The 144,179-nt window shown below is 40.6% G+C and overlaps 1 protein-coding gene and 2 long non-coding RNA genes across 5 annotated transcripts; 2 read left to right on the top strand and 1 right to left on the bottom strand.

Moving 5' to 3' along the window:
- The first annotated feature begins 33,359 nt into the window (after positions 1 to 33,359).
- LOC122189577 lies at positions 33,360 to 38,492 on the top strand. Of its 2 annotated transcripts, none has more exons than XR_006181873.1 (4): positions 33,360 to 33,589; positions 35,240 to 35,386; positions 36,192 to 36,285; positions 36,984 to 38,492. It is a non-coding gene; the product is annotated as an uncharacterized LOC122189577 (long non-coding RNA). The 2 variants fall into 2 exon arrangements; XR_006181872.1 differs by lacking the exon at positions 33,360 to 33,589 and adding an exon at positions 34,514 to 34,572.
- A 1,000-nt stretch (positions 38,493 to 39,492) lies between these two features.
- On the bottom strand, positions 39,493 to 113,082 carry STAC (SH3 and cysteine rich domain). The gene is made up of 11 exons (XM_042889134.1): positions 112,788 to 113,082; positions 90,146 to 90,422; positions 69,208 to 69,308; positions 66,644 to 66,725; positions 64,787 to 64,902; positions 60,841 to 60,913; positions 55,898 to 55,962; positions 54,901 to 54,989; positions 50,855 to 50,906; positions 50,587 to 50,724; positions 39,493 to 42,549 (listed from the first exon to the last, which is right to left on the bottom strand). Exons 1-11 carry the CDS (start codon positions 112,902 to 112,904, stop codon positions 42,451 to 42,453), a joined length of 1,209 nt encoding a protein of 402 aa, XP_042745068.1. The 5' UTR covers positions 112,905 to 113,082; the 3' UTR covers positions 39,493 to 42,450.
- LOC122189762 lies at positions 54,509 to 67,962 on the top strand. Of its 2 annotated transcripts, XR_006181960.1 has the most exons (4): positions 54,520 to 54,562; positions 65,137 to 65,224; positions 66,052 to 66,133; positions 66,480 to 67,962. It is a non-coding gene; the product is annotated as an uncharacterized LOC122189762 (long non-coding RNA). The 2 variants fall into 2 exon arrangements; XR_006181959.1 differs by lacking the exon at positions 65,137 to 65,224 and having other exon boundaries at positions 54,509 to 54,562.
- Positions 113,083 to 144,179: the final 31,097 nt, after the last annotated feature.

Here is a 144,179-nt window from a genome sequence, read left to right on the forward strand (position 1 = left end):
GGGAGAAGTTGTTTCCTTTCACTCGTAATGAATCCTGACCTTTCCCAGGATCTGGCTTGTCTGTTTATTCAGTGACACACTACTCATCACGCTAAGGAGAGAAATGGAAAAATCCCTAAACCTACCCAAGGACTGTCATCTCTCTTCTGTTTAAGTGGTTAAAGATAATAAAACACATGTATTAAGCAAGCAGATACAACTGTCCAAGTGGATGGGCTTGACCCTTTGGCAGAATTTGTTGCAAAAGAGAGCTTCCACACAGCCTGGAGAAGCAGCACCAGGCATGGTGTGAAGCTGTGTTTTTGTTTTGGTTGCAGTGGTTTTGTTCATTGGGACCAGTCTCTGAGAGGTCCTCATCCTTGCAGGGAGCATGTCTGTATGCCAGATCTCCTAGGGCCAGAGAAGGATGGTTGTGGGTAGGATTGTCCATTTGCCTTCGTGACTGGGGGCTGTGGTACCAGCAGAGAAACTGGATTCCTGCACAATGATTTGCAAGAGAATTGTAATGGAAAGCTCAAAACTGTGCTCTTGGGTAGGAAACAAGTGTATAAATCACATAGGCTTGTTTGAAAATTTTACCCTCTAGCCTTTGGCCTGGTAGCTTTAAGCCCAATTTTTCTCTCATTGCTTAATCCCTCTGTGTGTGTGTGTGAAGATGAGGCAGCTGCCAGCTGCTAAATTACTGGAACAAAGGCAAAATTTCTAAAGCATTTTATATAACACTTGTTCCCTTTCATTTGATGAATGATTCATTAATGTCTCTGTTTGAGATAATTATTGCAAAGGCTATAACCTTTTTCATGATTTGAATGAACACAAAACATCGCAAAGAGAAAATCTGGAAGGACAGAATTTCCACCCAGCAAAAGAGGTTTTGTTCTCAGCAAGTTGTCTATGCATACATCAAACAGTAAAATCCTGTTTGCTTCCTGAATTACAGATCAACAAAGTCTTCATAAATGTAGGTTTAAGAAGCTAATGCATGTTTGTTGTTGTCTAGAAAAGATATTCAGTCATTTCTTCCTTGCTGGTGCTTGTCTGGATTTTCCTTGGCTGCTCTGACTCTGCTAGGCATATGTCTGAATGGACCACAACAGTAAAACCATAGGGGCATATCCAATGTATGGCCACTGATCTATCTTTAGTTCCCATACTTTCTCTCACTTGCTTTCCAGTCCTGGGAGTGAAGGTTTGCCCTATGGCTGGCAGTGATGGGGTCGGTCTCACCTCAAGAAATGTGAGCATGAAGGGGCTGACAGCTCTGCAGTCCGTGTAGGAGAGTGAAGAGGGACTGACCAGGAGGAGGTAAGGATGAAAAATGGGTTGAGCAAGAAGAAGAAAGAAGTGATGTGACCAAAGAAGAGGTTGCAGGAAAACCTGAAACAGGAACCTTAGCTCTTTTCATGGTGCTGATGGAGCCTTCATTTCTCTTCCAAGTATGATAACAATAGACTACCCCATGAGAATGGTGCTCTCCACAGGAACTGCAGTTTATTTTTCTTCTGTCCTCTTTCACTGCCCTCTATGTCTACTCAATCACATGGGTAGCACGGTGCTTCCAAGAGTTTTGAGGTGCCAGTGGGGCCACCCATAGTCTTCCAGAGGAGAGTAATTTGGTTTAATTGGTATATCTGAGTGAAGCAAGAAAATCTCTGCTCTGTTAAACCTGAGCTGGGCCTCTTTGTTTGTCTGATGGTTTCTTTGCCTCCACAAGAATCATGAGGGAGCACAGCCACTTCAAATGCAATGTCCCCTCCTGTCAGTTCAGGTTTCATTTTACTGCATATATTAACAGTTAGAAATGTTTTGAAACATTAGCATCCTAGTTGGTTGGAAAAATAAGAGATGGCAGCATCACCATTCAAAACCTTAATTGAGAATAGTGTTTTCTAATCTGCTGCACAATTTCATTCACTTAAAATATTTCCCCTTGCTTTTCAATGAGTTTCTTGTTTAATATCAGTTCTGAGTCACTGTCTAGGAGGCCAGGAGGGCCATTCAAATAGCTATCCTAAGGCCAACTGCAGTGAGGTATTCCTTGAAAATATTCTTTTTGAAAACTGGAATCTCAGGTACTGACATCATTTTCTCAAAAACAGAAAATCTTTATGTAGTTTCTAAACTTCTGTTGATAGTTTTGCACAATTGAACTTCTCAGAATTCTTCCAGATGAAGCATGTGTCCAATGGTTTGCTGTCATCATTCCATAGTTTGCTTGCATACTTGCCTACAGCTGTGTAGTATAGCAGATTGATATGTTACTGACATAGCATCAGTTAGAAGGTCTGTTAGTGGTTTTAGCTATTTGTAAATGGAAATTTAATGTTAAATGTAATGTTACCACATTCTGCATTATGAAAAGTACAGAGACTCATCTCATTTTAATGGATGCTTTCTACACCAAGAGTAATCAGCATTGCTGCAGGTGACTGGGCTCTGGATATAAGGACTCTGGGATGTAATGCCAGAAGAAGCACTGATCTATAGCTGAACACCGTGATTGCACTCTTGCATCCGTGATGATGAAGGTTCTTGGTGTGCAGCTCTTCCTTAAATTGCAAGAGCAGTGCAGCTGAAAAAAAAACTCTATGGTCCTTGTGGGTGGAGGCACAGTGCTCTGCAGAGAGCAGAGGATGGCGGCCTTGATCATACAGACACAATAAAAGGACTCTGATGGACCCTTGTTGAAACTTCATAGTTGGAATTGGTGTTCCTGGGTATTGGCCATGGGAGCACAATGTGCAACACGTGTCACCAATTTGAACTGTGTTTTGAAGCTTTCATTCAGTCACCTGCTACATCTGCCCTGCCCTTCCATGCCCTTCCCTTTCCTTCCCTTTCCTTCCCTGTTTGTTAGTCTGTAGAGAATACTAAGAGAGAACAAGTCCTGAGATGGGATGGGAGTACAATCTATTTGATTATATGAACATTTAAAAGATTTATTTCTAAAGAAAATTCATCCTTACTTTATCTATGAAAACAGCTCTCAAGGTTGTGTGAGTTTTTTTGAAGGGTATGTATCCCTTGAGCATCTGTCCTATTTAATTAGTCATACTGTTGACTATTAAGTTCAACAATAGACAGAGACAATTAGTGACAGGTCCCAGCAGGGTGGGAAGTGAAGTCATGCATGAAAACATAAACGAATCTCTGGTCATAAGTAAGTAGTGTACCTGAAGTTATGATAGAAATAATAATTTTCCTTGTATCCTCCAGTAATGCCAGAGATGTCAGAGTTGTGAGAGTTTTGAGATAGATGAAGTATCATTTCTTAGAACTGTCTGCAGAAATGCATATAATGCAGTATACTTGCTGCTATTATTTCTTTTTTTTCCTGGTAGTTATTGGGTTTGTTATCTTATCCCAGTATCACGAGTGGAGTTTTATATGGAGTTTCTAATGGAAGACCATCGCTCTCTAAGCTTTTTTGGGAAAATTCTTCAAATTGCTTGACTGGGACATAAAAGTACACATTAAGACCTTTGTGTGTGCTGAAAGGGGAAAAGGATATCAGGAAAAACACAGCCATGAATACCTTCCAGCTTGATTCAGTATCATTCTTCTTTACTGTAAGCTCCAGAAATCTCTACAGAAGGAAAAGGATCCCCATCCGCTTGTCAAAATGGGAGATTCAGTAGCACCTTAGTGCTTCTACAGTCTGTATTTATTATATCTGACAGAACTGGATTTCTGGTTGGAAAACTTATAGTTCGATTAGTTTGGAAGCAGCTATACAAAGAAATAGATGATGCTCAGTTGGCCAAGAAGGCCAATGGCATTCTGGCTTGTATCAGAAATAGTGTTGCCAGCAGGAACAGGTGATCATCCCCCTGTACTCAGCTCTGGTGAGGCAGCACCTCAAGTGCTGTGTTCAGTTTTGGGACCCTCACTACAAGAAAGGCATGAAGGCCCTGGAATGTGTCCAGAGAAGGGCAGCAGAGCTTTGAGGGATCTGGAGCACAAGTCTTATGAGGAGCAGCTGAGGGAACTTGAGAAGAGGAGGCTCAGAGGAAACTGCTTTCTACAACCGTATGAAAGGAGGTTGTGGTGAGGTGGGGATCAGCATCTTCTCCTGCGTAACTAGTGGTAGAATGAGAAGTAATGCCTCAAGCTGTGCTAGGGGAGGTTTAGGTTGGCTATTAGGAAACATTTCTTCTCTGAAATAGTGGTGATGCAGTGGCACAGGCTGCCCAGGAGAGTGGTGCAGTCACTGTGCCTGGAGGTATTCAAGAAAAGGGTAGATGGTACTAAGGGATGTGGTTTAGTGGGGAAACGGTGGTGGTAGGTGGATGGTCAGACTAGATGATCTTGGAGGTCTTCTCCAGTTTGAATTCTTTCTTCTTGAATTTCCTTTTGAATTCTGCCTTCCACAGATAAAGGCAAGCTATGAAGGTTCTGCTACTGTTCATCCACAAAGCAGGGTTAGAAATGGATGAACCAGTTTGCCTACCCTGAGAAACAGTGCAGCTGAGAATTTTGAACTTGAGTTCTAAAGCTTTAAATAAAGCTTTAAAATTCTTTATGTTAAGGAGTTTTTTTTTCCATTTAAACCATTTTTTTTTTCTCCCTTGCCTTTTTTTTCTGCTTGCATGTGTGATGTGTAGATGGACAGCAGCAAAATTAGGGAAATATAATAAAGTATTTTAGACCTACATAGTTTCTTGCCTTCACTGCTGTCAGAACATGGTTGTGCCAGAGTAAGTGGAACTATTTTTCTGATGAGAAATAATTTCTGTCCTTTCTTAGTCTTGTTGTGTGAGATAGGAAGGAACAGATCAAAATTTCAGCGTACTGCATTTGTCCAATGAAAGACTTGTTTCAACTTGTGGTGACTGATGGGAGAATATGACTCCATGTCATAGTCCAGCTCAGAAATATTTGCATGTTGCACAAGGATCATACTGAGAATTGCAACAGCCCGAGTTTGTTCTTCATACCTTCAGAAGCTGAAACGAGGCAAACTCATCTGTCACCTTCGTGCTTCTGCAAAATGAGGAAACATGTCTTATTTAGGATGAACAAAGCTAACTTACTGACATCTGAAAAGCAATGGAAGTCTCTAGACACTAAGTACTGTATGAAATACAAGAAATGTAGAAGAGAGGCACTATTATAATTGAGACCAATCTTTCTTTTCCCCTATCAACAACCTTGATTTGCTCTGAAATGTCATTAGGATGTATGGTATTGCAAGAGCATCTTTAGCCTGAGTTGGAGTAAAGAGCGGCTGGTAAGGGACAGAGATGTGTGGTATGAATTAATGAGTGGCTGGGGGCCTGGGAAAAGGCAAGGGAAGTTTGCTAGAAGAGTGAAAAGTTTTCTGGCTCATTATGTATTAGTTGGAAAAAATTGAAGTGACACACTAGCGACAGAACTAATGCAGAGCATCCCAGCACGCTGTCAACCATGAGTGCTTCTGCTTCCTAATATTAGCACTTGTCAGTTTTCATTGACTCTGCTAAATACATATTTACTGAATGTTCCTGAGAAACAAAAGGAAAAGGAATAAAAGCTGTACTTCTCCCATTTGCTCACTGCAAACGCTAAAGCACCTCTATGCCTTGCAGAAGAATGACAGGCACAGTTTCCCATAATGGCTCTTGTTGGTCCTCCACTGACAATTGTAAGGTACGCCCGCTGATATTCTGCCAGCAGCTTGCTAAATCATCATTGAGAGCACCATCCCGGGGCTCTGAACTGGGTCACTGCTACCGGAAGAAGCAAGCTAAGTCAGCACACAGACAGTGCTCTGATTGCAGATGTTACCTCTGTGTAGGCCAAGGACACCCTGGAAGGGGCTGCTCTCTCTTCTGTCAACTGGCTTTTGTCTGTAAAAGCGCCAGTCTTTAGTAGCTCTTGTTCAGCTCCTGGCACATTCCTGGCCTGAGGACCTATCAAACCATGTGCCATTTTTCTTCATGTCTTAAGCAAAGACAGGATGTTCTTTCACCGTCAGCTCAAACTAATTCTATATTTGTACATTTTCTTTCTGGTTGCCTGACTCCTCAGATAGGTTTGCCTTGAAGCTAACAGGAGTCAGCTTGCAGTTTTCCTTCAGCCATGGAAAAATTACTTTAGTGTTCTTGGTCTTGCCTGTCATTGGAAATGCAAGAATGGGTGGCCTAGATCTACACAGTTATGGTTTTAATGACAGGTGAGTTGGCAGATCCACGCAAGAAGGTTTTACAAGAAAGGGATGTTCTTCGTGGCACATCTCCTTCTCCCCTATTGCTTGTGGCTCACGTGATGTGCAGTCATTTTTTGCATTGGAAGCTGAGATTCACTTTGAGTGACTCATTTTTTTAATGAATTCCTTCTAATTGGTGAACCCATCTCAGATGCTGACACAAAGTGAGCATCTTTGCCTTTGAGTCTACATTTGCCCCAAACCAAGTTCTACCTCAGAATCATATTTTTGAACATTTTCCATCAGAGCTGATTTCCCATCTTCACTCTGCTTGTTATGCTGAGTGTGTGAAGACTGTGAAACTGACTTGTAGTTTTTTATATATAGGTAGTGTGTTTAAATCATGTCAGGATGTGGAGATGGATAAACTCCTGTTCCATAAGCAAAGACCTTTAGAAGTACCTGTGTTCTATTTAACCTTATCTGAATGTTCAGCCACTCTGAGAGCTGGTGTAAGCTGCCTGTGCAGTCAATGAATTATACTGTTGATGAATCAGATGTACAAAAAATCTGCTTTGATTAAGACTTCACTGATTTGACTCTGGTGACTCAAAGGATACCTGGAGAGTTTAAGTTGTACTGAGGATAAAGTTGACGCTAGATGCTGGCTAGACAAATCAGAAAAGTATCAAACTGTCTTGTTTTTTGACAAGTCTCCATGGCCATCTCCTGGGGGCACTGTTAGATTCAGGTTATTATGTTAGCTAGGCTTTTGGTCTGACCCAGTATCTCTGTTCTTATGCTTTTTATAGTTTCAGCATAGTTGTTTGCACTTCTTATTTGAAGATAGCTGCTAGAGTGTGAGCAGTATCAGGCAAACAGAATGCATCTGTCACTCAAGTCCAGAGTAGCATTTTTTTACGTTAAATCACCTTAAATACTGTGAATGAACTTTTTTTCTTCCTTAAAGGTAAAAGGGAGGCACCTTTGAAGAGTACTCTGGGGATAAATATCTAAAATAGGTTGAGATGAACTGCTGTAAGGAGATGATGCCAACTATAGAGAAGGTCCAAACCACTGCATTAAAATAGGTGCCTGAATTTTATATCATAAAAGTAAGGAGAGATTATACCTTTTTATAGTGCCATTTCCCAGCTGCTCTGTCTTGATGATAGGAAAAGAACTAGCATCAGTCCAAGACCTAATCTTTATCAATGCCATAATTTACAAGAAGCCCTATTCAAATCACAGTTATCCTGGATGGAGCTGGAAGTTTTTCTGGTAGGTTCTTCCATCATGTCAACTATTTTTCCTGTCCAAAGGTTGAAATTTGCTGAGCCAAACTATCATGTCCTTGGGAGCATCTCATCAGCAACGCCCCCCCAGCAAACATTGGTGAGAGGTCGATGTTTATTTATTGCACTCTAAGAAATTGCTTGCACTAATTTATGTGGGGAGCTCTGCTAGATGAGTAAGCATGGCAATTCCATTGCTCTCAATGCAGCAGGGGGAGGATTAACAGACAGCTTCATCTGCCATGACAAAACTTCTCTCTGACTTCTGGGCTGTTAAAGGAAATGACAGGTTTTACTGCACTGTCCATCTCTTGGAGGGACGTTGACAATTTGCTGCTTAAAACCCAAGTCACAGCAGAGCATTTAGCTGACAGCTGAGACCTTGGCATCAGCAGCCAATATTGATAGTACACAGCACAAACGCCACATGAAGGGTGGAAAACATCACTCAGACATGCCTTGTTGGAGTAGATCAACAAATAGTGCTTCCTTGTGTAATGCTCCAGGGAGAGAACCCTGTTGCTTAGTGCAAGGTAAAGACAGAAGGTTCCAACTTTGGTTCTGTTTTTGTTTATTCCTGACAAATTTGATTTATGAATCAGGGAACTTCTTTCATTACAGAAAGGATCTATCTGCTTGATGACCTGACACAATGATTTCCTTTTCTGTCCGTGCATTTCCTAGCCACGTTTGTATACTGTCTTGTCAGTTCCATAAATCTTAACACTAAGTAAATCCTTCTCTTAACCTTTTGGAGTGATAACATTGCTAATAATTTCCAAACATATTATTCCAGGATTTTCTAGAAGAAAAGACAGCTTGCTCTGTTGTGGAGCACAATGAGAACAAATACCTCTTTGTTTCCCTTTTTAAAAATTGATGGGGTTTTTAACCCTTTGCACTGCTTGCACACAAACTCTTGTAACTGAGAAGTGATCCATCAGTCCTTGAAACTACTTGTGATGTGTATATGTGAATCATTTTATTAATATTATCACTGAATACAGTTATAGAATATTAGTCAAAGCATCTTAGCAATTTCACAAATTGTAAAAAAAAAGTCTGCATTTGTACAGTCTTTGATTCTTCTCTCTGCTAGCAAAATAATTTGCTGTACAGTAGCTGTAACTTTATCTTGTTTTTCTGTATTCAAGAGGATCTACGGGTCTGCAACATGATTCAATTAATTTGACTTATAATAAGAAAGCAAAGCCTGGAGCTCAGAGTGGAGATTCTATCAGGAAAAAGAAAAATAAAGGGAGGAGGCCAAAAATCAAGATAAACATGTCAGATTGTCTAAATAGCCTCTTAATCACCTAGTAAACAAAATAACATTTTAAAGTTCGAAAGGATTTTTTTCTTATGTGGTATTTGAGTGCCCAAACAACATCGTGATAGAAGGTATCTAATCCCATAGCTCACTGAAAGGTATTTCTTCTTCTATCCAGAAAGGAGATAACATGTTTTAATTTTGTTCCCATGACTGTTAAGTAAAGATGCAAGGGAAATGTTTCTTTCCCACCTTTCGTAATGATATCTTGCCACCCCCCTTCAAAATTTCACTTCTGCTGTGATATCTGTGAGTAGCTAGCTAATCAAGATGTCTGTGACATGAATTTATTCATAAAGATGAAAACAAGTCAAGAATACAGATATTCCTTTAAGCATCAGCGCCTTAGCAGAAACCCAATCACGATTTTATCCCTGACAGTAACATAATGGAAAACCGCAGGTATGTTGATTATTTCTCCTCTCCTCCTTTTTTTATTTTTATTTTTGGAACTTTCTAGGCTCAGATGGGTCGTGTATCACCCATGCAGAGATGTACTGCTGCAGTGTTTTCCATTACAGAAGTACATTCTAGTGGAAATTTTTGGGGGCAAGACGACTGTGCAGCCAACCAAGGGCCAGATTCTGCTTTGCTTTGAAGAGGCAGGAACAGCACAGAGTGATTTAAGTCATTATTTCTCCCGATGGCTCCAGTAGCAAGGTAACAGTCATTGTGAGCAGAGGTCACCCCTAACGAGAGCAGTTGCTATAATTAACTGTCATTATTCTGAAATAGAAAGCACTAAAAAAGTTCTCCAATTTCTCCAGGTTTTTCTTCTTTTTTTTTCCCTTTTTTGGTCTCACTCTTCCAGTATGAATAGGGCCTGCCTGAAATCTGTCAAAGGACTGTCAAGCTATGTTTCACAAGGTAATACAGCAGGTTTCTGGCTGTGCTGGACTATGTTCTCTTTTGTAGCAGTGGATCTTTCAACTTAGTGCATCTTTTAAGACTGTGACATAGCACCTTGTCTTTTTTCCTCCAAAGATACTGCATCCATATTTAATGTCCCCTGGAGCTTTATCTGTATCCAATTTCCTCTGCATGTCTAGGTCTAAATAGTTGTTATGTAGCTGCTGCTCACATCAGTTTCATTCTATCTCCTGGATCTTCCAGTGTTGGGTGTGGTGATTCCTGCATCTAGGAGCAAAGTTTACTCAGTGTTCTCTATAAAGCTTACACGGATGATGATTTATATATCCCTTACTCTATTAATCTAATTGGATAGTGATGGAAAATGAAGGTAAAATAAATGATGGTTGTGTTTTAGAGATAGTTTGAAATGAAGGATGTCTGTAGCCCCACTGCATAGGTGTCAGCCTGTTAGAGGACCTCATTGAGCTCTGGGACATGAAGACCAGTAACACATGAAAGCCATAAGGCTGTAATGATGTTATTGTCTTCTGGTTTGCCTACAGGGAGAAATTAAACATTGGGTATCCGTGATGTGTGAAACCTGTTAGCCTTGAATTTTGTTATCTTGTTCTATGTGTCTTGATTATTAGGTGATGACCAGCTGGAACAACAGAGATATTTGACTCTCTGACCCATATATTAGAGTAATAAAGATGAATTTAATTTTCTAATGGCAAATGAGATGAACATCCCTGAAAAACAAAGATATTTGCTAATCTTTATAATATTGCAGCAGGTAGAGTTCTGAACACAGTGAAAAATTGCTCCTTACAAGGATAGTAGTTCATTCTACCTTTAACCATGGCAAGTTATTGCTTGTATTTTTCCCTTTGAGCAGGAAAGATCTGACCACGTTCTAACGCATGAAGCTGTCTGTGTGGAAGTAATTGTGGCACATTATACTGAAAAACACCCAAAACAACAATGAAGCAGAATTTTATTTGGAGAAGCATTAACTAATACTGACCTCTGAAGTATTTTTCATACTACTTCTGTTGCCCAGAGGCCCATAAGAAATTGAGACTTGTTCTTTTGCACTACATAGGAAGGTCAAAAATGCACATTTGCAGTTGTGCCAGTTGCAGTCCTGGTGATCAGTCACCAGTGATGTGTTAGAGGGGTCTGGCAGCAAAGTTGAAGGTACTAGGAGATTAAGAAATGAGACCTGGATTCCTCCTTGTAGCTGAAAGCACAAGGTAGGAAAGGACCAGCCATCAAGGCAGCCTTCCTGGTGGAAAGCACGTGCAGCTGACACCTGCATGTCTGGGAATGTGGACCAGTTAACTGGCTACCAGTCCCTATCCACATCCATCTCTGGATACAAAGGGATAAAAACGTGATTTGCACTGGTGAAGTCTTCAGTGGGAGAATTAACCTGACTGGAGAGCCTGATACTGGTACCAAGAAAAAGGAAGTTTTAAATAACCACCACTTCACTTCCACTGTTTTTTTTTAGCTGGTTTATTGTTTTCATGATTGTGTCCTAGATATCAGTCAGAAAAAGCAGGATTAATTACTCTCTAAGAGTACCAAATAGCAAACTACCATCATGTCTGAATTGTATTAGGACCAGCACTCTGACTAATTACTAACATTACAGTACCTGTCATGTAGCAGTTCATACATGCTCTGAAATAACTGTTATAATGCCTGCCACTGGAAATCTAGGCATGATATGCTTATATCTGAACTTGTTTATAAGGTTAAAGAATGTGCGAGTCATCTGGAGCAGACATTTTGTACTGACTGCAGCGTTCTAATGAACTGTTTCCTGACAAGACTTGAAGGCTTCTAACAAACAGAACATGACATTCACAGTCTCTGACATGATTCTTAAACTCTCCACTTTCCTTATTAAATCTTCTTTTCTGTCACCCAGACCGCAGACACCCCCTCTGTGATAATGTTTGTATTCTTTATTCCTCTCCTAAGTGAATCTGCTAGTACGCGACTCATCTTATTCCAGCTCTTCACTTGTTTTAACATGTGAATAGAGCTGTTCAGGAACTCCCTGGACACTGATCTGTCATCAAGCACATACTCTGACAATTTTTGGCACCATCAGTGGTAAATGTGAACTGCCCATACTTTCTCATCAGTCCATCCCAATTCACTGCTTGACTGACTCAAACTCCTACTCTGCCATCTGTCAGTAGGCCTCGCTTTGTTACTGGCTGATTTTATTCATATTTTCTTGAAAAGTCAGAAGTTTTTTCAGACTCCTTTTTGTTTTGTAGTGATATTAAAAAATACCTGAATGTTGTAGAAATCAGAAGAGTAAGCCATGTAGGTCACAAAGTCATGGTTGCCCCTCTAACAATGTCTGACCCTTTGATCCATCCTTTCAGCCCTTCTGCGTGGACTTATATAGCCTTTCTGCTTCATGTTCCTACCACAGAGTCAAAGTCAGACATGTTTTCTCTTTCAAAGCTTCTGAAAGACTTGGAAGACCAATTCAAGGGAATGTTCTGGACTTTGAATGAGGAACATTTTAGAGCTAGCCAGCGGAAGCATTAGATTGATGTGCCTACAGAACCAAAGATGATGGAAAAGAAAAGGTGAAAGACGAATAACTAGGTTAACTGAAGGTTACTCAATCTAACCTACTTCTTTTTTTTTTTTTTTTTTTTTTTTTTTTACTAAACGCTGGATTAAGACAAAGAATAAAAGAAGAGGAGAGAGGAGCAATGCAGAAAGAACTTTTATTTCCTTCTTTTGCAATGATTGAATACTCAAACTTATTCAAGGTGAGGTTGTTTCTACACAAGTCTTTTTATTTGCTCCAGTATTGGAGCAAATATAACTACATAAGTGTGGTCTTGTGCTTGGGTGAAATAGTCCTGTCAAGATAAGCTCAGGATCATATTGTTTTAACTGCGAGCATAGATTTCCTGGGAGGAAGCGAGGAGGTTCTCTCCACACTGCTCCCACATTTAAGCTGTAATCTTCCTTCCTGCCTCATCTTGGCTAAAGCTTTGCCTTGCTTTAAGCAAGGCAAGGCATTATCACTACTGTAGCTGCCTACTGATGCTGATGACATTAGTAGTTTATTCAGTAGATAGTATTCATGCTGGCAGTGAGGTTTGGTTTACTGTCGGCATTCCATCCGCCAGCTGATAAACAATGCTCTGACATTTGCTAAATTTAGAGTTGTGGATATTTTTTTTTAGAGAGCTTTTTTTGTTGTTGTTTTGGTGGCTTGCAGAAAGTGTGCTCTCTTTCCCGCAGGAAAATTACCATTCAATTTTTGTTTATTATCTCCACTTCTTTGTGGAAGGAGAAAGGGCAAAGCAGGATTGCAATTTTAGGCAGAACTACTCAGTCAACATGACAAAGATTGAAACCTGATTTGTGGATCTTGTAGGTGTTAGGTGGTCTTAAGGTCATGGAGTTACGGGATGCCATTTTTAGAATGTCTGCATACGTGTATCTTTCCTTGATTTCAAGATAGATGAGGTTTTAAAAGCTGCAAAATGGAAATACTGGGTACCAGGATGTAGACCTTGAAGTAGAGCTTGGTAAGCAAGGCAGAAGGTGATCAGAACACGAGAGTCTTTTCTGAGACCTGGTAGGGAGTTGAGCTGCATCCTTTGTCTTAGCATGAGGACACCCAAGTTAATAAGTATTTTGCACTAGGGCTGCTCTTTTTCCCCTACTAATCCATCTATTCCTTTCTTCGTACCTTTTCTGCAGCCACAGATGATCAGCAGTGACTTCTCACACATTCAGCACAAGATCCCAGGTAAACAAAATCCATGCAAAGTGCTAGATGGCAGATATGTGTGTGTGCCCCCTGGAGCAGGTGGCAATGCCCTCTTGCCACCTGCTCAGTTGCCCTCTGACAGCACATTTCACTGTTCACACCGATTCTCCATGCTGCTTGGTGGCCTTGAAGCTGTGCTGTGCCACTCAGGCACTGGTCCCCTAGCAGATGTTCCTGTTCCAGTTTGTTAGCTAGGGTTGAGGAAGGTCACTTGCAAAGGAAGAAGAAGAAAAGTAGTCATCTCTTAAAAGTCTGCACCACCCCTTTTCTCGATCTGTCTGCCCACCCAGCACAATAGAGAGAATTGCACATAGGAGACCAAGTAGCGAATCTACATGCTTGTTTCTACATTGAGATGAGCATTGGGTTGGTTTAGATCTAGGAGGCAAAACTGCTGTTGCTGCAGGCACTGTGAGCAAGGAGAATTTGTGGATTTCCTTGCATTTGGCAAGGCAAATGGTTGAATCATTAGTTATCCTGCCTTCTTAGCATTTTTTTCTGTCCCTTTATTACATTACTTACAGGTTCTTCAAGTGGTGTACCTGCACCTTCTTTGGGTGCATAGCCTGATATGAGGCTGTGTGGTGACACTCTTGAGGTACATATCTCCCTACCTGCAGACTTCTGAACTTCTTGCCAACATCACCCACATCTGAGAGAGAGGTGTCTGTCTAAAAGACTGAAGTTCCTATGAGAGCTATGAACAATAAGTTTGAGTGGAGGAGAGCACTGCATTCTCAGAGAAGAGGCAGTAAGCCCTGCTATGCAGGCATCAGAGAATCTCTAAGGGATGATACTCTGGAAACCTTACTAACGTAACTATTTTTAGAGGGGAATCATCTCTGTTGAGACAAGACAGGGAATTTCCTAATGTCACGCTTCTTTTCTTATGCCTTTATTTATAATATTGATCAGAGTAGTTGGTTTAGGTTTGTTTTGGTATTGTGAAATGGCAAAGATGAAAGCACACTTTTTCAGTGATATTCAAAGCCTAACACTAGAAGCAAACCAAGGATGGAATAGAGTAAATGCTCTCCTTCTGCAGCTCCCTGTTAAGGCTTTTTTTCTTTTTTTTTTTAAGTGAAACGTTCAGGTTATGTTTGGTGTCTTCTGTCTAAACACAAATACTGTCCAAAGGAGTCCACAGAATGAGATGTCTGTACCACTGGGATTATCTTGAATGCAAAAGCTTATTGATAGCCCCTTGCTACCTGCACCAACTGACCGTTCACCAAATATAACCCATAGGACCTCCCAGATAATTTCACTTTTTCTACAAAACATGAGGTGACACAACATTGTGGGTTGGCATCTCTTAAGCCATTCAGGTCATCAAGGTCATCGAAGATCACCACCAGTGTCTTTGGATTTTATAAATGAACCAGTGTATGTGAGGCTAATGATGGCTGGCACTGCAGAACAGTCCCGTATTAAATAAGAGATTAATGTGGGTTCCCATAATCTGGTTCAGCACATAAGAATGTAAATCTGGCTTTCTCTCTGAATGCTTTGCACATTATGAGCTGTCGTTTGTTTCTCCATCTGCCTGAACTGCCCTCATGGGATCTGCAGCTCCGTGTCCCTCCTCCCTGTGCTCCCCTGCTCTCTGGCCAAGCGCCCTTTCTCGTGCGGTGCTCTTCAAGGATTATAACCATCATAAATTGCAGACCTCTGAGCTCAGCACCAGAGCATGAAGGTGAAGAGGACGAGCAGAGGGGGAGGTTGCATGTTACCCTGGAACCTGAAGCAGCCTTGCGGTGCCTCTGATTCCAATGCCAATTCTTCCTTCACACAGCTGCAGGTAAAACATATGCCTTTTCTTTTGCTAACAGCAAAACAAACGGAGAAACAAACCAAAACAGAATATTTCCCTGTTTACCAGTTCATCCAAATCCCATTTTCCAGTGGAAGAATATTTAATTCCTAAAGTTTTCAGCCAACCTTGTTACTGGCTGCCATTTCCAGTTCCCTTCCCATGATATGAGCAGCGTGTGTATTTCACCCTAAAGGTGTGCTTTCATCAACTCCTTAATGTACGTGAGTACATCTTACTGGAAATTACCCAGGCTTTTTGCAATTTGTCTTTTGGAAATGATTTGTAAGCTTTTCTGTGTGGCCTCAGCTGCAAAAAAACCCTCTTAAATCTTTGTCAAATAGGTAATAATGAAGAGAATACATTTTTATGCAGTATGGACCTTCTGCCTGCAGCATGCTGTAGTCTCTGACTCTCCGATGCCCTTGCAGTGCATTGAAATGTCAATCACTAAAAGACCTGAAGAGCAGAAAAGAGGAGATGGAGAAGAAGAAAATTCTCATATTGAAGTGAAAGTAGATATGTTAGCTAACAGAATTCTAGTAATGTTTCATATCCTAATAAAGATCGCTTCAAAATGTCCTTAATGGCAAACAAAATTAGCAGCATATGCTTAATTTGGATCTGGTTAAACTGACATTTGTTCAGGAAACACAACCCTGCCTTGAAAAATCAACTTGCAACAGCATATCTGTTCCAAGTTGTCTGTAGAGGAGCATCCATGCACCAATACTTGTATCCACAGCATGAAATTTTTGCCACTTAGTGTTCCTTTAGCCATTGTGTTGTTGAGATAAAGTCTTGATAAAGTGTGAATGCGCTGTGCATATTTTCATGGCACTCGGTGCACAAAAACTGTGCAGCAACCTTGCCTTTTCCTGAAGATGTTGCAGGTGGAAGAGGCACCAAAGAAAGAGCAGAAGGGTAATGGCAGTGAGAATATTTGTTAGTATTGACTTGCTGGGGGCTACCGAGCTACCTAAATCAGTTCCGTTTCGGTGGGTGCCAGCAGCTATGTTTCTGTAATGATGAACTAACCACGGAGAGCTGTGGATCCCACCTTGTAATTCATTCAGCATTTCCTGAGTGTTTGCAGGAACTAAAGAAACTCTGCATCCCATGCATGTGTTGTGTATTGAAAGAAGGTGTTCACTGTCAGTAAAATCAGCCTCTTGGCAATACACGCCAACGCTAGAGAGCAGTTTCAAGGCATATTGGTGCATCTTGTCAGCAAAAAGGAAGACCAGAAGCTTCAGTCTCCAGCTCTGTCAGTAAGGTATAGTGATGAAACTTCATTTTTCTCTTTTCAAAGTGTCATATAAAATGGTTCTCACTTGCATGCAGTATTTAATATACAACTTATTGCTTATTGTTATTTGTACATCAGTAGCCATTTAGATTCTCAAACCTGCAATATATAAAATATATATATTTCCCCCTGAAAGATGTGCTACTGTCAGTATGATATTTTTGTATTGCAAGGCTTCTCTGAAGGCTTAGGGCTATGGAAAATCTGATTTCTGTGTTAAAAGAAGAAAATGCTGAAGCAAGTGACATGAAAAAGCACACATTATTAGAAGGACATGAAAACAGGGAAAGAAAATATTAGCTCATATTGTGGGTCTTGTAGAGCTGTTTGTCTGTGGTTTCCTTTTCTTTTCTTGTGCACCTGACTCATCTGTAAATACAAAGTTAATTACTGTCTTTATATGGACAAGACTCAGATCAATCTCTCTGTTCCAGATCCATCTGCTTGTGTCCAAATGAAAGCTCAGCCTGCCTGTCTTGTATTTCCTCCTGTTGTGTCATCCTCAGCTCCAGTTCAAGGAAGAAAAAAACCTCAGCTGTTCATCCTTCATCACAACTCTTAGCTGTTAATCAGCAATCTCCCCCTCTTTTGGAGCAGCCCTGCTGTTCTGTAAGTTGATTATTTCTCATATTTTTGGAATACTTTAGGGCAGCTTCTTCTCCTTTGTCTTCACATTTAGGAAATATTAAGCATGCAAAAAAGCAATCTCAAATCTTTTGTTGAATCCTCCAAAAACACCTTCATTTGCTGTGAACCCAAAAAATCCCCTACCCAGCACCCTAAAAATAAAGCAAGAACTTAATGAATACCTAAAATATCAAGACTTTTCTGTGCATTTTCTTTCCTAAGATGAGGCTTGCATTATTCAGAATTTTCTTGAAACTTGGTTGTATTTCCATTTGAGCAAGAAAGTGGCTCTTGTAAAAGCAGTGTGATTTGGGAAAGAGAACAGCCTGCTGGTTTTCACTATTAATCCACCTACTGTTAGAATAATAATAGATGGAATTCTTCCTCCAAGGGACTCCCATGGCTAATGGCAACAAAAGCAGAACTCAAACTGGACAAAACACCAGTCTTTTTTATTAAATCCATCCTTGATCTGATCCCCAAACATGTCTGTGATTTGGCAACCTTCTCTGGCTGGGCAAGGGAGCTGTGTGGTTGCATTAGATCTGCGTCACCTGTCACTGAATTGTATGATTCTGCCTTGTGTGGAGTTTTGTGGCTACAGTTACAATTTGCAAAGATCACTGTTTTCTAATTCATTAATTTGCTTGTAGCTGTTACCATGGTGCTTGTATTTGGCAGGCACAGAGCACTCTTAACAAGTGAACTGAAGTCAAGCTGGAATTAATTCCTGCTTTCTTGCTCTGTCTTTTCCTTCCCCCTCTGGTAGGGTGGTATGGAAGGAGACAGAGATGGGAATTTCTTGCAGTGTATTCCTCACTCAGCCATCAGTCACAGCTGAACCCCTGCTGCCTTACGAGGCATGAGAGCACAGGAATAGCTCTTTTCCATCCAGTGTGCCCTGGACTTTCTGAGCACTCGTAGGAGCAGGATTGAGCACAGCTTTCTCCCCAGCTCTGCCTCCCATCTCTTGCTTTTGGGGCCACCAGGGTGTTTTCCCCAGCTTTGCTACATCACTGTGCTATCAGGAATCACTGTTGTCCTCTCTACCCAAGTGACTTTTCCCAGGTTTTTTTCAACTAATACTGGAAAAGGAATATGCCTGCAGGCCTGCTCTCATCAAGACATCCCAGCTGTGGTCCTACAGCACGTCCTGGGGCAAGGAGGATGAGCCTTCCCTCACTGACCAAATCCTGTGCTAATGGAGAGGAATGGCATAGCTGAGATGTCAGCAAGGAGTGACAGGGAGAAGAGGAAACCGTGAGATTGAACTGGAAATCAGAGAAGTGCTGAACCAGTTGGGAGGTGGACACAAGTCAGTGCCAATGGAGGGTGGCTGTGCAGCTTCTGCTTCTGGACTGGCTCAGGAGGAGCCAGCTCAGACACCTCTCCAACTATGGGAAGTTGATTAGGCAATCTGGTTCTTACCTTGCTTCATCACCATTCCCAACATCAGAAAATTTCACCTTTCTGGAAGGTCAATTTACTAAAGCATATACTAAAATAATTTAATTAATGTGAATCTTAACTTTTCCAGCCAATTATGGAATTAATTAAGAGGTAATGCTGTCATATTGGAAGAGATAAAATGCCCAACGGTAAGCAAATTGCAAGAGGTCTTAAACCTGCCTCAGATGTGTGTGAATGTTGCACACTGTGTCCAGGAACTGTGACTTTTACAGGAAATAGCTGCTGTTGTTTCTTAGGTTTCTGCCTACTTAGAGCTACCGCAGAGTGAATGTGGAAGAACTAGATCTCCAAAACTTGGCCTGCTTGCATGTGCTTGAGCTACATATGTGGTTTTAATGTGTAGTCACAGCAGACTGCTCGTAAGTAGCAGACTACCAACGGACAAGTATCTGAGTTGGTTTCAGTGTCAGATCTAAACTATTTTAGACCTTATGATCCTTTCTTCTACATCAATAATTACTATCCAATTGTAAGCAGTCTTCTAAACTCCTTTGCTATCTTGACACCGTGTCCAAGCTCCTAAAACCTCATATTCAGGCAGAATCTGACCATACACTTCATAATTTGGCTTTGTATTGCAGCTTGCTGTCATTAACCTGCATTCATTGCTGGCTGACCAAGATTTGGTCCAGGTAGCAGAGTTCGCATCCAAAGAAACTGGAATTAATGTTGACGGTATGATTTTGTGACACAGTACTGGAGGTTTTACAGAACTCTAGTGTGTCATACTTTCTCTCTTGCCCTTGTCTGTAACATTTTTCTTGGTATTACCTTACCTCAACACTTCTTGATGTCTCTTGCATCCGATGTCTTCCTTCCTTCCCATCTTTCCATTTTTTTTTTCTTCTTTTTTTTTTTCCCTGAGAACCTGCCTTGTGGTAATTATAACAGTAGGACACCTACTCCTGTGTTTATTATAATACAGTGGAGTAATAACAATTCTTATGCATCTAGATGTATTGACTTGCTTAATAAATATGTTAATAGAAATTACTGAGTACACAGAGCATGTCACAAAGGTAGCCCCACATCTTGTAGCACAGCCCTTAATTATGTAAACTATCCACACACAAATTGTCCCATTGGGCTTAACAAGGATGCATGAGCAAGTGAGGATTTCTTAGTAGGCATTCCCAATTAAACCCAGTGTACAATTTAATGAGCCTGTATTATGGCAACAATAACTAGCAAGATAAAAATAGGAAGAATAGATGGTAGAGGAAAGAAAAAATGATGAATACTTATCCTATTCACATTTTTGAAGCAGTTTGAGTCTTAAAATGAGGCCAAGGAAGGACAGAATTTCCTGGTAACATCTTTGCTTGTCTTAAGAATCTTCGATTTCCTTGGGGGATCAGCTTCAGGGTTTTTTGGTCATTAATTCAAATAGCAGCAATGTATCAGCTTCTATTATGGATAACATCACCTGAATATTTACTGTATGGGGTTCTATTTTCAGTTCAGTTCCTATCATCAGATCTTTATTCCAATTCCACATATTTATTGCTGTTAAAAAAAAAATTAAAAAAAAGTATAGGTAACCAAAGTCTCCCGTTGAGAAGCTAACCTAATTGCCTTTGCTCCTGTGAATTGATTATATTGATAGCAATCTCCATTCTGTAGCCCCTTTCTTGGGCCAGATCCTTTTGGGAGCACTACACAGTTACAAATCTGAAGAGAGTTTTCAATTTAATGTCTCCTGGAAATGGGCATTGTGAAGCTATGTGAGTCTCAGTTAATTTGCCAGGTTTGCTAGTGTTACTCTAAGTAGTGTGGTCTGTCATCTGTCCAAGGTAATTAGCTCAATGTTTAGGGAATGAATGAGGAATCTTGAAATCCAGACTCCCAGTAGAGTGCAAGATCAGTGTGAAAAGGGGCACTGGGGATATATTATTTCCCTTGACTGTAATACTTGAAACAGCATTGAATAAACTGACTGACGGTGAGCAATATGAGACTTCCAATGCAGCAGCCTGAAGTGTCCAGAGCTCAGAAAAGCAGAGTAAGGATCTTTCCTTGTTTTTTTTTCCATATGTTCACGACCACTTGGTTCTTCCTGTCGGATAAAAATCTGGTACTCCTATAAAAGTGAGTTTTGCTCATTCCAATTTAAGTGTTTATTTACGTGATTATTTCAGTACAGTGCTGCTTTGTGTTACAGAACAACAAAGGTCTGCGCTCTTCTGGTTTCTGTCTTCCATTCCTACAGGACAGTTCTTCCCTTGCAGTGAGCCAAGTGGCTGTGGCTGAAGATAACTCAGTCTCAGGCAGAACAAGTTTTCTTTTCCTACTGGCCTTGCTTGACTTTTTCCAGTGTTTGCTCAAGGTCCAGCAGGTACGGGACTCATTAAAGTGAGGAACAGCACAGGGCAGGTTTAGATCTAACAGCCACAGTTCTTGGGAAGAGTCAGTCTGAAAGCTTTACCAGAATTTCATGTGAGCTGGGGATTGTGGAATTCAAAGGGAGAATAGTTACCAGATTACAGTAAGAATTATTAGAAGCGAAATAAGAGAATTTCCATTAGACCAAAGACTGCTTTTAATCAAATTGTTTTTGAATAAGAGGGGTGAAAAATATATCATAAAGCAAAAGATGTGAATGTGATTATTGTGGAAGTATTACAAATAACCTCCGGTCATTGGAAGCTGCCAACTTTCCTTAAGATTCAGGTATTTACAGCTTATGGGAAAGAAACAAGGTTTTCTATTTATTTTTTTTATCCCTTGCACTGTAAGCCAGATTTTCTTGTCATTTATGCAGGTGGAGATCAGCTGCAGTCACAGAAACTGTATTTCATCTAGAAGTTTGTAATAAAATAGTCATTTTAAATACACTTGATATTAAATGTAATCTTTTTCCATACCCAGTCCTCTTGCATTAGATCACACTCTTCTCTTTACGGTCAAATCATCTCTTGACAGCATGTAGATGGATTGTAAATATCTAGTATATTCTGCACTAATTTATTTGATCAGTGATCTCATCTATTTCCCAAAACACTGTAAGGGATGCAATTTGACCTACAGTTTGACTGTGATCAAGTGAATTAAAGTGATCGCATTCAAAATGACCAAATGTTTGTGCAAAGACCATGCAGCCCATCAGCTAAATTGGTTCTTCCCTGAGATCTTGCATGTCATAATCAATCTTGGAGAAAATACTTGTGTGTCTTTCATAACTTTAAACCACTGGAAATGTACTTTCTCCAAAGGAAAGGCAGACAATAATGGAAGGAATGGAGTTTGGCTCCCTCCAAGGGTCCAGGGAACTGGAGATCTGGATATTTCATGGTGAGCTGTTGGCTTTGAATTTTTTTTTTAGTGTCTTGGTCATTTGAGACAATGTTTTATCGTCCTTGTTCTTTTAATTTCTTTGGTTTTCCTTTCTTCCTCTTAAAAAGGATAAGGGTCACATAGGGCCACAGCTAAAATATTCCATGAGGCAAGTTGTATGAATGGGAGAAATGAACGAGCTGTGCACCTTGATCATCAGCTTTGTTAAATGAAAATTAAATCACACATATGTTTTTTTCAATAGCCAAACCTCAAATGATAGATTTCTATCATGCCTGTCTTGTTTACTGCTGCACAGCCCACAAGGCATGGAGGTCTTGTTGCAAACAGACTTTGCTTTGAAACAGATGCTTATCGCACACTCACTGCCTCTTTACAGCAGAGAGATGGAAAAACAGCTCCTGAATTGAAGAATATCTCGTATGTCGTGTGAACTGACCCTGTTCTTTGTATTTCAACAGGCTGCAAATCTAATTATAATTACTGGGATTTGTCAAGACTGTGAAGTGTTTGTGGATATGCGTCGTCTTGTTGGGCTGAAAAAAGAGGGCTGTGCTCATCTTCCATTATTTCCAGCCCCATGATTGGGCTCACCGTGACAGGTATATGGCTGTGATATCTGGAAGAACAAAGTGAGAGGATGTTAGCAACAGGTCACCAGGCACAGAAAACTGTGCTGTCAAGAGGCCCAATGATCAAAGTCAAGTAAATGCTAAATTCAATCACAGATGCAAATATTTTATAAAGCTCCATGTATGGACAGTAGTGTTAACTGTGCACCTTAAGAAAATTGTGTTACACTTAAGATCCCAAATTCAGTGTTTTCGTATGACATGTTGTCATGCAAATATAGAATTGCATACACCTATGGAAACCCATATACTCATGGTTTGAATGATGTTAGTTCAGGGTCTTTAAGTGCCATGAAGTTAATTTATGGGTAGAAAAACTGTCATAGATTTCTTTTCCCTGGGATCAGCACAACTTCATGGTCAATGATGTTCATTCTTCTGACTTCTTGCTGCTAATGTATTTTACAGTGCTTATGTCCAGAGACCCACGAGGCTGTATTTTCATCCCATTTGCACAAATGAAGATATATCACAGCTGCTAAGAAAAGATGAGTTAATTCTGAATATGAACACCAGTGTAGGCAATGCAAACTGAGCTATTGTGGAAAGGCAGAGAGGAGAAATGATAAGTATGGCAACTCACAATCATCTTTTTTAGTCATGCTTCAAAGATTTCTGCCACATCGAACCTGAAAGGAAACAGCTATCGTTCCAAAAGCTTTGGATAAAGGTATGGTCATGATGTCAGAAATGTGTGGGTGTTTCAGGGAACCAACACAATTCAAAGGACAGACGTTAAAATACATTTTTAACTATGTGGGACCTGCTTCCCCACTCCCATATGTTTCATAGATCAATATTAGCTCCTCTGCAGTCAATAGAGCTCACTGATGTAAAACTGCTGTGTGCATGTTCTTAATGATTCATAGTTTTGAAGCCTAGCCAGTTCTATAATTCAACCCTCGCAAAGGCAAACAGCCTCCTGCCAATCTGCCCTTTATTCTCCCATCCTGTTATTTGTTAGGCATCTGTAGCCCATTAACTGGCTTACTATGGTATTAGTATGTGGTATAATTATTCATAGTCAGATCTGCTGATAAGAAATCGAATGCTCCGGTAAACAACTGACTGCTTTTTTTCCATGACATCAACAACAAGTTAAATGGGGTACTGGAAAAAAGATAATTCCCAGGATCATGTTAAAAGATTACGTAGTTCTGTAGCAGAAGGGAAAATCTGTTTCCAAAGCACGCATTAGGAATTTCCAGCAGACACACAACAGCGTGTCTTCTGCTCTCACCAGGGGCAGATAAATACATGTGGCTGATGAGTACGTACTGGATCTGTCTGACTTATAGAAACAGGTGGGACTTCATGGTGTAATCCTCCTCTTTTTTTTTCAATCTCCCTCTTCCCCCTCAGTAGCAAATTTATCTCTGGCTAATACTTCTCACTCCTGTCCCCTTAAGATAAAAGATTAAGTCTGTGATGGCTCTATTAGCATAGATCAGTTTTTCAGTGCGATCAGTGATATCCGAGGTTGCAAAATGTAACTGCAAAATTAATATACAGTATACAATCCAAATGTTAATCTCACCCACTCTTGGTTTAGTTGGGGCACACATAATAGCAGTGACAGGAAGACAGGCATGCATCTGACCCAGGGGGACTTCTATTCCCCTTGTCCCTGTGCTTCTATAGGCTCACATCTGGCCAGGTCAGCACCTGTGACTCAGAAATGGTGGTTACACCTGCAGGGGTAGTCACAGGGCTGGCCATAGAGGGAACCTACTTAAGCTCATCATCTTCTGAATAAAACCAGTTCCTCAGTGCCTATTGGACTGGTTCCTGGTACTTCACTTTAATGCCTCTTTTTCAAGTGCTTGGTGCTGCCCACCAGCTATTAGAGCTGGGTTTCTGTAAGCCTGTTGCCTATGCAGAGGTGGCTGAGCAGATGCCTGTTTGCCCAGATAGGAGTGTTTCTCACTGCTCTTTGTCATTGTGCCAGTCATATTGGCATGAGTACAATCCCCCGAGTCAGAACATGCCTTCCCACGTGTTTTGCACTACCATGGCTCTTCTGGCTTTGTTAGGGCTGCTCTGCACCGACACTGGTGTGACATGAAGATCCCTTCCCTTTGCTTCCCATTGGCTGGCTAACTAATAATGGTTTTTGAGGTTGAGATTGACTGTGATTAGAGAACTGAAAACTGATTAATGCTGCACACACTTGGGCGACACTTATTGAAAAAATAAGTGCCATCTTAAGGCTTAAAATAATTTCCAGTCCTTGTTCCTGGATAACACGATTGTTCCTTTTTGTTTCTCTGTAGTGTGGCCAGTAACTTAGTGCAAGGCTACCTCTAATGAAAGATCTCTTGAATACTTTGAGTGATTCACTCCCACTTTGTACTCCACGTTAATGGTGATTTTCAACAACAGTTCAGAGACTTCAAGTCCAGTTTCAGAACCAGCCCTTATACCACCTCCCACATATCCTTTTTTTCCCCCTAGTTTTGTAGCGTTACTTCTGTCTTGAAGCTAAAGTTTTGCTACTGGTACTTTTTCTCAGTCATCTCTTTCCTGGATGGAAACTCTGCCATTCTAGCATCTTGTCCAAAGGCCAGCTACCCTTACTTCTCAAAATGCGAGTTTTATTTCTGGTCTGAATTTTTTTCATTCATCTTTGAGTCCTTGGTGCTTTATTATGTCTGTCTTGGAATAATGGCCCTGTCACTGGCCTTGGGCTTATTCTCTGAAAGTAATAACCCTAGAGGAGGAGATTTCTCTGAAACTATCCTTTCAGTGAGCACCTGAAAGACTGGGAGTCATTTTTAACATCTCCAGTATCATTTTTTGATGCCTTTTCCAGCAGCAGTTTTTTCTCAGCACCTAAATTGCAGGAAGTTCTGCAGCTCATGTTCATCTTATCTGTGTTGTCTGCATGAGTAACACAATCTCCAACACAGTCTCCCTTACAGTTGGCCATATACTCTATTTTTTTTTTTTAATGTATCCTTGTATCTTTCCTAAAAATCCCTATCGCATCTCACTGAAGTTTCTTTTGTGCTGTGTGTAAACTCTATATACCTTAAATCCTTTTCACTGTGTTTCGGTATGCAGCTGTCCTGATCTGTAGGTTTGTGATTTCCCTAAGAGAAAAATGTCTCTGTTCATCAGTCTGGGATACAGCTTGCAACTGTGGGTGCATGTGCAGAGCATATTCAAATTCATACAGGGCTGTCCAGCCTCCCCAGGAGCCTTTCTCAAAGGAAGATCTCTACCCTGTCTATTGATTTCCCCCAACCACTACTTTTCATTGTGTTTTATTGGAAACAGTGCTATTTCTGGGTGGGTAGAACCAAGCTGAATAGTTTAGGGAGCAAACAACTGTACAACAAAGGTTTTGAACCAAACTTGTATTCCTTTCCAGGAATGAAATCAGATTTAATATCCAACAGACTTTTTGCTGCTGGTGATTAGAAAAACATTGCAACTCTCATGTGAGTGAAGTACCTTTTGCCATTTAATTAATAGACTTGTAGAATGATGGAGTCACAGAATCACAGAATGGCCTGGGTTGAAAAGGACCACAGTGATCACCCAGTTCCAACCCCCTGCTGTGTGCAGGGTCACCAACCAGCAGACCAGGCTCCCCAGAGCCACATCCAGCCTGGCCTTGAATGCCTCCAGGGATGAGGCATCCACAGCCTCCTTGGTTGTAGAACATTTCCAAACAAATGAGATGTGCTTGTCTAGCACTGAGCTGAAACCTCAGCATTGACATTAGCTCCAGTTGTTAAGAGTATCACTCCCACTCTGGCTGTAGGATCTCCTGAGACAGGTATACATGCATTTCACCAGATCCACTATGTTTTGCCTTAAGGAGAGCGTATGTAAGCATTCAGCTTAAAACGTTCATCTAATTGTAATAGTGTGCATGTTGCTCATTATCTCAGTACCGAGTTTTCTTCCAAAAGCATCACCTCCTGTTGCTTTCTTCTTTCCATCCTCCATCATGTATTTAAGTTTACTCTTAACATATCCTGTTTAACCTGCTCCTTAATTCTTTCTGACTCTAGAATGCAGACAGTGGGTAGCTGAATAGCATTCTTACAGGGAGACTGCAGCTGACTTCCATGGGAGCAAGACTAGGATCAGTGCAACTTCCATCCTGGAAGCTGGACCTTTCTGTTCACAGAAAAGCCTCCAATACCACAGGGGATCAATTCACTGGAGATGAAGATAATCATTTAAAACAAGGATGGAGTCTACACATTTAATCTACTTCCCTGGGATTCTTCTGGGATTTCCATCTTCAGGAAAGATGGTGACTACTGCTGGTGCCCAATTGTTTCATGGGTGCTGATGAAGTGCTGTTTACATAGTGAAAGAGACAGTCTTTTTGGTGGTATTTATCCAACAAAAGATGTCTGTCACGTGGGAGGACATGTGGGTGTGCCAATACCAGATGATTTCCCCGTGCACCTACATCCCAGCATTACTAACAAGTGTCTCTGACTTGCTTCTGACTACTGAAAGTGATACAGAAGAAAATGGCAGATGGCACACCCTGTGCAAGTCTAGTATGCCCAATAGACGACAAATAATACATGAGTTTCATGAATCTTTGCTTGCAGAGCTGTGGCAATTTGAGTGTGAAAGCTTAATGCAACTTACAATAACATCAGATTATCTTTTGCTGGAATGGTGCCCTTGTTCTGGGAAAAGCCATTATGAAGCTATTGTCTTCTTTTAATTTAATTTGAAACCATCCACTCTTTTATAATGTCAGCCGCTGCATCTTACTACTGAGAGAGTCAATTTGAAAGAAACCCACAAAATGATTGTGTGTGTGTGCGCGCGCGTGTGTTTATCTACAGATCCAGTGCATCAGCAAGACATTTTAGAGGCCTTCTTTCTCTTTGCTCACTGATATCTTCCTGATCTCTTCCTTGTTTTCCTCCCAGTTGCCAGACTAGAAATTTCTTGGGCTCTCAAAGGAAGCAACAAAGATAGTGAAGTGTGATCTGCTCTACTTGTGCATTTGTACAAACAGACATAGACACAGGAAGGATCAATCTTTTCCTTAAATCAGAACAGTGTTATCAGGAATGTATTTATTAGTTGTAAGCAGCACCTAGAATCATCCAGCAGTATAAAAGACACCAATTACTAAATATGACACTCGCGTCACAAACTACAACAAAACTTCTCACAAGTCAGACTTGAAAGTAAATAACAATAATAAATAGGTAGGAATGCAGTGCTTACACTCTACTGAATGACTGCAAGGGCAAAGCCAGACTGCAGCTTTTGTCCCCACTGTCCTTCCTAGAGTTGAGCTGAGTTTGAGGCTGCATGGGGATGCAGGGACTTTTGGCACAGTGGGCAGTGCCAGAGAGCTACTGGTTTGGCTGTGAGGAATAGAGATGTGTGGGAGGATAACTGACAGCCCTTGAAAAGTGTTGTGGGAGAGGTGCTGGGGAAAAGGCTCTGGGAAAGATGGGGAGTTTGGGAGAGAGGTGGATGGAGTCAGGATGCATCTGAATGCACCCTGGATCAGAAGTCCTGGTAGACAACATCTAAGGATCATAGGGGTTAGAAGGGACCTTTGGAGATCATTTTGTCCAACCCCTCAGCTAAGGTAGGTTCCCTTCAGCAGGTTGCACATGAAAGCATTTGGATGAGTCTTGTATATTTCCAAAGAAGGAGACTTCGCAATCTCCCTGGGTAGCCTGTTTCAGTGTTCTGTCACCCTCACAGTAAAGAAGTTATTCCTCACTGCCCAATCAATGAATATACAGATGATAAAGTATATCCAGGAGTTGGCTGATGTAATTATTATACTAGAGTAGGAAAGAAGGACGCTCACCCTATCCTAGGCTTGTGTGATGAACTCCAGTAGAGTGGATCTCCAGAAGAGATCCTTCCCCCCTAGCAGTCAGCTCTTAGGCAGGTTTAGGAGAGGTGCAGCCAGGCTCCAGCCTATCCTGCAGCGCAGCTGAATTGCCTTCACCTGTGTTCCTTTGGCTGCCTCATTGCTCGCCTCAGGTGATCTATCAGAGGTTCAGGCCATGATTCAGCAGCCCCATACATTCACGTTTGTATGAAATTTCTTGTATTCCAATCTGTGCCCATTGCCTCTTGTTCTATTGCTGCACATCACTGTAAAGAGCCTGGCCCCATCCATTTGACTCCTGCACTTCAGATATTTATAAACAGTGTAAGATCCCCTCCCAGTGTTCTCTTCTCCAGGCTGAACAGTCCCAGGTCACTCTACTTTTCCTTGTGAGGGAGGCGCTTCAGCTTTGTGACCCTCCACTGAGCTCTTTCCAGTAGTTCCCTGTCTTTTTTGAACTGGGAGCCAGGAACTGGACACAGCATTCCAGATGTGTCCTCACCTGCGCAGAGTATCTGGGGAAGATCACCTCTTTTTAACAAACCCAGGATTTCATGGGCCTCCTTGGCCACAGAGGCACACTGCTGTCTCATGGCCAACCTCTTCTCCACCAGGACTCCTGAGACCTTCTCCGCATGGTTTCTTTCCAGCAGGTCAGCCCTGACCTGTACTGATGCATGCAGTTATTCCTCCCCAGGTACAGGACCTTACCACTTGCTACTGTTGAACCTCATCAGGTTCCTCTCTGCCCAACTCTCCAGCCTGCCCAAGTCTCACTGAATGGCAGCACAGCCTTCTGGTGTGTCAGCCATTCCTCTCAGCTTTATATCAGCAGAAAATTTGCTGAGAGTCCATTTTATCCCTTCATCCAAGTCACTGATGTAGATATTGAACAAAACATCACAGATATTGCAGACTCAGCTCATTTAACTGTGGATACAACAAATTTTTCTGCACCTTTCTCTCTCTCTTACAGTGTGATTTTCAATTTAGCTGTAACTCCTGGTTCAGCTGTTAAACGCTCCAGAGCCATGTGGTACATTTACAGCATTTTACCCTCAAGTTTTCCTTTGGTAGCTGCCCATGAGTGCTCTGTGATTAGTTGCACCACTGAGGTATTGTTGTCTACCATTTTTATTATTCCAGCTTACCAGGGACTGACAATAAGGCTGTACTGGGGAATATACAAGTCTCTGATCCTTAGCTATCAGCACATCTTGACTTGGTATCAGACAGCCTCATGCTTCACTTTTTTTTTAATTATCATCCCACACTTGCCATAGGATATTAGGAAGATAAAGTGTGTCCACAGTCCATTACCAAGGGCTACATGATAGGCCAAAACCAGCTCTGAGACATCTAATTTGTATGCTCCGGCCCTATCTCTCTATACTATTATTTATTGTTGTGGCTTTCCCCCTTTAATCTCAGTTTTCAGAGGTTCAATTTTCCCTAGCTATCATGTGTTGTGATGTATCATGATTCATGCTCCCTATACTGTGCAGTAATAGTGCATGAGAAGAGAGTTGAGTGTGCCAGCCTTATCTGGAAGAAGCATTGTTTTCAGAAAGCTGAGTCTGCCCTACTGCAGCAGAGCCAGTTTCAAGTTTCCATTCCTGGATGAAGTTGCTACCTGAAACTCTGGTTTCTTTTGAGATTTATTTTGAACAGATGCCACTGCAATAGCACTGGTATCTTTTATGATGGCAGAATCATTTTTTCTCTGAAGCCAGCAGCTCTGTAATTAGTTTAATGTCCACTAAATGACAGTCCAGTGTGTGAACTTTAATCACAGCTGCTCTGGGTGTTATTGGTCCTTCAGGACTTAGACTGAGCCAAGCCATGCAGAAATGGTGTTAAACTTGCACTGCAAATGTGATTGAGAGCTTATTATGAACTTCTCCAATTTCCTCAAGATTGATGCTTTAGATCAGCCTGGCTAGGTGCTGAACTGGGTATTTATGCAAGGAAATTATCATACCAAATATTGAATTTTGATTAGAAGTCATCAAAGATATCTTAAAACTGGCCTTTTATTCAGCAAGAATGAAAAAACTCAAAACTGGATGCTCCACACATGTGGCACAGGGAGCAGTTGCCAGCTGCAGGAGGTAAATGATTTTTATGTATTTTGCCATCTCTTGCAAAGGCAAGGGTGCCCTTTCAGAGCAGTTTGTTTCAGATGAAGGTGCAAGGGGGGATGATGCTAAGAGGCTGCTAATTTACCTGGAGACCACCAGCTGGAATAGACTGTTCCAAGGTGTATTTACCAAAAGACCTTCCATGGCTTGATGTCAGGATTCACAGAGAGGCTGAAAACAATGCTGGGTACCAATGCCCCACTGTGAAGACTGTGAGTTGCTCTGTAATAAGCAGGAGAGAAATTCTGACTTCTGAACGCACGGTTGTCTCTGAAATGAAATTCACTCCTGTTTCCCTTCTTCCCCCACAGAGTAACAATTCATAGCCAGCCGATATTATCAGTAAATTTAATTAATTTTTCATTTGGAAATCCTTCCTTTCCTCAGTTTTCCTCAGAGATAAAAGCTTGTTTTGACAGCTGCTCAGGTGACAAACTGGGGATCCTGTCTGCTCTCTGGTGTGATTTCTGCCTGTAGCAAGTGGACCTCAGCCAGAAATCCAAACGGGCTCCATTGTGAAGCTTGGCAGACCCTGCCAACAGAGCCTGACACGCTGCAGCCCTGCTGCATTGCTATGAGGTCTGGGTATTTAAGAAGCAGCACTTGTTGCTATTGCTGCTGAACAAGGTAGAGTTCTCCTAATGCCATCTCTCCTACAGAGACTGCAACATGTAAACACTGAAACGTTTGCTGTGAGATTTTGTTTACCTTAATGAAACTTCAGCTCTGAATGTGCCATGGGGAAACTGTCTCTTGGGCAGATATCGCAAGCTTAGCAAAGAAGTAGAAGTAACCCACATGGAAACTGAAAGACTTACGTGTTGGACAAATCATACCTCCCGGAGACTCCAATGAATTCAGGCTTTTCACCACAGAACACCTATGCTCTACCCTAGTTGTACTGATCATATTATTGCTCTGTGTCAGCTCTTCAAAACAGGTCATTTCCCCAACTTGTGGGGAAAGCTCCTTCAGCAACGCATCAGAACTTGACGGTGTTCTGGTGGCACTGCCTGCCTCTGTACATCAGCAATGAGTGCATCCTGACCTGAGAGAACAGCGTGGAAGCAGGAACTTCCTGGGATTTCATTCACACATGGGTGTGTGAGGAATGTGGTGGAGGGGATAGTGAGTGCCAGGAGGCCAGGGTGGATTGCATGTGAGCAGCAGCTTGCTAAAGAAGCATAGTGCTCAAGCAGTGGAGTCTCTGACGCTCTCTGTCATACACAGTACGCCTTTAACGCAAGCACACATCATCAAAAGGATGGCAACCCTGAGAGATCAAAAAACGGATTGAAAACACATTTGTTTATGCAAACAGTGGATTTTCACATCAAAAGAGGTAAGCAGAAACATACAGGCATAACCTTGCTGTGTGGTAGGGAGACAGGATGCACATAACCAGCAAACACACAATGAGAGCTCACGCAACCCTGCAGCTGCAGCAGTCCAGGGCATATATCTGCACTGACTCCAGAGTCTAGCAGAGACAGAAAACTTTGTCACAGAGATGTATAATGCAATTATTGTCTGAAGCATCCTTCTTCTGGAGCCTCAAAGTGGTTGACATTCAGCTGATACTGCTTTGTCTGCGCAGTGCCGACATGGCTAACACGGTTAGGAGGAGAGATGGGGCCAGAGGTTTCCATTTGAATAATTTAAAGCTACAAATAAACTGGGCATTATCACCTTGAGCATTTTTCTCCATTTCTGTATTGTTGTTTTTTTTTCTTTTCATAACTCAGTTTTTACTTTTATTTCTGGTCAGCCAGGATTCCTCACTCAATTTTTCTTAATATCAATCCAAATCTGCTACCTATCACCTGCTACTTAGTTCTGCATAAAGAGTCTCTCCTCATCTTACTCATTTCAATTAATTGCCATGCTTAAATGATCTTTTCCAATCCGTGCTAACCCCAAGGCAACGCTTATCTGCTGTCTCAATAGGTGATTAATGACTTTCCATTCCTGGAACCAATGTGAAAGACAAAAGAGAAAGAAGACAACCCAGAAAAGACTCCTCCTAACCTTCCTTTCATCTCAGTCTTTCAGGAAGGGAGGCAAGAAGGGTAATAAATGTTTCACTCTTCGGGGAACACCGACTCTGCTGGTGCTCAGTGTTAATTAACCAAGGAATATTTAAATGAATGAACACAACTGATAAGAAGAGTCATTCTCTCTTGCCAAGTTGAGCTGGTGGTAAAAAGAGATTTCGTGTGTGTTGATACTGTGAGCTTGTTTTGCCTCCTTTGAGGAAGATCTTAGCTGCTCCCCCAACCCAGCCCAAGAGCAGGAACAATGCATCTCACAGGTGTGATTTTATGCCTGTGTCTATGACCCTGAAACTAAAGTAATTTTGGTCTGTGGTGATCTACAAAGTGCTTCTTGCTGCTGCCAGACATCTGTGTTGAGATCATGCTTTGGACTCCAGCACTACCTTGGGTACAAGATTCTCAAAGTGCTTTGCAGCCATAAATCACTTTAATGGATTTTTATCCAGACTGCTCATTTGTTCTCAGCTCCCGGTTGTGTGAACAAAGGTGGATCCAAGCACAAATAAAGTCCAGTTGTTATTATGGTGTTGCACTTGAACTTGCTCCACACAGTCTACCTGGTTCCCTTCATCCTCCATAGTCCAAAGTCAGGTCCCCAGACTTGTTGATGATTTGTCAGGTAAGGTTTTACAACAGGTGCCTGGCTGTGATTTCACACAGGTGCTGTTTTTCTGCACTCCTGGTCTCCCTGTATCATTCTGACTGCAGTTCTTGTATCCAATCAGGCAAATATCAGCTGGGACTCGCTTTTTACAGCAGCCTCAAGCCTGAAGGTAGCCAGCACATCCCTAGTGTGCAGATCAGCATGGAGTCATTGTTCCTCTGCAGCTTCATGCAAACGTGAGTTTCTGCCTGAAGTGTTTACCAGCGCTGACAGAGGCTGTTCCCATGTCCTGACTTGGGATTTCATGCAGTCCCAGCAATGCAAAAGGTGTGAGATCCAGCATTGCGTCCAGAGGAGCTGGAAATGGACTGAGAAGGTACTGGGGTTGCTGCAAAGCCACATGGCTGGGGAGAAGAGGACTCTGGTTTGGAAATAAGGGGCTTGTGATGAAGTATAAGCTTAGAGGCAGAGTCTCATGAAGCAAAAGTGGCATATCAATTTTATTTAAAAATGATTTATGATCTCATTTTCAACTCCTGCTGGGACTCCCACAGTGTAAGGGCAGCCTTAAGGATGGCTTTGATATTGCCTAGAGGGTTTTGGTTTGAGCTGTACCAGCTCATTTTATGACAAGCTGTGTCTGGTGTGGCTAGGGGGGGTATCATGCAAAACGGCTAGCAGGTGTCTCTAATAAAGCAGTGAACCCTGAAAGCAACATCTGTCTCATCCTACTCATGTTCTCAGATGATAATTGCATCACCTGCTCTGAGCCTCATTAGCACTGACAGCCCTTGCTCCCAAGACAGTGGGGGAGGCACTTATCTAGTTTGTGTTTTTGGGGTTCTGCTAAGCAGGCACTGAGCCTTCGCCTTCCATGGAGAGCATAAAAGGCTACAAGAGCACAGGAGGTGCTGCTCCCTCTTTCTCCCAGATCTGTCCTGGCTGGACTGAGGCCAGAACCATGGTGGTGTTGTTTAAAAGGAGTTCGGATCATGGAAAGCTGGCTTAATGGCACAGAGAATCACTCTGTGGGAGTTAAAGCAAAGATTGCCATCCCTGTCTGGACCTGACAGGCAGAGGAGCTTGTTGCAGAGGCTGCAATGCAGGCAGGATGCTGCTCTGCCTCTGGCCTACTGGAGATTGTTTCATTAATTGCTGTGGTTAAATGTGACAAGCATGCTAAATCTATGAGGGGGATTAATTGGGACACTGGAGCTTCAAGATATTGTGGACTTTCCTTCTCAGTTAGCAACTTTTGTGTAACAAAAGACTAGGAGTGAGCACAGCGCTGTCAGAGAAGGACCACCTGTCTGCTCCTGCATCCAATCACCATCAGCAGCTGTGCTATTCTGAGTTAATGTGGTTTTTTTGTTTGTTTGTTTTAAGGAGGGAAGGGATATTACAAACAGGCAAATTATATTTTTGCAATCTTTACCAGTGTCATGCAAACCAAAATAAAGGCTCCTGGGATTTTGGAGAAGCGAACCTAGAGCACTGTGACCTGGGAAAAAAAAGGAACGCAGAAATGGTTTTGGTAGTCTTCATGAAGAAATCTCTCTTCTGTTTTGGGAATGTGAGACCTTTGGCTCTTCTAAGAAAGGCGGTGGAAAATGTCATTTACTTCATAGTATGGGAATTAAACTGCTTATCCTTTCCTGGGAGTTTTTTTTTCAGGATGTGAGAGAAGCAGGTTTGCCTGTCATTTGTGCTAATGGTCCCTATGACAGTGGCCTCTAGAGGTCACAGGACCATACACATCTCCAGAGGAAGTCAATCTACAGCAGTTCAGGAGCTGCTGTGTAAGATGATGGCTAGGAGCCAGGGAATAATTTTGAATTGGGCTACTTAAATGTAGAATAATGCAGTAAAATGCTGCAAACTAGGTAAATACTGATGTATGTGCTCCAGTCTGCTTTTCAAGGTTGTCTCACCACAGTATTAAATCCCTGATAGCTCCATTACTACTGGATGAAGTTCCTTATTCATGGTTAAGGATGAAGCTGAAGCCATGGTGTTATTTTTATAGGGTAACCTTCTCCTTGGACCATAGCAGCCTGGGCTTGCTTCTTCTTGCTTCAGCGAGATATACTTCTGATGCTGCCAGCTTAGTGTCCTGTCTACCTGCTCATGTAGGACAACGTACTTCAGGCCTGGATGCAAGCATGGAGAAGTGGTAAGCAAATCCACTGTGTGTGATTACACTCAGCCCCACCAGTTAAATAATTTTCCTTCCCATTTGAGGTCTAGTGACTTCTGATTGAGGTGTGTATTGAGGTTTATGGTTTAGGAAAATGAAAGAGAAAGGAGAGGGGAAAGGGAAAGGAAAATACCCAGCATAACCCTACAGTTCAGGAAGGATCCCACACAGTAGGAATGAATTGCAAAGAATTGCTATGCTGGCCATTTTCAGACCTGACTGTTTACAGGTATGTCAGTGGGGCCAGGCTCTGCTCAGCTGGAGGTCAGGCTCTTTACACTCCAGTATTCCAGACAACAAAAGCACTAGTGAAGGTCAGTGCTCCTCTCTCCCATCCTTCTGCTTGGACACTGATAGACACATAGCGAGAACTGTGTTGCAGGGAAACTTCTGCTGAGCACTCTGAATGTAGATAAGCCAAACCCAACATCTTGCAGAGAGGAATGTCCCATTGCAGCTTGAATTGTCTCTGGAAGAAGTATTGCCTTTGGTCAAAGGAGAAAGTCTTGGGAGGAGAGACCTTTGCAAGACACAGGGATGTGGCTGATGAGGATGTGGAGTGAGTGCAAGAGAGAGCAAGGGCAATTTGCATTCATGTTGCATTTTTGGAGTGAAATATGTTGACAGTAATAAACAACATGAACAAGTGGTCACAGAAGTTTATTTTGTTTCCCATATTTAGTATGACCCCATGTAACACTTGGGCCTTAGGGAATCAGACTTCTCTCAGAGGGTAAAATAAGTAGCATCTGGTTTTCCCCTTCCATTCTTGATCATACAGGCATGGTCCCTCGCCATCCCCGCCTTCAGTGAGAGCTCCTAACCCGTCTGCAGAGGGTGCTTCTGTGGGAAGGCTGCTTGAATTTGGAGAGAGAGTGAGTGTTAAACACTGGGTAGATGGCTCTGAAAGGCTTTTCTCAGTGGGACAGAGCATGAGATACCCAGAGTGCTGGTGACAGAGGTGCTGCAGGGAGGTACCAGGGGGGTGGTCACTTTGCAACACATACAGGAAAGACTCAGCTTTGGGGAGCAGAGCCACTCTATCTACTCTGTCTGTCTTCTGCTTGCTAGGGGTAATCTTGGCATTCTTCTTCTGCCCTACACAAGGGCATGCAGTGGCTGGCCAACACCACGACCATTCCCTGAAAGGAAAGTGGTGGACAGAGGCTCTGCCAGCTAGGGTTGGGCAGGCTGGGAGGGGCTGGGGCCAGGGCGTGAGGCTGGGGTTGCTGCCATCCTCCCCAGACCCCCACCCAGGACAGGGCCGCAGGAACCCAGGGCACGTTGAAGGGATTGCTTCAGTGCTGCTATTGGGCTGTGTCCTTTAAGTCAGTTTTCACACTCAGCTGCATCTTGGTTTTTCCCTGTTTGTGATGCAAAGCTGAAATAACTCCCACAGTCTTGCAGTTTCATATAGTCAACCTCTGACCCTACCAGCTGGAAAGCCACTGGTAGCATAGTAATTACTCAGATGATGATTTTCTTTATTCTAATGAAGGTAATATATGATCTCTCTTCATAGAGTAACTGACTGACTGCTTCTTTTTTGTTGTTGTGTTTTGTTAATTTGAAGCCTCTGGGAATGCGCCCTGTCTCTTCCTCCTGGCTTCCTCTCTTTCAAGTCTTCAAGGAGAAGTTATCCTTTATTTTCCATACCTCATTATTTGGAGGCACCTGGGTCAAAGAAGTGTGATTTACATCTTGTTCTGACACCTTTTCCAGGCTGCCCATTTGTATGCAGCATGCAGCCCTACCTTTGCTGGATAGATCGCACACAGTTTGGAGCAGCAAGTGTCTTGACTGCCCTCAGTGCATTGCACATTTGCAGTTCACTTGCTGATAACTCTGAGTTTTTATGCTATATGCTTTGTCTAACACAGCTAATGCTTGACAGGGCTACACTTCTCTGCCTGCACAGCTCTCTGTCTCAGTACCTGTTGGGAGCTGACAACCATCCTAACCTGGTGCTGAGAATATTAAGATAAGGAAAAAAATCAGTTGTGATAGATTTTTAAGGGAATGTCCTGTTGCCTTCAGCTTCACAATACTAAGTACTATTAGTGAATGTAATGAACATATGGAGAGAGAGATGCTTATCAGCCTAGCCTTGTGTTTATGTAGTGTCTGTTTGTACATATATATGAAATACCAAATGAATGTCATCTTATTTGATAGAATGAGTGATGTTAATTTTACTAGAGCTACTCAAGAAAAGGACATACATCAGAACCTGACGCAGCCCTGATATAGATTTTCTGGGCCTCTTTGTGGTGAGCCTGCCAAGCACTCATTCCCCAGGCACATGGCAATTTTCTATATAAAGAACAGTTTTAAAAATAACTTATATACCCCTTACGTTCAGATTTTTTTATTTTATTTTTTATTTTTTCCTGCTATGGAAAACTCAGCATTGTGATGACATGTAATCCCACGGGGGAAAGAGTATTCACCCTGCTTTACAACTTCAGTGCGCACAGTCTGGATAATAATTTGGGATTACATTCTTCTGAAATGTCTGAAATAAGAAATGAAAACTTGAACCAACCTTCCTGGGACTACAATCAATGTGTGTTACTTTTGCTTTCAGGACTTGTGGGCAGGCACTATACTTGGAGGCAGACTTAGAGCCAGGCTAATATTTCCTGTGTTCTGTGTTTTAAATTAAGATGTTGTTAGGATCAGTTCAATATTGCATTAAATGCAACATGTCCTGTTGAGAAGGCCACTCTTGCCCACCAGCTACTAAATTCTATAAAGACAAAGCAGGGACAAAAATGCAGCTCTTTTTTCATTCCTAATAGTAATGACTAGTAACTTCTGAAGTGTTATAAAAAGCATCAAACAAGCACACAATACTCACATATATGTATTATACCTACATGTCCAGAAATGAGGGCTAGGAATTCCTCTGTCCTGATACAGAACTTTGCTCTGCAGAGGTCTGCATCCCACTGGCTAAGGCTCTCATGATTGTTGATGGGTAGAAACGGGCACTTGAGAGGCACAATAAAACTCAAGCAAAAGCAGAAGGCTTCAGTAGGTCACATGGGCCATAATACTGAAGTGCCCATAACTCTCTTTTCTGGGGAAGGAGGAAAGCCAACTGATTTACTAGCTTAGTTGTAGACATTTTCAGTTAGATGAGATAAATTACATCATAGAGTTTTGGAAGAATGATAACAGTGACCAGCCTTTGCCAGTGTAATAGATGAGCTTCACTCCCTGTGGCATTCAGAGATTTTTTTTTTTATGGTGAACTTAAATGAGAGAAGATAGATAAGCTGAGCTGCATTTATTCAGTATCCTTCAGGGGAAGAAATGTAATTTGAGTGCTCAGTAAATCAGACTTGTCTGCATACATTTAGGAAAAACGAGTAGGATTCATTTTCCAAATATTTCTGCTTAATGCCATTTTAGACAACATACATGGTCCCCAAAGGTTTCTTTATAAGGCATCGTTCTTCCAAGTCTCCAGTGTCACTGTCCACCACTCTTGCAGCCTCCTCAGTCTATAGTGGTACTTGGTGCAATATATGGTCAACTGAATCTCAACCGGTAATTACAAAGAAAAGGCTGGTGCTAAAGACACATACTGTTTGTTGGAGTAAGTGTCCTAGTCCCCCTGGTGCAACGAGCCTGCATCTGACCATGCACTGCAGCATCTGTGACTGAAGCAAATGACCAAGACAAAGTGGCCAGTTGTTAGAGCAGGATGATGATATGCTGAGATAGATACCATGCTGTTTGTGGATGGGAATAAATCATGACTCGGGCAGTTCACCCTCAGCTCACGTTGGTCAACCTCCCTAGCGCTTATGAAAATATTCTGCAGCCAATTTTATGCTGTGACGAGATGCTGAATGGCTTAAAATATAATCTGATCTGCCAGAAACAAATGATTGGGATAGCTGCACTGCAAAACTTCACTCTGAGTCTATGCATGCTACATACATTACAGAAGAACCACTTTAGAAATGGTTTGCTAAATATGGCAAATGTGAGTGCTCTAGATTTGAAATGGCAGTACTCAGTGATGTCTGTTGCTGATGACTGTAGTAAATGCTCTCAGAAGTGGCTGACTGAAAATGATAGCGGCTGAAGCCAAGAAACATACACTTCTATTCTCCTTCCAACCATTGCACATTCTTTATTAAGCAGAATATTAAGTGTGAACAGCATTCATCTCCTAAAGTTCAAATTTTCGGAGGAAACGTCAGATAAATTCCACTCCAGCTTCTTTTAACTGCTTGCTAATTCAGTATCTATTGCAAACTGCATATGGTAGGAAAAAAAAAATGGGATACTCATCTGGATTCAGAGTAAGGCATCCAAAATTAATTTGAGGAAAATGTCCTCGATTCAGCAAAGTGCTTCAGCTTTAAGCGTGCAAATAGCTAATGAATCACATGCTTAAAGTAAGACTCATGTATGTGCTTCTTGCTAAATTAGGTATAAATTACATCTCCATATCAAACAGCAGCAAAAACCCAGTAAAAAGACAAAACAAAATACACAAAGAAAAGATAACCATGAAAGCTTTGGTTCAGAAGCAATGCTTGCTCGGACGTAATGCAGCCAACATAAGGTTTGTTTTGTTTTACTCAATCACTTTATTATTTATTGCTCAGTATCAAAAGGAATCAAACTGACATTGATTAAAGGCCATTGTGAGTTGTAGGTAATATTCATATCTTTGAATTCTTTCTTTCTTGATGCACATTGTAGGGATAAATTAAAATCATAGAAGACTCAAATAGGGAATCACAGTATGATGCAATCATGTAAACAATAGCACATATGTATAGATTAATATTAATTAATATTCCTTTGCCCACTTGACAGGTCTGATCAAAAATAGCAAATATTTCAATTCTAACAAACATTTGAGTTTTTTCTTTGAACTAGTGAATATATATATAAAAATCATATAAAGCAGAGTGGATTATCATGACTTTACTTTTTGTCTTGATCTTTAAGGCTTGTCAGAATCCTCCCTCTTCCCACTAAGTTCACTGGTTACTTAGGAGAATGAGCTGAGCAAACGTTCATTGTTTGCTCTGTAGAAAAGCCATTTATGAATTGCTGATATTCCCATAGAGGGAGATATGAAATCAGATACTTTTGATCAGCCAGAAGGATGTGAATTATTGGTGTAGACCGTTTGTATTACGAAGGACGATGTTTCAACAGTTGACACCCCTGTAACTTCCTCCTCAGCAATTAAGTGATAAGAGCTGCAAAATGCATCTGAAGAGGCTGCAGCCTGACCTGCTCTGTGAGCTTCTGGTCATGTGTAGCACAGCGCTGGATTTCATAAGGCTTTGCATAAGGTCAGCTGTTGGGCATCCCAACTATGAGACCTGGGCTGTGCAACACAGATTCAAACTGCCTCAATATAAGGAAGCAGACTGGACAGCATCTTTTTAGAAACAGTGTCAACTTTGCAAAGGCGTGTATTAACCTGGCGGCATCTGGATTTCTTCTTGCAGCGTTGGCATATAGGACATCCATTTGTGGCTAATTGCAGTAGTATTAAAGACTGGCACTCAATCTCAGGCTGGTCAAATAAGGCGTGAATTCACCAGGGAGCTTTGGGACAGGACTTAATCTCTATGTCATCATATATACTAAGCTGTTTAAGTGTATTTGGTGCAATTACATCCAATTAAATGCTTGGAAATTAGGTTCACTGTTTTGGAACATCATAAGGCCCCTGCTCAGCAACACGATTGGCACCAGCTGACTTTGTATAAGTTGGTCAAAATCCACAAGTCCCACAGACTGCTCTCCAGATCTTATACCCTAAACATATTTGAAGATGGAGGCTTACATGGACAAACCAGACACGTCTGTGCAGTTGCACTGGGACTGAGAAGGCTTATGGGAGGCTCACAGTTGTTAATGCCAAGGAGGTACTCATGTGAGTGCATTTACCGATGAATCTGCAGAACTATGCAGATGAAGACGACAACTTTGGTGGGTGACCACAATGCTAAGACACTCAGTGCCTTACTGTCACAAGTTCTGAGTTTAGGTACAGTCTTCACTTCTGTGCGCAGTCTGTCCTTTTCCTAGTGTTTTCAGTCTTCCAGGGGGTTAGTTAACTGTCTTTTTTTTTTATGTATATATAAATAGGATTAATATATAAAATCTTATAAGTGCAATAAACACAGAAAAATACAAAACATTTCAAGCCTGTGGCTCTCTCTCAGCATTCTTCCCATTTTCTCCCTCACCAGATAAGAATGCAGGAAACACAGAGGGACACTTCCAAGAAGGCTCTTGAATCGCAGGGCAGGCCATTTCTGGGAGCTATGAGAGCAGCCATCACACCTGGCACACACTGAGAGCTTTTGTTTGTATACAGAGAAAACAAAGGACATACAAGGTCGCTACTCTTTCATAAGGTAAGATTGCACAGAAAGAGAAAGCTGCTGACCTCCAGGGCACAGTGCACTTTTTTGAACTGACGTCCACATGGTGACTCCAAACTGCTTTGATATGAGACTAACATCAGGAATAAACGCTTAAACTGATCAGTTGATACAGGGGACAGAGCTGTAGAACCACAGCCACACTTTACTACAAGCATTGGGCTGTAGTATGAGGACAGTTTGACTGGTATTCTTCCCTCCCTCCCAAACACACATCTCCAACAAGAAAGTAGTCCAATAGTTTTCTAAGACATGAGACTTGAGTTTAGTCCTTTAGAACAGCTGTCCATTTCCATCAGGGTTGCAATAGCCATCTTGCACCAGAAATCACCCCAGACTTCTTTTTCTTACCTTATTCCTATTAGTTTCCAAGGGCCTCTCATTTCCCTAGAGGTTTCTGACTATATTTTCTTTCAATCATTCCACTTTTCTTATTTCTTAGTGTTGCTGCGGCAGTCTAAATGTCTTTTTCTTCTTGTAGTTGCAGTTTTCCCACTGTTTCCCTGAACATCTGCAAGACAGCCCATCTGGATTGACACAGTGTGAGATGAGGCAGACAGGCATTGCCAACAAAGGGCTCCTACTGCAGCAAGCGGGCTGTTGCAATCAGATGTTTTCTAAGACGTCTATGGGGACAAAGCCTTTCTTCTTCCCACTGTATACTTTGATGAAGCCATCGTGTTCCTTTTCTGAAGTCACGCAAATCTGGATGCAAAGAAGGTATAAAAATAAAAATCTCTTTGCTATGATGAAGAGATAAATTATTGAAATCTATTTGTCTGGTAGGCTGGACGCTGTGCTGGTTGCTTCTACAGGTAGTTTAGAATCACTGCTTTGACAAGAAATTCAAAGTCATATGCTCAGAGCATTACCATTCCCCCTGACTCTCTGAAGTGCCACATATGAATGAGAAATGTTAAAATCATTAACACCCTCCTGCAGGATCAAATATTTTGAAGCTTGAATTACGACTTCAACCTAGTGTAACTATCGTGATTTAGTTGTCTGTGTATGAGAGATGTGGGTAATTCAGATCACGAGCTACCAGGCTCCCTCAGCAGTTGATGAAAAATAATCACAATGCCAAGGTGGGTCACTCGTAGCAGCTGATCTGAATGCAGGCATATTCTCTTTGGCATATTTGCCAAAGTGCTTCTCAGATGGGCAATGGGTCATGTTATTCACTCAGCTCTCTCACCTACAGGTGCCTGTGTCTGTTTTGGATACCAAAGTATGTGACCTGAATACAGCTCAGCGAGTGTGTGTGCACAACTCCTGTGCCTAACAGAGGTAAGCGTGATGGAAACGGTATGGTCTTCACAATAGTGCAATATATCATGTTAAGGATCTGCATTTCCTGAAGACCTTTGTGAAGTCAGGTATTTCCTTCCATTTTAAGGCCCATCTGAGGCTACTTTGGCAATGGATGAGCCATTTGAAAGCACTAGTACTTTGACTGGGCACTTGAGCACAGAGGCATAAAAATTAAGATTTTTTTTTTTCAAACATCTGTGCTAAAGAAAGATACATTTCCTACTACAATTCAATTACAGTTAAAAAATAGGCAGAAAGCTAATGGTGCTATTGAGATCATCTCACTGATTTCTCATGATGAAAGTGCCAGCTCTTTTAAGCTTTGTATCTGGATTAATACTCACAAAGGCTTTATCTGATGGGTTTTTACAGTGTTTAGTTACAAAAATTCAGAGAGTATGAAATGACCCCAAATGGCTAAAAATGTTCCTGACTAAATGCATTTCAGCATGACTCTTACAAATCGTACGGTGACACCTAAATAACATATCTCAACTGTGGGTCATATTGTCCTCTTATTGCTACATGCCTAAAATTTGCTTGCAGTACTGATGCTGCTAGTTGGAAATGGAAGGCTATATGAAGGAAGTGAAGATGTTTCATGTTTGCCACCTCCAGTATTTGGAAATGGTCAGATGTATCTCTGTAGCTGAAAACAAGGGTTTGAAAAACATACATGCTCATTAATATTCTTAGGCTACCTACTTAATTCTATCTGAACTGCATTCCAGGGTCAGAATGACTGAGCACACCAATAGAGTTGACATCCAATTAAAACAAAATAATATATTGTTGTTTGGGCTAAATCACACAGAAGGAGAGAGAGAGAAGTATGCAATTGATGCTGGTTTTGTTCAGGTGCTGTTGCAAAAGAGCCAAGCTAATTTTGTGTGATGGATCTCTAGCACAGTAGCAGCTCCCTAGGCAGTCACATCATCATTTGAACCGAAGTGCGTGAAGCAGAGCTATACAGGAAGGTTCTTCTGAGTATTATGAGATGTTGCTCTGTCTTTGAGGAAGACTATGAAAACCTCAACAACTAGAGAAAAAGCCTACAAAGAAGCACCAGATTAAGGATAAACGAGCACAGCAGAGTGTTCAAAAGTAGGGAAGAGCACCTTGTTTGAAAGATGCCCATTCTCAGTTGATCCCTGCATGGGAAAATAAACTTTTGCAGGCTCTCTGTAATGGGCCTGGCTTGTTAAAAGGAATGCCTGACTCCATCACTATGTTACCTCCTGACTAAAAAACTCTGACAGACCTCTTCCCTGATGTCTTGCACTGTCAGCAGAATGATTTGTGGGCAAAAGGAAAGTACAGAACTTTCTGAACAGAGGTTTTCTTTATCTTTGGAGTGGAAAAAGGACAGCAGATTTGAACTTCAGAAATTTTTTTCATTCTGCTGCTGTTATTCAAGCTCTCCCTGATATCAGCGGGAATGCTTTGCTATAGCAAGAACTTTAGATCTTCACTGGGTATATGGAAGACAAGGTCTTTCTGCAAGATTTTCTCTCTCTCCTCATACTAATACATTAATACATTAATCAATCTGCACTCTCACAAACTCCAGCTGAAGTTCTCTCACACTAATACTCTAAGCCCTGCCTGTGCCAGCCCCTGAATGGCAGAGGCTTTTCCCACTCTTTCCCAAGGAAGGGGTTGAGTGAAGGGCAGGTTGAGCCCAGCTGCAGTCTAACACCCTTTACTAATACGGTACAAGTCAGGAGGTCCCCAAGGCTGTAGCAGCTGCTGGAACTTTGCACAGCTCTGGAGATTCTCCAGATTCTGCACTTTCAGAAAAGGGGGAATGCAACTCCATCTTTGGGCACGTTTGTCCTCATTGCCTTTTGTGAGTATTGCCAAGGGTTTCATCCACAAGCCTTGGGATCTGGGTTTCTTAGGTGGGTGTGAATCAGGAGGAGTACGTGGTGGTGTACAGAGTTTTGGGCTCCACCTGATGAATCAGCTGTCGCTGAGGACTAGTCCTGGTGACAGCAAGTGTGGTGGTTGTGAAGGCATAGCATGCCTAACTGCCATCAGACACCCACAGTTCACTGCATCCAACTGGAAAATGCTTGAAATGACAGCTGCTCAGGCTGGTGTGTTCTGGGGGCAAGGTGGCTCAATTCCTCTGTGAATTCAGCAGTAACACAAATGGAGACAAACAGTGTGGGTTTTGTTTTTTAGAAAGAAAATAGAAAGTGCCCTGGCTCAAGAGATTATGAATGGAGTAAGTCATGGGATAAGCAATCACATCTCAGGCTATTTCTCAGTTATCAAGGGATCTACAGAAATAACTGAAAGTGGGATCTAGTATTATAAAGTCACTTTCTCATTCTTTCATCTCATTTTTCTAAAAAAAAGAAAACAAACAAAACAAACACATGACAAAAATAAAGCAAACTACTGCTCAGATCCTGATTGATGTCTGAACTTGTCAACATCTGCCCTCGGGATTTCTTTATCCCTCAGCAGGGGAGATAGAAGCAATCAGGAAATGATCCTTCAAGCTGCTCTCAGAACTCTCCAGTGCGTCTAAGTCCTGTGGCAAATTCTCTTTGTCCCAGAGTAACTTTGAACTTGCTCTAGTTTTCTGTAGCTGTCTTCTGCTTATCTTCTCCCTTTCACATATTTAACCTGTCAGTAACAGGCTAGTTGTGATGAGACAGGAATTTGCTTATGAGGTCAGCACAGCTTCAAGAGCTGTTCTGGAGCCTGGAGACAGTGCCAGGTCAAGAGGTCTGAAAGCTCATGCCTTCTGTTTGTCTCTGGCAGTGACAGCACAGGGACATGGTGAGTTTCCACATCTGCTTGTGTCTACGCACTGAAATTTTTGCCTAAAAGTAAGCTCTGTGGATAGAAATGGTAGATAACTCAGTTTTCATACTGATTTGGCTACAGTGCAAAGTCTGATGATAGGTTTTATATCAGCTGCTTCACTAGCTTTTGGACCAAGAACAACAGCTTGTTTTTCATATGACATTTGTTCAGGATTTTAAAGATGACCTGGATACAAAATGTGCTGTGCTCAGGTTCTAGACTCTTCCACAACTTGTGTGCCATTCTGAGTCTCTGAATAAATGTCCCAGTTAAACAAGACAAGCATCGGTGCAAATGTGAAATAGCTGGAGAGAAAGACCCTTTTTCCCTCAAGCCTAGCTGTGAAAAGTAGCATCTATTGCAGGGGAGTAAAACTTTAGCATCACTTTCCAATCTGGATTTGTTTCAGCAGTACAGCCAAGTCATTCTTTAAGAAGTTCAGATACTTCTGGAGTACCACAGAATGAAAGATGTGGGGACCTAATGTGATTCCCAGGCAGCAAGGTGAAAAGCCAGACACCAACAAAACATATGAATTAATGAGAAGACTTGAGGCAGGTGAATCCCCTGGGACCGGAAACCTGGGTCGCAGTCCTGCCCTGTTGAATCCACTCTCCAGGATGAGAGCCTGGATCAAAGTCCATTTCTGGGCTCTTGTCAGATGGCTGGATCAGACCTGAATGTAGCTGCTGATATACACATACCTAAAAGTCACTCCTGCTGAATGGGAGCAACAAAAGGGATATGGATGCCGTGGGGACAGCAAGGCTGACAGCTCTGGTTCGGAAGCTGCAGCCATCACAGCTATGGCCTTTTTTGCAGTCACCGTGGAACCCAGATGGGAGATGCTTCCTGCAACAGGGCTACTTTACATCAGTGACATTTATAGAACACATCCATTGCAAAATGGATCTGTTGCACTGACCTTTATGTAAACTCACAGCCCACATTTGGATGAGGCAGAGAGTTTCTGATTGCTAACCTCATTACAGATGTCGTGGTTTGGGGTTGTTTCTGTTTCACAAGATCACTTGTGCAATTCAAAATCAATAGTGTCATTTAATCACAAAGAGCTTGGTCCTAATGTGGTTTATATTTGTATGCTTGTCAGAGAAGGTGCCAGTAAAGAGTGTGGGGAGGATTTTCTTAAAGAGGGCATTTCCTTTAATTAGGGTGCTAGAAAAGGAGGAGCAACAGACATACAAACAATAGAATGTTATTTCTTCTTTAAAAACAAGGCTAAGTCTGCCTTTCTCCTGCACTTACCTGATTGAGCCCAGCCACAGAGCTGTTGCAAAGAGCCCAGCCACTTCTACACTGGTTTCAGGCACAGCACACCCTGAACTCCAAGATGTTGCTGTTTCTGAAGCAGTACTGCTTATTCCCACGCTGAATTTCCTATTTCATACTGAATTTTTCAAGGAAACCTTGGTGAAGATAAACCCGTGCATCTTGCATAAGACGTGCAAATGTGCTGCTTTGTTTTACCCTCCGTTTTCTCCCTGAGTATTGGCCTTGCCAGAAAGGTCTGCATGAAGCTGAAAACCCAACACACTATTCATAGGACATGAAAACAACAAATGATTCCAGAGAAAGCCCCACCTACTGTGCTTCAAACTTTGAAAATGTCTCTATTCGCCTGAAATGGAGCCACAGATTCCTTTGTGTAAAAAAATACCCATCTTTCTTTTTGCCTCTTTCCTTACAAATACAGACTACCAACCTGAGAACATTCATGTAAGGTACAAAAGAGATGGCAACCTGCAGTATAAACCATGGATGTTATCAAGCATTATACTGAAAATTCATATTAAAGGAACAGGATAAGTTTTCCTGTTCACCTTCATTGTAAGAATGGCTCTGAACTCCTGTAAAAACACTGCAGAATTTACCCCAGTGAATTAACACAATAAAATGAAGACAATCTGCCATACTATAGTTACACAAATTTATGAGACCAGTTAATGAGTTTTTCTAGCTAAAGTGAGACTTGACAGGAATTGGTAGCAATGAATAATTTCTCCTCCTTGCTAATCTAAAACAAGTCAGTGCTTTGCATGTACTACAAATATTGTGCTCCCAGGACTGTGAATGCTGTGAGACAGCTAAAATGGCTGCTTAGACCCACAGAAATCCCCAAGCAGAATGCAAAAAAGAAAGAATTCTGCAAAACTTTTTCCAGAAGTCCTATTCAGATTATTTTCCTTTTCTTTCTGTGCCCTCCCTTTTCTTTAACTCTCTCAATGGGAGAAATAAACACTGGGGAAATAAAGGATGGAAAATAAGAGAAACAGCTGAAGAAAGAAGGAAGGGAGGAAAATCAAGCCTGGAAATATAAAATAAATGTTTGAAGTAAAAAATTCCTGGTAACAAATACATTTTCTTTCACAGCACGCATTGTTGTTCCTCAGGAAAGGAAGGACTGTTCTGCTGAAAAGAAGAAAAAAATAAATGGTACCCTTGAGGAAGTGATCTCTGAGGCAGGCACACATCCTGTAGTCTGGTCTGGCCCATGGCCCTACGCTGCTACCACATGTTGGCCCTATGCAGGTTGCCAGCTCTCACTAGGCATGACTGAACTGTCATATGGGGCTCAGTCCCTGTATGGGACTACAGGAGCAAGCAGATGAGTTTTTGGAACTCATTCCATCTCAAACTTTCTCAAAATGGCCTTGAAGTTCTTTGAGCATCCCCTTTGTAAGATAATCTGTGCGAGGATGGAACAGGCTCTTACCACCCTGAGCTCACCTGCTGCTTCAACCTTGTCTCTGCCCCCCTGCTTTAAACAGATTTTCATTTCACATTAACACTCAGCATTTGTTTAAGATAGATAGGGATAAATAAGAAGGGAAGGGATAGACAAATAGGATGGATTCATAATCCCATTTTTACCCCTACCACAGACAATGCCTCGCTCTTCACTGCAAGCTCCCTTGTGAGCCTATTAGGAACTAGGAAACAATAAGAAGCCATTGTGCTCAGATGCTGCTGCCAGACCTGCCCACTTAACAACTGTGGTCTTGTGAGAAATGAGGCAAGAAACTGCACCCTCACTGCCTGCAGGAGCAGCCACACTGACAGAGAGGACATGGTGTGCCTGCTGACAAGAAAGGACTCAGACTGCAGCCCTTCCTTTGTGCTGGCAAGCAAATCTCCACACTCCCATTTCCTCAAGCTTCTGCATTGTTAATCCTAGAGCACAAAAGGTGCCAAACCTCCAGCCTGGCTTTGGTAATGACTTCTTCCCTGTGTGCACAAATATAAATAATAAAAAGAAGAGCAAGGTGAAAAAAAAAGAAAAGGCACATTATCTCTTTCCAGTAACTTGAAGGTTGCCAAATGTAGTAAGTGCACAGGGCAGCTGAAATACATTCCTGTTACTGTATACTACGCCTTCCTTCCTTAAAAAGCTGTGTATACTCAAGGACTGTTAGCATTAGTACATTATGATGTGCCACAAGGCAGCAGCAAAGGCACGAGTTAACCCTACCCACTGCTGGAGTGATGTATTACAAAAGTTCTGAGTGGAAAATGTGTAATCCTGGAGTTCACTCTAATGCTGATTTCTGCTCCACTTTGCTAAAATCAATGGCTTTCCAGGCACTGAAAGGCAAACACCTCCTGGTGATGTTATATAAACTGCCAAAGGAAAGGAAGGTGGAACAAAACTGGGCTTCACAAAATACAGTGATAGAAAGCCAGCTTCCTGTTTTGTGCAGGGTTTGGAGAATTTAGCCTGTGGGTGGCTGTCAGCCAGCCATCCTTCTATCTACATGACCCTATGCCACAAACCTTACTGTTAATGCAACTTTTGAGCCAAATTCTTCTCTCCTTTTACTGCAGCAAACATTTATAGCAGTATTATCAGATATACGGAAAGACTGGCAAAAATTCTGTTTATAAGTGCACTTAAAATCAGATCAAAGGCATAACAGTGGCTGTGGTTTCCACCTTGTGAACCCACCCGAATAACCCAAGCCAGAAGGAACTGCTGAAAATATGCCAGGTGAATGGACTTTGTGAATCTTCACTGTATGTGATGTACTATAACTCCCACTTGCTGCTTACATTATGACTTGTAGAGAGAATATGCAAGTAGCATCACAAGCTATTAATGACTAAAGATATTTTACAACCAGTGAATAAGGGATAAATTTAAGATTTACAGTTTTCTCTGTGATGTCTTAACTCTGCTCCTGCTGAAGCTGAAACAATGTGCTGTGTTTATGTTTAGGAAAGGTAAGGTCTGGGAAGGGAGCTACTCTGTTTTATTAGATTAGCTTAATAGCGTGGAGGAGAGCAGACCATGTGTTAGGCACTCAGGCCTACCCCTACAACTCTGTTTTCCAAGCTGTCCCTCTGAGGTGACATATAAATATCTTTATGAACACTTGTAAGCCTGTAAACTTAGGCCACAATAAATAGGAAGAATGTGTTAGCTGGTTAGTACCTCATTACCATGTTAATGGTAAATCTTGAAAACAGCTGAACTGCAGTGAACAGCATCTGTCTGTGTCCATTTTGCACCTTCCCTCTGGTCACATCAATTTGACTGTAGGATGCTCAAGTCTGCTGGGAATTCAGCCCAGTGGGTCTCCTTGCATTTACCTGGTTCTCTTTCAGAGTTATCTGCCCCTGCTCCTTGCAGCCAATGAATGTCCTGATACATCTGTAAATCTTCTCATCATGTTGCACTCTTTGAACGAAGTTAGCAGGAAAAAATCCAGTTCTGTCATCAATTTTTCCCTGTGGAGAAAATGTATTGACAGAAGAAAGCTGTTAACAGCAGTAGCTTTAATGCAAGCTCAGTATTGAAAATAATGTATTTTTTCCCTTTGGAAATGAGAGAGATAGATGCACAGTAATTAGAACATACCTTCCACCAGTCTTCATTGGAGTCTTCCAGAAGAGTGATCATATCCCCTGGCCTGTAATTAGAAGAGGAAGAGTGGATTAGGATGACTCTTAACAGCTATGCTGCATCGGCTCCCACAGTTACCTTCTAATAGGAAGGCGGTCCTTCCTTGGTCATTTTATCTGAGCATTTATTGCAGGTAGACTCAGTGGGGCAGAAAAGTTTTCTTAAATCATACTAAGGAAAGTAGGAAGAGAATTGCTGTATGTTGGGGCTAGATCTTTATCGTGAGACAACACCTTCTGTGAACAGGAATTTCTGCTTCCTGTTTAATAAGAAACTGTTTAAAATGCAGCCCCTATTTGTTACAGGCATTATCTTGTTACTTCAAGACATTTTGCATTGTTGGGACACACTACTTTATCATCTGTGTTTTCAAGCTGTGATTGCAGAAGGAAGGCAGCAGGAAAATGGTTCTATTTAACTGACAAAGGCAATTAGTCAGCAGGGATATAATTTTGCCCAGGAATCTTTTTTTTTTTTTTTTTTTTTGAATGGGACATATTTACCTCTATATACCTCAATGCAGGGTTGTAATTGCTAAGTATCAGCATCCAGCTGACTAGTTCCAAAGCAGAGCTAAGAGAATAATTTGGCTGGAAATGCTAATAGTGAAACATGCCGCGCTGATTTTGTACAGGTAGTTGAACAGTTATTTGACTTCCTTTCCCCATTGGTGGCACTTCATTAACGTTATTGTGTAATTATAATCGCACTGTGTTGCAGAATGTAAGTGGCAGCCCATTTGCAAATGGATTAACCTCAGAAATCTGTCTGCTTGATAAGAGGCATCTCTTTGATCTTAACAAAATTAACGGTTGACCCTTAATTATTTAGCTTTCCTTGCATATCATGTTAGTCTCTTTGTATCAGTGAGGTATCAGCACAAGAGTCTGACAACACACTGAGGACATGTGATAAACAGAGAATTTAATGGGCTCTTGCAGAACACACATAGAAGACATGCACTTGTCCAGCTGGAGAGCCTCTTTGGTCTATCTGCCCAACAGTTATCACTGCTGCTAACAAATGGAGTTACAAGAATTTAGTCTTTCCTCTAACACGGCGGGGTTTGAACCTGAATTTTTAGGTTTCAAAGGTGCTATCAATAAGGCAGTAGAGTAGGCTTTTCCCTCTTTGGGAAGCTGTTCCATTGTGCTTGGAATAATTAAATGTTCTTGCTGTGAGAAAGGAAGCTAGAGAAAAGAGATGACTTGGTACTCTTGTGGTAAAAAAATTCTTCCAAAGGAAGAATTCTGTCCAAAGGAAAGGACATCCAAGTCCAGTTAATATTTAATATAAGATACTTGGGTTTTGAAGGAGCCTAACGTGTCACTCCAAAGTGAACAGGCTGTAATGTTACTGGCACCCTGACACTGCAAGGAGGAACATCTTCAACAAGAAAGATTTAGAGAATTCCACCTTTTAAATACCTTCCATCCTGTTGAGCAGAAAAAAACTTTGAAGAAGAAAAATTTCAAGTTGTCAGAGGAAGAGGGCAACTGAACCTGAAGTCTTCCACATCAGTGGTCTGAGCACTGAGATTTTACATACAAGACCTGCAAATTTAGCTGATACTTTTTAGTACAGGACTAACATTGATTTCTGTAATCTGAAAGGATTCATAAATAGAAGTTCCAGGTGAACCTATATTATTTTTCCTGCATAGATTTAGGCTTCAAAATCCCTAATAGGGGGCAATCTGCTTGGTGTTTACTGCTTATTGAAATGGTCCTGTGGACTTTCCCTATTTTTTTAACTCTGCATCACAGCCCTGGACAAGTACTCTGCTCTACCTCAGTGTTCTAGACGTCAGTAGGTGCCAAGATAGGCGCTTATAATGCAGTATCTGAAACCCTGTGTGCCTTACTCCAGAACTTACTTTAGGCACTGTAAAATACGGCTATCTCTTAGAATAAACTTGTTACTGGACTATCCCTTTTTACTGAAGCCAGAGCTCTGGAAAGCAAGACTGATTGCTTCTGCTGCTGAGGAAGGAAGAAATCAAGGTTATGTCAAATACGAATCGCTGCTGAAATCAGGACTGTCACCTCTCAGCTGCAGCCGTCTCCTGCCCATTGCATGCCCTCATATGAGTGCTCAGATCTCCACAAATCTCCCTTAACATTTCCTTCCATCTCACCTCCTTCCTCTACTAGTTCTCTTCCTTCTATTAAGATGATCAGTGTCCAGTCGATCCCTGACTTGGGCTGCCAGGACAGTACATATCAAATCTTCACAATACTGCTGTGCTGAATCCATCTCCAGAAACTCAACTTTGTTGAATAAAAATTCATCCAAATGACCTGAATCCTGCCCTGCAGATAGCAAACTGCATTACTAGCTATTTAGCATCACTTATGAAATAGTGTTAATCCATGTATTACTGAATTTCTGGTCACGGGACAGATAACTTTGCTGTAGCCTAGTGACGATATTCCAAAGCCTGACTCTTGTCTCCATGGAAAGAGCCTGTCACTAATGACCATTCAGGTTGTAGGCCATAGGTTGTATGGGCCTTCCATAGGAGGGACAGGGGAATTTTGGAGAATGATGCATTTTCTGGTTTTCTGTGTCTGGCTGAGGATGCCAGAGGATATGTGTCTGAATGGACTTCCTCTCCAAGGGAAAATTGCTCAAACTGAAATACACCTATTAAGGACTAGGATGCAAAGCGGGATCCCTCAACCAGAGTGGCTGGCAAGTTGCACTAAAGGTCACCATAGCCTATGGTTATTTCCTGAAGAGCTGTCATGCCTAAAATAATGATCAGAAAATGCTACTAAAACAGAATGACAGGGAAACTTGTTATTTCTGCCTTACATCCCACCCATTCTTCCCAGAGCAATGAGAAGATACAGCTGGGAATACTAAAAAGGAGATGCTGACAACAGGGGCATTTCTCTGGCAATTCCTTAAATTTTGTGGCAAATGCACGACTGTTATCACGTAGAGAATGCCTTGGAGAGAACCGATGCATTTGAAGTCAACAGCTCTGAGAAGGCCCTCAAAATATGAAGAGCATGAATCAAGCTTATTGCACTCAAAGAAAAGTTGCTCTTACACTTCGGTGAGTTTGGATTAGACCATGAGATGCTAGCAACTGATGCAGAACTGAGGCAGGAAGTGTTAAAAACAAATAATTGAGAAGGACACTTTGCAAAGCTCAGGATGCATTTTCTAGTGTGAAAAAATGCCATCCATCAGCTGGAAATCATTCTTTTTTCTCATCCATAATCTGAATGGGAGGGAAAAATCAAACAGGACTTGCAAAGCATTCAGCATTAGCAGGACAGCTGGCGAGGAATTCCTAGTTGAAAATTTATGTTTGAAAATGACAAAGCAACTGAAAACTGCATATTTTCTAGTGGAAAGCCCCCTTAGTCCTTGTATAGGAACTGCTGAATCAAGGCCTGAACCTCTGATTGACCACCTGAGGCAAGCAATGAGTCAGCCCTCAGAGCACAGGTGAAGGCTGTGCTATCGCACAGCTGTGCTGATGGAAGGGGTGGAGCCTGGCTGCACCTCTCCTAAACCCATTTAAGAGCTGACTCCCACGTGGGAAGGGTTTCTTTTGGAGACTGCTTCTTTTGGAGACTGCTTCTTTTGGAGACTGCTTCTTTTGGAGACTGCTTCTTTTGGAGTCTTCTCAGCAAGCCCAGGACAAAGGTAAGCTTTCTGTTTCTTCTTCTTTGGTGTGATAACCTGTTTAGCCTAACTTTCTTGTATATTTCTTAATTATAATATCTGTATAGTCATTGATTATATGCTCCTGAAGTGACATAAGTGCCTTTTAAGCATTTTATCTGTTGTGCCTTTGCCAAAAAAGAAGTGGTCACTGGATTTGTTCCTATGCCAATAAATTTGTATCTGCAAGTACTTATATTTAAAAATGTCCAGGAAAAAGTCAGAATAAATCTCCTTTCCTTCTCTCTCAAGTCATATATAGCAATATAAGCCTTAATTTGCATGCATTAAATCAAATAATAAATATTTTGGGGTTTTACCTCATCTCCAAGTCTTCATTTTCTTGTGGTACAAATTTGTACAAGGCAACATAGGTGTTCATTTGTAACGTGCTTTTATAAAATGGTCCCTTGAAGAAAAAATAATAATGAGAAAATGTAAGCATCTGTTTGTCAAATATTTAAGTGTAACATATGGCCCCATATCTGGAGCTTATTGATAATGGAAAACCCAGGGATTTTGCTCACACTGTTACAGTGAGGAATCAAGTTCTGTAATTCCAAGAGATGAGCCAGAATCTCACAGTCTTGGAGAACTGTAAATGTCTTCGTGGAGAAATAAGAGTTGTTGAACCCCCCAAATCAATTTTCTGGCAGAAATATTAACTTGGTCTCTTGGGTGAGACCGAAAATGTGAGTTTGCTTTTTACTCCTTAACATATGAATGTTGCAAGCCCAGCAGTATACTGGGCAGCATTATATAATGTGTCTATTATAAAGGTCTCATTATGGATGAGTTCAACCTGTACAGTGGACAAGTCCAATGAATAGAGAGGGAAAATCACTTTCTTAGATAGAAAGTTATTTGCACTGGGCTTCCTGCAGAGAAGGCTGGCTACTCTTTTGCCTCTCTGCTGGAAATCTGCAGGGGAAAAAAAAAAAAAGCACTGAAACCAAATGCCAGGTAATCTTCCAAATTATGTCAGGTCTGTGATTTTTATATTACTGCTGTTCTGTTAGATTGGCACAGCCTCCACACTGGATATTTTGTGTTTATAACATGAAATCATAATAAACACAGGAATATTAAAAAGGTCCATTTTTGGTCAACCAAAAAGCCATCCAGTCCTGTATACTGCTTCCAACCAGGGCCAGGGGCCCATAAATGGAACAATTACGTGACAGGCAGATATTGATGTTTGCTCTAGGTAGTGCCCCCTACAGTCCCACCGCAATTTAACAGCTAAAAGTCCTCCCCAGTTTATATTATACATGTCTTCTCATCCACACTGTGTTCTCAGAAAGTTTTTAGCCGTACCGGGGAATGTATACTTTTTGGTTCTTCTCCAAAGTGTTCTGTGCCATTTTCGGAATATGTAAACACTAAAATAAAGCAAACACATGACATTTTAGAATAGGTTAAGGCTCTTCACCAAGGCCAGCTTAGTTTTTGTTAAGCTCTTCCCTCAGCAAAACCAGGTATTCCACTGAACTTGGCTGATGGCTCAAAACCATTTCTATCCTGAAGAGTTTACAGTCATGCTACATGACCAATTTTGATCAAAAGACCTATAGGTAGGTGCAGCACAGAACTTAAGTCTCTGAATTGCACTACTAATTAAAGTCCTGAAGCCTTTTCTTCACGTTTGATGCTGTGTTTTCGTGTTTAAGAGCAGAAGAATTTCCATTTGAAAAGCAAGTGCAAAACATGATGGTTGTATACAAACATTATTGAGAGAATTTTGCAGCTAAGAACCCTTCTTCCTGTATCCTCTGTCTCCACATATTTGGTGGGCTTCTTTGCTCTTTCTCTTCAGCAACCTCTGCCTGGGTGCACTGGCTGTGCCCTCTCCATCTGATCACAGAGGGATACTAGAAACACCTCAACCATAAGTTGAGATGGGTTGTCTGTTTGAAAGATATACATATGGTCTGTATGTTTGAAAATGTGCTTCTAAGTTACTAAATCAGAAACTCCTGGAATAAACCAAGAATCACAGATTGTAACTGACCTGATTGGTACCTGATACAAATCAATTATGCTATATTCATAATTGCTTTGCGATATGACAGATATCTGTCCTCAGTTATCTCCTTGGAAAGACCACACTGGCTTTATTAAATTGATTGAATCCCCCTTTATGTTTTAACAACTGCTTGGTGTTTTATGCTTCTGGATAAAGTCTGAATATGATTGTACTACCTGGAGTCCTTTAGCAGCTAGAACCACCAGCCTCACCTCCATCCATTTACCCCTGCAAGTGTTTCAAGTGGTTTACTAGTCTCTAACAAGAATTTGGAAATCTCCAAAACAGTAATAAGTAGCAGAATGATTGCTGGAGTGTATTTTCTTTCTTTCTTTGTGAAATGCTTTCATGTATCTGGAGAAAAGAAGAGGCCAGGAAATCACTGAATGGCTGAATTCCCTTCTCTCTCTCTCTCCTCTTCCACATTCTCACCTTTCTTCCATGAAAACATATTACTGTGGCTATTCTACACTGACAATGACAGCCAGTCAAGGTCTTTGAAGAAGTTTTTTGAGTTAAATAGTAAGGCTCCTTGATTATAGGCAGTTGTTCTTAGATCTTGCACTGTTCTTCCTTGTAAAGGAGGAGATAGATAAAACAGTAGACACAGCATGAGTGAGAGAATTTCTGCAAAGGGACACATGGCTATGAGAACACAAAAACACACATACTATAAAATGTAATACAATTTTGAAGTCATAAAGTTTAATGTGTGAACGCAAAGTCTGTATATGAGTTGATGCATTGGTCTGAAACTGCCCCAAGTTGTCTCCAAGTGCTTTTGATTGTGGCTGACCTGGAGGCCTCACTGTGCCTTTCACCAAGTCCTGAGGTGGAGGGACACTGACTGTGCACACTGTCACCAGCACTAGAAGGGAGAACTTTTAAGAAAAAAACACTTTGCAGTATCCTTTAGCATACGGGTATGCATATTCCTAGCATCTGTGTAGAGAAGTCCTACTTACGTTTCTATGTTCCACTTTTTTTTCATTCAGTGGAGAAGGAGGTAAGAAAATTGGACAAGCTCTAGTGAGTGAGTTGAGTAACTAGGAGCCATTTTGACTTGCAGGAAGTCTTTCAGAAGATACAGAGGCATTTCAACAGAGGATGTTTGGGAGAATTTCTGCTTGGTTCAGAAAACAAAGCCTGGTTACTCATGTGTACCTTGTGGTCCATGAGCCCTCCATAGCTCACATCTTTGCATCACAAGGACCATACAGAATCACAGAATGATTTGGATTGGAAGGGACTTTTAAGATCATCTGGTTCCAACCCCTAGCTATAGGCAGGGACACCTCCCTCTACACCAGGTTGCTCAAAGCCCCATCCAGCTTGGTCTTGAATGCTTCAATGGAGGGGCATCCACAGCCTTGCTGGACAACCTGTTCCAGTGTTTTCACCACCCTCACAGTGAAGAATTTCTTCCTAAGATCTAGTCTAAATCTACCATCTTCCAGCTTAACATAATTTCTCCTTGTCCTGTCACTTAATGCCCTTCTAAAAAGTTCCTCCCCAACTGTCCTGTGGGCCCCTTTTGGTACTGAAAGGCTGCAAGGTCTCCTCAGACCATCTCTTCTCCAGGCTGAAGAGCCCCAGTTCTCTTAGCCTGTCCTAAAAGAGGAGGTGCTTCAGCCTTCTGATCATCATTGTGGACCTTTTCTGGACCTGCTCTGACAACTCCATGTCCTTTGTGTGTTGGGTGACCCAGAACTGGATGCAGGGTCTCATGAGAGCAGAGTAGCAGAGCAGAATCACCTCCCTGAACCTGCTGGTCACACTCATCTTGATACAACCCAGGATACGGTTGGCCTTCTGGGCTGCAAGCACGCACTGCTGGCTCATGTTGAATCTTTCATCAACCAGCACTCCCAAATCCATCTCCCCAGGGTTGCTCTCAAGCCATTCTCTGCCCAGCCTGTATCTGTGTTTGAAATTGCCCTGACCCAGAGGCAGGGCCTTGCACTTGGCCTTGTTGAACTTCATGAGGTTGGAATGGGGTACGCGTCCTTGTGTACGTAGGGAAGTGCTCACCAAACCTGGCTGTGCCAGGAAATTGTCCCAGGTTTGCTGAAATCCCTGCTGATAACAGGCTTGTACATACTTTTTAAAGTATAATTTGGCCTGGGGGGGCTTCTGATACAGATAGCAATTCACAGCAGTGCAGGAGCGTAACTGGCTTAGAAGAAGCTGAAGGGCTGGTGATTAGGTATGTCATCTTAGAACTGTAAACCAGGCAAGTTTGCTGGGTGGTTTGTGTGCCAGGGTCTGGAATAATCCATCATCCCCTGAAGTTGCTGTCATATGCCTATAGAGTTGATTCCATTGCCACATGTGACGAGTCCTTTCTGCTTTTTCTCTTTAAACAAAGAGGCTCAAATGTGCAGGTTCCTGAAATCTTGTTTGCAGAATGCAGGTTTTTATTGGAACAAAAATAACTGGAATAACCTGATTCATCAAGGCATTAATGTGGAACTGCCTGATAAAGAGACAGTGGACAACAGAGGAAAAAGGAGTGGTGAATCACCCTGCAGCAACATTTTGAATTTACTTTGTTAAATTTTTAATCTCTGTTTAGTTCATGGTCTCTGGATGTTTCTAGGAGGCACTGGAGTCTGAAAGCCACACAGCTCTGTTGTTCATGTCTCTACAAAACATAAATCCATCTCCTTTCATATTTGCTTGCCCTAGCAGCAAAAGAGGAAAAAGGAAAGAGGAAAAAAAAAAAAAAACCACAACCAAAAGCACCCTGAAAAACCCAGAGATTTTGACAGTCTGAAAAGGATTTTTACCATTTCCACAGCTTGTGCAAACAGCACGGGCAGTTTATTACAAATCTACCAAGGGGAAATTTTTGGAGTGACTGATGCATAATTTATACTCCGAGCCTCTGAAGGTTGGATTGTAAAAAGCCAGTGCTGATCAAAGGAATTGTTAATGTGCCGCGGAAGTTATTTGGGGGTTTGACACATGCTGGGTTTTTAAACTAATCTCTTTGAGTAAGTTCCTTGAATGCCTCTTAGTGCATTCAGTGAAGGCAGGTCTTACAGCAAAAAAAAGTTTCTTTTGGTTTCAGAAATTAAACTGTTGTTCAACAATGAAGGAAAGTTATCAGGAAACTCAGATAAGGCCAAATTTATCTCAGGTGGTCAGGATTAAAAAATGTGAAGTAGGTTAATTTTTTATCTTTAACCGAGTGAAATCAACACACATTGGTGAGATGGAAAACCTAAATAAATTGTCAGAAGAAAGAAGGTAACATAGATGGGATGTTCATAAAACAGAAGGGAGGAGATGACTGAACACGGTGAGGAGAAGTGATAGGAACACTTGGAAAGGAAGGAATAAGAAGGAGACAGCATGAAAGGGGAATGAACAGTTATAGCTGGCATCTCACCTACATGAATTGCCAACTGTATGTAAGGAGCACGAGGGGTCTAACAGAAGAAAAGCTATGTTCTGTGTGATTTATTTTTGCAGTGCACATCTCATGTTAAATTTACCAAAGTAGCCTCCTTGTGCTAGAGAAGTCACTGATGGTTGGGCCTGAAGTTTTATTAAAATGCTCCAACCCGCTTTGTACTTATTGCTTCCCTTGCCATGACTGAATTCAAAAAGGAGGTCATGTACAGCCATCCCACACCAGCTGAGATTTCATCACTCAGCTCTGGTCTGCTAATGTAAAAGCATTACTTCCTAAAAAGCAGACAAAGGAATTGGCTATTAATATTATGGGGGCACGTTCTGTGGCAGTAATAAGAAGATGCAATTATAATCAGGATTCATTGTGATGTATATTTTGCAGATTATATATAATATATATTATAATATTTGCAGATTATATATAATATTATGCATATTATATGATTCATTTTCTATACCAAAGAGATTGTGGTATATAGAGAGATGTAGACAAGTCAGACATATGGAAAGAGGAAAAAAAAAGTCTTATTTTTGTTCCACTTTACCAATGTGAAACTGAAACTTTTTAAGTGACTAGTCTAGAGTCACAAAGCACAGGAGATAAGGAATAGACCTGAACGTTGCCCAGTGTCAGGTCTGGACAGAACAAATGGTGGAAACCAGTGGCTTGGATCTCCCCTGGCACTTAATAAAGCATTCCCCAAATTTTTCCACTAGCTTGTTGCCTCACCCACCTCTCCCTTCCAAAACCAGGAATAGGTTCTACACAAGGCCAACACATGCCAAGATGCCATCCTGGCCTAGCAGCACTCACCACTGTTGCTCCGTTTCCTGCTTATATCAAGGCTGCTATCAGCTTCCTCAGGAACTTCAGCCAGATCAGCTGTCTGCAGGGACAGAGAGAGCAAATGAGATGGGAATCTGGTGGTGCACAACAAATACCTGCTTCATAGGGAGCAATAAAAGCCCACAAAGGACCCTAGAGAAAATTTCCTGTCTTCAGTACAAAACATTTCTGCAGAGTAAAGTAAAATGAAAGTTAAGGAATAATTGACTGTCTTAAACAATCTGAGTGTCTGTATAAAACAGAAGTTTGGGGAGATTGGAGATGATGAAGATTTTTTAAATAGCTGGCTACAGAAGAGACTGGCCATGAATTGAACTTATTGACCAACAATTTATTAATCCTGTACACATTTTTCAATAATATAACTGTAAGAGAAGTGTGATTTTAGTTCTGTTAACATTCTGGGGGGAAAAAAGAGGAGAAGTATATATTGGAGTTGTGCAATCAGCCTTGAACTATCCGCCTTCAATTTCTTTTTAAAATCTGGCTGGTATAGTTAGGGATAAATGAAGCTCAAATATTGTTGCTAGAATTACTATGATTTCTTACGTGTTCCATATTAATGTCAATCATGGTTAGGAACCCATTGTTCTAGGGCACAGGAAAACACGGGATGACAAAATCCCAAGCCTCTCAAATGTGCTCTGCGTAAGGCGCTGGATTCCTCAGCTGGATAGTTGGCTTCTCCATGTATATATAGCCTGACAGGAACCAGGAGCCACGCCAAACAGCTCTGTCCGAATCTAACCTTAAGGAGCTTCTCTTTCTGAACTTCCCACCTATGACTTTTGGATAAAACATCACCATACAAACAAACAAAGCTTTAAACTGAAGACTAGGACTGAAGATAGTGTAGCCAATATGAAAAACTTTTAAGTCCTCATATGGTCCTCAGCATTATTTACTTCTTGATAACAGACTTTTAAGGCAGACAGAAGGATTTAACTTAATTATTCCATGACACTCTACAATTGTATAAAATACACACCTCTATCTGGTGTTTTATAGACTTCTGCTTCCATTTCGTGAAAAAAATAAAATTGAGGAATATCCACTGCCTTTGTGTAGGGAGTACAGAATCTGAATTGCTTCATAGCTTTTTATATTGTTTTTTCCTTTCACTAGTGTTGACAAAAATACTTTCATTTTAGAAAATATATTTGCAATTTATTATATTTTCTAGGAATTTTATTTCTTAGCTACTTCTCACTGCAAGCATACTGCTGAATGACAAAGTTAACAGTAGATTTATGCTGTAGGTATCCTGTGATTATCATGTCTCTCTTACTATTTTCACAGCCTTCCACTTTATTTTCTTTCATGCAATGTTTTTAGACTTCACCCGTTAGGAAAAGGTCATGCTTGTCTTGCACCCTTCTCACCCCTGGGTGAGAAGGGATAGAAATGATAACGATGAGTCAGAGTAGAGCATAGCCAGGGCTTGTTAGTCGCTGGGTGAGGGAGGAAAAGACTGGCTTTGGTGAAATAGAAAGTTGCAACTATTTTTCAGCCCGCTGTTGTGGTATTCTCCTCAGTTTTCATGAACTAGCATCAAAATTACTGATTAGCTTCATACTTTGTTGGATACTACTGTATATGGGATGTGCAGTGATTGCCTCTTCAGTATACAACTAATCCAAAACCTCCTGAAATAACATCACTTACGTTTAAGGACTTTTCAGACAAGAAGTATATGACAGTGTCTAGTGGAAATGGTAGAGGTACAGAGCTGCTTTTGAGAAGACTAATAAGAACTGGAATCACATTTATATCACCTCAAGTGACTTTCTGTATAAATGTGGGTTGCAGAAGCACATTTTGAAGGAAGCAGTAGGTAGTAAATCTGGAACATATGGCTACTTTCTTTTAAAGGAAATACAGAATCCAGGCTGAAAATCACAGTGGGTGCATCCATACCGCTCAGTCATATTAAAAATACCTTGGCTAGTTCAAAGCAAGATGATTTCTCCACTCTGGGCAGACATGAGCTTCAGTCCTGGAAGTTGTAGAGGCAGGGCATGGCTCCTGGGCTTGCTGCCTTTGCTGTTAACTATTCTTGGCAGTTACAGCTATACTGCTCTGAGCCTGAGCTAACCCTCTCATGGCTTGGACACATTTGTGAGGTGCGGCAGGAACCCAGTTATCAGCATGTCCCTGGTTTGTCCCATGGCAGAATGCTGAAGCACTCTTCAGCTGCCAGGGTCGGAGCACAATTGTGCTGCAAAGTCTCAGTGATGCTGTGAGCCTCGCAGGTGCATTACTGCTTCTGTTTCAAGAGGAGAAGAGCAGCACAGAAGTGAGCAGGGAGGACCACAGGGAAAGAATTTTAGTCCCTGTGTGTTATTAACTGCATGGGCACCGACAGCTTGCATGCTCTGGTGCATTTTCACCTGGGCTCTAAGGGCTCTTTGTCACCCTCTCCTCTGGCCACTGGTCAGTGCCTGCTCCTCGGTCACACATTGCAGTTGTGAAGCTCTATGTACTCATCATTTTGATCAAGGTTGGGTCTGTCCCTGTTTTTTGTTCTTGACTTAATCCACAGGCTTGCACCAGCAGAATTTGTGGTTTCATGTGCCTGTTTATTCAGTTCTCTAGTGTTTCCTATTTCCTGTACGCTGGCACGTTTTACATTCGCTCTCAGCCTCGCTACCCTGCAAAAATTCCCATAATGAACCTGCGTTCCTCATTCTACACCCACAGCCTACTTAGTTACGATCACTTCTCTAGGGAAAACACAGCATTCATGATTTCTACGCTTGAGTAGTCATTCATAAATCAATGCATGGCTTTATTGATTTAGAAAGCAATAACTGCATTTGTAGAACTTCTGTTTCAAGTAAATGAAATAATTGAAAGAAAGAAGTGTAATCACAATGTGACAGGTGGTAAAGTCACTTTGGGTTTTAAAAAAGAATGAAAATTACCAAATTCCTTCTAAGGCACAAACCAGAGTGGATGAAGGACACGTCCTTTAATAAATCCCTTGCAGATTTCACTTAGTTCTTGGGTAAATTTGTGTTCTTCCCATCTGAGAAATGAATATCTGTTTAGAGACCACCTATGTCATCTGAAGTTACCACTCACTCATGTGAGTGAGTATATTTTTAAATCCTAGGAAGACACTCTACCAAATGTAACTATATTTTAGCTCAAGTTTAACTTAAACATGTAAATATTTGCACAGAGGCCTGGAGACAGTCTTACCGTTTTCCTGTGCATGGTAAGTTTTTTCTTTGATGTGAGCAAAGGAAAGATTGTCAGATAGCTTGGGTGTAATTTTTAGATATGATAATCAGCTCCAGTCTGTGGAGCATTTAGTTGTGACTGCTTTTTGAGATGTGGGAGAATCTCTTGGTAAAAAAATGAAAGAGATAGTCTGACCTCATGGACACCAGCAGTGCTGAAATATTGTTTTTCTCTTTTGTCAAGTGGTAGTGTTGAACTAAGCAGGGATTTACAACAAGCAGAGCTAAAGGGACTCTTTCTTCCCTTGTCCTCATTCTCTGCTCTTTTGCCATGGTGCTGAAGAAACTGACTTCAGTGATGGGGGAGAATGAATGATAAGTTTTAATAGGGAGGTGAAAATCTCTTTGCCTGGTTATAACAGGTTGAGAATACCTGTCAACATTTGAGGTTTGGCGAGAGGAGCTTAAATCTGTGACATTTCTCTCATGAGAATAAAAGATTATTCACTTAGCTTGTATTTTTCTCTTTTTCTCAAGTGTCATCTAAAAGATACTGAGTTTATATAAATAGTGTTTTCTTGTTTCATCTTGGGAGCTGGGAACAGGTTAGTTAGTGTTTTCTTTTTGTGTGTATTCGTTTTACAGATTGAAATACAAGTTTTGTGGACTCTTGTGAATAAGTACTGTTTCTCCACAAAGAAAATGGCAGAAAGATGTGGGATACTTACAGAGTTCCTATTGGGAGAATCAGACCCACTTCCAGAACTGCCTTTCTTGGTTTTCTGGGCTAATGAAGTCCCAAAACGGAGAGTTTCATACACAGGATCAACCTTATTGCCACAGGCTGTAATGGAAGGAGGAAAACATACATCAGTGCCTCGAAGATATTTCTGCCCTGGTTCCTGCTCCACCTGTAGAAACACCTGCTTGTACTGACGTGTTGGGATACATGTTTAGAAATACAAGTTGAGAGACCATCCTTATAAGAAGCATTTGAAAGTCTTAGTAGAATTGGCTTTTGCTAGTGATTTTTTTGCTGTGTCTTTGCTCACATTAAGGCTATGTTTCCTTCACACAGGCTCTCTGAGTCCCTGTCATTGCCTCATCTCAGTCCGTCTGCAATCCTCATTCCCTAATCTTCACCAATGCTGTCTACATTGACATGAGTGAGTCAAAGTACCAGGAGGCTTTAATCCATGTTTCCTGCCTGTTCCTACCACTAACTTCTTAGATTGCTCTCCATGATGCATATTGGATGGAAAAAAACTTGCATCTTCCCTGAGCTTTAGGTGGTGTGTGCAGGCTTTCACCTTTATGCCAGTAACCCTCACAGTGCTGTTACTGGGATAATGTGGATAAATAAGATGACTTTGGATCTTCCTGGGAAGGTGTTGATAGCACCAGTGTGAGACCAGGGGGAATCTGGGGGCAGTCATAAGAAAATACTTGCCATAGGAAATGTATTCCAGGTTGCTCAGCATAACCTAGTAGTAGTAAGAAAGGTCACCAACCCCACTGGCATGTCTAATCATTTTCACTCCCACGCTCTCCCTCTTAGCTAGTCCCAAAGTAATCTCTTGTGAAAGAGAAATGAACATCTTCAATTGGCATGAACAGATCCAGATGAAATTCTTCTATACATACTGCCTTGTTAGACTTCAGCTTCCTGTGTCGTACCAGGCAGTAGATGCTTAGAATACAGCATCTTAGTAACATTGTATGGGAGGGAAATCTGAGAAAAATACTAAAAAAATGCTTGGGATTTTGATTTTTGATGGGAACAAAGTACATCTCGTTTTTAAGTCAGAGATTGCTCAGAATGCTTCAATTACTTATGACAAAAATGACAATGATGGATGATTTTTAGAAAAAGAAACTTAGATGAAATCTATGTAACTGACTTCCTTTTTTCTAAACAACAAAATAAGTGTTCTTGGATAAGCCATTTTAAACTGACTGTTTACTTCTGGCATTCCTCTTTTTATACTGCCAGGTTTGCCTGCTCAGACTACTTCTGACTGGGGAGAAGTATTATTGAGGACCGACTCAATTTCTCCATTTCAGAAATCTTTCAGGTATTACAGTGAGCAAAATGTGGTCTTTTAACTACTTGACAAACTGCAGGAACATTTTGTAAGAAAAAAAATTAGAAAAAGTGAAAAGGGTGGGTGAAAAAAAGAACAAGAACCTTACAAAGTCCTATAAGGGCAAGGCCAGTGGTTTAAATGCATCCACTGTTGTGATCTTTGTCTCTCACGTAGCTCTTCCCAGCTCCGACCTTCACTTCAGTAATCCACAGTTTCTTCCTAAGTTCCTTACTTTGAGCTCATGTAGTTGTTATTATAAACAGAATGACTACTAGGAGGTTCCATGTGGGGGGTTTTGAGTGAAACACAATAAACACACCCTCTCCTCTTCCAGCTTTGTATCTTTGAAGTGGTCCTTTCCTGAGATGGCAGAAGGACATCCAGTCACTGAAAGGAGCTGGAAGGCAGCTGAGGGCAAATACCATGGCTGGAAGTCTGCCGCTGCTGTTGCAGAGCACTGCCAAAGGGAGACTGAACGGAAAAGCAATCAGAACCTACCAATAGGCATCACTTCCTTGATGCAGCCAAACTGTTCATGAATGAGAAGTGGTGAGCTGTAGTACCGTCGAAATCCCTTTGGCTGGAGGGAGAGAAAGCAAAAACATGTGAAGTGCATTGCTGCCATGATTGACATAGTAGAAATAACCTCAGCTCCTTGGCTAGAGGCATAGCAGAGCTTTTTTATTTCTTCTGCAAAGTGTGGTGAGACTGGAAATTTGCCTTCTGTTGTTGAGTCACTGTGGGGTGCAGAGATCAGGGTTTTATTTAATTTTTCTCCTGGAAAAAGCTAATTTCCCGTATTTGTGTGGAAAAAGGAGGAGCTCATTTCCAGCCTTTCTTTTCTTTTGTCTTACACAAAAGCAGCACTAATTAATTACAGTAGAAGTGCTGAATCATTAGATGTTCTGAGAAGTTTTATGTCCTTCTCCATTTCTTCTTATGTGATGTGCATTTGCACTGTTTTGCATTTGTTAAACGTGCATCTATTCTTCCCCGTGTTTTCATGTATCGTTTCTTTAGGTTTTTCTAAAATTTGCTGCTGACTGACCACAGTTTCCACTCTTTTTTTTTTTTCTTTTTTTTTTTTCCCCAGCTTTACAAGGTCTAAAAACTCCCCAGTTTTTAGAAAATGCCCCCTAAACATCTGTTCGTAGAGAAATGCACTATAACAACTCAAGCTACATCACTAAAGAATACCCAGCATGGCCAGTGGTGCCCTATATCACTCTATAAATGATTCTAAGAAGACTGAATATTTCTTGTTATTTTTCTGTTTACCATCTCAAATTGGGAATGCTTCAGGCAAAGGCAAATGAAGGTGCTAACACCTAAATCATTGGAAATGCCATTCAAGGCATTAGAGATTCACAAAAGTTCTCTCTGATCTCTGCAGGCTGTGAGAACTTCCAGCCATAGTGAGAAGTGGGAAGGCAGCATGAGGATGTGCATCTTTTCTGTATCTTATATTCAGTATGAAAAAATTATACAGTACTAGTTCTTTCACTAATGAGCTGCAGTATGGAATGAGAAGGAGCAAGGGGGCTGGTAAATTTGGTTACTGACAGAAACAAATTCCAGATTCCCCAGCTTCAGTTTAGACCCAAACTAAATTCAGACACCACATGAACTCATAAAACTCCCATGACTCTGCTGGAATTCTTCCTGCTATAAATTTGGCCTCTTGTTTTCTGTTTTTGTACACTGATCTCCACAAGAGTTGAGGCTGGAATCAGGCAATGTGTGAAGCAATTAATGTGATTTAATATTTGGCTTGTCCCAAGCCTGCAGTGAGATGATTCTGCAGATCAACTTCCTATACCAGAAAACACCAAACCAAGACTATGATTATGCTTTAAAAGCATAAAGATTTGCTTCAGGACTATGAACAACAATAGCAATAATTGAATATACTTGAAGAGACAGTAGGTTTTCTAGTCTTTTTGAAGACAAGGCATGGGTTTTTTTAATCATTTAACATAGCAAGGTTGTTTATGCTTAGTTCAGATTTGCCTTCAGCTGGCATATGTTTGCAGGAGAACCAAAATCATCTGAAAAGCAAACTGGACAATTACCGACCAACAAAGCTGTACAAGAGCAAGTGCCATATTCTGCACTGGGAGTGCAGCCCTGGACTCCCAAGGACATGGGGAGAAGAGGCAGGAGAGCCACCCCCACTGAATGGGGTCTGGGGGGGTTCAGGCTGATAGGCAAGTTGAATTTGAGTCAGCAGCGTGCCCTGGCAGTCCAAACCATACCTGGGTCAGGGGGAGGTTAGGGGAAGGTTCTTCATCAGAGGGTGGTGGGCATGGAACAGGCTCCCCAGAGCAGTGGGCATGGTCCTGAGCTGCCACAGTCCTAGAAGTACTTGCACAACGCTCTCAGGCATAGAGGGTTTGGATTTTGGGTGGAGCTGTGCAGAGGCAGGAGTTGAGCTTGATGATTCTTGTGAGTCCCTTCCAATTCTTGATATTCTACGATTCTATCATTCTATCAACATGTGGACTCAGTTTTTATATTCCAACAATTTTCTTAAGCCATATTGTCATTTTTTTAAGTCTTTCCCCCCCCCCCCCCCCCCCCCAGGAGTAACCAAATGAATCATTTTCCCGTAAAAAGCCACCAAGGTAGAATTTTTTCAAATACAGTATCCTGCCTTTGCCAACAACATAGGCACTAAAGTGCTGTGCTCCTTACAGGGCAGGGCTCCTCCAAGCCTCTCCTACGGAAAGACTTCTGCAAGCTCTGTAGGGTCTCACTGTGAAACATCTTTCAGTTTTCTTTTTAAGCTGAATGATGCTTATTCTTCAGGCCCTAACAATGGAGGAAAAAAAAAAAAGATTTTTCATTTGCTAAAATCCTCTGAAATATTTTGACTAATTGGTAGCTTTGACCACAGTGATTTCCACTACAGTAAGTATAGTTCAAATCATGGGAATTAATTCTAATATTCAGCTCAGTTTAGATTATGTAACTGTGTTTTTCAGCTAAAAGCCAGCCAGGGGGTCTGACCCACAAAGCAACGTGCCCCCAACTGCACTTGCAGCCCTGGGCTGCTTACTTACCAGCTTGCCCATGCAACGCTGTTGTCCAATACTGTCTGCACACTTGTGGTGGATGCTCATCTTACAAGCCTTACAGCGCAGTCCGTGCTTAGCATTTGTCCCTGTGAAATGCAAGGAAATGATTTGATTAGACAAAATCAATAGTTTCCATGCACTTAACAAATTTCCATGCATTTAATGAACGACCTGAAAGAGCTAATAGGGACGTCAGCGGTGGTAGTGTAAATACTGACGGCTAACTTTGCCACGCTTACTTTATACGCATGTTTATACTTGTTCTTTTTTCTTTTTCTTTTAAACAGTCTTTTCATTTCAGTCACTTATCCTCCAGGCTCCTTCCCAGGCTAGTGCTGCCTTTAGATATCTTAGGCTCTGTTGTGTGATAGTGTGAGGATGCTGAGCCAGCTTCCTTAGCGTTGCCTATTGATGTACCCAAGGGACTGCCACTGTTGCTTCTTCAGATCAGTGTCCAGTGGCGTGCAGGAATTGCTCCTTGCACATTCCTGAGCTGGGCAGCAAGGATGACGTAAACCTGATTTCGTTCTCCTTCACTGGCAATGGAAAAATCTGGTGACTCGGCAGAAATGCTGCCATGCAGAAGCAGAAGACTTCTCCCAGTACTGGAGAACAGTAGCTCTGAATTACGCTCAGTGTGGACCTACTCTGAAATAACACAGTATAGTCTGTCTTCCAGGAAGAAACAGTCACTCTTATTCATACACCCATAAGACTTCCTGAGCTACGTAATAGCAGTTAAGCTGCAGCAACTCTTTTCCTCTTGCCACAGGACTGTATAAATGGGATGAGTAAACAGCATGTCAGTTCATTGCCATCAACTGAATAAGAAACAAGGTAGTAAAAATAAAAACAAAAAAACCTCTTGACATTTTAAACTGGCCCTCATTAGTCAGACATGATAGGAATATTAGTCAGAGGAGTCAGAAAATCCCACATCTGAAAGTACTCATGTAGATCTTGATTATTTGAGTAGTTAACATCGTGTACACGTTGCTGACTGAATTCAGCGAAATGCTGCTTCTAAAAGAAGCACTCCAGGGTAAGATGTATCAAGTTGGTGCCAGAAAATGAGACTTATTGAGACCACTTTCAAGGGAAGAGGTCCCTGAAGTGGCCACTTCCAAGTCAGGTGGAGGCAGGCTGCAAGAGCTGACAATGTCTGCACTGAGACAGGCTTGAATGTATCACTTGCGTGTTGTTTGCAGGTCAGGTAATCAGCAAAGTCACTGCTTTCCAGCTGAGACTGTTTAAGAGATGAGCAGTGAATGAGGCTTGGCATTTTGGGGTGCGCTCCAAGGGCCCCTGGGTGCAGACTGCATGACCCCTCTTGGCTGAGTCAACACATGATGCCTCACTGCTTGGTTAACGTGCAGTTAGCTTCACCCTGGGCTCTTTTTCCAGATTTACTGCAATATATCCCTGTTGATTTTTATTTTCTTTCCCCCCCTCAGTGGTTGCACTTGGATTACTGTGCTCTGACAATTTTTCTTCCTGTTACACTTTCTTTTCAATAACAGATGCTCAAACCAATATTGACTTCTGTGGCTTTGTGCTTGTGTTGCTGAGAATGAAATGCTGTATCACCCTTTCTGATGGTCTATGGCAAACACAGAGAGCTATGAGAAAACAGGACTTCCTCCACATTGTTCTATTAGGTCTACAGGTAAGAATGAAAAAAGCAAAATGTCATCATATTTTGCATATAACAGGTACTCAAAATCAATGTTTACACTGAGTCTAATTGTCTTACGCTGATCTGTGATGCATAGCTCTTACCTTGCTTTACATGCTGCTCCTGAGATTCAGCTGGAGGGGCAGTCAGTGCCATAGTCCTTTCTGCCAGCTCTATTACGCTATTCTACCCACATTAATATGTTACAAGCTGGATATTGGTCTTTATATGGCATTACTGTGTGATCACAGGAGAGACACATTCAATGATGTAGCGGCACATCCAGCTGATGTGCAAAATGCACATAGAGTGTGCTCTTTTCAAAAAAACATTTTGGAAGAGGAATCTGTGGTCACGTAAGAATGAGCTACTGTCCGTCTTATACAATAAACTACAAAAAATGTAATACTATATTTCCACCTACAGGTAGGTAAACAGTTGCTTCAAAGAGAGAATTCAGTCACACATTTCAGTCTACAAGAAAGATTTTAAAATCAAAATGAAACTGCCTTTAACCATCAAAAGCTTCAATCATCAATTCATTGTCACTTCTAAATACTTGGTTTACTGTGGGAATAAGCAGCTTGGAAGTAATTTGCATGTGTCTCCCTGCCTCCCTCTGAGGAATAACCAAAGGGCTTAAAGAAGAAGAGTTAGTTCCATATTTACTTACCCATCATACCTCAAGCTCTGAAAAGGACATTTATATGGGAAATATTTTAATTTTCCCTCAGGATAACTCTTCCTTCTCCAGTTTCTGATCTCCACCACACTAACTCAAACCTCCTCGGAGGATTATAGCTAAGCTGTTTCAAAAGCATGCCAGAGGTTAGATAACTGCATATTGACAATGTATCTGCCCCCTAGATGCTGAGATTCAGAACTGAGGTGGAGCCACAGCTCACAGTGCAGAGAAGGACTGATCCATGTGTTGCACGGGTGTGAATGAAGCCAGGATTTATACTGCAGTTAGGTTTTGCATGCAAGGCTTTGCAGTCGCTTGAATGGGCTTGCTTTTTGTAGGCATCTCTGTAGTTTGAAATGAGGAAAAAGCAGGTAGAACATGGGTGTTGTAAACAAGTTAATAAATGTGGTGCTAGGTAAGCATGTTGACAGTCATGCCAAAATAAGAGAGGTGTTTCATTAGCCTAAAGAGGTGGCACAGGAGATAGCAATGTCTTGAAACCCTACTGGCAAAGACATTCCCAAATACATCTTCCTCCAGAGAGCATGAAAAATCCCTCGTGAAAGCGAGGGATTTGTTCTAGGTATAATTTAAATAGAAAAAAAATGTAAGTGGTATTAATGACTAAAAGTAAAAAATGATAATAATCATGTTAATAACAATAATGATTCACTGGGGCAGACTATTTGAGGGGAACTTGGGCAGTTCCACTTGTCCTTCCGGAAGGTAACAGGGTGTGTGTGAAGTTAAAAACCACTCTGTGGTCTGCTTATTCCCACTGGGTTAATCTCTTTGCAGACTGAAATGTGGGGATCAAAAAGAATTCAGATGGTCATAGCGGTGTCTGGATGTGACACTACTCCTGTGAAGCCTGGGACACTAAAACACTCTCCTCTGGGGCTTCTGTTGGCCATATTGTTCTCTACTTCCTGTCCTTAAGTAGCTGGCAACCTGACTGCAGCCCACCATTTATTCCCACTAGCAGATATTCCTCTATGCTAATTTTACAGCACAGCAGGAAGCTACTAGTATGAAGTACTCAGTGAAATGCCTTTATCCACATGGAATGTGCCAGTCATTTCCATTTGTGGTGGATCAGAAATACAGGTGCTGAAGGCTTAGCAATTATGCTAAACTTTGAGCACCCTAGCTAGTTTGCTCCAGTATTCTTTCAGAGGAGGAGGAGATTAACAGCTTTGATGGATTCTTTATCATTACCTTTAAAATATAATTATCTCCATTCATTTCTCCAAAGACCCTTATTATGGTTACTTAATCAAATTATTACAAGTTGAGCACATTAGAACAAAGGTTCTGCTCACTCTGGTTTTTTTTGCAGTCTTGGGATGTGAGATTTTTTTATTCAAGGCACAGTATTACCTTCAGTGAACATGGCAGTCAGTGTTCAATGAGTGGCCAGCTCTATTCAACACTTCTTCATTGGTCTGTATGCGTTTGCTTACATCACCTCTGGAGTATATTTGCACTATTTCCAAACAGAAGATGATTAGTAACATCGTAGGCTTACCTGTGGGCTCACTATTTTTGTCTCTTTACGCCTTGTGATATGAACACATTTGCCAAAACTCAAATAGCATGGACTCCATGTGATGAATCAACGGTAAAATCATCAGAGGTGTCACTGATGGGCATATTTGCCTAAATAATTGCAAACTGTTAAAACTGGGCTTTAGAATGGGAAAATACTGGATCATGTTCAGCAGATTCCTACTGCATGTAAACTTAATAGACGACAAAGTCATGAAATACTTATAGTAAGAAAGCACACGTGCACGTGCATGTGTTTTGTATTCTGTTTATTAAAGCATTTATTCATTTTCTCATAGTCAGTAAAATCTGGTATTGTTTTGCAAATGAAAAAGCCAAAACTGTCAAAAGAAACCACGTTTCGCTGGAAGAAAATGAAGAAATTTCATGTCAGGACACTTGAGTAGCTCTTAGACTTACAAATGAGGTTCTGTCACACTCATTTTCTTCAGATACCAACTAATACATCCAGACTCCCAGTACTAAAAGGACACACTGTTTTGAGAAGCAGGCCATATTTAATAACACCTTGCTAGAAATACTCTACGACTGGGTCAGCTCCCATTTGAATATCTAAACCAGTGGCTAGGCTTTTCAGAACAGGCATGGAAAATTCAATCTTGAACTGTTCTGATAATCTGACCCTGAATATTACCCAAAGGACACACGACATCACTTTCATAAATCTAAGCTTTTTTTGGAGGAAGCCTTAATGGGATCAGAACACTTTAACTCAGGTGAATGGAAGAATCTGAAGGCAGAGAGAAACAGATGAGACAGAAGGGGCAGAATTTGATTTCAAGGCTTTATGCCTGTCTCTCCAATAAAAGCAGTTTAGAAAGTACACTGCCTTTCAGGAGAGTGGCATTTATCTCAAGGAATGCAAATGAGAATTATATTAGTCACAAGCTTGCAAAAAGGGCACCTTTATCATCCTCTTGGCCAGCACAGCTATGGCCACAACGCTGCTGGCTGGTGCTTTTTGCCTGTTGTTTAAAGACTCAGCATAAGATTAATAGCTAGTGAGTGAGAATGATCGCTGCAGCCTAAAGAAATCTGAAAGGAAACCGCAAATGCTGGTAACAGCATGACATTATGCTGAGTGTATAAAGATATCTATATTAGGCACTTAGGCTAAATTTAAAAAGAAAAAAAAAAAAAAGAAAGGGTAAAAATATTCAGGTCTCTATCAGAAAGAAGGGCAAAGGCATGGACTGTCATCTCCAGCTAATCAGCTAATCCAACTGCAACCCAATGAATATTTGTTGTTGTTCCAGCTGAGATGAATATGCCAGTCAGAAATGGTTTTGATTTAAAGCTTGCATAAATAAACACATTTAAAATTACATATTTTCCACAGAACTTCAACTTCTGCTGTGGGAGGCTGATAAAAATAATGAGTGCGTTGCCCCTTTCTCCCAAAGCACATTTGGAATTGTCACTGGAAAGCTGTCTCTGTGCCAGAATTTCTGGGAAATGGAGGATTTTAGGCAAGCTGGGCCAGTACTGTAACAGTGAGAAGTTTGGGATGTCACCTTAGAAGGAGAAAGAGAAGTCCCTGTAATGGCACTGATGCGTTTGTATCCATCTCAGCCTTGGTCCAACCTCCCCTCCTGCTCTCTAATTCATTTTTTCAGTTAATTGTTTTTGCATAACAGCTCTGTTGCTGAAAGGATGGAGATTATCTTTAAAAATTCATCTTTGGCTACTTCCTGTCCTCTGAGCTGGCTGCTGCTCACCTTCCTCCTTTGCACAGCCTCAGAGTCTGAGAGCTGTGGGCAGAACAGATGACAAGAATGGCATTTTCTGAACAGGATACCCATCCCTTAAAATTAAGAATCTTGATTCTCCCAGCTGACAGTGCAGAGAGGGCAGACATGCAAATACCCAGCTGGCCTACAGACTGGAGCTCAACCCCATGCTTCCCAGACATCCCAGATGCTCACCACTAATAGTCATTGGAGCTGTATATTGTTGACTGACACACAAATATTCACATTACAGAAAATTACCAGTACTATTACAAATTGCCCCATTGTGCTTTCCACTGCTAAGCCCTCGACCAAATGGATTATTGAAAAAAGGGATAAGGAAAGGAAATAATCAGTTTGCAGTCTGCTGTGTATTTTTTTTAGATCGCCTACAGATAAATGGATTACAGCAGCTCTTGGCATTTCCATTTCAACAATTCAATAGGATGTTTTCCTTTTCAAGGAGAAGAAATTACACTTTACAAGTAGGCTTCTCTTTTGACCTGACTAGGTGGCCTACACTCATTTCAACACTGCAGCAAAAGCTCTCCATGCTTGACAAGTTAGATGAAAGAGTTCAAAGCACATACAGAAGAGTAGGCAAAAATCTTATTTAGGCTATTTTTCAGGAATAACGAGAACATGGGATTGACTTCAAAGATTCTACCTCCTCGTTGGTATCTTTTTTACAGTCAGATTTCCCAGTTCAAAATGTAAAGAGCTGCAAGTAGGTTAAACCTGTAGTTCCTCAGGGATGGGTACAATGTACAGGCAGATCAAAAAACACATAGGATCTAGAAAGGGAATTCCTCCATTTGCAGCCAAGCTGCCAGGTCTGGACCTGACACCTCATCTGGTTGGTATGAGCATCCCTTTGTCATGAGTCCAACTTGTGTCAGTCTAAACTGAATTGGGTGGGAGGAGAAGAAACTTGTTTGTAGAGTAGAACTTGATATCCAACCACAGTACCTGTTCTGTCCAATTAATACATTTTAGACTATATGCCAGTGAGCAGTATGGGCCTGTTTGAATGCCCACCCTACCCAATTTCCCTGTAACAATATCCAATGTTTAAATAGCACAGAAAGTTGTCTCATATGTAGGCAGGCTACAAAGCAGCACATAAAATTAGAACTGACTTCCCAGTGACATAGTTTTCTTTAGAAACAATGTGCTGAGGAAAAGAATCTGAGGCAGTAGTAGGCAGGTTTTTCTCCAGGGGCTGTTCCAGAACAGAAAAATATGCCTGCTAAAGTAAAGTTCTTCTAACTTCATGGTTTTAAAACATACATATCTGGAAGAGAAAATGCCTTTATTCCTCTTGCAAGTCAACCTTGTAATTTCTTGACAAAGAATTTCCAATGCTGCAAGCCTTCTTATTCTTTGGTAAAGGAACAATGAGATTTACTTACAAGGGAAACAGACTTTCCCTTTGGTCTTTTGGTCCCAAAGAGATTCTCATTCTTAGTGTATAGTGATAAGAAAAGGACAAAATCCACTGCCCTGTGCTGAAAAATTTGGCTGTGAGAGTTTCTATTTGCAATGCACTTTTCACACATTCCACAGCTTAGCTATAAATGTCTGCCCCTGAAAGGAAATATCCACCTCCGTATTTCTTAAAATATTTTCTCATGTTTTTGATCATCTAAATGTTAGTTAAGATGCAGGGACATCATGATAAATAAACTAACAGCTAACTGCATTATCAGAAGAAAAAAAAAACGCAATCCTCTAAAACCCAAACATAAATTGTCTCTAGCGTTCTTCGCTCTAAACAAACTGACAGTGATATCTCAATAACAACTACATTTATAGACTATTGCCAGCAATCTCAAACCTGTGTTTGTGGATTTTTGCACTGGGTTGTTTGGCTGAAAAAGAAAATAGTTCAGAGGTGATAGGGATGGACTTGTCAATGAGGGTTGATACTAAACTGCACCATGATGACTGTACCAGAGCTGAGCAGGACAAGGCAACAGGAAGAAATTAAGCCTGGCATAGTGCCTCAAAGAAAGACTATCAGAGATCAGTGGCTGATCTTAGTCTCAGTAATATTAGCAAGTATAATGTGGTCAGTAACTCTTCCTGACGTGAGGACGATGAAAGTCAGGTTTGAAACAGGACTTTCACATTGGCAGGCTTAAGTTATTTGTACCTGTGTTCTTACATATGCTGAAATGAAATCCAGTTACAACTTTTTTCTTTCTGTTTTAAAATGCTTTGAAAAAGGATTCACATATTTTAGGGCCACTTAGAGATGCTGAAATTGTGATGTTTTAAGGGTTTTGTGCCCTTGAAAGAGAGAAGTTGGAAAGTAGAAAGCCGATATCTGAACAAAGACTGCACTGCAAAATGAAGAGAGTAGCTCTGGACTTGCTGGAAATGTGGGAGAAGAGTTATAGAATAAAAGAACAGCCTGCCCTCAGCAAAGGAATTTAATATCCTCTCTGCTCTACTAATGGATTTTTAACATTGCTTGTTGCTTACAGAGCACCATCATCAATAGGCTTGAAATGAGAGGCTGCTGTGTGCCAGAAGATTAGGGCAATCTGACTATAAAAGGTTTAGTTAAAAAAACCTGATATGTAAACAGCCAACTGCTCTCTGGCCTTCTGCTCTTTCAATCTTACTGAGGGCTTTGGCTCTTTCATCCTGCAGCTCTCTCATCAGCGCAACCTCTTGTCATTGTTCCTGTTCTTCATTAGTGCAAACAGACTGGCAATATCTGCAGCAAAGGGCCTCACACACAAAACACTGATGTGCAGCTTGCCACAGACAGAATTCCTCTCCCTTCCATCCTCTTTTCCCCATTTCAACTGGCAATGGAGCTGGAAAGCATAGAGACAGGATAATTGTGCTCTCCTCTGCCCTCCATTGCACAGACAGGATGTGGCCACAAACAGGCTCCTGCTCCGGAGCCATTTATGCCCTTGGATGCACATGTAGCTGGGAAAGACCTTGTCAGAGGCTGGAGGTGGAGGTAACAGCAGGATATGGCAAGGCTAGCGATGACTGAGGGCACACCATGGGTAACTGGGCCGCTGTACCAGCGTGGTATGAAAGTTATTTTTGCAGTTAGTCACAATGTGCTGCTTCTTCTTCGTAGAATTTTACAATCACATTTCATAACGAGTTGTTTCAGTTCCTTTCTCACAGCATTTTCATAAGCAAAAAGATGAAATGCTAAACGTGGAGAAACATTCAAATGAAACCTTTCAACTCACGTGCAAATGCTTGGAAAAATCTTTTTTTGAAACAAACTTTTGCTTAAACTGACAATTTTCAAGAAAAATTCTACTCATTTCAGTGACATTGACGTAAGCTGGATAGAAAAACACTTCTGACTACTTCTGTCATCTGCTCAGAGAGGCTCTCGCAGCCTTCACTGTTATGACCTGAGACCAAATTTAGTCCCTGACTCATAGCAGCTCTGGCTTAAAGCACACTCACAAGTGCACCTCTATGTGGTATCAGTTATTATTTAAAAGAACAAGGAAAACATCTGCCAAATGATCATGAATAAGTTCTTGCAGCTCAGTAAAGCAAAAAGAGTGTTATCTTTGCTGGGATCTATCTAGGAATCACAAAGAAATATGAACATTTTGTTGGAACTTTACATTATTGCTACGTATTTAAAATTTTTAACCAAAAATGCCAAACTGCTAACATTTTACCCATCAACAGGAATAGCTCCAAGGCATCATTTAAACTCTCTGTGGTTAACAATGATTTGCATTATCTGAATTCAGTCTAGACGCAAGCAGGAAGAAGCCAAACCCATCCAGGTCACAACTTCCCTCATTTACACATGCAACTTGCACCAGCATGACTTATGTTTTGTTATGTTGTTGTTTTTTTTTTATGTTTTTCCATGACTTTATTTGTTATCTGAAAGTCTGAATTAATTAATTAACAATTAATTAATTAATTAACAATTACTGACTGTAATTGTTACGGTACCACTATCAGAGATATTGAAAACGACAAGGATAACAACACAATGTAGCTACAACCGACTGGCCTGTAGAACAACATGACCTGTAAAAAAAACTGCAATAAATTCCAGCAGGCAACTTTGCTTTTAACAAAATGATTTCCAGTGCTGCTTGTTGGGAAGTCTCAGAAGTCACAAACTTTCTGGGGGGATGGTAGCAGAAGATCTTTATGTCAGAAGGCACCGGCAAATATCTGGATCTCACTAACGGGCAGTTGAGTCAATACATACATTCAGATTTAGGAGCTGTCATGAGGAAAACATAGCTGAAATAGTGAACACCATCAGGGAACAGATAACTGCATATGAACATGAATAATTGTCCAAAAGTGAATTCGTGAACTCTAAAGCTTGTTACTTGCAAGCTTCTACCAGTATGGGCTGCTTGAAAATCATTGTAACACAGACTAAAGGGAAGTGGCACAACCAAATTTCTCCAATTAATAAAAAGACATGTGACAGGCATCTCAGTTAAAAGCATGATTGTGGATTGTGCTTCTTTCTGCATATATGCTACTTGGACAGGAGAAACTGCTGGCTTTTTTTTTTTTTTTTTCCAAAAGAGCTGCTGCCAGAAGATGGGCTCCTGTAAAGAGACGCTCTCAAAAATAACAAGGTCAACATCCAAAGTAAAGAAAACATCCTGGAGACAACCACAGAATAATGGAATCATAGGGGTTGGAAGGGAACTCTGGAGATCTTCTAGTCCAACTTGCTGCTAAAGTAGTTTGATGAGTAGGTTGCACAGGAAGATGTGGAGATCAATGCTGTAAGATGTCCAGGGATCTTGGTCCTAGATCATTCAGTGTGAGCAGTATCACTACAGGAACATCTTTCAGCCCAAACTTCCTGAGTCAACAGTGACCTGACTGCAGGGCAGGGAGATGAAGATCTAGGGAGTAAAACATTGTGGGTGTGGGAAGGATGTGGGGAGGGAGGGAAATAGTAAGCAGCATAAAGGTTGTAACATTGCTGGTTCTTCAGTATAACCCAGTATCAAGATCTATGTTGGCATTTATACTGCCTTCCGATAAGAGGTCAGCATTATTTCCATTTCTTTGGTTTAGAAACAGCCTAAATTTTACAGATAGGGCACTTTGAAGTGCATCTGTAAGAAATGTCCCCAAGAGATGAATTTTCTGCTCTCTTCAGAAAAACTCTGTTTCAGCTAACAAAGAGTTCAATGCCCCTGCAGGCCTGCTACAGTGTTCCTTCAGCTTATCTTGGAAAACAACTGCTCGTCAGAGGTCATCGCTCATCTGCTGCTCTTCAAAAGAAACCATCCTTGTTCCCACTCTTGGTGACATCTGAGATTTGTTATACTCAGAGGTTGTCCCATCCAGAGATTACAAATACAAAAATGGATTTACATGCTCAGCTGCATTGAAAGACAAAGTTTATCAAAACAGATTTTTGGTATAAATTTTCTATATTTGTTAGCTCTAACAGACACTGAGAGACAGATAGCTCAGTAAGCAGCTGTAAACAGACGTGCAGATGAGCCCTTCACGATGCCAGTATGCTGAGTTTGGAAGGCCATGCATCACTTTTGTCCCCCCACTTTGTCTCTCTGTTTCAGAAAAAGAGAACTACAGAGTATGTCTGGAAACTTCCATGTAAATCAGATAATCATGGGATATAAGAGCTTGCTACACTTTTGAGAAGTGCAGCTTGTAGAACAGGCTGTATTAGCACTGCAAATACACATTCCCACACCAATAATCCCAACACTCATTAATGTGAATGCTGAGAAAGCGTAGCAGGGAAATACTGACTGTAATAGTTTAGTTCACAGTAACTTACAGGTTATAGCAGCCATACCTTATTTCCTCTCTTGGCTAGGAAAGTGGAATTGTTTTGGAAGGAGGATGATGGACACTTTCTTTTTCCTTCCCCCTCTTTCATTAAGCAGGAAGTAATGCCATGGTCTAAACAAAGTAGGGCAGGGGGGTTGGACTCGATGATCTCTGGAGGTCCCTTCCAACCCCTACAATTCTGTGATTCTGTGAAAGTACTTCAGGATTCTCAAGATCATGCATCACATGTTACAAAGGAAATTACAATGAAGTCACAATACAGTTGGGGCAGTGTGGTTGGGTTGTTGTTGGACTTGATGATCTTTTAGGTCTTTTCCAACCTGAGCAATTCTGTGATTCTGTGATCTCGCTTCAGAGCTCATCTCCTGAATTAAAAGACAAGGTAATCCATACGTATGCAACATGCTTCAAAATATGCTGTCTATTGTACTCACATCAAAGAGGAAAAAAGTTAGACTGCAAATAAATTGGAAAATTAAAGTGAATGCAGCTTGGAGTAGATAATTCTTTGAACTTCTGTTCCTTGCATTCATGTTACAAAAACAGAAGGAAGCTGGCAAAAGTGGTAATTCTCAGCTATCAGTGCTCTGTATGAGCCATGAGAATCATTGCTCTCCGAGACATCCTTTGAAGTCAAAGAAAGTAACAGGCAAGAGTGGGCAGGGATTTTACTCTATATAATAGCAATATTCTATTTCCTACAAAGGCATTTCTACCGCTTGCCTCATTTTATGGCTTTTGCAACACTCTGCATGGTGAAATTTCTAATGAGTTTCCTTCCTGATAATGCTTTTGTCAGCTATGTGCCAATTTATTCTCCACATATCAGTGATTCTCTGGTAGAAAAAGACTATAAAAATAATATAGATATATTTCACTAGAAGGCTGGCTTCAAAGATGCATTTAATTTGCTTATCTGAACATATCTGATCTCTCATATGAGCTCAAAAAATACATAGCAGGACATAAAGGTGTTTTGCATTCTTTCTCATCCCCATAAAAACTTAAGTTTACCATAATGTTCTTCTCTAGGTCTGATCTCAGGAGCAACAGACATTACTGAGCAGTCACAAAGACAGTAAAAGAACATAAGAAAAGCATTACTTCAGCTATGTTGGCTTTTCTCAATATAGTCTTGTCAAAATCGTGTAGGCTAATATCACTTTGAAATATAGATTGGATACGTACTGGAAATGTTTACTGTTTTCCATCTAATTAGGAAGTAAATGCTGGTCAACATATTTATATAACTTGCTCCAAAAGTAATGCCTCCTATTTCTTTCCAAAGAAACTACAATAGATACGAAGAGCACAATCTCAGCTACAAAACTGTCTTTCAGCATTGTCAGCACCACTAACTATACATCTTCCCCAGTGATGGACAAGAGCCTGCATGCTGCACCCATAAAAATCTCCGTGAGTGGAGCTGGCCCACTGTTTCACAGCTGCTACGAAGACATGCAGTCCATCTTTCATCAGCTTGAACAGATGAAGTCAGAAGGCACCAACATATGGTAGGTGTGGTAGCACAGTCCATCCAGGATCTGCCCTCTGCACTTTCATCTTCAAACTGGTATGGGTCCTGGTGTTATTGCATGGCAAGTGAGAGGTTGCCTTCTTCTCTGGCCAAACTCTGGAAGCTTCAGGTTGGTCAGTCTCACAATGTAACAGTCTGAGTTGATAGTTTATTTGGATAACAGGAAATCTAGAAGGATCACTCCTTCCCTTTCCCAACAGACAGTGCACATCACTTGATCTGTATGGACTGCATCCTGACCATTTTCTTAGATGTAGGAATTCACATGCCATCACTCCACGGACTGTTGTTTTGGCTCTGGACTATAATAGTCACACCATGTCTCATCACCAGAAATGATGCAATCCAGGAAACTATCACCTTCAGCCTTCAGTATTTGTCCAGTAGGTCCTGACAAACTTGCACAGTGTTTTCTGTTCCTGTGTGAGCATCCACGGGACCCACCTGGTGCAGACTTCACAATATTCAAACATTGCCACCATCATTTCCTACACACTGAAGCTGATATTCAGCTCTGTACACAGTTCCCTGATGGTAAGCTGTCAATTCATACAAATGAGCTGACACTCTTTGTGTGACAGCTGCGCATGGCCATCTAGAACATGGTGTGTCTTTCTGTCACCACTGCTGAAATACAGCACCCACTGCCTCACTGCACTCATATCCACGCTTTGGCCTCCATAAACATTCAGCAAGTGTCAATGGGGGCAATTAATGGTGGGTGCAATTAATTCCACATGGAGGAATTCAGTGACATGCCTGTTTCATACAAACTTCCATGCCAGATGCCATTTGGTCCGACTGCCCCTCTGCTGCCACCTGTCACATGGCAACAAAATGTAACGGAATATGGGTGGGAAGGTTCAATCTCTACTGCCATACCACCAGCATTTGCCTCTGATGTTGTGGGTCAACATAAAAAAGGAAGCATTGCTTTCAGAGCAGCCCTCATAACATCTCTTTTCACTAAGCATTAACTGCAATTTCACATTAATAGCAATTTTTCAAAAACTACAGTGAGCTTGAAAATTACTTAGTAACAGATGTGAAACACGCGTGATGATGTTCAAGGACAAATTAGAATTTAAAATATACTTCCATCCTCTTTTCTCAACTAAGCAGTTCCTGATTATCCAATTTAGTGTTAACATTCTTGCCTCATCTCAGAGGAGGAAGCCCTCCCAGAGGATAAACAGACTAAATACTTGCCTTTCAATATTTGCTTTAAAGTAAGATTAACTATTTATTACCAAAGAAAAATATTAATTTAACAGATGGATAACATTTAGCCCTCTGTAGCTACTTCACAAATACAAGCCCACGTGGATAGGATATTTTTCGTCACGCTTAGAAAAAATGGGAGAGGTATCCACAGAGCACATCTATAGTACATATACCTTGTATGCATCTACTTCTCTTTCCCTCTCTTCATCCACATCTTCAGTATTTTTGATGTACAAACTGTCCACTTTCAGAAAGTTTTAGAGTCCAGATGTCATTGTCTATGTTTGAGTAACGCAGTTGACCATGTGCAGCATAAATTGATTTATGTGTAACACTTAATCTCTAATCTCAGCAGAGTTTTGCTTAGCACTTGTTATAAGGTTCCTCCTGGGAAGCATTACTGAGTTAAGAAAGTTGTCAGTGGAGAAGGCAGGCTCAATGTCAAGCTAATAAATAAATTAAAATAATTATTTTGCATAATCTTTTTTCCTACTTTAAAAAAAAAAAAAAAGCACACATTTCTCCTAAACTCTATCACAGAAGGTCAGAGGGGATTGAAGTAATTTTCATTTACCCACTGATTCTCAGAAGAAGGTTTTGGTGGCCAGAACTATTCAGAATCAATCGGAGTGAGAATCTAAGTCTCCTAAATCGAGGACTATCTTTACAGAAGGGAAGATAGAAATCCTTGTCTTTTCACCCATTTAGATAGGTCGGCACCCAGTACCAGTCATTGACAAGGCTACACAACTGCCCCTTTCCCTCACAATCAAAATTAAAAGTCATTGAATTCCAGGGAACCAGATTTTGGAGGAAGGTTGGACTAGATGGTATCTCCAGAGGTCCTTTCTAACCCTTTGATTTGCTGATTCTGTGTCTCAGATGCTTTGAAAACTCCTTTCCATAGGGAAACCTGCTGCCCACTTGCATCAATAATAAATAATACAGACAATGTTACACTCCATTATAATCATCTGGAAAATGCATCCGGGAAGGCTCAGCTGTGACCACATAAGCCCACTTGGGGAGGTGGTTACAAACTGATCCATGGGCATCTCCTGTATGGTGGTGACAGTACACACCTACTGCCTCGGTCATCTATGATCGAGAGAGATGGTAGAGGGACTGGGAGAAAGGAAAGGTAGGATGAAAACCAATGCTTTTTTTTTTCCCCCTTTCACCTGAAAGAAAACCTTCAGAGAAAAAAAAAAAAAATGGAGCTCTAAGGGAGTTCTTCTAAACTGCGAGCCTTGAACAACATACCCTGTGTAGATGTCAAGCAGTCATGATCAGCCTGTGGCTTTTTATTGCATCCTTGTCTACCTATACAGGCAGGTTTTGGTGAAACCAGAATATCTTCTTGAAACAGTAAGTCAGGAAGTTGCAATGCAGAAGTCTTTCTTTCCTTCATTCCTGCATTTGAAAAGCTGGGGCCAATTTATCAGTGCTGATGACGCTTTGAAGGGAGAAAAAGGTTGAAGGTTCCAAAAGCTGCAGCAGCACAATGAAATAAAGGATTTATTTTAAAGATGTGTCCAGAAGGAATTATTCATTGCTCTTGGATGGTCGGTTGGAACTCCAAATACCCTGGCTAAGCCAGAACAGACAGTGGCAGAAGTGAATCAGAACTGAAGATACAGCATAATTTCACCATTGAAGTGCACTAATTAGCAGACTGGAAGTGAAGTGTGGCAGGGAGCTATTATTGGTTTTTATCTTTTTGTTGCTCTGTCTGGAACTGAGTTAGCTTCCTGAGAGTGAAGGTAGATGAATTTACATCTAAAGGGACTGCAGTAGTCTAGAGAATCTGCAAGTGATCTTCTAAATAAGAAACTCATCTGTCCCAAAATCAACTATAAATGCATATATCTAAGTCACAGGTTCAACTTGATCTCTTGAAGTTTCAGACTAAGTTTAATCTCTGTATTATCTCTATATGTGGACAATCATGGCAGCACACAGTCTGTGAAAAATGAACACTCACCCAAAAAATATTGTCTATATGTATACTTTTAATGAAAACATTGTCCCTGCATTTATCTGTAGTCCTGTTACTGCTCCTAGTATAAATACTAGAAAATGTTCAAGGGCAAGGTATCGGTGTCACAATCTAAAAAGACACATTTTTAACCATTGCTGGACATTGCAGACCAGTTTCATTTGGTCATGCTGAATCTTTGTGGTCGTCCACCATGTCTTTCCAGACAAAGATACCCCAATAAAATAAATGAAGTGAATAAGGTCAGAAATGTGCATCAGTGACAAGATCAAACACAGAATGAACCTGCTAAGTACACTTCTGAAACACAGAGGCACACAAGGATGCTTATAAACAAGCAGCAATTCCCTCAAAACACAGTTTTAAAAGGATCAACTTTCAAGTCAGCTATTTTTGAAAGCAAAGTGGCTTACTTTTTTTGCTACACTACTTATATTTGACTTAGATGGAAGCATATTAATTATGTGTAATATGCTTGGAATGTGTGGAAAATAAAAATTTTTCCATATGAGTCAGCACAGGAAATGAACTGCAAATGAGTGGAATGGTGAGAAGTCTACAGATGGAGATTTTTTTTTTTTTAATACACCAGAGCAGAGTACTGACATCATGACTTCTTATAGCGCAAAGTACCACAGAAATGACTGATGACACACCAGAGACTGAATAAGAGCAAGCAAGAACTTCCTTCTGATCTGCATAGTTTAAGCTTCTCATCTGATGCAAACATTAATTTAAGAGTTTGTCTCTGTTGATGTCAGACAGCTCTGCCTCCTTTTACTTGCCAAAGCTCACCACATTCTTGCTGAACACAGAACACTGTAGATAACACCAAGCCAAAACATCTCCGAATCTGCCTCGTTTTCTTTTCAGTGATAGGAAATAAACCAGCATCTTCTAAATAATGACCTACTGATACACTGCATGAGATACTTTGGCTTCGAGATTTTCCCTTGTTGGAGTTAGATATCAAAATCGTAATAGAACAGTAATAGTAGGAAAATTAGGAGCAAGAACAGCAACTCTACCAGTTTCTACAAGTCATGCTGTGAGAGGATGTTCTTAAGCAGACATACTTAAGAAAATACATAACCTATAATGGAGCTGAATCCTCAGTCCTAACCCTACCAGTGCCTGGAGCTCACAGTGGCAGAAGTGGGGGAATACAAAGCAGTGTAAGAGTGAGTGACAGAAGTGAACACTTATTCCAACAAATTATTGAGTTGCTCCGAAATTACGTGAAGTATTACTACTGACTTCAGTATTAGAACTGGAGATGGTATCATGGCATCTCACAGTGCCGGAAGGCCCCATTAACAAATGGATGCTCCATACACATCATAGTATTGCTTTGGATCCAAAATTATCTCACATACTGTATTAGGCAGCAAATTACTGCTTCTATGGCAATTTTTTCTTCTCCTTAGAGAGGTGGAACTTAAGCCACAGCCTAGTATAGTTAGAAGGAACACAGCCACTCCTGTCTTTAATGTAAGGTAAAAAGCACAGTGTTAATATTAATTAATATTGCTTTTTCTTTTAAGAATGAACCAGAGTTTATGAGCAAATCTGCATTACAGTCATCCTAGTAAACGCCTTCCTTTGAGTGCTTAAACCTATTACATAGATTTGCCCTTTACCTTATGACTGTACTTCTGTCAAAGGAACAAACAGGAACATGTGCTGTGTCCCAATGGCAAAATTCGGCTCCTGGTGTCTAACAACCAAGGAGGGATGATGCACATATTTTTTGTAGGTAGATAACATTTCACATATTTTAATTTTGCTGTCACTGAAAAGAGCAGCACGGGGATCCTGCTGTCTCTGTTCCAAACGTCCTGCTCTTGTTGAAGCTACAGACAGGCTCTGCCATGCCAGCGAGTCCAAAGTGCGTGCTGCATGCTCGTGCCATGCACAGTTCATCATGCTGCCCCAAACAGAGCTGCTCAGTTTGTGAATTGGAGAACCATTTAAGGTGAACCTGGAATCATTCTTGGTGGCAAAACTGAAACCATCTAAAGTCAAGCTGGGATTTTCCTGGACACTTTCCCCCAGCCTTCAAAACATGCATGTAGCCTTTGCCTTTACTCTCATCAATAAGGAATTTAAAGCCAGAGACACATTACTCTCAAATGTCACTGCCCTTGAAAAATGCAAATAGAGGGAACAAATAGACTCTGTGTTGCAAGCATAAATACAGGGTTCCTGCACAGAAATTACTTTTTTTTCCTGTCTGCTTGAGGGAGCAGGCTTGACATAATTTCCTGAAGAGTTGCCTGTTTTGCTTCACCAACCCCATGACCAGCAGTTGCGCAAATCACGTGGATTAACTGAGCTACAAACAGCAACACCCAAGTCTCCCATGCTGCTTAAAATATAGTACAGAAAAGCCAGGCATGACTGTTGTAAGGATCAAAGATAGAACACGATGGAAGTAGACTTCTGTCTATGAAAATAAGGGCATTTGACTCAAATGCATTATAAGGTAACATTCTTAACATCTTTTCTTCTCCACTGTACCTTCAAGCAAAGATACACTACAGGAGATCAGAGAAATTCACCTGACTCAGCCTGCCACCAGCCAAAGTAGGTTGCATTAGCTTCTTCAGCAATTACTAAAAGCTTCATTGCCTAATTAAGAGGCTAAGACAGGGAACAGCAAATGGAAGCCCTCAAATGATACAAAAGAAAAGGAAAAATTCAGAAAATTGGTGGGGTTAAAGCTGATGTTTTGAATCTTAGTAGATATGCTTCAGGACTTTTCTACCCCAGGCAGGACATAGAGAACCTAGCAAGGCACAGAATGTTTATGAACTGGAGTTGCTCTCTGCAAAATTTGCTGCCAGTAATAATCTGTCTTATGCAGCAGTGTTTTGGAACAGTTTTGCTGAGTCATGCAGATTTGTGATCATATTAATCTCCATACAATTTTCATGAGAAGTTGCCAGAAATGAGAAGCACTTGCATTTGCAGTATATGCTTATGAAACTGAGCTATGATAGAATATTCATTCACATTATAGGAGGAGACAAGTTCTGAGCCTGCTTCCATACAAGAAGCTGTTTTGTTTCCCTATCTTCCAGACATCCCTTCAGTCTCTGGACTGTACAGTTTCCCTGGTATTGATGTTTTTATCTTTCTCCCTTTGACTTCTTCTACCCCTTAAATGGAAGAAACAAATACATGAAATCAAAACTTCCATTCCCTTGACTTTAGTAAAGCTGGGGTGGACAAAACCACGACTCATGTGTTTGATTATTTTATTTACAGAAGCAGGATTGTCTTGCATTGGATTTAACATCCTGCTGACTGGCAGCTGCCTTATGTAAAGAATACAATTCCTCAAACAAGCAGGGGGACACCAAGCACCCTCGTGTGGAAAATAAGGTACCATTCTTTGAGAAAGGTCAAACAATCCTATCAGCATCTTTCAAGGGCTTACCAAGCTTTCACATGCAAAGCATTTCCACAACAAGGAGCATTGCTTCTTACAGTAAGCTAAACAAACTGCAGACAATAGTTTGCACTCAAAGACTTGCTCTACTCCTATATAAAGCTAAACCAGCATTTCATTCCATGTACTGCCCCAAAACATGGAAACTGTCCCTCGCTTTCACACTGGTACACTGCCACTGAGTTTATTTACTTACTGTGCTGGGGCCAGATGATAAACAACGAGGCCAGATCATGTGCATACTAAACTAGCAGCAGAGACACGCATTTGTAGGACTGCGTTACTGAATAGCAGCTCTTGCAGCTTCCCATAGCAGTGACCACACATGTAGTACATCTCTAGTCACCTGCCAGCATTTCTTTCCTGATCTCTACCCATACAGATAACCTGCTGTGTGAAGGATGCCTTTTTTAGATCTTCTGCTCTGTACTGAAAAATACTTTATGAGCAGAGCTCACCATGAAGTTGCATTTTGGAAGCTCAAGAGAATAATAAATGATTAGTTCTGTCCTCTATTTCTGTCAGAGAGTTAGTCCATGGCAGTAACTTATATTGACATGGACAGTTTCAGAGATGAGGAAGAGAGATCCTTCAAAGGTATGAGGTTTTTGGATTGTCAGAGACAGCTAGAAGAGACACACCTAAATCAACAAGCCCAAGAAAGCCTGCACTATGAATTCAGTTCTTATTTGTTCAGTTGACCTACTCTGCCAAAGCACGTAGTCTGAACAGCCAACATGCACACAAGTGGCTCAGAGCCTACCACCCAGCAGATGCCACTTCTTGTTCAGCTGTCACCTGAGGTAGTTGGGCATCATCACCATATTTAATGGAAAACAAGGGGCAGCAGGGTTGGGGCAATCATTAAGAACAAGAGTTAGAATTACTGCTGTATAAAAGAGAAAGAATAGCTAACACAAATTTTCAAGATGAATTTCGGCTGTTTCTAGTATAATATATAACAAGGCTTGCACTTGGTGCTCAGTATAACCTAAATGAGCACAGAATTTAATGCTGGTAGAAACCCTCACTTGTTATTTATGACTACACACGTCACCAAGGAAAGAGAACCATGAGTGAATATAGATTTTACATTCGTTTACAGCAGATGTAACTTAAACGCAGACCCTTTTTGTATGAGTACCCTCAGCTGGACATCTGGGCTCTCACGAATTACGGAAAGTCATCCTGCACATTCTAATGTGGATGCCCATAGAGAGTTTGAAAATTGTTTCTTACCAACAATCATGTGGTTGCAGACATCACAGAAGGTGGGCTTTTTGAAGATGTGCTCCTGGAAGATGTGAGCCTTGTTGTTTTCTGGCAGCTGCTGGGTTCTGGTGGGTGAGGACGCCTGGCTCTCTGAGCTGGGGAGCTGCCCTGTGCTCGTGCTCACCTCCGGCATCAAGTCCACTTGCAGCTTCACATCACTGTTAGTCCTCTGGAAGAAATTGTCTGCACTTTTACTCCGCAAGCTTTTGGTCTTGAAGGAGAGCGATCGTTTGAGTTTCTGCAGCTGCAAGAAAGAAGCCAATCACAATTAGTTCCTCTTTCTTCTCAACAGCAAGGTGAGGCTCTTGGTTTTGGCATTTGCTGCTGCTAAGTAAGCAAAAGACAGTTTCTTGTCCCCCAGGCACCTGGGAGCCATTAGCAAACCTAGAGCCACCTGAGAAATAAAACTGACTCTAAAATTTAACTAGCAATTTCAAAATTAAAAAACAAAACAAAACAACAGATCCCTACTTGAAAATAAACCACTCTTCATATATTTTCTGATGTGGTAATAAACTCCATACCCCTAAGGAATGCTATTTTTCTTTCATGTATGACCACCAAGAGATACTGTAGAGAGCTGCACACACACTCCCTTGGAGAATGTATTCTTCGCATTCAAGCATAAGAAAAGTTAGAGCCATTGCATAGACTTCAGCAGCCTTTAAAGCTATTTCAGGAACAGATGTTAAATAGCATTACAAGAAGAGTGAATTCAGTAAATAAATTCGATATAATTAACTGCCTTGAATTTGGCAGAAACAGACTACACACAGTTTTGATGAAGGAATACTTGTTCAGCTTTTTCAAAAAAGGTTAAAAGGTTGAGGAGCAATAACAGTATAGTTAACTAGTCAACTGCTAGCTAATGCATTAATTAATTCATACTAATTAACAAGTACTCATATAATTCCTTATAAAGTGCATTGTGTATTCATCACCAGATGTTACATCTGGAAAGATTATTGTGGTGAAAATCGGAAAGAAACAAACAGGGAAAGAATGCTCACCTGTATCAAAAGACCCAGGTTCACAGAAAAGACTCCCCAGAGAAGGGATCTCCAGAAAAGACCCTTCCTCTGTGGCAGTCAGCCCTTCAATGGGTCTAGGAAAGGTGCAGCCAAGCTCCACCTCTTTGGTCACACAGCTGAATCGCCTTCACCTGTGCTCCCAGGGCTGACTCAGTGCTTGCCTCAGGTGAGCAATCAGTGGTTCAGGCTGTGACTCGACAGTTCCATACACCAGAATATTAAGTATCAGAATTAGACATAATCAACTCAAATTTATACTGTTTCTTTACCCACAAAGTGTCTTTACCCACAAAGTGTCTTGTACCCTATCAGAGCTCCTCTCATCCTTCCCCCAAGGAGTTTTATGTAAGGCTGAGAAGGGCACAGAGGTGATCCACAGAAGGCATCAGATTATCAACCACATCATTTTGCAGTTTTGTCAACTCACCCATGAGTAGGATAAAAGGAAAGCATCCTGGGAAAGCCAGCTTTTATCCACTTTATCTTTGCTGTCTCTGAAGTGTAATACCTCCATCCCACCTTTTTCCTCAGCATTAAATCAGCCATCACAGAATCACTTCAATCACTGCTGCAATTATCTGGATATAATGTGATATAACATCTGATGTTTTCCATGCCTCGTTGGCTGGCTGTGGCAAACCAGCAGGAATGGTTTATATTAGAAGCTGTTTATGTTAGAAACAGTGACGATTGGGAGTCATAATTCACACTGATTTAAAGGGAAGAGTTCACATGCTTTCCCAAAAAAGCATAGGACTGTCACACTGACATAGTGGCCCCAGAGTACTTGTTCTTCCCAGTTCTTCTTTCTGATCCATCCAGTCTCTTTGCAGTGCAGCCATAAGTGCACTATGGGATAAGAGCCTGCAAGCATCCTGAGGGAAACCTCTACCACTTCCACACATAGGCAGCTTGCCCTTGAAGAAGGGAGGTTCTCCAGCTCTCTCCCCACTTTGCGCAACACCGAACTCCCCAGTCCCAATAAACGGGCAAAAACCATCACCTCTGATTAACAGCATTTGCGTTTGCTACATGGAAGATTTCCCACATCCTGCTAGAGAAACCTTCTGCTCCCTGAGCTGCTTCTCCATAGTGGATTTGAGAGCCAGGGGGATCAAAGCTAGGGGCTTGTCCCACATCTCTCTCTGGGCACAACAGGAGAAGTCCTGGGTGCAAAGGAAAGAAATTCCCACCAGTTTGTCAGAAAGTCTCAGTGGGGAAATGGCTAAAGAAGAGTAGTTAAGTAAGTCAATAAATGCCAACTTCGAGGCAAAAGTGACTTCTGTTTTCTGAAAATCATTCAGCTGAAGGATAAGTAGAGGACTTGCTGAGCCTGAAAACCACCCTACAACAGCACCAACAAAACGTGAGATTCTTCCTCTCCTGCTTAGATGTTAAGTCACTGGCACCCAAAATCACTGTGGTTACTAAGTGCTTGAACTACTTCATCTTTCCAGTGACAGCCAGAAGCTCAGTAATAACTTGCCCCCTTGCTACCGAAGTGCTTCCCACCAAAGTCAGACCTAATCAGTGCAGAAAAACACAGAATTACACCACCACAGGGTGACTGAAATGGCATTCATTATTGATTTGCCATCCGTTTCTATAGTGTCACATGAAGTTAATTAAATTTCAAAATACTGCTTCTGCCACAGAAAGAAGAGTAAGCTGTGCAATACAGTATTTGTTTTACCATGAATCAACTGTCTTTCAAGCTCAGCAATGCAGAATGTTTCAAGGAGTTCTGCTTTTACTACCTTTATAGCATTCTACCGTGCAGACATTTGCCAGTTTAGATATATTCCAGCACCCTGGGCAGAAAAGTCAATAGTTTTCCAAAGGGGGGTAGTATAGCATTCAGGCCATGCATGTCCAAACCTATGCATAGGCACTCAGGTGAGTGTGCAGCTGTGCATACATCTACAGCCTCAGTGTTCGGAACAGAACACAGATATTCATGAAAAATTAGACCAAATTACATCTACAGGCTTGGCAGGCATCTCTGCATGAGCTAATAATCCTGAGCACTATCCTGTGTTAAAATCATTTTCAAGGTGAGCATTCTTGCTGTTACTCAAATGGAGAATTCTCATTGTGAAGTGTGCTATGGCCTGGCTCACTCTTTAACTGGATGATTTCAAATGTAAACACTGGCTTATAACAGGCTTGGTTTTGATCTGTCATTAACTGATTTAATGTACTTGTGATGCTACTCCTAAGGGAGAAGCTTGGAATTCAACTGGAACCAACTCTGTCAATAGAGAGAGAAGTATGCAAATTTTAGTATGATTAATTTCCTTCTGCAGAATTAATTTAGTCCAAGGTTACGACATAGAAAAAAACACTACCAAACTTTGCAAAAATGTAAGACTGTAATTGCTCTGTGTTTGACCCCACTCCAACTCCAGTGAAATATCACAAACAAAATCATGGACTGAACAAAGACCTAAACCAATCACTAAAAGGCTCTAAGAAACACACTGGAGATAATTCTCCTAGGCCTTTCACATTTTCTGTCCTGCAGGGAAGGCTTCAAATAAGCTTTTGCATAAATAAATAAATAAATGAATAAATAAGATCAAATTAAAATTCCCACAAGCACAAGAACTTTTCTAGAATTATGATAGGATCACAAGACTTCACAATACCGATACTTCAGAAATGCAAACCTTTGGTATCAAATTCAAGATGTTCTGGTGGGTTGGAATTAGATGGGGAAGAGAGTTTGTCTCTGGTCAAAAGCTTTTTATCGGTCACACAACTCAATATATTAAACTTGTGGACAAGGAAGAGATAAGTGAAATAGCTAAACCCTGGATCTTTATTAACCTTTTTTTCAGCATTATCCAACACAGTCTCCATCTTCTTCAGAGTTATTGAATGTTCGTGCTTCAAGGAATCAGGAAGCCCTGATGAACTACAGCTTATCAACACCTCCTCTTCTTCTGAATTCCCTTTACTACAGCTCTTCAGCTGCAGGCTGAAAGCAGCAGGCAGAAAAAGAACAGCTACTGAAATTCATTCCTAGTGTGATGTTGTTGCCAGTGATATTGATTTCATTGGGAGTTGCACCTGCCCTTGCTGTGGATTTATTTTACGTGGAAAGCACACAACTCTTGTCTACGATTTTGGTTTAAGAACTTTGAGGGGAAGCTGGGAAGATATCAGAGGTTTGAACTGCTTTATGTAACTAACTTTGCAATTGAAAAGATAAATATATAAATTTCCAATTGTCTTCTGCAAAGAATAATTTTTTTGGGCTCCTAATCACCTCCCTGATGTCTAGAAGCTTCTTTCCCAAGACTCTCTGGCTCTGCCTACAACTGCAGACAATGTGGCTCAGTAGGAGCGGATCAGCAGAGCGAAATGGAGGGTGTTGAAATGCATACAGCATGCAAACATTTCAGATCACAGAATACTCTGAAAGAGAGCATCCCATTAGCCCTTCTGTGCAGTAAGTGCGTACGTGGAGCACAATCAAATCCCCAAGAGAAGCACTCTGCACTCAATGAGGCTGTGAGTTGTTCCACAACTGAGAGGTTTGCTTTGAAATTGTACTCCCAAACCAAATTAAAATGCTAAGGTAAGTTTCTTCTCCAATTCTCTAGAAGAACTTCTCCATCACACCTTCTTACCATTCAAAGCTCAGAGAAAGCCCCGCTCCTTCCACCTGAGTGCTTCACTCCTCTTTCATAAGCTCTCTCCTTAGTGATCTCAAGGTGAATGGTAGTTAACTGGAAGGACAAGCAATTTGATTATATTGTGTTTGCTTGGACCATTAGCTTTGGCATTCAGAGCAATCCTGATGGGAGTTATTTACTTCCCAACATGCTTAATCTTGCTTCCTGCTCAGCCATTGCTAGCCATCCTTGGCAGTAGCAGAGGCTCCTGGATGGCACGGGGCCAACAAGAAGGTTGTTTTTATAAATTTCCACACTTAACTTTATCTTCCACAAGAAAAGAACAAATGAAATAAGCTTATCCACTGTGCTTTCTGACAGACCACATGACAAAACCCTGATTTTCAGATGTCAGCTGTGCTACTGTCCTAGTAAAAACAACAAAAAAAGGTGATTGCTTGCTCTTCTCTATCCCTTTCTTCACAGTAGCGTTAGCAACATCATTAGATGGATTACAAGTAACACGAGGCATTAATGGTGTTGGGATGAACCCTTAGGACAATTTGATTGCTGCAATTTTTATAAAATGTACCTCATTTGTTTAGCGATGGAGACTGTAAGTGCCGTCAGTGGTTTTTGCTCACTGCTGTAAAATAAACATCCACCTTCTATAAGGAATTATTTCTTCCTTCTTTCAGTTTCTTAAAACAACTTTCCAAATTATTTCACTCCTGCGTTATTATAAATGAAGGACTTCAACATGCAGAACTGTTGCACTGATTAACTAGAGATCATGTCAGGTGCATTACCAAAAGGGACTCAAACCAAAAGTGTTTCAAAAAAGGGAAAGAACAACAGTGTTGACAAATGAAATCTATTCTACCAGATGCAATCCATTTTTCTGGGCCAAAGAGCATTCATTTTGTACCAGCAACCCCCTGAATATACTTCAGATGTTAAATGGATTTGTTGAAGGACTACATGTTACCAGGGTGTCAGCTAGCCTGAAGGCATTGCTGGACTTCAGCACGCTGCATTGATTAGAGCAAATAAGGAACTTTCTCCAATAGAAATGCTGCTATTGTGAGCATGGAGGCTCACAGTTTTCTTCTTAAAATTGAGGGACACAAAAGCAAGTGATTTTTGAGCACAGATGAGAGTGGGATCGTTGTGTTCTTCTCTAGTTTCGATGTAAAAATGCAATGCCTTGGCATTTCAATGAGCAAAATAAGGTTATGACATGTCCGAAGCCAGTATGCAGTTTTATAAATAATGTTTGTTATCTGTTGATGAGAGAAATACCATGTCTCATGGAATTAACAAGATAAAAGGACATTTCAAACACTTAAGGGGTTGGTGTGTTTTTTGGCAAAGTATCCACGATAAAGTTTGTAAGCAAACCTGATTCCTTTTCTATTTTCTCCTTTCTAAATAATAAATAGTACAAATACACTGCTGTACAAACTGAATTAGCTAGATTGACTTCAATTGCTGCCAATTTATACAGTCTGAGAATCTAGCTCTATCATGTATTTGCGGCTGCCCTAGACAGCTTTCTTAGAAGCCTTTAATCCTCTTAATTCACTACAGACAGACAGAGAATGCTCATCACTGCACAATCTGCTACGTAACATATCTGTGTTTTTTTTTCCCAGAGAGATTGCAAAGCCATTAGAACAAATACATTTGTTATTGCTGTAAAAATAAAAAATAAAAATAAAAAAAATCAATCATCTGTCTTCTCAAATACTGTACTGGACTTCTCAAAGGTAAAATCTTTTCTGTAATATCTAATAATAATATTATTGATTTCCCAGGTACCTCCAGGTAGGTACCTCCAGGTACCTACCAGATTGGCTACTGTTGCTCTGACCATCATCCTTACATTACCCTCCCTGAACTCCACTGTTTTTGATACTCACCCACTGATCCTCACACCAGTTTAGGATATAAACCTTTCCACGCAGGTCTCTTACTGTGCTTTTCTTTGACATGCCGAGTCCTAACTACAATGAGATGCTCTGATTGGCACATCAGAGCCTAACAGCAAAAATTCCTGAAAGAGCCTCAGGGATTTTTTTCAGAGCACGCAATCTGAAGAGATGCTCAGTTGTCACCATTCCCACAAATGTCACTGTGAATCACACGTTCTCAGCCCTCTACTGATGTACTGCATCCTTGGCAGCTGTGTGTTTGCATGTCTAATTGGCAGACCTCTAAATTATCAAGAGGTACAGTCTGCACGTGTAGTCAAACTGTGTTTGCTTAGCAGTTTTGTCCCTCCTGTACAACTCTCTGGCTTGGTTTAAACCATCCTGAATACCTAGATCTGAACAATTCCTTCTGCTGTTGGTCCAAAAACCTGTAGTTCAAGGTACATTTTCTAACATTGCGAAGAACCAGAACTAGAAAAAATGTGAAATAAAATGCCTGACAATATGAAATGGTTTGCCTTTTGCTCTAAACTCCTTTACATAGCCTTGAAATTCAGCATAAGCTGTGATAGGACAAAGTACTGCCTTCCAGGGAGTGGCACACTTGAGGAAACACACACAGTTTATTAACTACAATAATTTCTGTCAAATTTCAAGGAAATTCTTTTTTGTCTTCATTATATTCTGAGCAGGCTACTTAGTCATAAGGCACAAAAAAAGTAAACTCTATGTGAGATATTCTGCAACTGTGACTTACCCTGAGCTTATATTAACTTCCCTGCCAAATATATTTTCATACTAGCTTCTAAAGACTCACTGTTCTTTAAACATTTTAAAACAGCTTGTAAAAAGGAGGCAACATATGCAAAATAAATATAACAATATTTGTATGCATGTGAAAACCAGAAAATTAATTTTTTAATCAAACGCTAAGCAATTTTTTCTCCCCCTGAGAACAGCAGCATTAAATACATTTATTCGTCTAGCTAAAACTCTCAAATGTTGTATCTAAAAGAATTTTTTTTTCTGTTAAGTTTTCAAGCAGCCCTATTTCGATGTACTCAACATTTTTTTCTTTTAATCTAGCTACACTAGAATCATAATCTAAAAAAAAAAAAGACTTTATGTTACACTTCTGTTCCCAAGAGTTTTCATCTCTATTAGTATTGCTTCAAATTTCACAACAAGTTGAGTTTGAGAAAAATGCTTGTGAAAGAGTGGTTGTTTTATCATTGTATTCATGTCACTCAGTCATGGTTTGAGCTAGGAACAGGTATGAAGCCTGTTTCTAGCTGAGGAAAACCAGTGAATCTTTCTCAAATCTGAAGTATTACAAGCTCACAACTCACAAGAACATCTTTCAGAGAATCTTCTCATGCAAATCATGAAAATCAGATTTAGAGCCCCAAAGTCAGATATGCTGAGTTCACTGTGTTTAGCCCAGTGATCATCACTTCTTCCTCCTTTGTGAACTCGTGGACAGATCAAAACATGTTACAGATCAAACTAAGCAATGCTTCATCCATTCCTAAAACATGTTGATTGCTTTTTGTTGGGATTGGAAATTGCTTTTCCCTTCTCTTGCCTCAGCTAGCAAGGAGGAGATGCTTCTTTCCAGAGAAGGCAGCAAGACTATAAATTCTGTATTTAATCACAGGAATATATTCTCCCTTCCACCAAACAGCTGTTCCAACATGGGTGGTATCAGCTGTGGGAGATCTCCTGTAATTCAGGTTATGAGAAGTGGCTGGTGGAATGACTGGCTACAAACTTCTCCATGGCTCCTCTCTTCATGGCCAGGCAATTTAATCTCCAGTCTTTCCTCCTGGTGCTAGCAGACAAGCTTACAACACAAGCAAGAGATGATGAGGAACAGTCCTTCCATTTCTCTAAAATCCTCTTCTAACTTTCGGTCTCAAAATGGATGTGTTTCCTACTTCTTGGTTGGTACCCTGGGTTCAACTCAGGCATCTGATTGCTAAGCATCTGGTCATCTCCATACTTTGTCCCTATTACAGTGATGTGCATGTGTGGTTATCTCCTAACTTTTGACATAAGAGGAATTTAGACTGTTGTCTCTGAGGTCTCATCCACGAATCCTGCATTTTGCTGCTCCATTTGGATATCTCTTTTCCATTTCACCTTCTAAACGGAACAGTGATTTCCTTTTGGTAACTCCTGAAGTACTCTTACAATAACCTTTGCAGCAGTGGAAGAGGCACAATGAATTTTGGATATTAAAAGTCTGGATTTCAGAGTAATGTAAATCCAGGCAGCCCTGCTGAGGTAAATGAAGCTACACTGCACACACCTGCTGAGAGTCTGCAGCAATAATATTAAGGCCCGAGTTTTGCTTCTTTTTCTTCTCACGAATAATCTGTGATGAATATGATTGCGAATGTAGGGTTAATCATCTATGATTGTGCCTTGTATCTGTCCACCTATGAAGCATGCAGCATTATTTTCCATTATTGTTCTTTTGTGAAATTAAAGCTCACTCAGATCATCTTAAAAAAGACAACTTCTGCTAAGAAGTGCTGGTCTACCTATGGCATAAATTTTCACCAATTCATTTTGTTCATGTGTTCTTTTTTTCTTTTCCTTTTTTTTTCTTTTTTTTGTCCAAGCAGAGCTGTTTAGCTGTTCAGCAAAAGCAGACACTACTTTAAATGGTAGTATGTCTCTTGAAACAAACATGGAAATACATCTGGCAGGGCGGCTGACAGTAACAGAGGGGGACAATTAACATCAGCACCAGGTCCCACGTACCATGTAATCACATTTGTATTGTCCACAGAAAGGAGGAATGAGATCTACTGGGAGTTGTGATAGTTAATATTTTAGTGTATCCACTCCTCCTTCTGGGGTTCCAAAATTAGGCTGTTAAAATTGCTTCATGATGAAAGCATATAAGTGCTCAGCTCTAGAACAGAGTTGTTGTCACTGGGCCAAATCCTAAGGTCTTTGCTCACTCCTAGCTCCAGCTGACTTCAGTGAGCACGGCTCCCAAGTAAAGGTTGGGGATTTGGCAGGACTATTGTTTTGCTTCTTTTGAAGTGAAACTTTTTGTTTTTACTGTTTTACTTTGTGCATTAAAAGCAAAGGATTTCTGCGTGTAGCATGAATAGCCACCTGAACACATGTGGCATCCTGTTATCTGAAGGACCTTATTCATCCTTCCTATTTCTGAAACCCCGTCAGTCAATCTCTTCTCCTCCATAACCAAATGCTGACAGACCCATGGAACACCTATGCCTCTTGCTTTTGTTTTTCCCAGATGTTTGTTTCAAATTTGTACCTAGTGTGACTTTATTCTGCCTAGATTTCTTGCTTAACTGCTGTGCCTTAAGTCTGAAACAATGCTCTCTCATTTTCTGATCACAGAAAGAACAAAACCATAATGCCAGGATTTGGTTGCTATATGTGGCCTATTAGCTTAAAAAAAAAACTACCCAACACACAAACAAAGCTATTCTGGCTTATTTGATCCCATAGGTTTCTGCACCTCCTTCTTTCCTGTCAATCCACAAACAGACTCACGTCTGAATTATACAGCTTGTTCCCTTCTTTCCACTTCAAACTCTTTAGTGGGAAGATTATGCCTTACAGAATATTAGCAGTGTTTGTTGGCTCATTTTCAGTTTTTCTGTTTTCACAACCTCCTTCCCCTCCAAGTGCTTATTTTTACAACCTGGTAGCAAATTTTCTGCCTCCTCTCTTCTTTTTATTCCTCCCAAATCCTGACGCTGTCCCATCCCAGCTGCTCTGGAGACCAGGTTACTGGCATGGTTATTTTGGCAATGTCTGTTCTGAAGCCCAGCAGGACTGCTGCTGTCCTGGTGTGCAGATTTAACACAGCCTTGGCACCACTTGGTCTGCAGCCCAGGATCTGGGAGGAGCATCAACAGCACAGGTCGAGCAAAGACAGTTAATGCCTTCTCAGCACTCTACCTGGGGCCCCAGTGAGTTTCTTTCATCTTGTTTTTTCCAGCTTTAGAGTCCTACAGCAGCTACCAGATACATGGCACATACTGTCATTTATAAATCAAAATCTTTTTCCACCTTGGTAACATTTTCCTTGCTATACATCTAATTACTTTACTATCGACCATGGCAGAGATCTGTTTATTTCCAGATCCAGTTCTGATCTGGCAGAGTTTTCTCACTACAGGTCTTCTCATAATGCAATTTAGGGCATGCATTTATACCTTCCAACACATCTACTCCAGTCATTTTCTAATTTTCAAACCACACTCCCAAATCATTTGAAGGAAAATTACTCCTGTATTACTCAGTTTTCCTTTCAGTAGTACAGAAAGTTTCCATCTAAGTAAGTCTGTCCTTTGTCTTACCTTCATTCCAGGTAAGTGATGCTCAGCAAAAACTGCATTCAGTGTCATACATAAAGAATAAACCAAATATCCACATGAAGAGTTTATCTTGATGATGATGTTGTTGTATATATGGAATTACAGTTACTTGGCACTTGACGGAGATACTTTCAGGACTGAATAATGCATCAGGTTTATAATGTGAATGTATATATTTGGAGGTGTTAATCGGCAAGTTATGTATGAGATTTATGGTACATCTTTTACTCCTTTTACCTCAGGCTAATCTGTTTCTTTTGTATTTTTCCTAAACTTCCAAGCTGCTGAACATCTTCAGCCAGCTATTGTTTCAAGATCAACCCTGCAAAACAAAAACATTTTATTTTTATCCTCGCCAGCTGCACAACTTTCCTTCTCAAATTATCTCTATCAAAGTTTCAAGACAAAAAAATGACTGACTGCACTGTTATACTGAGACATCTAGCTTCTAAAAAAAAAAAATAGTTATACACAGAACATCACAAACAGAAAGGCAGAATTTAAGACTGTAACTTTGAGGTACTACAGCTTTTACTCAGTATTAAAAGGGATCTTTAAGCCCCTCAGAATCTAAGTTTAAAGTTTAGCTGCTGCTACTGAAAGCCTGTGCACAACGAGCTAAGAATTAAACAATAAATTAATAAAAGACTTGTAACACAGTCACACAGTTAGGCTCTCCAAAAAAAAAAAAAAAAAAGCATATTTAAACTTCAGATTGTTGGTGTTGAGAGAGAAAAGAGCTTGGTATTGACATACGATACCAACAGATTTTTACAGTAATTGTTTTTATGATAGGAAAGTGAGGGATTTCAAATGAGTAAAACATTGTTGTCTGACAGAAATAATGGGAGTGACTTCAGTGGGGTTGCGTGAGGGATTCAGGCAGGCAAGAGAGCAGTGGGGAAGAAGAGGAAAGGAAAGCCAAGTGGGGACTGAGCATTTCATGTTCACGTTGAACATGAATCCTGGTTACTTCCATGAAATGCATCACTTTGGCTAGGCTGCTGTCAGAGTAGCTACCATTCTTGTATCAGCAGAGTGGCACTGATCCATGAGGAGTGTGGCGTATTATAGCAGATATCAGAGCCTGAAGAGCAAGCAACCACTGTTGAATTGAAGAGCAAGTGCACTGATAACTTCTAAGATTTATACCTGCTTTTTCTCATCAACTGATTTTTTTTATACACAGCAGTGACTTTGAGTATGACTGCGCTGGAGAAATGATAACTCATGGAAAGGAGATCTTTTTCTGGAACACAGCAGCTGGTAGTAAAGGCCAAATGATGTTACCTCACTTGCTACTTCAGGAATATTGTATTTACTGCAACGTGTTCCCTGCAGAGTCAGAAAAAAAAAATAGGCTGGTTTCCTCATGTTGTTTAAAAAGGATCTGGTTCTTTTTATCTGACCTGAGGGGCTCCTTCTTGTGGCCACCAACTATTCACAGCTGAATTCTCCTCAGAAATTTTAGGTTTGGTTTTCATTAAAAAAAAAAAAAAAAATCTTTGTAAAATGCTTTTAATTCACGTACATTCTAGCAAGCTTCAAGTAGGTTTGTTACAACTGTTGGAATTAATTTTAGATTTGAGTATCTACAGAGACTCATTTGTCCAAACATTTTTCTTAGATGCCAGGTAGGAACTGCTGAAAGAAAAAGTGCAGAATAGGAGCTCAGGGTTGTATATAGGAGCCTACACTGCTATGGACACAGGAGCTCAAAAGCCCTCCATTGGCAACAGAGTTAAAAGAGATCTCCTGAGTTATATTACTACCTACCTAGATAGGAGACCCAGACAAGTAGAGATGAAGAGGGTTTGATTTCTTCTTGCAAAAGGAATGTTTTCTGTTACCTCATTGTCTGAGTTCTAAATTTATGTATAGTTTCCTTCATATACATTATGAAGAGAGCATGATGTTACATTGAGAGATAAATAGGCACCCACACGCAGAGCCCAGACAGTATAATGCCAGACAACACAGGGGAACTAAAATGCAACTTGAAGAATTTATTTGTGAATAAAACAAGCCCAGCCTGGATACAGATGAAAAGGAAAGTGCAGACAGTAAGGTTTGCTTTTTTCCAAGAGTACTTATGGCATGAGTGCCAGCATCCACGTTAATTCTAAAAGGTCCCTTCCCTGACTGAAGAACCACCATGCATTTTCTTAACAGGCACATTTAAACTTGGCTAACCTTGGAAACCTCGAAATCTGGTCCCTAAAGACAAACCTTGCACTGTGTCAGAGAGCCTAGTCCTGGATTAAAGCATTTGGGTGAGAAAAGGTGCAGAGAGAGAAGTACTGAAAGGCAGAGAGAACAAGCCAGCAAAAAAAGTTAAGTGTTCATCTGGATCTTTTGGATGGCCATGAGAGTGAAGTTCATTTGTCATTATGAATAACTACAGGAGGTAGATCTAACTGCTGTGCACCTGCCAAAGACTGCTCTGTGCCCACACTTCATGAAACGAGTACATGATTGATCTTGTAGCTAGAATTTAATAGCAGTGCTTCATATCTTGAAGCCTGGATAGGCTCAATTTTTTTTCTCTTTTTGTCATAGGTGCATAACTTTCCATTATAGGACTGGCTGCAAAACAGCAATTCCACATAGCAAAAAAAGTTCTGATTTTGAATGATTTTTTATTTTTCACATTGACATAAAAAAAACAACTGCAGCCTTTCAAAATGTCTGTGAGAGGACTGTGAGCAGAAGAGTAAACTTCCAGGGAAGGAAACAGTTGGCCAGTTTTTATCTGTAAGGTTCAAGGCCTTGCTCTGACAGATTCAAAGAGGTGTTCACCCTACTTAAATTCAAGCTCTTAACTCAGCAGTAGCTGTGTACTGTTGTAAAAGGAAAGTGATTTCCTCTCAAAGAGGCTAATTCAGAACACATTAGACAAGCTTTTGCTTTAAATTACACCTGTGATAAAACTGCTTCTGTGTCTGTTTGTAACACAGGGAGACTGAACTACTAACTGCCAAAAGTTAGGCTCTGATTACAGGTGGGTCTATATGAATTAACCTATGATTTTTCTCCTCTTTTGACTGTTTCATCTGCAATGAGGGAAAGGTTCCTCAATAAAGTGTATACATTCAGTAAGTACTTCTCCAAAACAAAGGCTTTGACCAAAAAAAAAAAAAAAAAAGAGCACTTGACAAACACACTTAATCAAAACATTCATTATCAGGCATGTCTGGCACATCATCACAAGTCACGTTACCATAGAATCACAGAATGATTTGGGTTGGAAGGGACCTTCAAGATTATCTAATTCCAACCCCCCTGTTATAGGCAGGCTTTTTTCAGTCTCTCTGCTCAATCCTGAGATATTTTGGTTTTCAGAGTCAGTACCAGAGCTTTTAAACTGGCAGGAGAAAAACTGGCATATCAGTAAGGAATATTACACCTATACATATGATGTTCAAGGATTTCTGTGCCTCGGGTCAGGAATCTGACTTGGACTATAAAAGCTGGTCATTCCTCTCCATTTTGCATAAATAATATTTGCAAAACTCAAATGAAATAAAATGTTGGGGGTAACGGAGATGTGAGTGCAGCTCTAAGACCATATTTAACTATATTTGCTATAAAAAGCTGTCAGGATGACTTTGCTCTCTCACCTGAGCTATGTAATTCTTTGACTTACTCTGAGAAAGAAGATATATATATATATATAAATAATGATTTTAGTAGCTTTGCGAACACCAGCTTGTAGTATTTTGCTCCTTTCTGAATCAAACTTAATCATCAGTTACCGTACTTCAGATGCATTTTGCTCTCTTATTCAGAACACTAGACTGCTAAAACGAACTTAATAAAGCAGTGCATGTGTGGCATTTCAATAAAGCTTTTAAATGGCACTCAGAAATGAAGCATATTGTGTCTCAAGAAAAGAAAAGCATTCAAGCAATCACTGTTAACTCACCTAAAGGCCTCTTGTCTGTAAATTCATATTGAACTTGCAGTGTTCTGCAGCTAGGAAACACCCTTTCCTCACAATTATTAATTGATTGGTCATTCGCCTATGCAACTGCAAATTGTGCAGGACTGAATACAGAGTCAAGGATATCAATTTGTGCATTCACTACTGAAAATTTAGTCCTCTGCCTGACAAATATGGGGAAAAATATCAAATATGAGACTAATGTAATCTTCTACCCATCACAAGCGTACAGTAATGGCTCAGACAGGCAACAAGAAAAATACTTGTCATAGGACTATCAGAAGCAATAGTTTGGGATCAAGTGGTTATGTGCTACTTTCATTTAAATTAAATAATTTGTGAGGGAAAAAATAAACCTTCAAGCAAAGTTTGGGACTTCAAGAGGATAGTGTTTGATGTGCTTCATTCTCTTAAAAAAATTCAAAGTCTTCAGCACTCTCAGATCCCTAGGGATTTATTTTATACCACCATGGCACCCTGGAGTGTGACACAGAAAGACCCAAGCCAGAGTCCGTCTGAACTAATACTTCCATCAAAAGCAGCATGGAGGTCTTAGCAGTGATCTAGAAAGCAGCACAGCTATGTAAGCAGGTTGCTACGTTGCTGCTAATGAGTGAAGGCTGTCAGCAAGTACTGAGAGCTGATGAATTCCTATGGCCATGGGGTGTGGAATGGCCTTGGCCTTTGTTAGAATAAGGTATCAGGTTAGAGACATGCTTCAAAGAGAAAGGAGACAGAACAGAAACCATTAGATACTTGGACGTGCTCGGGTGTGCAAGAGGTGTAGAATTTCTTCAAAGTAAATATGTTAATGCTACTTGTAATATGAAACAAAAAGGAATAAAAAGATCCCATTGATGTATGTTCCTGGCAAACTGCTTGAAAACAGTTACCTCAGAAAGGAAATTGGGAAAGAGTGGAATCCACAAAAAAATGGTAAGGAGTGGAGTAAGAAAGAAGAGTAAAAAAGAAAACTGGTATGCAAATGAAATTTGAGCTTTCAAGTTGAGCTGCTAAGGTTTAAGCACATTAATTGCCAAGAAAAGCTGAGAGAGCCCTTGCAAAAGGTATTTAAGGAAATGTCAAAGGATTGATGCAGACTAGGGAATGGAAAAGAAGAAACAGACTGTGGTAAAGCAAAGACAAGATAAAAGGCAGACTCAGAATTTATCAAATGCTTCATCTCACATCCTTCCCAGAACAATGATCCTGGGGTAAAATAACAGGAATAATAGGAAAGTATTTGCAGAAATTGATGGTATGACATCAAAAAAGCAGTTCAATATACCTGCTGAGGTGAAAAGGAGAAAAATCTCTATTACAAAATTTTACTTTGCAAGTCTAGGACAAAGTTTTCTTAACAAATTTTATCAAGCAGGAAATGACACAGAAAATCTATTTCAGGAGGGGGGAAAAGGGATCCCAGAAAATGAATATTTATTGATCTGATCTCAACAGTGCAGCCAGCAACAACAACAACAACAAAACAACCAGATCCTCCTAGACTAGTTATCTTGGACAAGATGAAAAATTTTCTAGTCCAAGAAAATTTGGTAGGTCAAAGGAAGATGTGGTCTATTTCAATGTTCTATCAAATAGGAATCTATTAGCCAAGACTAAAGAATGGAAGTAGTGGAGAAATTCTAAGATGTGAAGGAAGGTGAGTCCAACAGATGAGAGTTTCTGCTGAAGGAAGTACTATCTTGAAGGAAGACCATTAGTGGAGTGCTTCAAAGAACGACACCAGTCATTTTAAGGCCAATCTTGCTTTCTGTATTTTCATTACTGAATGTGATGAGATGAACAGAGTTTATTTTATATCAGCCTGACTTGTTTGGTCTAGAAAATGAAAGGCTTGGAAAGAATATAAAAGTCTACTCCCAAATGATGGAAACACATACTAAGAATGGTAAAGACCTGTTTCAACTAAAGTAGTACCATCAAAAGTACAGTGCCACACAAGCTAGCCAGAGATGAAGTTAGACTGGAATTAGAAGGAAGGAGAGAGCAGAGGGCATCCCTTAGCCATTAGAGCATCCAGGTGCTGGAAGTCTTTCAGAAGGAGTAGCAATAAATTCTTAGCATTACTTTAAGGCAAAGAGTACAAGATAATAGGCTTGTGATGCTAGATTTGGACTGTCTTCCAGCTTTGAAAACAACTTTCTTTGTTTCAGTGAAAATTCACACTTCCAGTAAATCCATTTCTTACCATGAAGACTTGATTCAAGTCATCTTTACTTGCTGAAAGATAATAGACATTTTCTTCACTTTGGCAAGATAGAAAGTGTGGATAGAGGAGAATGAAGTGATCACTTTTCTGTTTTGCCTCAGATATCTCAATGCACCTAAGAAATGATCTGACATATATCTCAAAGCAAAAACAATAGCAGTGTTTTAGACAAGGGGAAAAGTAGGAAAGAAAGTCAAAATAAATGCGAAAACAAGAACTCTGCTCAAGAAAATATTGATAGACTATTACTTTCTTACTGTAAAGGAAATCCTCTAGTTACTTAATCTGCTACAGAAAGTAGCATCTTAAAAACACTTCAGCACATTTATTTCCCTTAGTCTTACTTCACAGCATGTACTCACCATTTTATGCAGAGGCATGTGGGTAAGATTAAGGAGAATCCTTCCACAGGATTTTTTTAAGCTCTTTGGTATTCCTTTGAAGACTGCAGCAGTAGTTTACATACTGGGTATTTAGCAGTAGTGTGGAGGGTGAAATACTAACTGCACACCATACTCTCTGCCTCTTTAAATATTCATTGTTGAGTAACCATCTATGGAGCCTCATAAAGAATTAACTCTTTAGATGGGGAAGATCTCTGCTTAAGTGCATAGCACAAATCCTACATGATTTAAATCCCACACAATCCTATTTAAAATCCAAAGAGTTTCCAGCTGTTTGCGTTGTTCACTCTCTAATATTAACACCTGGTTTTGAAATCCTATGCAAGCAATATTGCTCTATTACACTAGAAAAACAGGAGAAAGTAAATTCAACCTTCTCCATTGATTTGGGGATGTAAGTAAATTACATCTAAATCTTGAACCTCAAGGCTGAATCAACTTCCATCTTATGTATTACGTATCAGGTTATTCATAGAGCTTGAACAATTGAGCTACATCTCCTGAACTGACATTTATGAATTTCCTTGAATGCTGGCTAACGAATAGTATATGTGCAGAAGTGCCAGACTGAGAAACTCACTTATTTTGCGAAATACATATTCCAAATGTCATATTCATTGCGAGGATTAGTTTCTATTTTTTTTCCTCCATATTCAGCTGTTCAACTTACCTAATTGACCTGAGTGTAAGCAATTCATTAGGCTAATGAAATTGTTGGTGTGAAGCTATTGCATCAAAGATACATGACTGCAGTACATCATAATTATGCCCGAACTTTAAAAAAAAAAGTAGATGGAAATAGGCAAAGCTGTGAAAGAATATTTGGCCTTCATAGATATTGACTACTATCTATAAATAAGTAAATTTTACATGAGAGATTGCTTCCAATGACAAGGGTCAAGGCTTACTACTCTTTCTAGCAAGAATCTGACATGTGTTTTACATTCTTTAAACAAGACACTAATGATCCAAAGACCAGTGCTGACCAATTCTGCAGGTACTAGCTTAACCATCACAGATGCTCAAGCTCCCTTAAAACTTAAAAACAGGAAAGGCATTTTCTAAGACGCAGTCCACTGTCTATGAATATCCCCAGCCATTATTCACAATATAGCAATAATGACTTGACTCAAACCTACTCAGAAATCAGCACATGGTCTCCTTCCTCTTCATACAGATGTGCAAGTTAAATATAAAAAGGATAAAGGTAAAGGAGTTATGTGCCAATTATGCTGAAACATACAGAAATATTGTCAGATGTGACAATATTTTCTTTAGACTCATCTTCTGTCAAATTTTAGCTTTCTTTACTACATTCAAAGTACCTTTATACACAAGAGACGTCAGAAATGTGATTTGATTGCTGCCACCACATTTCTGCCTCTGTTGCTAAGTTAGTAGTTGTGCAAGTGTGTAGTGCGTCTTTAATTGCTACCAACAGGAAGAAATCCTTCCTTAGAATTCATTAGCCAATGAATTCCTCACTCCTTGAATTGAAAATATAGAAAATTCTTTTGCAAATCAGCTATTTGCCTTTTGGAACACAGATGTGAAGGACCTACGCAGGTAGGAGGCGCGATTACAAGCAGATGCATGTCATAAAATTAGCAACAATATGCATTAATTTGGTACCCTCATATTCTCCTAATATACTTCAAGTATCCACTTAAGTCATACTTAGATGTGAAGTAAATGGTTTCAAGAGTCAACAGATTAATTTAATAAGTTCATTATTAGCTTTGCAGCATTCTTAGCCATTCCAGCTCTAGGGCATTTAGCACAATAGCAGTACATGTAGTGCTACAGGATGGCCCAGTTACAGTGTTTACTACCCTCTGGATATCTGTTTGAAGTTGTATTAACAAGGCGTCACAATGGAAGTGCTATCTGTAAAGTATGTGAGGGCACTCAGTCCAAAAGACGCATTCACAGTATACAGTACTGTATCTACTACATGATAAAGTAGCAGAACATTTACTGTTTTCCATCTATTTACCATCTACTACTTAGAACAAGTAAAATGGGCCTGCTTGTAGAGACCAGGCAACATGGTGTAGTTAAAAGAGTGTTTGAATTTCCTTATTCTGAGCAGCTTTGTTGCAGTTCAGGCATGAAAGTGCTCATGATGGGTAAGACATGCAGAAGAGAATGGCCTTCCAGCTTTCAGTGTCTGTGTGGACTCACCAGTAAATATGCTCCTAATCCATAGGAAAATGTGGTGGGAAATGTTAGGTTTTATTACAGGCTAGCTGGTTTCCTATGGTAAAGGTATGTACATGCAAGTCATTCTTTCAAGTTTTAGGTATTTGGTAACATCCTAAAATTCTGCTTCTCAAACTCATGCTAGTCAGGAATTGTAGTGTCTCCCCTGTGTCATTATCTGAGTACAGCCTGGAGTGTGCTAGATAAAACCCTTTTTCTGGACTTTGTTACTGTAAGGAACTATGTGTCACAGTCTATGATTACAAAAGGCTGGAAGCAATGTCTCTGCATTAGCTCTACATTAGGTTTTCAAAATTATCATTCCACTGAAATGTTTCCAAATGCATTTTGAAGGTTGCTGTTATCCACATTGTTTCCGTTTCTATATTTGGAGTCATAATAGTGTTTTACCTCAGAAACAAGCTATTATGAGGTAATTAGACCCTGCACAAACTGTTCTGCAGTAACTGCAGAAGGCATGAACTTGTTAACTTACACAACAGAGGGTACCTGAAGAGAGCAAAGCCCTCTGTGATTGACAAGACAGCAGCCTAGGCAGAAGACACAGTGGAATGAAAGCTAGTGCACAGGCTATTGGCACTCACTGACATATGTCTCTGTCAGAATCTTTGGCTTCTGAAGTACATAAGCTCTCCTGGAAAAAAAAAAAAAAAAAAAAAAAAACCTGAAGTCATTGATAATTTTTCCATCCCTCTGCTTACTAGGACAAAAAAATCTTATTAACCTGGTCTAGTATTAAATGTGGAGGTTGGTGTCCCTGCATGTGGCAGGGGGGTTGGAGATTCATGATCCTTGAGGTTTCTTCCAACCATGGCCACTCTGTGATTCTGTCAACCTAGTGATCACAGGGCTTTTTTGACTCCATCTCTTGAAGTGGCAATACAGAACATTTTCTGATCTTATGTGCAGTTGTAAACGTGAATACACAGATTACATGTTTACTTAAAATATCTGTATGCAAGTGATGGCATCAAAAGCACAGTCACGGCTTTTGCCTACTGCAGTGTATCACTCGTAATGCTCACAAGATTGGAAAAATTGATGATGGTAATGTTTGATTAGAAACTGCTTAGTAGTCTTATTGCTCTCTGGCTAAATGTGCCTAACTCCTGTTGTCATCCTTCTGAAAGCATGCATAAGGAGCAGAAAGGATCCCCACATGCAGAGCTTTGCTTTGTCTTTGTTTAGGATTCCTGCCTGTCTGTTCATTTTGAGAAACTTGGGTGCTCTGTGACCCAGTGGGAAAATCCCTCACGTGAGCAGCACCTTAGCTCTGTAACAGCTTGCTTGGCTGTGCCAGGGAACAGAGGGAGCACTCATTCCACCTGGCCCAGACACAGGTACAGCACAAGTGAGAACCTGGTGCTGGCAGTGCACTGAAGGCTCCAGCTCCTACTGGGACTTCACTGGGGGGCTGAGCTCCACTCTGGATAAATACCAACAGCAATTCTGGGGAAATGCTCTCTGTGAGAGGATTTAGGTACATATCAACCGGATCGTTTTAGAATCTAGTGCTGAACCAATAACACATTTACTCTTTCCCTTCTCACCAGGGAGACTGCAGCAGTGTCCCAGTAGTGCTGAATGTATATATTGAACAACACGAACAGGGAATGATATTGTTGCTGGGAGAACTCTTCTACAGAGATTGTTTTACATAGGGGACACCTTAGTTCTCCTCCTTGGAGTAAAGCATTCAAAAAAATCCCAAAGCCTACATCAGAATTCTACCCACACAGACTCTTGCCACTTGCCCTCTGAAAACCTAGTTTTAGCTGCAGACTAACACAGCAGCTTTCATACATTATAACCAGGCTCCTAGTGCCTTTTAAACTCAGGCCAACACAGACCTTTCCTGTCAGGCAGCTGATCTGCTCACATGGTATTTTTTTAAGCCTCTACCCTGCTGTAAGCTCCAAGTGATGAGGACCTCCCCATTTTGATACATTTACCTGGCACATAGCATCACTGTGGAAGTCTACAGGAAGATCTGGCAGCTGCTGTCATGATATCGATCATAAGTAAGTAGCAGAGGATCAGTAAGATCATATTATCCAAGAAAGCTGCAAAGAACATACATTATCTTCGGATACTACTTTCCTCCCCTTTCTACTCAATCTTCCAAGTCACATACTGGCAGGCAGAAAAACTTTTCATGTAGTAGTCAATTAAAAATTTAGGGGCCATGCCATTTGAGCTGGATGTTGGTTTTCAGTAAGATGCATTGAACCACATTTAGTAATCAATAAATAAAAGGCTGGGGAAAAAAAAACAAAAACACTTTCTAGGTAGTGTACAAAAGGATTCTTGTGCCAAAGCTGTCACTTACATCCCACTTCAACTACTGGCTCGCTAAACAGTGAAAGTTCACTGATGGGTCTGCTAGAGGGGAATAGGGAAGTGGAACATCTGAAGTCTCCCACCAAAATAGTCCTCTCTGGACAAGTCAGAAAATAAATCATTCCAGCCGTGAACAAAAACCCTGTAAGTGATCTGATGCTCAATGTGAAAACAGCTAAAATCACCTGTTGGCAGTGATCCCCTCCCCGACCCCCTTTCCTCCTCCAGGTTCCTAGCGTAATAAGGAGGTGAAAACACAAACCAAATTCCCCAAACCCAACCATCTCAAAAGGCAAGTGTTCCCCAGTTCAGACCCTGAGCCTCCCGGGTGACAGGGAGAATTCAGTAGTAGGAATGTCAGAGCAGACACTGCAATTGGAGGTGGCTCACAGCACTCCACTGCTGATCCTGCCACGGAGCTTCAAACACAAATCAGAGCAATACATCAGTACATTAAAAAAAAAAAAAAAAAAAAAAAAAAAAGAAATAAAAGAAATAAAAGCCATCTAAGTACCTTGGATTCCTGACTGGTGGTTGATGCTGGAGATGGAGGCTGCTCTGTGCTCTCCACTTCATTCTCTTTCTCCACACTGTCCACGCTGACTTCAGTCATGCTGCTCGGAGGAATCATTTTCCCTCTAAAACACTGCTAGTATCAGGAAAACGAGCTACAGACCTTTCTTGCTTTTTCTCATTTAACGTCCTCTTTCTTCTCTGCTCTTCTCGAGCAAATGAACTCTGACCACTCAGTTTCACTACATTTGCAGGACTAGAATTCTCTGGATTTTCTGGGGTTTTTTTTTTTCCTTCTCCTCCTCCTCCTCCCCTTCTTTCCTCCCTCCTCCCACCCCTCCCCTGCGTGGTTCTGCTGCACGGGGAGCAAGTTATCCACGGCTCCGTAGGGCAACTGTGTGCCAGCTTCTCCGTTTTCCCCGATCCTTCTCTCCTCAGCGTGAAGCCCGGAGGTGAGGAGCAGAGTCGTGACCATGAGCCCACAATCAGCTGGGAGTGAGGCAAAGCAGAAAGCCCCAGCCACACACATGCAGGGCACTGGAGGGAGGAGTTGGATTTCTAATGCTGTGAATAGCTTTGGGGAGCATGTGCTGTCACATAGTAGTGTAAGAAAGTAATGCGTGCATGCATGCAGACACACACAGAGGCGTACAGCATGCATGTGGGAGCATTTTACCTTCTAATCAGGCTGAGGAAGGCAGAGTTTGAAGGGCAGCTTTATATTCTTACAGGTCTGGTGATTTTCTGAAGAAGGGCTCTAAGGGAAAAGCAACACTCTCCTTACCTTGACCCAGAGAAGGTGATTAAAAATCCTAGCTACTGTTGTCTCTTAAGCACCCATACTTTGCCTTATACCCCAAAGCAACAGGACAGAGCCAGAGAGGGGCACCTGTGGCTCTGAGTGCTTTTTACCCTTTTCCTAGGCAGGGCACCCCGGCTCTGAGCCATTCACACGCAATCAGGGCTTGCCGGAGCTCCCGGCGCTGCGCAGATCCGTACCTGGAGGTTGTCATAGTAATAACACTCGGTTGGGCTGCAGTGGGAAAGCTGTGGGCATCCCCAGGCGCCGTCTTTCCCGTGGATGCAGTGCCCAAAGTCACTCTTGGAGCTGCGGTAGCCCCGGCAGAAGGACGGCATGACTTTGCTGGCAGGCTCAACCCACGCCTCTGGATTAAATCAGCTGCAAAGGCACCTGTATGCTCTCCTCCCTGCTGATTTCAGGTCTGCGTGGCAAAAGGTTGCTCCCCAACACGTGTATGCTTTGTGGAGTGGGACCCATTCCATACAGCTGGGGGAGATGTCTCTTTATATTTCAGGGGAAGAAAAAATAAAAGCAACCCCAGGGTGCTTCCAATTATCAGTACTTACATCCCATAAAGCAAGAAGAGCAAAAAAAAAAAAAAAAAAAAAAAAAAAAAATTCTTGCTTTTTCCTGGAGGTACAGGCAAAGGTGTTCAGAGGTGATGCACTGACATCTGAGCCAGAAAGGAGCTCAAGAGAGGGTACCACATTCACTTTGGTCCTACCCCTTAGAAACATTCTTGCTACCTGGGGCTGCCCTGTAGAACTACTCTAGCCCAAATGATCTGTGGGTGAAAGCAAAGCAGGATTTCAAGACACTAGGAGGTTGTACAGATGAAAGCCAGAGCAGAAAGTGCCCTGCAGCCTCAATATTCTTTATAACTATGCTGAAGTCTGGAAAAAACTACACTTATCTTTGAATTTCTGGTTTAAAAAAAAAAAAAAAAAGCATTTTTCTTTGAAATAGAGCATATAAGATACTGAAATCTTTAGGAGGCAATAAACATGAAATGCTGCAATGCTATTTGTACCACCACTTTAGAGCAAAAGTGTGTCTTAGGAGTCTGACAGCAGAATCCATTACTTGGTCTCAGTAACACCATTACAGGGATCAAAACAAGAGCTCTGGTCAGTGTTGAGGCAGTTTCAATGACATCTGAGATTGAAGCAAGAAAACAGAGCTCAGAGGAGCAGATTTGGCAGATAAGTGAAAGAATTGATTTCCTAGGGTTTGATATCTAAAACACGGAAAAATCTTTGGCTGTTCTCTTCAGAGCCAGAGCAACTCTCCAGACACAAAGCTCACTTCTTCCATCCAGTAAGTGAGATTTAGGTCCTAGCAGTGACCAAGGACAACAGAGATCTTGACAGCAACAGAATGATCCAGCTCTGACTGTGGTAACCTTCCTGATGGTCAAGCCTAGTGCAGCCCATCAGGGCAAGGGCACAAGGTCTGCCTGCTGCAAGGGCTGCTCTGCCCAATAATGCGATAGGTGAGAATCATGAAGCTGTTTTTCCATCCCATTCGTTGGCAGTGCTGTGGATCAGTCTTTCCTGCTAAGAGACTCAAAAGCATCTTCGTATGGTGAACTGCAAGCCACCTCTGAAGTGTGTCTGGAGTGGCTGGTTAACAGTTAACACTCTAAGCATTGTAAAATCCTGCACACATTTTCTATGAAGTGCCTGCAGCGTCATGACTGTGAAAGTGACTATCATACCACTCTCTACTCCTCTTTTTTTTCCCCCGTTTGTTTTACCAAATTAGTACTGACACCTGCTGCACTCCCTCTCTTCTCCCAATTACTCACTTGTCAACCATGAGTGATCTGTCACTTTCTTGACAATTAGCCTGGGAAAGATGAGTCAAACCTAAAATCTTACCAAAAAAGCAAAAAGGGAAGGAAGCTGGATTTTTTACATTTTTATTTCCTTCCAAGGGAGCTGGCTATTGAAAATCAAATATTCGGTGTAACAAAACAGACTGTTCAAATTAGATGAGCTTACATCTCCCTCTCTCTCCCACACTTCACTCTTGAGAAGTTGGACTTGTGATTAGCACCGATCATTCTCTGAGTGAGGGTACCCAGCAGAAATGTGAGCGCTGCAGCACGGAGCTAAATGAGAGGAAATTGAACAGATTCTCTAGTGAAGAGATGAGTGTAGTTTTCTGGAGTGGGGAAAGGAAATCTGGATGAATAAAACATGAGGATGGATTCTCCACCCCCAGCTGAAGTTGTTGCACTACGTAAAGGTGCTTGGATGCTGCTTGGAGTCACTGCCAAGCATTCTCCTGCTGGGCAGAGCAAGGCTGAGAACATGAGTGCTATGCCTCACCCTCTCTCCTGTGTCCAAGCACACACACGAGTGTGATGCAGAGCACGTGATGTGGTGCTGGAGATCCAGTTCTCTAGTGAGAGTATCCCAGAAGCTCCCAGCACAGGAAAATATACTCTGATTATTAATACATATTTTTGTACTGCTGAGTCCTACCTGCTCTAAAGCTCAAAAGTGGCAAGGTTAAGTTGATGTAGATGTTTTGGCCTATACCACATTCCTTCACCTTCTTCCTCTAACATATTTAAGCACCTTTCTGCAACAAGAGTACATAAAAACAGCTGTATTTCACTGAGAGGAAAGTTATGAAATCAGCACTTATTTAAGATATATATATAAATAAAAAAGATGTTCTACCCACTTGGATACACCCCATGTAATTACTAGAGAAAAATAAGAAGTAAAAAAAAAAGGAGAAGAATTCATTATTCAGCAAATAACGAATGTACGTGTCATTATTCACTGCCTGGTGCATCAACCATCTCACAGTCCTGAGCAAAAAGAGTATAAAGGTGCTTACAGAGATGATACTACTAATAAATGGCACTTCTAAACCACTATATACCTCTCCCTAGCAGTACAGAAATCAGGAGGAAACAGGATGTCTGCCACCAAAGCAGAGCCCTCAAAGGAAGGAGTATTGAAGTTTACTGAAAGTCCAACATCCAACTGGCTGCAGACTGAGTGCTACAGAAAACCATTAGCCACAGAATAAGGTTGACTTTCTGGCATTCGAAGTGCAACTTAATCAGCCTCTCTCTCAGTCCCTCAGTTCAATTTGTGAGTGTTCCAGGTGAGAAATAGTACCTTCAATTCTTATTCAATCCAATTTTGTCTTTGTGGAAACTGGCAACAGGCTATGCCTCTATTGCTTTTCGTGATGGGAATTTTACTTTTGGCATGGCGCATTTGGCCAGACATACTGGTGGATGTCTTCGCTAGGCTGTGCTCTCAGATTTTCACTATTGCCCACAGCTGGCTACCAGATGGCAAAGACCAGATCATTGTGCTAGCGGAGAATTTTCAGGCATTTCCAGGCTTGTGGGCACTGCTCTGCCAGCAAACATTGTACCCACAGAGAAAACAGTGGTAAAATAGCAGAAAGAGGCTGTTTTTGTTGCTTTGTTTATAGTAACATACCTCTTGCTTGCTATCAATACAACCTTGGCAGTTCATCAGGTGGCTAACATGGTAACAACTGCAACCACCTCCCTCAGGATTTTGCTTATGAAAATGCCATCCAAGGGCTACAGTCACCAGCTCATCAGATTGGAAGCAGAAACCAGACAATGCTCTGAAAGCATTCCAAGAGCTAATGGGATAGTGATGACTTGCATTTTGACTACAGTGATCTCAAAATACATTTTCGAGTCAAAGTAGTAAGCCTCCTATCGCTCCTGGGAGTGATTATACTGCAGCAAGGGAGTAACAGAGGAGGAAGCCAAACCAACAGATTCGCGCTTGTACTTAAGCACAGAAAAAAATGGAACCTCTGCTTGAACATAAATTTCAAAACCTGCCTTCTCTCCATACACTGCAGTGCTACAGGGAGATTGATGCAGAAACCGTGCTGCAGCTCGGGCAACCTGAATTTATCTTTCAGAGTGATCACGACGAGATTAAAATACTGCTACCCAGACATCTAGTTCAGGAAAACGAAGAAAGCGGCATCCTCTTGTGACAACAAAAGTTGTTTGAGAAGAGGAGAAGAGGATGTAATTACAAAACATGGAGTTTAGCCAAGATACAGCATGTAATGTGTTCGGGCTTACAAAAAGCTTTGCAATACCTTTAAATAACTAGCGACAGTCCCGACCTGATTTTACATCTCTGCTAGCAATGAGATTCCTTCTCTCTTTTTATAGGAATGTGATAAAAAAAGAGACCCATGGAATCAGTAGCACTACTTCATGCAACTCACAGATGCTCCAACAAATTCATGGCATTTAATAGCCGTTTACTGAAACAGTCCAATATGACTGTAGTGAGAATGCCCTGACCCAGTTCAGTGAGTGGCTGTGATGGTGATTCATCTACACAAGCACAACATACTAAATCCTTTCAGAGTATCTGTGCTCCAAATATTTAGAGAAATAACAAAGTTATGATAACTAATGTACTGATCTCTCCCACCCTTTCTGGACTCTGCTTTAACCTCACTTCTGTTTCCCAGGATGAAAGGCTTTATGGAAAGTAGGATTCTTCTTGATAGCTCTCAGAACAACTCTGGAGAGTCTCCTATCACCCCAATCAACTCTTTCTACTCTTTTTTTTTCTCAGCCATTTCCAGGGTGAAGTGGGAGGAAATCCTCACAGGGTTACCATCCTGGATCTTGGGGTTATTATTTTTTTTCTAAATGACTTTCAATGGAAGGGAACTTTCAGTCTCACTTTTCTTTCATTAACCTTCCCCAACCTGAATTCGCCTTGAAATTCCCTTTTCCAGCTGTTACCCTTTCCTGTCATGAATACTACAACTTTCAGGGCTTCACTGGATTTGTCTTACGTACCTGCTTTCTCCATCACTCTGGTATTCAGTAGTGCATCATAATGAGCTACTTCTTAACTAATGCCAGTTAAAATGCATTTAGAGCAATGTTTTGCTTAGTCTGTAAATAGAATCTAAAACAAGCACTGGTAAACATTCCCGGCATAGTTAGTGGTGAATACAAGGATACATGTATGATTTTTTTTGTGTGTGTGTGTGCAGATATCTTATGGCTATGCACCAATTCTTAAAAGGCTGTGCATGCACAGTATTTGCTGTCTTAGGCAGTTAGAATGTGGCTGTCACTGTAATATTTAGGCACAAACATGCATGCTGAATGCAAAATGAACTTTGCTGTCTACACAGTTGTGTTACCATAATTTGCATGGAGAAGAAAAAAAGGATTTCTTAGTGCACCGCTGACCTTTGTTAGAAAAGCAGAGCTTTTCTACAGTGTGGCACAACTCTGTTGTTCACAGCAAATCTCTAAGAGCCTTTGGATCTGGTAGGATGAAAGACTTCACTGAAATATCAGAAATTATCATTATCAAGATTAACATTTTGCTCTATCAGATTAGTGCATGTGTCAAATGGAATAGAAGCGTGTATGATGAGGGCTGCCTACTATTACATAAGTTATTATAATGATCTATTACAGCTCTTGAACAAGAATAAAGCAAACATTCAGCCTGCTATGAATTGAATGGAAAGGTGAGTATCTTACACCCCACATATATTGCTTTTGTTTCTTGAATGTCGATAAGATGCAAAGCTTGAAAGATACCGAAGGAAAATGGGCTGTGCTCTCACTGCACAGTTACCAGTTCTAAATAAAAACATGAAGTAAAAATTTAAAAGAGAAAAAAAAAAAAACAACCTTACAAAACTGCAAGAGATTATCTGTAATATTTTATATTATTTGATTTTAAAGTAACTAAAAGTCTTACAATCTAATGCAAAATGGATAGAGGAAGGTAGGTTTGTCTTCCTGACTATTACTATATTACTATTCTGATTCTACCAAACACATTCAGTACCTTTTAAAAGGACTGAGAAAGGTCAATTTATGTAGGTAAAAATTAGGTCTCAGTATCTTGTCTAGAAGCAGTGATAAATCTACTGAGTCCTTTAGTTGAGAATCTTCCCAACTAGATTTCCCCACAGAAAGTCCATCCAATTTTTAAAGTGTTCTAGTACATAAAATCATTATATTTTGTTGCTTGAAGCAATAGGAAAGCATATGACCACTTGCTGCCATTTGAAATCTCCACACAGAGCACTTTTGAGTCACTCCTTCTTTTATCACTGCCTCATTATCCAAAGGGGTCAAGCCCAGCTGCAACAATTTCACTGGGGAAGATAATCAAGATTTTTAGAACAAACAGCAGAAAAGAAGAGAAATACAAGGGGGAAAAAAAAGAAAAAAAAAAGAGGGGAAAATGGTTTGAATGACTTTACTTTCCACATTCTCAATTACTTCTATTTCTTCAAAAGATTTAAGAAAAAAGAAACAACACAACAGTAATGGTTTTCTTTCTTCAGTCGTATTGCCCATAGTAGCACCATGCTGTACATGTAATTCTGATGTTTCAGTGTGGCTGTTCAGGTAGAAAAGGCCTGCAGACCACATCCAGTGAAGACCTGGACTTCTACCACTCTTTCCATGGAATTTATTATCCCAAACTCAAGGGCTTAATAATTGAGCATAGTGGTTTCTATAGACTTTAAGTAAGCAAAGTACCTAATTATGTTGTACATTTATTCACGAGATTGGCCAAATTGATTTTAGCAAGAGTATCCAGAATCTAAAAGTTACATGGCTGACAGTTTAGATAATACGGCTCTGTGTAATTGTAAAATTCCATTTTAATTTTGTAGTGCATATTACTTCTATGTCTTATTACTCTTTCTAACTGGTCCATCAGGATAGAAAAGACTTTTAAGCATCATGATAGCTGAAATCTGGAGGAAAATCAAGTCATTCCAAATTCCCAAGAAAGGCTAATATTTGAGATGCTTTTATTTAGCTAAAGGAAGAATTAACAACTCAGAACAAGTGGCTGGACTTAAATAAATGCAAGAGACCAACAGTTAAAGAAAGCAGCAATTTATAGCAGAAGGGATAGGCTTCATCAAATAATAGAAGGGATTGTTCCAAACTGGGGCATCCTTCATACCAGAGGATGTGGTAGTCCACGTGATCAGAAGTTGCAGACATTATGAAGATATAACCTCAGACAGAAAAGTGTTTTGGTTCACAAGAAAAGTGAAAAGGAAAGTGCTAGCTATTAAGATGCAGTATAACAAAAGAGGTTGTTGTTGTTTTTTTTCCAAGTGGATGTGACCAGTAATCAGATATGAACTCCTACAAACACACAAAGTTTATGCCTAAATTGTGAGCTCTTCAGGTTCAATATTGTCCTTCCATTTTGAATTAGTACAACGCCTAGAAGCCAGCTTTGCTTTCTTTCTGATCTTAATATTACATTAAAAAAACCCAAACAATTATGTTGAAAAGTGGATGTGTGCATGATCGATCCCAGGGCACTGTAAACCTAACCAATGCAACATTTGGATGTGTCAAAAGATTTTATCATCAAAATTTTCCTTTAGTTTTTCCCCCTCACTCGCACTCCCATTTTGCTACGATAGACAAAATTCTGCTTTTCTAAACTAATCACTAGAATCCGAAATATAAAAGCATTTTTTAAAATAAAAACATAAATCCAGAGTTATATTTTCAAGACTGAAATCTTAAACGAAGACATCAAGGTAAGGAAGTAGCTAAACAGTAGATTTCTTAATATCTGTGTTCATATGCGGCGTACTTAGCCCAGTGCACTGAGAGAGAGACAAAACTGGGCAGTAGTGCTCAGAAAAGATGAGGAAAGATCACTGCAGCAAGGACTTCACACATCAAAAGAAAAAGCGTAGAGAATGATCCAGTTTAGGGAGAAATGGCTGCTGTGTATTTGTGTGACCCCCTAATGAGAGTTTTGTGTAGCAAATCTATTTTTACCTTCCACATAGAAAAGCAAAGAATGTCCAGAACTGTGAATGATGTATTTTAACTGCAAATAGTTGGAAAGGGTTTTGACTTTTTGAGGGGTATTTTTTCATTCCATTACTACCAGTGGATTTATAAGGGTACTTATTAATATGTCTTAAAAGCCATTTCTCCGTGATCTCAGCTGAAATACTGCTCATATCCTCTTAAGTGTGATTTTCAAAAATATTTCATGGGGCTTTATCTTCTTCCAGAGATGTAAAAGCTGTCTTCTGTTGACAAAGACAGACCAGCTGGACCAAAAGCAAGCAGTTAGCTCTAATTCATACTCCCATTTTTGTCCAAAAAAATTTAGATCTGTTTTACTCGTTACTATTCCTTTCAGTATTAAGCACCTAGAAATCACACCTGGACCCTAAGTTCAGGGGAAAAATACATATAATCTAGTGCATGCTTCACCCACCTTATGTTCATATTCTTACTCCTTTAAAAGTCACGATTGAAAGCTTTATTCCAATGAACCTAGATCTTATCTGATCTAAATGCAAGAAGGAAGTTGTAAGTAGCATAAAATACATTGTAATAAAGCAGCCATAAGTATTTCTCCCAACCCTTTATTGTTAGGTGCTGTTTGCTTAGCAGATGGTAAATAGGCTATCAAGAAAGACTTGGGGGCAATTTTCCAAAATACATGAATGACACCAGGGTACTGAACTTTGCTTAACCGAAGATAGATAAAGCTCATTTTATTTTAAAGAGAACACATCTTCCTCCCACCTAGGGAGAATTTGGAGAATTACAGTAAAAGCTTCTGTGCCAATTCTAAAAACCATCGTTCCTGAGAAACTATTTTTTACATGAAATTTCAGCTCTATTATACTACTGAAAAGAGGAAGACGTTCATGTTCAACTACCAAAAGACTACAAATTTTTTTAAGAGAACCATCTTAAGGGGGAATTTTGAGGATGCATGCAGAATTCTTGATCCAGTGAAATTAATAAATGGTTCCAAGATGTCATCCTTACAATCAAATACAGATGGTTGCAGATAGGGATGTCTGGTGATATCTGTTGGAATAAAACAATACTGGAAAGCCAGGCCATAGCAGTTATCTGGCAAAGGGATCAGTCAGTGCTATTATAGTCAGCATGCAAACCTCCTTCCCTGTTAATTACTTGCATCTACTGTCAGAGATCTAATTATTCAAGAAAAAATTAAAATTCCTAAAAGAGCAGAGCTGAAAAAATGGAATACAGCCAAACTTCCCTGAAGTTTTCACTTATGACAACCTAAGTCTGCGTGATCAGCATCAATTTTAAATACATGTTAACCTTTTTATTCTTTACTCTAGCCATCCAAGTGGCATGACAAAATAGGAGAGAGCCCCAGATGTATTTCTTTCAAATCCTTACTCATTCTAGCACTTCTTGTACCACCTGACTGTACTGAATTAGTGATAAAAATAGAAAGAAGGATCCCTGGAAACAAAAATTTAGTTTGGAAGGTATGGTTTTACATTGATATTGACTTCATCTCTGAGAAGATTGGTCACAAATTCCTAGAGCCATTGAGCTTATTGATAGCTTCTGTGTTAACCATTAAACCTCGTCCATTGTGATGGATACATTAGACAGAAATCAAGGTGAAATTCCTTCCTGAACATGTAATGGTTTTCTCTGTGTACAAATACAGCTTACAGTCTTTTTTATCTTACTTAAAAAGTGGATGAATTAGGAGATCATCTGATGACCCATATTACCTGGCTTCTTTCAACAAGTGGACACACAAAGGTGAATGAAAGAGGGAAAATTCTGTGAAAATTCAGGTGTTGCTATCAGTTGTGGCTAGATATTGGTTGGTGTTCAGATGGGTTTGAACAGATCCTGCTCAACTGGCTTTAGAGATCTACATTATTTATACAAACTGGTAACACAAGAGATGAAGTAGCATTAGACATGAAATGAAAGATCACAGAAAGCAGGTAAACTCGAATTGCATCTGAAGACGCATTTGGAAGCTACATTTTAACAGTTCTTACACTTTGTTTTTAGATGAAGCCTAAAGCCTCCATTCTCAACCTTCAACGTCTGTACTGCCAGAGGGTATAATATGAGCTGAGGGCAAATTTACAGAAGAATGCAGCAAAAGGAAGAATAATTATTAACTTGGCATTACAGAAACTACATTAACTGTGCCATCTGGGACCACAGAAGAGACACAAGTTAATGGAATCATTGCTCTCATTTTCTAAGTCTATCCATGAGGGAGCAACTTGACAAAATATCAGTTACTATTTTGAACGACAAAACTGGACCAATTTGTCTTAGCTGTCAGACATTCCTACCCAAAAAGGACAATTCCTGTTTTTAGCACACTCTTCACTATTTTCTGTATTTTTTCCCCCTATAATCTTTCTCACAAAGACATGTAACTATCCCAGCACGTTTCAACACAGTTTAAAAGCCACGTCCCTGTTTCTGCCTCAGGGGTTCTAATTTCCTTCAAATGTTAAATATTAGTTCAATACAAAAGGATTTTCTACTTTAAGTAGTAACCTTAGTTATCATCTCATCTCATATTCCGCTGGACATGTAAATGATTTATATATTCCCTACAGGGCTAGCTTTGATATCAAGGGACTGATCTAACGAAGACTTTGTCAGAGCTCTCCAACCAATTTAATCAATTATTCTTTACTCTGAGAACACCACAACACACTAGTCTCTATCAGGGTTTACTGGAAGATGTAGAAATGCAATGCTTGTCAGATGAGGCAGTGCTGTAACCAGCTAGATTTTACCAGTGTGGTGGAGGTGAGCTGCTGCTCAGTGAGAGCAATTCTAATATCTTGGCCTTAATTAAAGACCTACTGCACGCCTGGTGGGAAGCCATCAATGAGAAGGCTTTCGGGAAACAGATATGAACATATCTGAGCATGCCCATTTGAGCTGTGGCCAGAGAATCTTCCCTTCTTTCCCAAATGGAGTTATATTGCAATTTGTTCACCCAAAGCACGTGCCAGGATTCACACAAAGTGGACTTGGGATGAGCTGTAGACAAGTTTCACAGTGTGCGGGAGAGAAAGACAGGGTTTGGGCACTGATTTGCTGCCTTCTTGGACGTATTTCCCTACTGAGTTAAGAGGAATAACTGCTCACTATTTCTCAAAAATTAATTATCTGCTATAAACTCACTAGCCACTTAGGCTCAATGCTAGCATGAAAGTCTGTCATTCAAATGGAAGAGGAATATTTTTTTTGTTTACTCCTTGAAATTCTAAATCAACAATGAAAAATATCCTATCAGTGACTATTGAGCCATTCCTAGGCTCAGCTTTTCAGTTCTAGTGCTTTAATCATGCTGGCATGAAGACTTTAGGCAATATATTTTAAAGACTAATACCTATATCTAGTTATTGAACCATTAAATCAATTCCCCAAATCCTCCACTCTTAGACTAGTGTGAACTACTCTCTCCCACCAATGATCTACTTCGACTTTTCATTAGAATAGTTGTGCATAATTTCTTGTCACTTCAGACAAACCCCTCCAGTGTTTATCATCAATGATGTGGCCAAAGCCTTTGAAACCTGTGAGTCATTAGACCTTGATCAAGCTATGTGAGCTCACGTAAGAAAAATATGAAGCAGTGTGCTTGTGGAAATGCTTTGCTTTCTTATCTGTTGTACCTCAAATAAATTTTTTCATGAGCAGAGGTCTTTCTATAAGATATATTTCTATATATTCTCAACGAGCTTTTCATTCCCAGTGCAAAATTATTTTGGCTATCAGCTGTATATACCAAGGAGTATGTGAAATGGAAAAATTGATCAAATGTTGCAGTGCTGCAGATGTATGAGCTCTTTGACTTCCAAAAGGGTATGTCTTGGTAGGTATGTATTCAAATCCCTTACTATTCTGCTCTTTTCCCTTTATTTATCCTTAAGAATTCCTTGATTGGTACATAGGGTTTGGGTTCAGTTTTGATGGGTCAGGGACGTGGATGGTGGAGTTCACTGCCATGCTTTCAAAGCTAATGGCAGCACTCAAAGTTTTCACAGGAAAATAACCAATTATGAAACACTCTCACATGCAATCAAATGAAACTTCAGAATGTGTCTGTGATTTTGATGTAAATCTGTCAGATGGTTCATCTATTTTAGAGGAAAGCGATTTCTGCAAACTTTGATGCACTTGACATTAACTGTACTTTAGCTTACGAAACTTGAACGCAGTAGAGCACCTGACAGTTTTAGCTTTTCAGACACTTATGACCATTTCACTTACAAAGGTCAACAAAAAAGAACATTTTCCCACGCTAAATCCAATGTTATTGCAGAAATGCTGTATGACTGCTTGTCAAAGTCAGTAGATAATTTAAAGGCTGCAGTGTAAGAGCTATATTTTCTTTGTGAGTAGCACACTTCCACATTTAGGAGAATATTCAAAATCCAGATATATTCATGTGAATGCTACAAATACTTTCCTGGGCATGGCACACTCTACTAATTAATTTGGCAACAAGAATTACACAATTAGCTCCTGGACCACCATGACAGAGTGAATAAGCTTTACTGATCTAAACACCTCAAGGCTTGGGATTTAAAAGACAAACCTATATCTGAATTGTGCATCACATGGTGAAATACTTTCCCCTCTTCAGCTTCCCTCTCTATTTTGCAGCCTGTTAGTCAGATGGTTCATCTCAGTGACAACCCCATCCCGCTCATTTTTCTGCTCCAGTAGAACTTAGCAAGTATAGCCTCTTCACAAGCTTTCCTGCTGATGCTACAACAAAGACTATGTCTTATGCAACACTGGAAGCTGCATTTCTAGGATCAGTGGTCCTAAGCAAATGTTTCAGTCCTTAGAAGGGAATTGAGTGGGGTTACGAAAGGTCTGCAGGAGCTAGGGTGCAGAATTACATGTTATTCCCTCAGTAAGTCTCTGGAACAAGCACAGTTCTAATAGGCATACCTTCTACTGTGCAGATTTAAGGCACTTCGGGATGGCCAAACAACCTTTAAATGACAAGCCTTTAAATAACAATTATGCCCGTATTTCTGCATACTGTTTACTGTTTTGTGAGCCTTTCTAAATCCTTAATCTGCAACATATCTAGTCTTCTTTTTTGTTTTTTTTTTTAATCTCTATGTAGCCACAACTTAGAACTATGACCTCGGTATATTTGCGATATAGCTCACCCACAGCACATCAGCAAGACAGGTTTTACTTCTTCAGCATTACACTGGCCACGCAGCCTCACTTCTAGCTGGGAAAGCAGCTTGCAGGGGGTCTCAGCAAAGTTTCATTTAATGCAAAACAAAACCAGTTAGAAATCAGGACTCTGAGCCAAGCACGTCTCTCAATCAGGTTGGCTTGGTGCTGTGAACCAATCAGCCTAATTAGGCAGACGTGATGAGGAGCAACTGTCCTCTCTAGAAACACCCAACTGTGCATGGGAGCTGGCAACATTAATCAGCCTTTTATCAGGAACTCTGAAAGAAGCAACCAAATGATGCCCAGGTGCAGAGCCTCAAATAGCTGTGTAACTGGCACTTGGGAGTTTTAGACTGTCATTAAACCGTGCTCTGGTGCTAGGCTTTCCAAGAAAGGAAATACAGAAGACTGAGGGATGTATCATAAGTTCTAGCAGAATTAATTAAAAAAATGTCAAAACTGTGAAATATAAAAAAAAAAAAAAAAAAACCAAAAAAACTTCAAAAAAAGCAATTATATTCCTGCAGCTTTATGAAGTTATTTCGGCTTTAATACAGAAAGAACTGAACAAAACTTTCTTTTTAAATGTTGAAAGAAGAGATAGAATTTCTTTTCATACAGTCGTATCTGCACGCCTCTTTGAGTAATTACAGTTTCTAGGCCTTATGATTTTGACTATAATTTAGAAAACATTAATTGGAACACTATACAGAGCAGAAGTGTCTGCAGTCATTGCCTGAAACAATAGCTTGGATGGATATGACTTACTTCATCCACCTTAGCATATATTAACTTTGAAGACCGATAATAACAATACTGTTGCCATTTCACTACTATTCGTTTCATTTCGAATATCAGCTGAAGAACTTATACTTCTCTCTCAAGCAATAGACCTCCCATTTTCTGTGTAATTCAGTATGATCAGATATTCTCCATCCAATCTATTGGTTTGATGGACTTTCTTTGACAAAAATGTTCTCTTCTGGCAAAAGGTTTCCTTACTCTTTTCAAAAAGGACCTGTTTCCAGGGAAATATGAACTTCAGTAAAACAAAAAACATCTTTCTAAAGCTAAGGTTGGCAAAGTCTCAGTTGGGAGAAGCAGTTCTTTTCATACTAAGACCTGCAAAGTTGTGTACTGCACTTCCCTTCTCCCACAACACCAGCCCAGAGACTCTAAGGACACAGAAAACTGAGGGTCATCTCTGCAAAGCAGTTGTAACCTTAAATAACATTTCAGCTTAGTCTCAAATGATCTTTGAACTCCTGGTTAATCTAGTTACATGCTGCACCAAATCTGACAAAAGTCAGAAATCTGAAATCCCAGTGAACAAAAGAGCCAAACTGAAAGACTTTGCTGAGATGTAAGAGGAATTAGGGAGAAAGCAACACTGTTGGGTTTTAGTTTTACCCTTCTTGCACATTTGCTCAGATGCATATCTGGAAAGTAGCTCCCCATTTCTGAATTTGCACTGTAGGCACAATGAGCCAGTGGGAAATGAAGGTGGTGGAATCCCATAGCCCCCCTGACTCTAATTAAAATGAGGGCCAGAAAGCAATTAAGCGGTGAAAATATATATATCTGCAACTACCCAGGAGAGGTGGCATTAATAAAGAGTTTTAATGCTGTTGCCTAATTAGAAGGAGGAGAGCTAAGGTTAGCAGTTTTGCTTGTCGCAGTGATTCAAAGCTTTGCAAAAAAAACAAGTGAGAAGCAGTACTTTTAAGGCAAGGAAAGCTTCACATTCAGGCTTGCGGCAACTATGCTTTCATCTGATGACTGCATGAGAGACAGAAGGAAAAAGAAACAGCTCTAAGAAGTTACAGCCTGGAAGAGCATCATAGATTTTGGAATGCTGTATCTTCAAGAAAATGAAACTCATCTGCATCAGTCATTAGAAAAGCAGCCCTCTTATTTTACATGTCTTTTTCAACCCCGCTGCCATCCCATTACACCCCACTCACTGTGTCTCACATTTGGGCAAATGCCAGCTCAGAGTGCATCTCTTTGGGCTCTGGATGCTTTCCAAATTCACTAGCACTTTTGTTCTTTTCCCCATTAAAAAGCAAACAGTTCAGGGGCTGAAACACCTCTTAACATTGCTGGGATTATTGTGAATTGATTTAAAAGGTCTGCCACTGTACTCTTGATAATCAAGGCATTCCTCCTTGCACTCACACAGTGAGGTTGTCCGCTGCCCTGACAGGCAGGTGGGCTCTGCCATCTGCCTCATCCCCTTTACATCAACATCTGTATGAAGAGCCGTATCTTTGTCTTGGTTGGAGGAGCAATGGACACTGTTTGTCCAAATCCACCTGTGGGTTTGCTAGGAAATTTTCTCTAAAGGTGCTGTGCCTCATCCTGAACAGAACTCAGCTGCCCTTTTCCATGCGATATAAGTAGGTCTGCACCCAGTTTCCACAGGCACTTATATTGCATCCCTTTCAATTTGGCTGGAAGAAGAACGTGAATCTGACAGCATGTCCAGAGGCAGAGGATCCCTTACAGCTACTCTGGACCGTTGGCTTGGTGGTGACTTAAGAAGCACAAGTATTGAATCATCCTTTTCTCTGCCAGTCCAGGCTTTCAGAGGCGCAGTAACCAGACTTGCACTGGGTACATTATTAGAATTTATGAGGCCATGGCCCTATGGAGCATATGTGTTGCCTAAACAGAAGGATACAATGGGTTTATATTCAACTAAGTGGCACTGTATGCCATTTATTAACAAAATAACCTCCTCCAATGTGCTAATTATTTACTTTGCTACTGGAAAATATGTCATGGTAACATCAACACAGAGCAGCCAGCAGAAAACATTTACATTGAACTTTGAGTCATTTCAAGTACTGCTTTAACATTTAGGAATGGCAATTGTAGAAACAACTACTACTCTCATCTGTTTAGAGTATGATCAGAAGAAAATCAATTGCTCTCAAATGTTAACATCTCCTTACATACAGTTGGTGTTACTGATGGTAAAAGTAAGCATTAATACATACACAAGCTATACTTCTTCCTTCTTTGCAGCATAATTAGAGCAAACAATTTTTTCCACATTTGCCAAGCAGAAAGAATGTATGCATACATCGCAGTAAAATGGTACAAGCCTCCAGGGCTAACAGGGGGTGACATATTAAAGATGGTTCACAAATGCACATTTGAGCATTGTTTGTCTATATATTGCCAACTGCAAAAAAAAAAAAAAAAAAAAAAACTAACCTCAACTTCCCTCCCAACATTTCTGAGTTGCAGGTTTTTCTTCCCTGCAAGCAGCCAGTTCAGGGGGCGAGCAAATAAGAGCAGTCCCTGTGTTGTTTGTCATTCAGAAACAGTTCCTTCACTCTTACTGTCATCCTGAGGAAGCAGGATGCTTAATGAGGTCTGGAGAGGTGAGAGGGCTTTCTTTCCTTTCCACTGCCCACGCAATAGGTCCAAGATATAGGATGAGGAGAGTGCTTCTAATAGAGTGGCAGGCACTCCCACTGCCTGCCAGGAGCTAGGCACCAACGCTCCTTTTAAAAGCCACCATCAAACTCAATGTGTCAGAGGCTCCTAAGAGGAGCCACACAGGCATGTCAGGATCCCTGCTGTTATTGAAAGCCCTTTCATTAGTTTCAGATGAAGCTTGACATGTTTCACTCATGCTGGCCTGCTAGGCACCCTGTCCAAAATACCTATAGCAATGCCTTTTAGCTAAGAAAAAATAAGGGATAGGAAGAAGGCAGCAGAATTAAAAAATAAAAATAAAAATAAAAAAGAAAGAAAAAATATTCTTCTGAAATTAAAATTATATGTAAATAAACAGAATGTGAGCATGTTAAATAAAGATACTGTGAAACTTTTTTATTGGGATAAAGTTATCATGTGTCTGAATGTTCCTGAAATGATCCTTCAGACATTTCATCCAGGAACACACAAAGCACTTAGTTACTCCTCTGAGATCTCAAAACATGCAGACTGCTCCTTGCAGCAGTGAGTCTGAGTTGACTACTCAACATCCAGAGGTCCGGACAGCCCATCTAGAGAGGCATCAGGCATGTATGTGGAGCCTGGATGCTCTGCACAGGACAGACTTGCCTCTGGACGGCCACATAAACTGTAAATTCATCTGATAGACTAAAGTACAGTTCTAGATAACAACACAGATCACAGAATCGCAGGAACTGGAAGGGATCTCAAGAGATCATAGACTCCAATAGAGTCCAACCTCCCTGCTAAAGCAGGTACCCTAAAATAGGCTGCAACAACCAGACAGGTCTCTCCACAGAAGGAGACTCCACAACATCTCTGGGCACTCGCTGCAGAATCTACCTCCATATGAACAGATATATCCAGTGTTCATTGGATTCACTGAGTGACTTTATACCTGACTTTGGCTGATGTAGTCACCAAGCCTACGTTAATGATATATGATAAGTCAGGGGAAGACCCTGGTGACTGGAAAAAAAGCAACATCACATCCATTTTTGACAAGGGTAGAAAGGATGACCCAAGGAACTACTAACCTGTGGCCTCACCTCTGTGCCAGGGAAGATCATGGAGCAGATCCTCCTGGAAGCTGTGCTAAGGCACGTAAAAGAGAAAAAAAAGTGATATGGGATAACCAGCATAGCTTCACCAAGAGCAAGTCCTGCCTGACCAACCTAATGGTCATATATGATGGTGTAACTGCATCAACGGACAAGAGAAGAGATACTGATGTCATCTATTTTGACTTCAGTAAAGCCTTTCACATGGTCCCCATATAACATCCTTCTCTCCAAATTAGAAACAAATGGATATGACGGGTAGACTGTTCTATAGACAAGGAACTGGTTGCAAGATCATACCCACAGAATGGTGGTCAGTGGCTCAATGTCTAGATGGAGATCAGTGATGAGTGGTGTCCCTCAGGAGTCAGTACTGAGACCAATGCTCTACAATATTTTCATCAGTGACATAAACAGTGGGATCGAGTGCACCCCCAGCAAGTTTGCAGATGACACCAAGTTGAGTAGTATGGTTGACATGCCTGAGTAACAGAATGCAATTCAAAGAGACCTAGATAGGCTCAAGCAATAGCTCCAGGAGAACCACACAAGATTCAACAAAATCAAGTGCAAGGTCTTGCACCTGGGTCATGGCAGCTCTCACTATCAGTACAAGCTGGCAGATGTAATGATAGAGCGCAGCCATGCCGAAAAGGACCTGGGTGTACTGGTGGATGGCAAGCTGGACATGAGCCAAAAATGTGCCCAGAAAACCAACTGTATTCTAGACTGCATCAAAAGAAGCATGGCAAGCAGGGTGAGGGAGGAGGTCCTGCCCCTCTACTCTGTGCTGGTATGACCTCAGCTGGAGTACTGTGCACACACGTGAAGTCCTTGGTACAATACAGATGTTGGAGTGCATCCAGGGAAGGGTCACAAAAATGATCCACAGAATGGAACACCTTTCCTATGAGGACAGACTGAGGGAGCTGAGACTGTTCAGCCTGGAGAAGAAAAGGCTCTGGGGAGACCTGTTAATGGCCTTACAGTATCTCTAGAGGAACTATAAGGAAGAAAGGGACAAACTCTTTAGCGGAGTCTGTTGTGATAGGACAAAGGAAAATGGTTTCAAACTAAGAGGGAGATTTAGATTGGGTATAAGGGTGGTGGGGCATGGGATCAGGTTGCCCGGAGACGTGCTGGATGTCCCATTCCTGGAAACATTCAAGGTCAGGCTGAATGGGGCTCTGAGCAACCTGATCTAGCTGTGTACACTCCTTTTCATTGCATGGGAGTTGAATCAGGTGACCTTTAAGGGTTCTTTCCAACTCAAATGATTCTATGTTTATATAGATGATACCTGGGGAACCTTGGGCCAGCACATAGTACTAATACACCATGAGAGACTACAGAATTATAGTGTAGCTGATGCCTTTTTGTACAATGAAGTGTGGAAGATTTTATGATAAAATAATAACACTACAACTACTCAGCATGTATCTGCACCATACGATTGCTTTAGTTCTAATTTACCTGGCTGATTTTAGCTTGAGGCAAATGTTTCACTACAGCTTTGACTCCATTTTGAAATGCTTGCCTGCTGTGCTGTTCTCACTGCTTGGTAATTCTCTCTTGAGTACCAGGTTTCTTTGAATACTTCTGAGAGGATGCCTCTACAGAAAACTTACTGAAATAATGGCTGCTAGTAGTAGTTATGAGAATGGAAGACAAGAATCCCAAATGTGCAGAAGACTACAAAGAAGCATAACAAAGTCCATAATATGGCATATGAGAATTTCTGATTTTTATTGTTAAGGAGAAATACAGAAAAGGAGGGGAAAAAAAAGAGTGATTTCAATTTTCTTAATTTGTCAAAGACAGACTAGACCAGCAATCAGTTCTGGTCTTGAGGTCTTTTGTTTCCATTTGTCACAAATATGCTCTATTTACTCTTCCCCAGTCCTCATTCCCACTCAGTTGCCTGCAGGACATTTTAGTGACTTGATGGAAGAACAATGTATTTCCTCAGTAAAAATATGAAACCATTCCCTCCCACAGATGGAACTGAAGTGCTACTGTGCTCATTTCTATTTAGGATTGGCATCATACTCATGCAGTGAGTTAGTGAGCTGAGCCTATCAGTCAACGGGACTCCGGGGAAATCTCTGTAATAGTTCAGGATACAGGTGCATCATGCTTAGTTAGAAGTGATTCATCAATTCCAACCAACATCAACACTTGTTCAGTTCGTTCCTCATCCTGCAGCCTGCTGCCAGCACCCCTCTGGCCTCTGATGCCAAGTGCAACCCTGCTCCTGTTCTAATGACATGGCTATGCCAAGGCCTTGCCATCTCAGTGACAAATTAGAGTATTTAATTCTACTTTGTATACCAGCCTCGCTACTTTTTATTTTTACTGAGCATCAGCAACTGCTAAACACAAGCAGAATATCTGTACAAAAGAGAAGACTTCGATGACAAATTAAAAATCAGGTGGAAGACAGTGACCACTCCAGGCATTGCTTGTTGTTCATTATAATTAGGCACCAACACCTTTATGAACACGAGTGGTAGCCTTGTACTAGGATAACTGAACAATGATAGATATGTTGATTGCACCTTTAAGCACTTATAAGTGGGAAACGTCATCAAAAGACCACTCTCACCTCAGGTAATTGAAAACCTCATCAAACAAACAAAACCAGCCAGCCACACTCCTTTCAATAAAACTACAAGCGAAAATGAAAATGCACTGACTTAAACAATTACTTTTTTTTTTTTTTATATCAAAGAAGGCTCAATTTAAATTCTAAAAAACAAAGAAAGCTCCGAGAAAAAGGCACACAAACTTTTTCTGCTGCCAGAATACAGAAGACTCTCACAATTCTCTAGTACTTATAGGAACAACTGGGTTTGCAAAAACTATATTGGGCAATCAGTCCAAGAGTATTTGCAGTCCAATTTCCAGTTACCTGCAAATATATGAGGATTTTCCAAATGATCTATTTCTTTAACAAGACAAAATGCTATTACCTTGAGTGTTTTGAAAACCAAATAATTTTTAGTATCTTCCTGCGGTAGCATTTGTGGTGAAATTTTAAGTACCCACATAATCCAACTCCCTGAGCAATTTTGAAAATCGGTTTTCTTAGCTGGCTGCCTAAGTGCTTACTGTGAATTAAGTCAATTTTGAAAATAAAGCCCAGAATGTGAGGACCACCCAATTTTTTATAAGATCTGAGAAAATTAGAAAATTTTAGTCTCAATCACTGACTAAAATAGGCAACAGTTAAAAGCATTTTAAAAATTGATTGATATTTCACTGAAATAAATGGATAAAAAAAGGAGAGAGGGGAAAGTTGAGTTTAAAAAAAGAAAAACAAAGCCTTTAACAAATGTCCAGTTCCTTGCTTCTTGTAGGTGTCTACAGAGATGACTGAATCCCCCCACTTGACTTCAACACCTATTAGGTAGAAGCAGATTTTCTTGAAACCCTGCCTATGGGGAAGGTGATGGAGCTGTAAGTTTGTCATCAAAACCTGGAAGCAGCTCAGAGAAGCGAATGGCCATGCCTCAGTTTAGACAGAGAAGGAATGGTGTGCACGAAGGAAGATGAGAACGGTTTAGCTTTTCTATAGTCCTTAGATGAAAGCAGAACTAGCATCTATCTGAAATTAGTAAGGCTGTCTGGACTGGAGTCTGCTGATGAAGATGAGAAGAAAGGGAGGCAAGACTCAGACAGCAGCAGTCATGGCCTTGCAAAGAAGCTGAATAGGCCCAAGATAACATAAAGTGCATGAGCACATCCGCCAAAAAAAAAAAAAACAAAAAACATGTGGCAATGTCTATTGCCAACTGTGGAATCACACATTGAGATTTTAAGCCCTGAGCCACTGTGGCCTCAGTAGAAAAAAAGGCCTTCAGAGGCAGTTACCATTGCAAGTCCTCATAAGATAGCTCTTCCCTCAAGGACAGCAGCTGTGAAGCAAGTTCGGGTGACACGGGTGGATGGGACACGTTTCTCTATCAGTGAGGGTAGTGGTAAAAGTGCCTGAAAAAGGGTCATAGCAGAAAGCCTGTGGGCTGCCCAGTAAGGGAGAGTGCAGTGTGTCCATCTAACATGACACTTCCCAGAAGGCATGGTCAGCACAAGGCTCTAAGAGCATTTGGCCCCCTGCAGGGGGGGAATGGTGGTCTGTCTGAGCAAACCATCAGCCATACTGGTCATGCCAGATCCTACTGACAGCACAGCAGGAGCAACGTGCACCTGAAATATCCTCTGTGGACTCCCAGCATGCCAGGTGAAGTGCTTACATGACAGTTCCCAGAATTTCAACAGCAAGTAGACACTTGAAGCTTTCAGCCTTGAACTTGCTGCTAGAAATGCCTTTGCAGGACAATGTAGACAAAGCCACTACAGTGATATATCAAAATGCTTTTCACTTCTAGAGATTCACAGTCAAAAAGATAAACAGCAAAGTCCCAAATAAGCTTCATAGTGTTTCTGTAGTGTTTTGGATTTAGTATGAACGCATCTGATTTTACAGTTTATTTTGTTTAATATATATCTTTTTTTATCTGACAGCTGATTTATAACCAGATCGGCAGTATGATGAATTCCCTTTATTGATTTCTTTTTTCCCCTTTTTATTCAGGTAGCCAAAACAATTTCAAGGACAAAAAATGTAAAAAGAATATTAAAGAAACAGACTTGATATTATAGCAAGTTTTGTACCACTTCAGAATAAAAATGCCCCCAACGCTTTTGTAAAATGGCATTTCTTTGTAGAAGGAATGGGATAAAACACATGGAATAAATAATTTGAACTTCTCACCAAACAAACAAATGCTAACAATTTATTTTCTTCCCTACAGTGGACTCCTTCTTCTACAAGTGGGAAGAAGGAGATTGGTTTTTACTTAAATGAAGGTAGCCCATCAAGGGTTGGCAGAATTGCAAAGGGTTGGAAGCTTAGGAATCAATCATAGCAAGAAGTTGGAACACTTCTCTGAATGTCTTGCAGGATTTTTGGGGTGTTGGGACACCTTTGGCAAGTTCTCTGTGCCTAGTAAAATAAGTAATATTTATTAGTAATAATAAAAAGCTCATGAATTTCTCACTCGTCCTTCTAGTCTCAGACATAAAAGAAAGACTGACAGCTTATCTTCTGGTATCTTACAAGTTCTGTGTGAAGGCAAAAGTCTACAGCTGTAGGAATAATTAAGGAAAGTCTCAAAACTTTAAAACTGTTTTTCAGCATAGCACTTGGAAAGACGGAACTGCAGAGATAATTGATTTTTTTGGCGTTAGTGACTGAAATCACAAACCAGCCTGCCACAAACAAAACCTGATTTAGATGAGGTGCTCTGAACTGTAATATTTCCTCCCTCAACTTCTCCCTAGATTTCAAAAAAAGCAACAACATTTTTAAGGATTTAAAACTGTCCTATTCTGTTGGCACTTCATATCTCTCTGAAATTTTAATTCTGTTTATCGGAATCTAAAATGCAAATTTGAAATGGGAAAATGGTTTCACTTTGAAAATGTTACAGGAAATATATGAAGGAATGCTACGATACAGCCTTCAATTTTCCCAAAGGAAATTTGCTTCTGAACTTTCCACTGGTAGATTGTTTAGGTCATGGAGAAATTGATTTTTCAGCTAGCAAGCAATGAAGCTGAAAACTTCCTGAATCTAATTTTACATCCAATTTTGTCAAGAACAGTTTAGTTATCCTTAACCTCAGTTCACAGGATGCCTATCAGATTTATTAGTTTCTTTAAAAGTACCATCAGCTATGTCATTCAATCAAGTAGTAATTGCACATTCAGATAAAACTTATGTATTTCAGAAAATGCACATTTACATGATGTGCATCAGAAGCTTTGGTCATGTCTGATTGCACGTTCTTACAAGTTAACCACACACTAACAGGCATTAACACACTGGGCCCCCTGGTCCTCTAAATGGAATATCATACCACACATGAAAAGTGTGCAATGACTAAAAGAAGAAAACAACAATATTTTGCATGCACAGTATTTATCGAGTATGCTTACAGACAAATGCCCACACTTAACATTCTGTGCACTTTAAAAACTGTGTAGGTGCTGTTTAGGGGCGCACGTGAGATGCATTTTGAGAAGGTGTACAGAGTATCAGAGTAGAAAAAGCCCACCTCCACAGAACTACAATGCTAGGAAAAAAAAGAAGAAAAAGGACAAGGGAATCTATGTATAATAACGTACAAAAAAACTACCTGGTTAATAAAATAGGTAGTCCCACCAGGGCTGGGAGAAGATCAAAAAACATTAGGAAGATAAAATGGACTATTAATGTGAAACAGCTTCTTTGTTCAAAAAAGAGGAGATGAAAAGGATTTAAAACCCAAAGACAGAATCATTAAGGTTGGAAAAGACCTCTAAGATCATCTAGCCCAACCGTCCACCTACCACCAATGCTGCCCACTAACCCATGTCCCTCAGTGCCACATCTACACATTTCTTGAACATCTCCAGGGACACTCACTTCACCACCTCTCTGGGCAGCCTGTGTCAGTCCTTTACCACTCTAAGATGACATCTTTTCCTAATATCCAATCAGATTTTCCTAACAGACAATATAAATGATTATATATTCTGGCTCTGTACTCTATGGCAGGTACGCCATAATGCATTTCTCATGAGAAAAACACATACAGACACACTAGAAATCAATAAGGATGAAATTTCCCTGTCTTCATCTGCAGCTCACAGATGAAGCTAAAGAACATCAACATGTAGCAAAAGTTTTAAAAGTCTGATATGGCTTTAGGGCCAAATGAGCTTCTTTGGGATAAATCATAGCAATTACTGCATCCAAGAGAGCTGTTTTACTTCATTTGCCCATTTGAAAGTGTGAACAATCTCAATAAAACTGGCAATACTAGGCTGAGGTTGATGTTACCAACTCTTGGAGCTAGAGAATCTTGTGGAGATAAAACTTCTCACTAGTGTGAGTTAGGACAAATTACATGTTGCAGCCATGCCAAGCACCACTAGCAAATTACACCATGTTAGATCATATCTGAAAAAGTCACCCAACTCACAACCATGAGCATGGTTACTGCTTGCATCTGCTGAGAATAAATCAGGTCTGGAAGATCCAAATGCATTGCAGGAGATGCGTGTAACCCATCTTTGATCTGCTATACAGTGGATGAATGAGAGAATTTGTACAATTAACAAATGTTCAGTTAGAAGAGTGGCGTGGTTAGGATGGTATTTTACAGGTTTATAGTCAGAAAGATTATCGTGGTAGAAAGAGACAATCAAAAATGAAATGCTCACTTGTATCCTAAGCTCACAATAGAAAACTCCAGAAGGAGAGATCTACAGAAAGAAACCCTTCCAAGGGATAGTCAGCCCTTAAATGGGTCTAAGAGAGGTGCAGCCAGGCTCCGTCCCTTTGGTCACACAGCTGAACTACCTTCACCTGTGCTCCCAGGGCTGACTCAGTGCTTGCCTCAGGTGGTCAATCAGTGGTTCAGGCTGTGACTTGACAGTTCCTATACAGGGCTGAAGAGTTGTGCTTCCTAACAGCAGCACAGGACATCGTTGCAATTCAGCATCCTGTACCACAGACAGGAGTTTATATAGCTTGACAAGAAACTGTTCAAAGGCAGCTGTTGTCCTCATTCTCCATCTTGGGTTTGGAGTATTTGAATGAATCAGAATCCTGCTTATACAAGCCTTGGGTTTATAGCTTTTTAGCCATAAATTTAGCTATGACTGATTGGGGCTATTGTTTTCCCATGCTAGTATGTCTCAGTGATTCAGAGGTCTGAAATGAAGCATTTAAGAACTCAGGGACATTCACCAGGGAAACAAATTATTTTTGGAAACAGCCAAAACATCCAACCATTGCATTAGCATCCTGAGGAGTCCCTTATACAAAGGCAGAGGAGATGACCAGCTGAAGGATTGTAAGCAGCTGAACATACAGCTCAGCTATAAGCCAGTGAGAGGAAATGTTTCTGTGTGTATGTTCCTTTGGCTGCTAATAAGAAACTGGAAAAGACAGTAAGCAGAGCAGTGCTATGACTCATTAGGACAATCAAATTATTTTTTCACCATCTTAGCATTTCCCCTTTAGCTTTTCATCATTATATTTCTGTATCATGGCCCTAGTTTAAAAAAAAAAAAAAAAAAAAAAAAAAAAAAGAGAACAGACCCAGCTTTTTATTTTTTTAAATGAGCTTCCCTCTAGGTAAATAATTCTGTTACTGTTCCCTTACTGGCACCTGACACCAAAACCACCAACAGTCCAGTGCTGTCAGCTTCCGAAAAAGAAAAACAAGTCCCTAACAATATAGGGGGAAAAACCTTTTATTTCTAAGTCATATGATTCAGCAGCCCTCCCTGAGTGCAATGGACCAGTGCAGCAGGCTACATTCAATGCACCATCACCCGACTCAGCCCCGGGCAGACAAACACTGAATTTAATGGGAGGAACGAGAGCTTCTTGCCTGATTCCCCCTGGTATGAACAAATGAATGGGGACAGCAGTAAACATCGTCCTGGTTTCTCTCTTGTCAGTAGAAGAGAAATAGCTGTTAGCAGCATGAAAGGGAAGAGTGTGAAGAAACCACCCCCTCCCTAGGCTGAAAGGGAGTTTCTCACACTCATTGCTTCTGATTTTATGATGATCTGTAGAGTTGTAGTACATTCACCTTTGTTACTGGGCAGCTGTGCAATCTTAGCCATCACCAGGCTGATGGCTCCCCACAAAAATTAAAGGACCAAATTACCTGAGATTTACTGTAATGAAAAACCAAAAAACTACCAAAGAGATGAAGGAAGCAAAATGAAAAAAAACTAAACACTTCATGCAGATTCATTCTTGCTCTCAGGATGATGATAAGGAAGAAGATAAAATAAATTTGCTCCATGCTTTCTTGCATGAGCAGATGTGGATAGAGGTGAAAAGTTGGAGAAAAAGTCTAAGCGACTTTGGGATACAATCTGGCTTTCTGTATTAAACACATTCTTGGAGTAGAGCTGTGTTTCTTCGCATTCAGTTTCTGCAGCCAATCCTTTGAAACTCAAGTCCTACAAAAAGGCAGTATATTATCACCTCATTTTCTATAGGTACCTATCTTCTATTCAGGAAATACAGTCTTAAAAGATTGGACATCCTTCTGTCCTATTTAGAGCTTTTAGCTTCTGTCCTATTTTGTTTAAGAGCTCCAACCAAAGAATAATAAGAGTTTCTGAAAATGCTGGTTCCTTTTTTTCTTTCTGGCAAAGTTTGGGACTCTTATGACATTACATAAACAGTGATTTTACACTCACGGTAATTATAATTTTCTCACACTTTGTTTAGGAGTTTGTGACTGTTATGCAGTCTGTCCACCTTCACCTTCTATATTTAGATTCATAGAACTAACATTCTTTGCTCAGAAAATATCACACACTCTCTGCTCAGATCTGCCCCTTCATCCTCCGAGCATTTCACAACTCTACAGTAGTACAAATGAGACAGAAAGGCTTAATTTTCCCCCATGTTTAGCTTCATGGGACAATGCTGTAGTCTGAGCTCTGTTTTTTTCCTAAGAACTAAGGCTTGTAGTAAGAATCTCAGCTGCTTTGCCCCTGATCCTACAGGAGATTCTGCTACTGATTTCAGTACAGGAAGAGAAGTTTAGCTTGCTATCTCTCTATGCAATATGGACTATATTTAAGACACAACAATGATGTTTCTTCTGCTCTGTTACCTTACTTGCACAACTGGCAAGCAGGCTGACATTAAGAAAAAAAGCATAGATCTTATGGACTAGCAATCTTTTGTATAATTTCTTCTAGACTATTAGACTTCAGACACTTCATGACATATTGGATTTTACCTAATGAAACTGAATGTGCTTTTTTTTCAACCTAGATGGAATGGCAATGGAAAGCTATTTTCAATGCCATTTTGCAGTGATGAAAAGAATGCAAAAGTATTACTCTCTATTAATTGCTTTGTGGGTTGCATACACACTTTCTGCGAGCTTGGATCAAAATCCAAAAGAATATCAGCTAGGGTTAAATGAGAATACGGATAATTAGTTGCAGCATTGATTTTCCTGTTTTTAAATACCCCGTTTATTTGCTGATTGTATATTTTTCATCAGGCTGGCTGCTTAGCATATGGCAAAGCTCAGAATACATTATCTATGAACACGAAACAAAGGTAATCACAAGAAGTGGAAAACAGAGACTCTCTGCTGCAATCTACCTAGAGATAGCTACATATTGTGCCTGAGAAATAATTCTTATTTTACAAAAAAAAAGAAAAAAAAGTAAAGCAGGGAGAATGATAATGAAGTAGAAAAGGTTGTTTAATTTGAAGGATATCCACTAAAATTAAGGACAGAATATCCAAGACATGAATTCCAAAGGATGTGTGTAAAAGGCAGGGAGGTATCTATTGCATGAGAGATCTTTCTCAACCAAGTGAGGTTATGTATGGATGACTTCTATGCATAATTGAAGCACATAGCCTATTTTTACACGTGAGCACAGCTGGAAAAATACCTGCAGAGAAAAGAGCTGAAACTTCCCACTCCTTTACATGTCCTTTACATGACATATGTGACTGATATTTACTGGGGATCAAATCTGTTAGCCACTCAAAATTGCACTCAGAGTCTTCTATGATGTGGGAGAAAATTGAAAGAGCTCAATAATGCTCACACATTGCAAATCTAGCTGCCCAGAAGGAATAATGTCCTAATTTCCTGTTTATTGCTCCATAGACTAATTTTTACTATTTTAGATGGATAAGAGCTTATAGCAGAAAAGGCAAAGCAGAACAGTGGAAGTGAGACACAGAAGAGGAAGATGTTTCTAGGAAAACTAAAAGTGGCACACAAAAAATTACAGAATTACAACTTATCTCTACCAAAAGCAACTTCAACTCAATTTTCAATCCATCCTTAATGGGTCACGCATCTAGTTGTGACTTTTCAATACACTCCAAAAGGTTAAGGATCACTTTGTGCATGTGGAAGATGATAATATTCAGAGGGATATATCCAGATGGCTTTATCCTTGAAGGTGGATACAGCTGCATTCTCATTTAGTACATTTGCCAAGAAAATTTTGATTTAATAGTAAATATATATATATATATATTCTCAGCGCCTGTAGTTATTGAGAAATGACAAAACATGATTTAGCAATTGCTAAACATGCCTTGGAATTGGCAGTGAAGAAAAAATCACAAGGAAAAGAAATAATTTTAAGTCAATAATCCTGGCCCTTTGAACACAGCACTAGGGGAACAAGAATTGCCACAGAGGACAACTTTGAAAACAGCAAACTGTGTCCATTTGATATTTTTCTCAGTACCTGACCTGAAATATGGGCAAATAAAATAAGAGTTATATGATAAGTAGCAAAAAAAATGGACTGGTGATTCCTTTGTCAGTACCTCATGAGGCAAGGTCTGATTTCCAGCAGATCTGCACCTGAAGAGCAAGAACTTAAAAAGATGTGGCTAACATGGAGCAAAATCACCATCACTCCCAGAGGGACACAGTTTCGCTTCTGGCAATATTTGTTAAGATTTGTTAAGTGTATCAATGCTAGTAGGGAAAGGCAAAGGGGAGAAAATAAGCATTACTGAGGGCATATTTTTCCTCTGGACCAAATTGACAGGGTCAAGGAGTATATTACAGCTTCAAATGAGGATGAAATAGTAATATCAGAGGCCATTAAAGATCTTGGTTCAACTCCTGCTTGCTAAGCCAAAATGGCAATTGTCACACCATCATAAATTATGCAAAAAGAGATCTTAGGAGTAATCCTGGCAGCTTGCTCTACTACCTCATTCTTAATATTCTATTCAGTAAGTTACAATATCTGTCAAGTGGTTATTTGATGAGAAATAAGTCAGAACCTGTAGGATCAGACAAGCAGAAAACAAGAACAATGTGGTTTCATCTTCAGAGAGGATTTAGGGAGTGGGCATCTCAGAGAGTAACAGCAGTATATGTACACCTAACTATCAACTTTAAGTTCTTTTTCAAAACACTGCTTTATATAGTTTGACTGACCAGAAGCAGTCATACATAGGAGATGTTTCTCTAGAATATGCCCAGAGAGGCTGTGGATGCTCCGTCCCTGGAGGTGCTCAAGGCCAGGTTGGATGGGGCCCTGGGCAGCCTGGTCTGGTATTAGATGGGGAGATTGGTGGCCCTGCATGTGGCAGGGGGTTGGAGATTCATGATCCTTTAGGTCCCTTCCAACCCTGGCCATTCTGTGATTCTGTAATAATACCATAAGCATGAGACAGAAAAAAAACCCCTAACATTTCAATATATCTTAATGCTCCTGCCTTTGTGCCCTTATAGGTGTTAATATAACAAAACAGGAGATTTAAAACCCTGAGCATCTAACCACATAGCAGCACTACTGGAGCATTCCTGAGTTTTTGCAAAATTATTTGGTAAAATCTCAATTAAAATGCAGATCATTAAGCTGTAATTATATAAATTTATTTCCATATTTTTCCTGTACTTTCATGCAGCAAGCTGTAAACAAATATTTATAAAACATACTGTGTCTGTAATTAAACAGATCACAGCTTTAGTAGAGAGGGCTAAATGAATTTATATCCAAGTCTTCCTCTCAGAGCCTCCACTAATTCAAGAAAACAAGTCTATCATCATATTTCCTAGTTTTTGTGAAGATCTGAAAGTGCTAGGAAATAAGAGAAAGGCTCTTTCTTTCCCTTAACTCCAAAAAGGTGTAAATGCCTAGATTTTAATTAGCTCTGTTAAACATCCACATTTCCAGTAAGGGCTTTACATGAAACTAATCCCCATCCCGGTGAGTCCTTTATCATTGCTATGGGCTTCAATTTTGGCACTGTTTGTCCCAAGCTTGGGAACTTGCTTGCTCCACAGGGGACTGAAAGGATGCCTAAGAAAACTTCCCCACTGCTGTGCTCAGGTAGAGAGTTTCTAAACGGAAGTTTGGTCTTGCTGAAACAGAGCAGATTCTTGCAGTGGAAAATGGTCACCCCTTCCCTACAGGACAAAGGGT

Source organism: Lagopus leucura, unplaced genomic scaffold (genome assembly GCF_019238085.1).
Source record: "Lagopus leucura isolate 7727_CA_CO unplaced genomic scaffold, USGS_WTPT01 Super-Scaffold_100157, whole genome shotgun sequence".
NCBI lineage: Eukaryota > Metazoa > Chordata > Aves > Galliformes > Phasianidae > Lagopus > Lagopus leucura.

Bases quoted from the DNA above. Each gene is read 5' to 3' on its own strand.
- STAC (XM_042889134.1), bottom strand. From the start codon at position 112,904: ATGATTCCTCCGAGCAGCATGACTGAAGTCAGCGTGGACAGTGTGGAG. The intron at 69,309-90,145 runs GTAAGAAACAAT...TGCATTTCACAG, and splicing joins CTGCAACCACATGATTGTTG to GGACAAATGCTAAGCACGGA. The intron at 55,963-60,840 runs GTGAGTGCTGCT...GCTTTATTTTAG, and splicing joins CAGGAAACGGAGCAACAGTG to TGTTTACATATTCCGAAAAT.